Source organism: Watersipora subatra, chromosome 11 (assembly GCF_963576615.1).
Source record: "Watersipora subatra chromosome 11, tzWatSuba1.1, whole genome shotgun sequence".
NCBI lineage: Eukaryota > Metazoa > Bryozoa > Gymnolaemata > Cheilostomatida > Watersiporidae > Watersipora > Watersipora subatra.
Window position 1 is genome coordinate 28,624,691 of NC_088718.1, and position 103,950 is coordinate 28,728,640.

General features: G+C 35.9%; 3 protein-coding genes across 4 annotated transcripts; 2 read left to right on the forward strand and 1 right to left on the reverse strand.

Annotated features, from left to right (window-relative positions):
* Positions 1–23,671: 23,671 nt before the first annotated feature.
* Positions 23,672–44,516, forward strand: LOC137408717 (nucleolar protein 58-like). Its single transcript, XM_068095294.1, has 10 exons — positions 23,672–23,978; positions 29,718–29,916; positions 30,904–31,100; positions 32,134–32,250; positions 32,349–32,520; positions 36,795–36,946; positions 38,222–38,518; positions 40,345–40,431; positions 40,693–40,729; positions 43,787–44,516. The coding sequence occupies exons 1-10, from the start codon at positions 23,757–23,759 to the stop codon at positions 43,855–43,857; spliced, it is 1,551 nt and encodes a 516-aa protein (XP_067951395.1). The 5' UTR covers positions 23,672–23,756; the 3' UTR covers positions 43,858–44,516.
* A 1,766-nt stretch (positions 44,517–46,282) lies between these two features.
* On the reverse strand, positions 46,283–76,068 carry LOC137408259 (ventricular zone-expressed PH domain-containing protein 1-like). 2 transcript variants are annotated; one of them, XM_068094702.1, is made up of 15 exons: positions 75,927–76,068; positions 73,444–73,618; positions 72,996–73,103; positions 66,912–67,062; positions 66,348–66,522; positions 61,190–61,377; positions 58,706–58,915; positions 57,228–57,442; positions 54,487–54,664; positions 52,310–52,427; positions 51,157–51,305; positions 50,693–50,824; positions 48,816–48,968; positions 48,121–48,222; positions 46,283–47,230 (listed from the first exon to the last, which is right to left on the reverse strand). In XM_068094702.1, exons 2-15 carry the CDS (start codon positions 73,542–73,544, stop codon positions 47,012–47,014), a joined length of 2,199 nt encoding a protein of 732 aa, XP_067950803.1. In that variant the 5' UTR covers positions 73,545–73,618; positions 75,927–76,068; the 3' UTR covers positions 46,283–47,011. The 2 variants fall into 2 exon arrangements, with proteins under 2 accessions (XP_067950803.1, XP_067950802.1); XM_068094701.1 differs by having other exon boundaries at positions 73,444–73,652.
* A 375-nt stretch (positions 76,069–76,443) lies between these two features.
* LOC137408409 (uncharacterized) lies at positions 76,444–101,833 on the forward strand. The gene is made up of 9 exons (XM_068094929.1): positions 76,444–76,532; positions 78,891–79,018; positions 86,248–86,371; positions 91,160–91,309; positions 91,399–91,538; positions 93,047–93,200; positions 95,726–95,853; positions 99,052–99,217; positions 100,395–101,833. The coding sequence occupies exons 2-9, from the start codon at positions 78,896–78,898 to the stop codon at positions 100,565–100,567; spliced, it is 1,158 nt and encodes a 385-aa protein (XP_067951030.1). The 5' UTR covers positions 76,444–76,532; positions 78,891–78,895; the 3' UTR covers positions 100,568–101,833.
* Positions 101,834–103,950: the final 2,117 nt, after the last annotated feature.

Genomic DNA, 103,950 nt, shown 5'->3' on the forward strand with positions numbered 1-103,950 from the left:
CGCTGTCACTTGCCAACTAAAGCCAAATGCTATAGGTTATCTGTATTACAGTTAACACCTTTGGGTTTAATGCAAGCAATGCAACTGTTCACAAGTGTCAGAAATGTCATCGCTCCCTTAGAAAACTTTTGGGTTTACTAACAACTTAGATAAATTATTCGACGGTTTATTTGATGAGCTTTATAAAATAGCACTACAGTTATTATTATTATTATTATTATTATTATTATTACCGGTATTATCATTATCGCTATGGTAATTATCGAATATACACCCTGATAGAACATATGGAGAGACGAGCATAGACAAAATTGAAAATGTGCTAGCACAAAAACTGATATATGTAAATAAGTATTGTCTTCATTCATATTATCCTGCAACGAAAGTACAATATAACACAAAATACTGCACTATATAAAATACCTCATTCATGGAAAAATAAATATACTATACACAATACAACATTCTACATAAACAAAACTATACTGAAAAGTAAAGTGTTGTAATAGTAGTATAAAGTACAACACACTATATAAAATATAATATGCTACATAAAGTATAATACAAAGTATACTACGCATATAACACACTGTATAAAATATAACAAACTGCATAAAACAACTCAATATGTTCTATAAGCTATAATATACTGTATAAATATAATACAATTTAAAAATGATAGACGCTACAAATCATATCTAATAAAAACATAATATATTCTATAAAATATAATATTTAGGTAAAATATATTTTATATAATATATATGTACATTATACTGTATGTATAATATGTATATATTATAATACACGAAATACACGACATGAAGTGTGCACAGAGCACTTGCAATAGTGCTAAAATTATAATACTATAATAATTCTATAATGGTACTACAATAGCACTACTATAGTACTACAATAGTACTACAATAGTACTATAATAGTTCTACAATATTTCTACAATAGCACTACTATAGTACTACAATAGTACTGTAATAGTACTACAATAGTACTATTGTAGTACTACAATAGTACTACTATAGTACTACAATAGTACTACAATAGTACTACAATAGTAGTACAATAGTACTAAAATAGTACTATTGTAGTACTATTGTAGTACTATCGTAGTACTATAGTAGAACTACAATAGTACACTATAACATATGTAAATAAAGTAAATTACTATCTAAAAGTGCACAAGAAATGTCAATAATAAGTACATGTATATACAAATGTAGGGTAATAATAATACAGAATAAAATAGTAAAATATTATGAGATAAAAAATTATAAGATAGGTTACATGATTATGTTATAAGTATATGAAATAAATATAAAATACATGACAAAGCTGCTATCATCTAACAGCCAATACATAAAGATACACGACAGCAATGGCTTTATACTAATTGGTCAGTGGATGAATAAAACCGTATTTTGGCTGCTTAGTGATGTATGATTATATTTAATGCTGATTTACAAACCTCTATCGAGATTAACATTTCTTTTGCTCTTTTTGTTATTATTTTTACTGTTTCCGTATGTTATGGTGAAGAGTCAGAGTAAATGATTGTGCTTATAACACGTAAACTATGTTTAAAAATAAATGTACAGGACTTCCACTATAATTTAAAAATTCTAATAACTTAGTAATAAAAAATGAACAGCAATTATTGTTTATTTATTTAACAATAATTATTATGTTATAGAGACATCATTTATTTTCAAAGTTTGGCTTTTATTTTAAATACAATGATATCTGGTGATTATTTGGTTCTATTTCCTAACATTCTGCATAGTAAAAATGGATTAAAGTGCAAAATACCTGTTAAGGGATTGCATATAAAAAGGTCTATAATATCTGTTCTTTCAATAGAAGCTGATAGAATTGATATGTCCTTGATCTACTTTCTTTTTCATCGTAATAATTCCATGTTTTTGTCAGACATGTTTATAGCAACAAGATTCACACAGCAACCTAAATGTCTGTGTCAGCAGAAAATAACAAAAATAATACGTTTTGTACAATATTCCTAATATCTGCAAATATTGGCTAAATATGAATTAAATTTCACTTTTTGACACTAGGTATGTACCATTAAGGCTTTGACTGTAGCACTGCCTTTGCGCGCATGTCGACAGTACCCAATAGGATAGACTAGTTGTCAGGTGCTTTGTGTTTGTATCAGCAAAGCTGTCACGCCAGACCTGTCAACCTGGTGCTATGCAAATGAGGAAGAAATTAGCCTCTAAAGCCTCGCGTAGTGGAAAAGTTTTTAAATGGGGACCTGGGCAGGTTAACATTGTATTTCAGCTCTAAAATTATGCCTAAGTGAATTATATAAAAATAGTGAAAATATAAAAACAAATCACAGGCAACTTTTACGAAGTTAATGTTCTACATTTCAGTTCTGCAAAAAACATTGTATCATATCCATAGTGATGAACATAACGTAAACACAAAACTTTGTGTTTCTGAATTTTTCTGAACAAAAAAAATGTTCTGAATTGTTCGAGTGCTTAGTTCAAAGGCCATCAAATTACCAAACGATAATTCTATGCACCAAGCCGGAGCTGGGCAAAGTGCGGCTCTAGAGCCGCATGCGGCTCTTGGCAAATTTTGTTTCGGCTCTTTCAACTCTGTGAAAATTCAAATTTTTTTGACGTATATAAAAATATCCTTATAATATACTGTACAAAACTACATGCATTGTGACATATTAGGCTTATTTAAATGTGCAGGATTACTACATTATATATAGCCTACACATGCATCATTAGTCCTAGTTCACGGCATCATGCACGTGAGGCTTTTCCGATGTAATAACGTCTGTTGCTGACCTAATGAGGACAAAATTAGAATGCTCTAAAAATGTTCATCAGGAAGTCATTTCATCATGATTTCATAATGCTGGCTTATATAAGATGCTGTCTCTTAGTTGAACATGTCATCTGCAATTAAGCCAATTAGTGCAGTGAGAGTAGCAATGACATCTTTAACAAAATGAACCATTTGCAGAGTTACAATGGGAACTTCACAAAGTAAGCGAAATAGAAACAAATCTAAAAGATAATTCCAAGATGAGTGGACCCTGGAATATGCGCTCATCTTTAGGCATGGCAAACCACAATGTCTATTGTGCCAGGAAACGGTCTCCGCTAACAAGAAGACGAACATCAAACGACATCATGAGACGAAACACAGAGAGTTTGCTACTACATTTCTACTGGGATCTGTAGCTAAACATCAAAAGTTAGATAAACTTCAGAAATCACTAAAAATTTTCGAAAATATGTTAGCTTCTGTAAATAGGAATTGTCTGAACATGTAGAAGTAGTATTCATGTAAATAGGAATCGCCTGAACATGTTGAAGTAGTATTCATTTAATATTGTTTGTGTTTTATGTAATGCTTTGCTGTATAAGTAATGCTTGCTAATATTTGTACTGTTCATCAGTGTGCGTAATGCTTACAGCCACCTGCTTTGGTCAGCTTCAACTATAGTTGCCCATTGACAGTGCTCGCAGCGAGTAGATGCCACAGGGATGTTTATGTAAACATTGAGGTAGGCATTTGTGTGTTATAAAGGTATAAACACACTAGGCGATATTTAGAGCGATATCGCGCTGCGTGGCGCTAATCTGCGCTAGAATTCACCCAGCGTGCTCATCCAGAGCGATATCGTTAGACTTTTTCTGCACAACTTTATCGCTAGCGAGATTCATTCCGACTGGTTGGATTTTACCAGAATGCCATTTTATGGCGGGTAATTATTTCTTATCGATGTTCACCAACGTACAGCAGCGACAATTTGCTATTTTGTTAATATTGAAACATCTTCAGAACGAGCACTGAATTGTTCATAAATTTAATAATAGCACTCTCAGTCCTGTGCACCATAACAAACAAAAATTACAAAAAATCCATGTTGAAAACCAACTTTTGGAGTCAATCGTTGCGCAGGTTGACCATCTTGAGAACGGTAAATATTTAATACATTAGGCCTAAATATAAAAAAAACCACTACAAAATAAAATATGTATAAAAATGGTAAAAAATATTACAGTTAAAAATGCAATAATCGTTTTTTCTTATGTCTCCTTGTAGTGTAGGCAGTGTACAATCTGTGAAAGTGAGATAGGTTTAATAACAAATGCGTAAGTTGTTTACGTTGTCGCCTAGACGGCGCCATATTGATTGACCTAAATTTATTAACAACTCCGAAGAAACTAATGATACGGAATTTAATTGGCAGTTTGTGGGCGTGCCCATTATATCGCTTGCTAGAGAATCGCTCAAGTGTGTTTATGCACACGCTAGCGATATCTCCGCCCTCCTCATGACGCTCGCGATAAAATCGCCTAGTGTGTTTACACCTTAAAGGTGTAGTGCGATGAGTCAGTTGAATTAGCACAGTGCTGCTGTGCACATGTAATCACTTGCTGCGAATAAAGTGCTTTGACTAATTGAATTCTGTGTGTGATGAGAAAACCATCAACTAGCCACATCTTCTTTCACAGCTGCTGATAAACGCGCTACAGAAGCTTCTCTATGAGTCTCAAAGATTCTAGCAAAAGCAATGCTTCCTTATTCTCATGCTGAGATTGTAAAAGAATGCATGGTTGAGGCTATGGAACTACTTTTTTTCAGATAAGCGATATGTTATTGGTACAGTCAAGGCAATACCACTTTCTAAGAAAACTGCTAATAGTAGAATTAAAAGTCTTTATGATTATCTCAGTATGACTTTGATAAACCATATAAACCAGGCAGATTACTTTGCAATCGCTATTGATGAATCTACTGATATATTGGGTTTAGTTCAATTAGCAGTTTCTGTAAGGTATGTAGGCTACTGTGTGTACACTAACAACTGGTAATGTCATTTTACCATGCAAATGCAAGCTGAAATCATACAAGTGCATTGTAAAAGACAGTAAAGAGAGAACATAACTCCAAGTAGAAAAAGATACACCTATTTTGTGATATTTGTTTCCAAAATACTAACCCCCACATTTATACTACACGCTTCTTTATAAAGCATCAGCATGTTTCTTTATAAAGCATAGTATAATTCTTTTGTCCTATACCCTGTGTTACATATTCTTTGATGGTAAAGAAAGGAAGGAGGGGCTTCTTAATTTGGTTGAATTAGAAGGAGAAACGAATGGCCAGGCTATCTATGATGCCCTTGTTAAAGGACTTGATAATATGAAGATAACTCTCCACAAATGCATATCTGTAACAACAGATGGCGCTCCAACCATGGTTGGAAGAGAGCCATGTGTCATAGCTAGATTAAAGAAGGACATGCCATCAATGCTAGCATTCTAATCCACCAAACTGTCCAAGCATCATCAACCAAACTGCTTTATGCGGAAAACTAAATGATCACTTTCAACAACTAATGTGTAAGACTGTGGAGATGATCAATTTCCTCAGAAGTCGATCAGCTCTCAGACTCAGAAACTTAAGAAAGTTTCTCAAAGAAAGCTATCCCACTAGTGAAGATTTGCTAACATAAAATAACATTAGATGGCTAAGTAAAGGAAATGTTCTGTCAAGGTTGTGGAGTATTCGTCAGGAGCTAACTTCATTTTTAAATACATCCACAAGCCTGATTGCAAGACAGTTTCAAGAGATAATGAGCTCTTCTAAAGATATGAGTGACCTCGCCTTCCTTGTTGACATCTGTGGCCATTTGAATGATCTGAACCACAAGCTTTAAGAGAAGAACAAGACTATCATTGATACACTACCAGCTGTTTAAGCCTTCTCCCATAAGTTGGAATTGTTTCTAGTGGATGTGTAAGGTGATATGCTTCACTTTCCTACTCTAAAAGCATTTTTAGATGAGGATGAACAAATGGCTTCTTGTACAGCTGATTACACTCACTTTATAGAAAAGCTTCAACAAAAGTTTAACAAACGATTTAGTCAGTTTCACTCTTTGAAACATATCATACAACTCATAAAAGCACCTCAGAAGGCAAAGCTCAATGGAGAGTGGGTTAATCAGTTGCCATTGAAGAGTGTTAATGCCTCATCTCTGCAACTGGAGTTGTGTAACCTCAAAGGTACAGATATAAATGAAATTGAGGAGGGCTTCTACTTGAAAGCTTCAACAAAGGCTGAATATCTACAGCTTGCTCAACTAGGAAGATGGTGGTACACTGTGTTTGCTGCTGCATATATATGTGAATCAGCATTTTCATACATGAATAATATCAAGAGCAAGTTGAGATCGACTTTGACTCGAGATCACTTGTGTCAGCTCCTAAGAATAGCATGCTGCAGTAGAAAGCCAGATTACCAAGAGATAATGAGCAGCCATAAACAATTCTATAAATCTCACTAAACTTTAAGTTATACATAGCTCTTTAGGCTCACTTCAGCATTATTCAATGCTATTGCAAAAGTATTCTAATAAATAAATTTAATTACAATACAACTACCAAGCTTGTATTATCAGTATGAAATGTTATACTGTAATACACATGTTATGCAGCTCCCAAAAATCTTGCAACTTTGAAATTTGGCTCTTTGAGAAAAGACTTTGCTCAGCCCTGAACTAAACCATAAGAAAGTGTCTTTGGCGATACAGCGAGTTTTCCGTTATCCTAAGATACTGAGAGATTAACGCGCATCGTGTAAATGCTATAGCGACTGATAAATAAATGGCTCAGTATTTTATCCTAGAGCACAAAACATAAATCCGGGAGTTTACCGAAAGACTTAATTTTTACGGAAGGGTAATCTCAATTCTGGGAGGGTTCCGCAAAATCCGGGAGAGTTGACAGCTCTTTGTTACGCACGGCTCACTTATCTGTAAGGCCAATCTGAGGCCAATACTAGGCAAATGTCATAGATACAGTAACATCAGGAGACCGACGTTCATGATAGCTGCAATAAAATTATATGATGAAAACTATTATCTCATTGAACTTTAACCTTTGATCTTAAAGTCTTGCTTGATTGTTTTTCTAGAAATTCAAACTCTGAGTGATTCTGCAAAATATACAATATAATTACTAAATTAATGCACAGTGTTGGGTAATAAAAATGTTTTTAAATTGAAAATTTATTTTTAAAGATGTGGTTGCGTCAAAGTCGAGTTGATTTTAAAATAACCTTCTTTTGTCTATCAGTTGATATGTTGTTTGTTGTGTTAAGCAATTTCATTATCAAGATATTTGAAGATTTAAATCAAAAGAAATTGATCGCGGTAAAAAAGCTCATGCCAAAAAAAACATGCCCAGGCTTGCCCAAAATGATGTAACACGTGATACAACCTGTCTCTATCTCTCGTATTCACACCGGATAATGCGATAAAAGTCTAGTCCTACGCGGCTCTATTGACATTTATTTTATTTTGTATTTGCTCCTGTTGGCTAAAATAAAATTTTAAATCCAGCTACAGATACATTATTATGAATGTTTCAAATGCTTTATTTAAACTCAATTATAAACAATAACCAAATGGATTGATTACGTCAGAGAAATAAACTGATTCCAATCTACGGCGGTTTCATGATGGCCGCGATTAACTGTTCGTTTTTTGAGCTTTTAAGAGCTTGTAATCACATTTCCACATATTTTGCACCAACAACACAGCAGAGTAAAATATGGTGAATATTATGATACAAAAATGTGAATTTTGTTGCAAGTCAACTTTTAAAGTAGAGTCATTGATAGACATTGACCTCTTTTGGTCCATAAGCATTACGTATTGATACAGTTTAGTCTGTTTTCTAATAGGACAATATAGTGCCAATATTTTCAAAGGAAGCGATTCACTATTGATTTGCACACCTGGTGGAAGTCATTCACTGGCTGCAATGCTGTTCTAGCAAAGTTTTTCACACCATATATACATTCAAAGGCTACATACTCGTATATAAACTATATGTAATCCCACGACCAAACACGAGCGAAGCGATTGTTTGGGAGCTTTACGATAAATGCATATGCGCACACAACTCACGAAAATTATTCATCAACACCGTAGCAAACCCTTGTACCGAAATCTCATCAACAAATTTAACCATTTTTCAATGGAGTCGTTTAAGTATAATAACGATACAAAACACATATAAACCTATTTAAATATGTTACCAAGTCTTTGAACAGTGTAGACAATATCCTAACACTTACCCATCTGATCGGATTATAAATAGACATTAATTTGGCCTAAATTCGCCATTAAAACTTGACCAGCCTTTTTTAATCAAAATTAAGACCGGCCAACAAAACGCCAATAAGGCCGTGCGACAGAGAGTAGAACCATTAAGTCGTGCGCATTTCACGAAAAAAACGTGCACATTTCACCAGTCTATGGCATTGTCCAATTGCCGAAGGTTTCTGTAATTAACGTAGAAGTACTGAAAAGTAATCATTTTTTTTTGCCGATTTCAAAGTAACTGACATTTTGGATACTTATAATGAGTACTTTGGTATTCCAACCGATGTCCAAAGCAGTGAAAGTAAAGGGAATGATGACATTTTTTAACGATTTTTATAAGATTATTACAATATTTAATTACAAGATAATTATTCGATTTTATAAGATTATTATAAGATTTACTTATAAGAATAATCATTTGAATTTACAAGATCAAAACATATAGTGACCGATGGTGTGCAATATGTTACTGTTATTATTTTTCTAAAGAATTTGTTGATGACGCTACGGCTGTGCCCAATATCGCAGTACTGCCAAGCCGTTTTTAATATCTGCAAAATTAAGTTATAGGCCTACACTTTCTTATAGATACACAGCTATTTCTATGACAACTACCTGAAATCTGTTTAGATTTTTAATTTCAGCATAATTCTGTGCATATACATGTAGATACAAAAATCTAAATAAATATCACAACTTCCTGATATTGGTTGCTAAGACATTTTGAAATGTAAACAAAATTGTGCATTGTTTTTCATTTCTCAAACTTTAACACCAGTTGTCTCAAAACTATGTTTTTCGAACTAATGGTAAACATGCATTCAGTTTATTGACTATAAAATCTGCTGTAAGTAAGCTGGAATCTACCCTACAGGATGAATTTATTCGCGGAGTTATATTTCGCGAAAATTGTCTTTTCATGCATATTTGCGGATGAATTTATTTGCGGCTGAAAACTGCCACTCTCTAGGAAAAGTTAACTCTATTGCGGCTAGCAATAGAATTATTCTTACGCATGCGCACAACGCGTGTTCCGGTTTATATTTAGCTTACAACCGTGAGGCGATCATGCTAAGCTACAGTAAACAATTTTTGCTACGTCCAAAGGTTTTCACGAATATTTATCGCTTTGGAGGCCTTTGATAAGCCAACAACTTGTGGTAAGTAATGAGTTTTTCACATTTACTAAATTAGTTGAATTTTACTTTGGTTCTTCGGTGAAACGCAATACTTATTTTTTCCATCCCTACCGCTTCATTATTTGCTTTAGTGTGAGAGAGAGATTTTTCATCATACACCGAAGAACAATGATTGCAAGGGTGGTAGATTTCATTTTTCGAAGATCACCTATCATTCAGGGAGGTCTGGAAATTGAGGTTGAAGTGACCGCAGCTACTTACCAGAAGAATATATCTGTTTTTAAAAAAGGAACAAAAACCCCTTTACGAGCACAAATCTTTGGCCAACCGGCAGAACTTTGCAATAGTAAGCCACGAGGACAGTTCTGATGATAACTTCCTTACCAGCCATGTTGTAGCGAGAGAATCGCCTTCAACATCTACCCAAGACAGTGACAGCGACAGAGCTGCTATTACCAAAATAACTAGTCAGAAAGCACCATTACACGCTAGTATTCACATATCAAGAGTACCAGTTTAATTTTATTGCTAGACAACCGCCATATGGACTAAACTGTTTATATTTACTCCATTCATCGTTTGTAAAATTTTATTTGTATTTGAAATATTTTAATTGTACACTCAAGTTTGTAATAAATTATAATATATCTATACATGAAATAAAATATATAATTTAATCATGTTTGCTGCAGCGATATCAAGGAGTTGTTGTCGATGAAGAGGTCTAGGTTGACTGGTTGCTTCTCTGCCAATATTCCTGCCTTGATGAATATTACTACTTGTCTCTAGTTTTCGTAATCGGAGTAGGTTGTTTCATTCTCAATCTGCAGTAAACACTAAAAAGAAAAAATATTAACGAGTGTTAAGGAAGTACAAAAAGAATAGCTGAAGTATTTAATGAAAGCGATCGGTTTTTAAACAAAAGAATTAACTAATGCAGTTGATTATGAAAAAATGTATCTGCACTGCAAATCAAATACATACCATAATGTCCAGATCAGAATCATGATCGTCCTTGACTTCGGTATTAGAGATTGATGGAGTTGATTCTAATGTAAAAAGACTAGGAGAGCTTTTTAGCGATGCTGAAGCCATGCCGACTAACTTGTGAAAACCTTGAATAATTTGGTAAAGTTTGACGCAATGGCAATCTCTCTCTCCCAATCTTCCACGAGAGCCATGGCCAGGCTACTAGCGGCTATTTTCGTGATGACGCCATTCTGCATATCTTGTGACAACCTCGAATAATTTTGTAAATAAATGTGATGCATTGGCAATGATGTTAGCTCAAAGCTCAGGCAATGATTTTAAAAATGTTTTGGAACTCAATTACGTTTAGTATTTATATTAAAAACTAGGCTAGCGACTAGTTTTCAATTTGATGCAGAAGTTATTCTCTCTTGTGATTAAAAATAGAACTAATTATTCACGGAATTTAATAATTCGCGGGATTGACTGTTCGCGAAATCGCGAATTTTTATGACCAACGAATATTTTCATCCTGTAGGGTATTTTTTTGCAAAATAACTGAGAACTTTCTCCTTCTGCTAGTGTAGATAACTCTAAATATCACACACCAGACTTAACCATGGTTTCTGCGATCATGACCCATTTCTTCACTTTGGTTACAGATCGCTGTCAAAACCATTCTGCATTCAACGCAACCAACTTTCAAACTGTGTATATTACACAGCAGCTTGCCATTTTACTTCTAATATTGCATTTCTCCTATTGCAGGGGAGAGATATAAACATATAATCTTTTCCTTTCATTATTGCTGTTTGTTGCACATAATAACACCCAGTACATTACAGCTACCATTGCAGCTACTATTGCAGTTCTCCTATTGCACTGCAGTGCCATTTCACTGCTAATATTGCATTTCTCAACCGGCAGTACCCTTTCTTTTTTCCAATATCACTTTGGTCGTGGGCTGTATGACAGGGGAATTTCTAGTATATACATAGTTTATATATAACACAAATAAACTATATGTAATATACACATAGTTTATATATATTATATATATGTATATATGTAATATATACATAGTTTGTATATAATACATATAAACAATATGTAATATATACATATATAGTTTATATATAATACATATAAACAATATGTAATATATCCATAGTTTATATATAACACATATAAATTATATGTAATATATACACAGTTTATATATAATACATATAAACTATATGTAATACATACATAGTTTATATATAGTACATATAAACTATATGTATTATTTATACATAGTTTATACATATTATATATGAACTATATGTAATATATTCATAGTTTATATACCATATAATACATATAAACTACCCATATGTATTCCACGACCAAACGAACGGAGCGAAGTTTGAGAGTTTTTATGATAAATGAATGTGCTGTGCAAACAACCTACAAAGATTATTCATCAACAACGTCGCAAACCCTTGTATCAAAATCTCATCAACAAATTTAACCATTTTTTGTAGAGTCGTTAAAGTATAATAACGATACAAAACACATACAAACCTATTTAAATATGTTACCAAGTCTTTGAAAATTGTCAACATATTCCTAAACCTTACCCATCTGACCGGATTATACACAAATAAACAGATTAATTTGGCCAAAAATCTTCATTAAAACTGGCCAAGCCTTACTCTTATCAAAATTAAGACTGGCAAACGGAACGCCTAGCGACAGAGAATAGAACCATTAAAAGTTGACTTGCAACAAAATTCACATTACAGTTATTTGGTATCAAAAGATTCACTATGTCTTACTCTTGTGTGTTGTAAGTGCCAAATATGTGGAAATGTGATTACGAACTCTTAAAAGCTCAAAAACAAAAAGCTGCTATAGATTAGAATCTCTTTATTTCGATGGCGTAACCACGAAATTTGGTTATCGTCTTGTCACGTATGTTCTCACGTGAATTGAAAGGCCAATACAAAGCTCAATGTAAAACTTATCGTAGTACTAGTTTATGACACACTTCGGGTTTTACCGAAGACCCCGTATCAAATAAAGATGCTCCCTACTTTACAGTTTTGTTTCGGCCTGGTCTAATTGACAAGTCGTAATCTGATCATGTGACCCAATACTTCGCAGATAATTTTTGCCGCACTTTTCGATTATCACAGATGACCAACAGGCTCGTCATGATTATCAGACAATGATATGTACTCCTTCAAGGTACGGTTGAAATGTTTAATGAATTTTTACGGTAAATTATAAGATATCACTGCTTAAAGTGACAGCATTACGATGACGATAAAACAGACGCGTAAGAACAATAGACATGGTTTTATTGAATGCGTGAAGTATATTTGTGAAAATATTTCGACGAATAAGATTGCATGAAAGTGTAAACAGAAACCATCTCTCACAACTACATCAAATTTGAGCCGTTTTGGAAAAGGAATCCGTTTTTTCGAGTTCGTTTTTTAGCTTTTAATAGCTTGTAATCACCTTTCCACATATTTTGCCCCTACAACACAACAGAGTAAGACATGGTGAATTTTTTCATATCAAATAACTGCAATGTGAATTTTGTTGCGAGTTAACCTTTAAGTCATGCGTATTTCATGAAAAAATAACGTGCAAATTTCACCAGTCTATAGCATTGTCGAATTGCCGAAGGTTTATGTAGTTAACGTAGAAGTACAGAAATCGTTTCTTTTGCTGATTTCAAAGTAACTGACATTTTGGAAACTTTTGAGTACTTTGGTATTTTAACTGATGTCCAAAGCAGTGAAAGTAAAGGAAATGATGATGATATTTTTTTCTAACGATTCTTATGAGATTATCACAACTTCTTGATATTTTTAGCTATGATGTTTGGCATTGTAAACAAATTGTGCATTGGTTTTCTATTATTACTATATTAATAATATTGGTTACTCTAATAATATCAGTGCATTTTAATTCTAGTATTGGCCAATATTGCATTTCTCCTATTGCAGGGGAGAGATATAAATATAATCTTTTCCTTTCATTATTGCTGTTTGTTGTATATAATAACACCCACACCTAGTACATTACAGCTACCATTGCAGTTATCCTATTGCGCTGCAGTGCCATTTGACTGCTAATATTGCATTTCTCAACTATCAGTACCCTTTCTTTTTTCTAATATCACTTTGGTCGTGGGCTGTATGATAGGGGAATTTCTAGTATATACATAGTTTATATATAATACATATAAACTATATATAATATACATCAATTGTTTCAAGTAACTTAAGCTAGTAACTTATGCGCATTAACGGGAATCTCCGGTTAGTACACGCCTCTAATATATAACCTATTCATCGTTTTTACATAAAAACACGTCATCTCCGGTTAGCGCGTAGTAATTTACACGCAATTAATATTTACTGCCAACGTGTACCGAGAAGGTCGCGTAAGCGTTTGTTTCTTGCGCCCACTGGAAAAACGCAATTCTCACCTACTAAATTTCCACATTGAAAAGGTAAGTGCTTTTTATTCAATGTTGTATTGTCTATGAATTGCCACACTTTCAATACATAACCCTTTCATTTGCGTCCATGTACAAATTTAGCTATCAGCCTACTGCCAGTCATTTTGCCGATATTGCTTCATGATATTTTTTTCAATTTGAAACTCTATCTAGAACGTTTGTTTTATCTGTGTAATCACAAAATTCTGAATCTGCTATAATGTCATCAACTCGGTTTGTTTTCTAACTCGGTGGCGTTTTCAAAACTTGCACAAAAAATGGTAGTTTTTAACCACTTCGGGTACAATTGCATAATCCAATTTTGCGTTCAGGTACAATTAAATCATGATGCTCTACAGATTGACATGAGTCAACAAAATGTCATTTTAACCATAGAAGCACTCACATTTTCACATAGAACACCTATACTTTTTGGAAAGCAGAGTAAATACTGTATCTGATCGTATTGTCTTTATTGCAAAAATTAAAAAATAATAAATGTTGAAAGTAGCATGAAAAAGCGGTTTTATTAAAGTTCGTGTTCTACGAACATATTTGACTAATAAGGGTAGCATATAAATGTATAAAAGTATATATGATAACAAGCAATTAAACATTACACTGTGTATAAAATGCAATCTACAGTCTCTTCCATACCTATTAACTTATCTTCGTCACCACTCCACTGGAAGTCTGCTATTTTTATCACTGAATTGAAGCCTATACGCATCCACTACTAGCTACTACGCGTTGTTACTAGCTGATCGTGATGTTGAACTTTGAAAGCAAATTACTCGAAATTCTTTCATTTGGTCATAGCTGTTTGACCAGTCCAATGTCTGCAAACATGCCTGAAGGTCATGCTTAGTTTTGTAGATATAGTGTAACTGTAAGCAGGCTCTAAATATAGATGAATGAGTAATGCAACTACGCAAAGCCTAAAAACCTGCTGATGAACTTGAAAGGAATATACTCGAAGCCGCTATAGCGGCGCATGTACCCGAAGTGGTTAAGTTGGAAATTCTCAAACGGAGATTTAAAATTAAATTTTAGGCTAATTTTATAGAGAAATCGTTGGACAACACTGCCACTACCATAAAAGTTTTAAAGAACGTTGGTTATGTTATCAACGAATAATAAAATTCAGTTGCTAGCAATTGCTGGGGAAGTCACAAAAATGTGTTTACGGCGGTCGACCATAGAAAGTGCATGAATGAGTCTACTTCAGTGAAAGGGTTGAAAACGTTGGATTTGCCACTGTTTGTGATAGTAAACATGTTCATTTCCTTCTGCAGCTGAGTTACTTTTACTTTTGTTTCAGCTACGAGTACTACAGAACTACAGCTACTACAGAACTTGCACGGGCACTCTAAGCATTGCGATAGGCGATGGTGAGAAGAAAGCGAGCAGCGTATATTACAAAAAAGCACACCATCTCATTCAATTTTAGAAATGCTTGAAGCAGTACAATGTCTCCCAAAAAGCCTACTGCCCAACGCAAGAACAGATTGATTCCCGTAGAGAAAGAGACGGAATTCGCAAAGCAGCAGCTAGACGAGCAAAAACTGCAAAGCAAACACAGCTACGCCCACAACGAAACGGAACTGCTACTGCAGCTGCTAGAAGTACAGAAACTGCAGAGCAAGCACAGCTACGCCTACAACAAAACAGAATAGCTACTGCATCTGCTAGAAGTGCAGAAACTGCAGATCAAACACAGCTATGCCTACAATGAAACAGAATAGCAGCTGCTAGAAGAGCAGAAACCGCTAAAAAAAAACACAGGTACATCGAGAGCAGGCCAGAATAGATGCTGCAGCCGCTAGAAGTGCAGAGACTACTAAACCGACCCAGCAGCAACTCAAACGGCTCAGAGGAGCCGCTACATTGACCAGATGGGCAGAAACCTCTGAGCAGATGCAGCTGCGACAAGAACATGATGCACTAGCTACAACAGCTGCTCAGCAAGCTGAATTTTCAAAGCAGATGAAATGGTGACAACAGCGAGATGCACTAACTACAGCAGCTGCTACCAGGCGCCGTGTATGGACAGAAAACTTTGCACTTAACTACAGTCCTGCAACACAGTATAGGGCCGAATGTTTCTATGGGACGAATGTCCAAAAATGCTCCAGATATAATGCCTTACGTTGGAAAGGCGAGAGGCCATATATTTAGTTTATATAGTAGATTTTATTGATAATAAATTTTATCAACACGCCCACATTACTGCTGCACAGTTTGTATATACCATGTCAAAACACAGGCTATAGACAAAGAACTGGTGAGTCATGATTAGTGTTTCAAGCATGTAGAAGTCTCAATTCAATAAATGCTGGCAATAGCTTAGCAGTGCAATAGCAAAATATTTTCTAGAATTTCTTAAAATATGTAAATTTAAAATATGTAAAACTTTTCAATACTGCCAGTTTGAAAAACTTCAGTTTGCCTAGCAATGTCAATTTCATTATCAGTTCTGAGTACAAAATTAGAACAATTCCGATTTGAGTGGTTCGAGACTGATGCATTGTAGACTAGCTGTAAAACACATTGCATATTTCCATTGGTCTCTCCAACATTATTGACATGTACGACTGCATATGTGTAAGCAATCAGATCAGCACAAAAATATCAGTAGATTGCATATTTGGAGTTGTTTTACAATATGAAAGACAACTCTCAATAAAACTATTGCTTTACGTAAATCTGGTCCCGAACACGGGTAATGCAGCTAGTAACATATATAATCAGTACACGAATCGCCAAGTTTTAAGCTCGGGGTAAGTTATTGTTGATTTAGTAGTCTGAACAAACTTTCTCTAACGAAAAAGATGAAGAAGCATCGTGTTGCATATACTTAGGTCCCAAAATATTGCAATATAAGTGTCTGCATGAGGAAAATTGGCCTTGACCCCAAATATAGTAATTGAACCTTACAAAAAATATTTCTTAACAGGGGCAGCGTAATGCGTGGCTGCATCCCTAGAATAATCAGCATATCTATAGCCGGAATGACAGACATACTTTGAGAAATATATATATAATATAGGTGTGTATATATTATCTGTATATACATATATATATATACATATATATATATATATATATATATATATATATATATATATATCGCCGTTTTCCAATCCATCAGTAGTATACTACAAACTATCAACTAATTAACATGAAAATAGAAGGAACTTTTTCTAACTGGAATGAAACCATAATGGAGGTCAGTGCCATAGCTGTCGGCGCATGTTGCTGTCAGTCATTCATGTTTCACATCTCAGGTACAAATACATGCATTTGAGGTACCTAGCAGGTGCATTTTGTAAGAGATATTATACTCCACTGATGGGTTGGCTAAAAGTAAGAGTTGGTCACAAAAGCTATGATTCAAAAATTCAATTCAATACAGCAGGAATAGAGCCAAGTTGAAGACCAAATATGCTGCAATCTTTTTTGCTTGTGCAGTTGGCAGGTCTAGAAATCGACTAAACCTTATAGGTTCGTGATTTTGTGGCCACACGTAAGTGAGTAGTGTTATCAGTGCGAGTAAGCGTATGAATACCAACACTGAAATGTTAATTTGCTTTTTAGATTTAGAGAACATAACTCAAGTTTGAAAAGTGAAATGAAGTTTGTGTGTATGCATGGGTTGCTTCTTTTAGAACAGCTTAAAACGTTATTCACAACTTTTCAGTTTTTTCCATAATACATGTTAAGATAATCACTTTTACTTTATTTTCCTTGTTTCAATTTACCTCTTTTGACTGCCTGAAGGTCTTGCACACAAACATGCAGATCACCACAGGATCGAATATCGTCGTCAGGCACAGTTTTTCAAATATTTTTTTTACGTATCTATGTATAAATTTTAAAGTTTGTGTGTTTGTTATTCTGTACTCTTTAGCTATTAAAATATTGAAATGAAGATTCCGTATCACAGAAAATTTGATCTCCAAACCTCCCATTGGCCAGGCAGACACCTCACCGATTGCGCTATGCAAGGTTCATGGATAATTGGGCAATATATGTCGCTATCTGGGTGAAAATATGCTACTGCTCTCTGCTACGGTGCAAGGTGACTTTATGCTTGCTCTCACAGCTATTATTAGTAAGAGCCATAGATCACTAGCTTACTCAAATTAGCCATTGGCATTGTGCCAGGCTAATGGCAAATGGCAGGCAACTACATTACCTGCCATTGTTTTATAAGCTGTTTATTAATACCCGTGCAACGCCAGACATTCGGTTAGTTTAGTATATTAGTAGAGCAGGAAAATAACCTTATCTTTCAGCCTTTTCCTTCAGACGGTGGGCTGCTCAAACAAAAAGGCTTCATACTCAGAAATTTATGCTGAATTCAATAATGATGTTTTTACACCTATGAGTTCACACATTTCTGAGCTAGAGAGCACTTTTGAAATGGGAGGGGGCAACTCCAAATATGCTTGGGAAACTACATATCAGACAAAGAAAACTATTTTATAATCTCAAAAACTAATAAATACTTTTATTTGAGATTAGGTGAGTCAACTCTCAGCATTTCTTAACCCATGCCAAGGATGCAGCAAGACTGCTTGTTTCACTGTCTTGATCAGTCCGTGAATGAAACCCTAGTCAGAGTGATTAAACTTCAATATGAGACGGCCAGACAGTATTCAAACAGATGGTTGATATTGGAGGAAGAGAGCATTAATGTGAAGTTGCTCAAAAAGTGCTAAGCATTGAGAACTTTGATGAGAGATCAGACTTGTTATGTCATCATGCCTGTTGTAAAAAGTATTGTAACAAACTCGTTATGGAAAGAGCTGAGAAAAGACATGAGAAGAGACACAAAGAATGTGATACAGCAGAAGAGGTGAGACTAAATATTTATTACTTTGCAAATTCATGATGATTACTCCATGATAATGGTACTTTGGTGGGAGAAAAAGAAAATATTTTCATTTTTGTCTGTACATTTTGTGAGCAGCAAAACTAACTCTTTGCAGTTTACATGGCGTGTTATAGCCTACAACTTGGACATAAATGTATAGACAAATTACATGTATGATCCTTCCTTGGTTTTTTTCATATGACTACACAAACTATGCTAGATATGGGACGCTGTACTATGCAGAGATGACTAATCTGAAAGTATAGCATAGCTAGGTGTATGAGGCTCTTATGAAGAAGTGGTATTTTACTTATCAATCACGACATCACTGTCCATTCAGCTCTATCGCTTGTGATCAATCTATTGAGCAAACAGTTAAAAGAGACTCAAAGTGTCACGGTGGAATGAATCCTATGGTTTAACAGGAAGTCATCGGCCTCTCAATGCTGGACTCTATCTCACCCGGAGTGAACAGCTGTACATACAGACATGAAGAAGATGCTAGTGCTTGGTGATTCGGATGCAGCAAGTTATAAGATACCTGAAAAGGCATGGAAGGCTGATGAGGAAATAAGGGAAGTCATGAAAGACTCATAACATCAAAAATGAATCCGTTTGCTTTTCAAACCACCAAACTAGTATATATTACCAGAGGTGCAAAAGTCTCCATTGAAGTGAAGCAGGATCTTGAAATGGCAAATGTGATAGGAGAGAAACAGCTTTCAGGATTTGTCCAGAAGAGGTTAAGCACCCAAAAGGTTGATTTCAGTGCATCTATCAAGTCAAACAAGCTCAAAACCTTCCCCACATTATCATCAGCTAAGAAGAAACCAAAAGAAAAAAGTCCTAGAGTGTTCGCACAGACTGCGAGAATTTGTTAGTGATCAGCCAACAGCGTAACTTGGATTTGAGGAAGGTGTTATCATTCTCTCTTGGCGACACCAGCTGGTCCCTGGCTAACTCTGATGGCTCTATATTGAAGACTGCTAAGTTGGCTCTGATGGCTGTTGTTGAGACAAATGTTGATGATCAACCATCAACCTATGTTAACCAAGATTAGCTACCAGTCTTTGACACTGTTGTGGTTGATGCTATGGCCGAAATTCAGACCCCGAAAGCTCCTCCAACTTTTGGCATGGTTGCAAGTCAGCTTTTGCAACGGATAATTAGTATTGCAAACGTGTATCACACATGTTGTGTGGATTTTGTTTGTGACACATACCCTGATATCAGCATTAAAGGCGGTGAGAGAAGTCATAGAAATGTGAAAGGAAGGCAGAAGGTTGCTGTGTTTAGTCCGAACTAATCAGGGCCAAAATAGTCTGAATTTTTAGCAGATGGCTCAAACAAGACTGCCCTAGTGAAATTTTGGAAAGATACATGGAACAAGTCAACTGTGAAGCAGAAACTAGATCTTGTAACAGCTTTTTCTCAAGAATTCCACATGATCAGCTATGAACTTGATGGATCCAAATAGATAGTTTGACATCAGACCACAAGGAGGCAGATATGCGCATGTTATCACATATCACAAAGATAATGAAAGACAAACCCAGCTCATAAGTTCTAGTCAAGTGCCAGAACACAGATTTTTTCCTAAGCTGTCTATCTCTAGGGGATGAGCTGCCATCACAGAAACCCATTTACTGCTGTGGTAAGGTGCAGTTGAGATATGTAAACATAGGCTGTCCGTCTACAGTCCTCACACCCGAACAATGCCGAGCACTGCTCGGGCTCGATGCTCTATGTGGATCCGACAGTGTAAGCGCATTCTATTCCAAAGGGAAGATAACCTTCTTCAAGCTGCTTAAGAACAATCCTGAATTCTGTAACACACTGAAATCATTGGAAACAGATTTTGAAGTTGATGGTGCAATATGAGAATCCATTGAGACATTCATATGCCGATTATATGGTGAAGAGACAAATTTCATCAATGAAACATGGTATAAGATCTTCTGCTCACCGTCTCGCACATTACAATCAAGCCTACCACCCACACTAGATAAGTTAAGTCTCCATATATCTAGGGCTGCCTATCAGGCCGCGATATGGAGAAGAGCCAAGCAAATCATCATCAATGCCCCATCCCCCCAGTAACATACATGTAGATGGTTTGTGGAAAGAAGGTGGAGAGCTTAAAGCTAGATGGATGACACAACAACCAGCACCTTCTTATGTGCTCATGGACATGTTTTATCGATGCAAAACTGGATGCCAGTCTCATCGCTGTCAGTGCAACAATACAGATCTCAAGTGTACGGACGTGTGCAGATGCAGCTGCTGTAGCAATAGAAATAAAGAGGCTGGAGATGAAAGTAGTGAGGCAGAAGACTCAGATGACTGTGAACTAGAAGGTTAGTATTTGAGTGGTATTGTAACCAGAGGTGTGCTTCATGTTGGATTAGAACACATATGTGTCATACAGTATAAAAGACTGACTAATTGCGCTTTCATTTGCATAATAAAGTACACGGTTCAACATAATAAGCATTAATGATGAATATACGTATACTAAAATAATATATATACATGGTCTGAGTCTTTAAAAATATTTTTCATTTTGTTATGCATATCTGTAATGATATAAGGGTTGCGGAATAACAAGGACAAACTGTAAAGCTGCCACAATATATAATACAATCCTAATATTATTCTAATATTTGAATAATAAATATTTTGGTGTTATCAGAATTGATTCCAACTTAGGTTATTGCCAATTATTTAGTATTCATATGTCATTTTCATTATCACATTGTTGGTAGAAGCACATAAAACATTACAGACATTTATTTAATTACAACTAGAAATTCCCTTGTCATACAGCCCACGACCAAAGGGATAATGGAAAAAAGAAAGGGTACTGCTGGTTGAGAAATGCAATATTAGCAGTCAAATGGCACTGCAGTGCAATAGGATAACTGCAATGGTAACTGTAATGTACTGGGTGTTATTATATACAACAAATAGCAATAATGGAAGGAAAAGATTATATGTTTATATATCTTCCCCTGCAATAGGAAAAATGCAATATTGGCCAAAATTAGAAGTAAAATGCACTGATATTATTAGAATAACCAATATTATTAATATAGTAATAATAGAAAACCAATGAACAATTTTGTTTACATTTCAAAACGTCATAGCTAACAATATCAAGAAGTTGTGATATTTATATAGATTTTTAGAAACTATTTAAAAAAGTGTTTGGTCATGACAAACAGCAATAATGAAAAGAAAAGATTATATGTTTATATCTCTCTCTCTGCAATAGGAAAAATGCAATATTAGAAGTAAAATGCACTAATATTATTAGAATAACCAATATTATTAATATAGTAATACAGTAATAATAGAAAACCAATGCACAATTTTGTTTACATTTCAAAACGTCATAGCTAACATGCCTAACAGTATCAAGAAGTTGTGATATTTATCTAGATTTTTAGAAAATCTAGTTAACAAAATTATTTAGAAAAAATAATAACAGTAACATATTGCCCATCATCGATGTTGTTAGTGTGACTATAACACTTGAATAGTCATCCAAACTTATAATTAAATATTGTAATAATCTCATAAGAATCGTTAGAAAAAATATCATCGTCATTTCCTTTACTTTCACTGCTTTGGACATCAGTTAGAATACCAAAGTACTCAAAAGTTTTTTAAATGTCAGTTACTTTGAAATCGGCAAAAAAAGAAACGATTTCAGTTCTTCTATGTTAATTACAGAAACCTTCGGCAATTTGCCAGTGCTATAGACTGGTGAAACGTGCACGCTATTCTTTCGTGAAATGCGCACGGCTTAATGGTTCTATTCTTTGTTGCTCGCGGTTCGTTTGCCGCTCTTAATTTTGATAAAAGCAAGGCTTGGCAAGTTTTAATAACAATTTTCGGCCAAATTAATCTATCTATTCGTGTATAATCTGATCAGATGGGTAAGGTTTAGGAATACGTCGACAATTTCCAAAGCATTGGTAACATATTTAAATAGGTTTTTATGCGTTTTGTATCATTATTACACTTAAACGACTCTACACAAAAATGGTTAAATTTGTTGATGAGTTTTCGGTACAAGGGTTTGCGACGTTGTTGATGAATAATTTTTGTGAGTTGTGTGCACATGCATTTATCATAAAACTCTCAAACATCGTCTGGTCGTGGGAAAATTATTGACAATATTGGAACTAGTTCTCAAAGGGGAGTACTTGTAACAGTGTATGGCAAATATTCATTCAAAGAAAAGTATGTGAATATAGTACAGCAAAATATTTTTTTCAGAAAGACCATGTACAGAGACTAAGATTCAACATTGTAACTTTAATGCAGTTTTAATAGATTCAGCAGTCTCATTTATATAAGACTCTTGTCGAAAATACTGTGGCATCAAATTAATTGTTTTTTATTATTTTGAAACAAAGAAAAAGGATCTCAGAGCTTTTAAATGTATGAAAGTTCATTAATTAACATTCAAATGATAATTTAAATAATCAATTAACAACCAACAAGTGTCACTGCATAATAACGTAGGACAAATTATGTACATAGTTCGAATATCATATGATACAATCTTTTAGCACACCTTGCATACGTGGTTTAAAACAGACAAATGAATGGATGAATAACGGCTCTTATTACAGTAAAGATTATTGTAAAACTTATTATGGAATTGCTTTCTCAAGCTAACAGCTACCTTCGTTGTGAGCTCCAATTTTGTTACAAAAGTTTTTTTATAACTCATGACATATTGTAGGATTACACAAATATTTAGAAAATTAAAGAAAAATATCTGAAACACTTAAATAGTAATTTGATGTCTCAATTAACCATACTAAGCTTTTGTGTCATATGTAGGAAGAGCACAAAGTGCGGCGTAAATCTAACTCTGTAGTTATCCACTCACGCAAATAGTTTTTGTGCGTGGTTAGACAACTCTTTGTAAGAAATTTATTTTCTGATTATTGCAGCGCGCATGCCAAGACGCGCCCGGAAACACGAGGTGCGACTAATCCATGCGGTGTGCTAGATCGTTGTCTTAGTTTTTTGTATAATTGTCAGTCGGTTTGGTGTGTCATTTGATGCGCGATGCTAGTTTTGTTTGAAACTCCGGCAGGGTATGCCATATTTAAATTACTAGATGAAAAAATTCTTAAAAAGCCAGATGAAATCTTTAAGAGCTTTCAAACTGTGGAGTCCGCCAACCGCATGGTCGCTCTTAAAAACTTTTGCAAATTTGAAGACACTACACAAGCCCTTGCGGCTGCAACAGCGTTGATTGAGGGAAAGATGAGCTCAGATTTAAAAAAGGTATAGTTCTTTTCAGGAATACGTTTCTTAATATTTTTAAACTTGATATCACAGTTAGAGAGCAAACATGTAATCTACTATTCCAGTTATTTTAGCTATTCTATTCTAGTTACACCAGGGTTATTTAGGTTCTCTGGCTGCAATAAGTTGAAGCGCTATCGTGGTCAGATTTTACAAAGCTGTGAATAACATGATAAGAAATATTACATAGCCTAGTGTATGCTGCTAAACTGCAGTTACTTTTTCTTGCTTTCTTAATTCTTTAGCATTACACTTGCTAATTTGAAGTAGGCTAATTTTTTATGTATACTTGTTCATCTTTTGCTTCTCTACTCGAATAGTAGCATTGGTATTAACAACGTTTTATGCATACAAAATTAAATTCGGTGCAGTACAGGTGTCGATCCTAACCTACAATATTCTTGAACATTTCAATTACGTCGTTAAGAACTATTTTAATTTTTATATGCTTAAACCCTAATCATTTGCAAGCTTGTCTTGGATAGCCTCTGCTAGTCACAGTCAGACTTATGATTCGATTAACTCTTATTTTGGAGGGCAATATACTTCACTCTTGGTTGTTAAATGTCTCAGATCTCAAAAGAAATGCAGTCCAAACAAAAATTGCGGATTTCTTTTGCAAAGAAAATTTCAAATAGCTCTCATTTGAGACTGCTTCAGATGCTGAACAAAACTTTGGAACTCTAGCATACCTAAATAACTGAAACGATCCGATAAAATCGACTTGATTGTCTATTGATGCTCTCCGACATTATCTTTAGGATTCAGCACTAATGCGCAGAGGGGTTCGTTATGGTTTGTGAAATACTGACCATGTTTTGTTTTTTGTATTTTGTGTAGTAAGACTATAAGCATTACATAATGCTACATTTCACATTCCGATTACGTAATAAAATCAAAACTTGTTAAAACCAATGTAAACCCACTTGAATAGTTGTAGACCAACAGCAACACATCTAGATGTCAACATTTTAGATTAAAATCAAATGTCAATGTGCGCCAGTGGCAGCACTGCCATGCAAGGTTAAGTAGTAAACAGCATGGTTTTATTTATATAAGGGCCTGTCCATTAAATATGGGTATAAAAAGTTATTTCGCGTACATATGAGTTGAGCTGTTATTTTTGTATGCTTATTATACACATATTCAACCATGCAAGTTTGAAATTTGCAACATTTGAATCATTGATTCTCCAAACTGCAAATTTTCTTCCAGCAAAGACGTAAAGTCAATGTTTTGTCAAAATTAATTGATTCTATAAGATTTTTTAACAAAGTCAAACTCATATTGCATTCATTAAATCTTTGTTAAGGTAATATTGTGAGAGGCTTGATAAATTCATAATGGAAAAGCATAAGTGTATTGAAAACGTCTCTGGTTAATTTGATCTATTCAAAGGGAATATATTTGTCACGCCATGCATGAAAAATATATAAAAGTTGATGCCAGGTAAATAAATTTAACTTCAAATGTAAACTTTTACATATTCTCTTATTAGATTATAACACTAATATATATATATATATATATATATATATATATAGTGAAACTCGGATAACTCAAACTTCAAGGGACCGAGCAAAAATGTTCGAATTATCAGAGTGTTCAAGTTATCAGAGCACTGTCACAAGTCCATGTATTTACTTATTTATTAGTAGATACATGTACATATACAAACTATAGTATAAATCAGAAGCACAAATGGTTTGTTTCAAATTAAATGCTTCTAATGTAAAGTTTAAAACGTTTTTATCAAAAAGTATAGAGATTTTTCTATCACTTGAGATTGGTTTGTTGTTTGAGGTGATGTTATTGCCAGGACATTTTTAGATTGACATTGGCAAAACTTGATCGTTGCTGAAATGCTCAAAAGAAAAGACATCTTTTTCTTTTGAGCGTTTTACCCACGATCAATTTTGCCGATTTTTCTTGAAGTTTATGCAAAGATTACCTTACTTTACCTGGGATTCGTTAAAAGCAACACTCCGAGGCAGTTAAATTAAAAGTTTTACGAGGTTTTACGGTACATTGTATATCACTCACGCTTTTTGAATGGATACTTGTTGAATGTACACACGTATTCTGTGTTTAGGTCAAATGATGAATAGTTTTTTTTAACTAAGACAACGTATACGTTTAATTACAACAATTTTTAAGACGTTTTAAACATTCAACATTCCGACATTGATTCAACACGGAATCAACGTCGGAAAACTATTCATCACGGGCTAGCCGGGTCACGCACTCAAGGATTTTCGCCACGCAAATACAAAAACAACATGCTGTTTTTGTTTTGTATGTGCGTGGCGAGAATCCTTGCGCGCGTGACCCGGCTAGCCCGTGCTATTCATCGTATAGCAGTATAAATCAAATTTCACCCAACCTTTAGAAAAGTCGTTGACAAAAATATTTTGCCGATGGAGGTAATAACGACGCTTATGAATTACGAAAAGTTGAGGTTTACCTCTATGGCTTGGAATAAAGTGATTTTCTAAAGCGATAGCAACCGTTTCGGTAGCCGTTGGGCAAAAAGTTCGAATTAACAGTGTTGAGTTCGAGTTATATAGAACCATTTATCATTGCTTGGGAACGGACCAAGCAAATCCATTCGAGTTAACCATGTGTTCGCTATATCCGAGGGCGAGTTATCCTTGTTTCACTGTATATATATATATACCAGAGAGCTTCTCTGTTGGCCTTATTAAGTTTCAATAAATGAATATTTAATCCTGACACGTCATACATTTGTATGATGTGACACTTTTAATTTAATAAGCAATATTGATTTGATCAATTATGAATCAGAATTATTGGATTATGCCTGTTTGTCATAATTGGTAATGAGATTATCTTGAAAACTACAATAATTAAATTGTGTGAAGAAATAAAAGGTAAGAAAATTCTGTCTCCATAAATACAAAGGAACTAACACTATCGTAGACAGGTTTTATAGTAAATTGTGCCTTACCTACATCATCAGTTTCATTTATGAGCATCATTGGTTAGACTACTATTGACACAGTTAAAAGACACATCACAAAATTGCTGTTTACTTACAAGGTGTAAATGAAGATATTTACACCTGGCGGTGTATAAACAATGGTTTTGTAAGGTGCCTTTTCATCTAATGTGCGATACACAGATACTGTAATATCCAACCATCTTGATCATGGGAAATTCTCCACATTCAAATTCATGAGTATTATATTTGAAAAAAATCAGAGTTGTGTCCAGAAGTAGAGCCATTAAGTCTTTTGTATGGGAGCGTCTGGCAGTTGAAAAATTGCCACCTCTTTTTAAACATAAGCTGGTTTGAAAGAGGGTTTACATTAAAGTTGGAGGGTAACTTCTTTGCCATTGGTCACTGAAAAGGATTCGTATATGGCTGGTAGGGAACTTAGAGAGAGATGGTAAGACGACAGGTCGTTGGTAAAGCTATTGCAAGAGATGCAGATACATTCAACGCTCAATATTCATGCAATCTTTATTGTCATAGTCTTAGAAAAGTTATCAAAGTGAAGCTTTGACCTTCTAAACCAAAGGTTGGAGGGACCAAGGAAATTCAACAAATTCATTATGTGAGAAGGGATCGGGAGTTGTGTCAATGGTTTTGAGTAACTAACAATTTGTAAAATAAGAAAAGAAGTTACAGCTGTGATTCAAATGGATTCAAACTTCAAGTGTCGCAATCATGTTGTAGTGAAATACCAGACAAAGCCTTGAAATCCCCTCCACTGTATGGCCATTGTAAGGGCTTGTGATATAGAAGATAGGGAGTCTTGAGTAGTTTCTAAAGAAATAAGGATTTAAAATTTGTTATACAAGAAAATGACCAGTCATAGGTAGAGCAAAACCCCGGAATAATCAGACGAATACTGTATGTGTTTGAGTTGGATAAAACTGCTATATCTAGATGGGAGTGATTGAGTCGTTCAGAGCTTCTGCAGTTATTTGGATCGGTAGATATTTTGGGTAACTATTTCGCTGAATAGCTTCTGCGTATTTCTGTTTAGTCTTCACTAGTGTCATGTACATATGCATAATACTAAATTTTATAAACTTATATTATGTTATATTATTCCATATAAATATGCATTAATGCTAAATTACAATTTTAGTCAGCAACGTTTTGTTTTTGTAAATTTCAACTCAAATGGCTAATAACCATACAAAAATCGCAGCATCACGTCATACATAATTCGCTGTTCATGCGCTATTTTGCTGGTCACATGCGTTAATCTTTTAATAATCCCTATACTTTTTTCATAAAAAGCATTTTTGACACCTTTCACATCTCATGTTTAGAAGTCTAATGGGTAGTACTAGTCAATCAAGAATGTTGACACATGGAAAATAGGTCAACACAGACCAGTCATTTTGTGATGTTACGTCATACATGTCCTAAATAGGCCCTCACAACCTCAAGATCCGGTCAAATTAAGCAAATGTGACATCTCATTCAGAGTTTCATGCTCATTTCAATACTCGTTTAGATGGGACAGCTCACAAGTTGTATATTTTTAAATGGAGAAACAAAATTTAGTCAAAACCTAACTGCCATATCATAAATTGTGGACTGGCCCATAAGTAATGTTTCCTTTTGGGTAGTCTAGTCAATGAAAGTGCCAACTGTTTCATAGCAACATGCGCATAATAGATTATCCATTCAACTTAGACAAAATTTAGTGCTGGGTATTTGAGGCTTTTGTTAACCTTTAAGGTAACTTAGTTTAGTTGTGAAGACAAATCAAACTTTCAATATTATTTTCGGTACATTTTAATAGTAAATCTGCTGTGCATTGCCTAAAACTTTGCATTTCACTATCTATTATTATGAACAATATTGCATCGTTATTGCATAAGTTCAAATTCAGAAGTTTTTTTACTGTTTTAATTTTGTTTTTATCAAACTATGTTAAATATTTCAAAAACCACTAGTGTAAATTATATTCTTCCGATTATGGTGGAGTTCTAAAAACCATTTCTCAATTTTTTGTTACAAAGGCGATTCCTATATGAATAATTTCGTGTTTGAATGCATCCTTATATAAAAAATAGACCAAGGAAAGCGAATATAGATTTGGTTTTGCCGACTTGAAATGCGAAGAAGCTATCATCATAAAAACTTAGTGGAGTTCAAATCTCAAATATCGTTTAAGGTCTTCATCCAACATTCTATACTAAGTTACTAACTCTCCTCAATTCTATACTACGTTACTAACTCTTCTCCATTCTATACTAAGTTACTAACTCTTCTCCATTCTATACTAAGTTACTAACTCTCCTCCATTCTATACTAAGTTACTAACTCTCCTCCATTCTATACTACGTTACTAACTCTTCTCCATTCTATACTAAGTTACTAGCTCTCCTCCATTCTATACTACGTTACTAACTCTTCTCCATTCTATACTAAGTTACTAACTCTCCTCCATTCTATACTAAGTTACTAACTCTCCTCCATTCTATACTACGCTACTAACTCTTCTCCATTCTATACTAAGTTACTAACTCTCCTCCATTCTATACTAAGTTACTAACTCTCCTCCATTCTATACTAAGTTAATAACTCTCCTCCATTCTATACTAAGTTACTAACTCTCCTCCATTCTATACTGAGTTACTAACTCTCCTCAACGTAAGCTCTAAGATGATGCTTCAACTCCTGTTCTTTCAGATTGATGTTTAACATTTCCATTTTCCACTTTTTCTACACAGCTGCTCAAAAAGGTAACAAAAGACACACAGGAACAGATTCTTGTTGCTGATGCTAAGTTGGGCAGCACCATTAAGGAAAAGTTTGAGGTCTCATGTCTGGCTGACTCATCAGTTCAAGAACTCATGCGCGGCATCAGGAGCCAAATGAGTAGTTTAATTAGTGGCATTCCTGACAAAGAGATGTCAGCTTTTGCATTGGGTAAGCTGACAGGACTTAGCACATTTCTCTTACAACTTGACTTTATATTCCTATAAATTTAACAACTGTGGCTCATTTCTGATAGTCACCGCTTATATCGATTAGGCTCAGAAATAATATCATATTGCTGGTTACAATCTTCCTACGATCATATCTGGAGAAGAGCAGGAACTTCTGATATATTCAGCTAGCGCAATGGGTGTAATTTGATGTGGTTACTAAAATTATTTGTTTTACGTATAATCTATATATTAGTATGGCAGTGTGTGTGTCTGTGTGTGACGCTTTTCAGCCACAATTACAGATTGAGATAAAAGATATTTGGGAGCGGGATCCCAACTCTCGATATTGAATTTGGTAAACCAACCACCTTGTGGTGTTTTAGAAAAATAACTGTGTATATAATTTATCTCTGCACTTTATCAGATCACATGATACTTTCTGAAGGCGCCCCGTACTTTCATGGTCCTAGCGTGTGTTAGTTCGATCTGTACTTTTCTTTTGTAATTAAATGGGAATAAATTGGAAGCATCTCGGTATTGTTTAATGTTTGTGTTCTTTCCAAGTGTATGTTACGCTTCAGGAAATTATGGTATTACAGATACTAACGTGCCTAATATGAAAGGAATTGTAGACATGAAAAAAATAAACATGGCCGAAAGGCAAGCATGAATAAGAGTAAAATGCGGGAAAAGGTTACCATAGATGAAACATTGAAAACCAAATGGTTTCTCTTGGCATTTTAATGGTCAACTGAAGACTAACATGAGAAGTCTATTGCCTGTGTTGAAGGTGTTAACTAAACAAAGAGTACACAACTGCTAAAATTTTGCGAGTCCTGCTAGTATTTTACTACTAGCGTTGTTACAAAAAGTCCTAGCGCTACTTTTTATTCATAAAAATAGTTTCACACCCTTACTCAGATGTAGTATGAACTGAACCTTGTCCGCCTTAGGAATTCTCATTAGCCCAGCATCACTGTTTTAGGTCTGGCACACAGTCTTTCACGATACAAACTCAAGTTTTCTCCTGACAAGGTTGACACAATGATAGTGCAGGCTGTCTCCTTACTCGACGATATGGACAAAGATCTCAACAATTATAACATGCGATGCAGAGAGTGGTACGGGTGGCACTTTCCAGAGCTCGGTAAAATTGTCACTGACCACGTAGCTTATGCTAAGGTATAGTTGTCACCTTAGGTTCTCTCAGGGAGTAGAATGTAGCCTATCTATATAGTATACAGTCGTTCAGACTTGCTTAGCTTGTTGAGACAGTCGTTTGTTGAATCAAATGGTTCCAATATAATATATTGTAATGCATTAAATCAGTTCCTCTGCCAAAAACTTTTACAACACAAGACAGCTTGTAGCTAATTACACAAAGTGATAACAATGAATCCATTATATAAGAGAGATAAAACAACTTGGAGAAGTGGTCAATAAATAGAGATTTTTATTGTTAATTTACTTTAAATGCAAATCGACGGGTTAGACATGAAGGTTGTGGTAGAGAAATGCAGAGTAAGTTTAGTCTCTGCTTATCCTTTGTTGTTATTTATATATAAATTCAGATTAATTTCACTTTGTGCATCTTAGCTTTTATTTACAAAACTGCCATGTTTAAAACTTCGAATGTTTTCAGAAATTCTACTCATTGTATGCTCAAGTAGTTACACCAATTTTATGTTGTTAAGTTTGTAGGCTGAGGTGATAAAAAGTAGCTATTCCACTGTACATTACTCTTTCCCAAGAGTTCATATAGCAAAAAATCAAACCATTGCTTTGCGACAAAACTTTTATGAAAATGGTTTTGTCAATTTTAATTTGTATCCTGAAAAGTTCAGTGCAAAGTGATGTTTTTACCACAACTTGCGTAGCTTCATTCTTGGAGTAAAGAGGTAGTCAATCACACCCGTGAGTATTATCTCATCACTTAAACGGCTTGCTTGTGGACAACTTGGTGACCTTGTCTAAAAACTACTGCAGGGTCGTACTAAATAGTATAAAGACCATGACCAGGAACATGGACATTCTTTCTAGATAAAGCTTTCACAATTCCCTAGAAACCACAATACCTTCTAAACTTGCATCAAACAACTGTCCTTGATGGACGTTCCTTTCCAGGCACTGCTTGACCTAAGCATGGCTTAAGTTCTTGTTAGTCATGGACCATGTTGTTTTAGTTGTGCTCTCATGTCGGGTGAACTATTTTTAGGTTGTGCGAGCAATTGGACATCGGACAGATGCCGTAAATGTGGATCTGAAAGATATACTGCCAGAGGAACTGGAAGCAGAGGTCAAGGAAGCTGCTGAAATATCCATGGGTTCTGAGGTGAACTTAATTTGTTTTTCGGGGAGAGCCAACCTAATGTAGTTTTGACTGTAGTTTGGGTTTACATCGCTATCTTCTTTTAATCACCCTTATCTCAGGTTTCTGATGAAGACATCATGAATGTGACACACTTGTGCGATCAAATCCTGGACATGCAGGATTCAAGGGCCAAACTCTATGATTATCTCAAAAACAGGATGTACGCCGTAGCGCCAAATCTTACAGTTCTTGTTGGGGAGATTATTGGAGCCCGACTCATTTCACATGCAGGTAATATGGCCATTTTTGCTCATGGTCGTTGGTCTGCAGCTAAATGGATGTCAAGGCTAATTTTGTGAGTCTTCTAGAATGGACTTATTAGGCGCTGTTTTATGGCAACTGTACGTTTGATAAACTTACAGTTGCCATTTGATGGTGGAGATTACAAAATCATGACATGATGTGAATGCATGACATGATTAGTATTGGATACAATATTCAAGGTGTGTATATACTAGTTTATTATATGCAGGTAGTCCTCATCTATGGGGTTATATTTTGGAGATCCCATCGGTAAATGATTCTGCCATTAAATGAACCCTCCTTTTGAGCCCCTGATACGTATATATGTACTAGCTGTGCTACCTGGCGTTGCCCGGGGAATAAAAATGTCTTTGGACAGAAAATTGATTTGTATTTAACATATAACAATATTTCCCATTCTAGCTTTCAAACTACATACCACGAGAGAAGTGCTTTGTGTAGTTTAAATAAATTAAGAGAAAAATAAAAACAACTGTAAAGGTTTTAACACTTTGTCAAACAACTGTAACTTTCAAGCTGTTAGCCAGGCACATTGCCAATGGAAAACTCCAGTAAGCTGTTTAATAAGCTAGGCTTCTAATGGCGGTAAGCCATGACTTTGCGTCTGCATTGTTGTCCAGCTACAGCTATTCTAATAATAGCTATAGCTGGAATGACAGACAGATATACGACATACAGACATACTTTTCTTGAAATATATGTAGATATAGACTAGTTACACTGTACTTTTTTACCATTTCTCTTTCTCTGCTGGGGGTCCTACCACACAAAGTTGTCGTCAGAATAGTCACTTTTAAAATCACTGTTGTCACTTTTAAAATCACGGTCGTCACCTTTTTCAAGCTGGTAACCAAAACCACCTCTTTCTTCACATTCGTTATTTTAAGACAAATATCCATTCTGGCGGCACTGGGTTGTGTTGAAAACCTGAAACTTGCTCAGCTTGAACTTTCGCTAATCAAAAGCATGGCTCAACCAGCGATCTTCACAAACTTATTAGTGATGTTTGGGAGCGTTGCTGATTACTCCGCGAAAAGTGATAGGTGTTTTAGTTTTTTAGGGCTACACTTCTTGTACTGAAAATAGTCCAAGATTGTCTTTAATAATCACTGTCAGTCACAGCCTTGGAAACGGATTTGCTGTCAGTTTGTCGTGGCATTTCATTGCTGTTTACTTAAATCACCTGTCAGTCTATAAATGCTGGGCCAGATGCTTCAAACCGAAACTAGTGAAGTTTTGTTTGATCGTGTTGATTTACGGTCAAATAATAAGTTAGTAAAGGTATGGCCACACGTAACGAATTTTTTGTTGGTTCTGACCGGAATCACGAAATGAACAAAAAACACAAAATTATTCGGCCAAAATTCACAGAATTATCTGAGCTGTGCATGCCCACAGAATTCGCCAACGAAACGCTTTTAATTGGCTAAACAAGTTATTAACGAGCGCGATTCTAGCAGCTTTTGCAATTAGTTCAGTTCATATAACGCGCGCATAATGACACACAATAAAAATACCAGTGCAATTCAACATAATACACACGATGCAGCTGCTTAGATTTAGACCAGGGGTATCCAAACTTTTTGCAAAGGGGCCAGATTTAGCGTGTTAAAAATTTAGGGAGCCTACCTTGGCGAACATTTTTTACATATAACAGCAATTAATTTAATTACATTTTTACCGAGCCAATATGCGTTTCATATTTGCTTTTTATTTTAATTTCAGCTGGCTTAAGCATGTGTTTGGTTCGTTTGAAACATGCATATCAAAATTGCATCGACATTATAATTGAAATTTAATAATCACTTCACTTTTTTAACACTAACTTTTTCTAACAGTTGAACAGAAGTAATTGTTCTCTTGGGTAGAAATTAAATTTGAAACATGAAACTATCTCATTATGGCAGTTTAATATTTATAGAATTTTTAAACACAATTACAGAAAAATGAACAAGTAATGGGCATATCAACAAGTAATAGGCATATCGACAAGTAAGTGGCATATCGACAAGTAATAGGCATAGCGACAAGTAATAGGCATATCGACAAGTAATAGGCATATCGACAAGTGATAGGCATATCGACAAGTAATAGGCATATCGACAAGTAATAGGCATATCGACAAGTAATAGGCATATCGACAAGTAATAGGCATATCGACAAGTAATAGGCATATCAACAAGTATTAGGCATATCAACAAGTGCAGGGCTCATTTAAAATAAGACAGTAATTATAAATGTTGATTGGATTTTTAAATGTTTAACACGGAGGTAACAGCACTTCTGCCCAATTTATTAACCCTTTGAACCCTGGTCGTTTTTGTCAGTGATGTCAGTAACTCTAAGCGATCTGTCCAACGATCATAAGTTTTTAAACTTATTAAATATAACTAAACATGCTCATAATACAATGATATTTGGTAAAACATTACTAAAAAGGTCAAGCAACCCACAGCAAATGTCATCAAACAGAAAAAAAACAGTGCGTCACCATTATTCGTGCCAAAACTATAAAAGTTCGTACGATTTTAAATAACTCATAAAACCATTTACAGTAGCAGCATTTTCATTGAGCACATGTTCATCATCATTTCATGATTCAAAATATAGTGGAAAATTATAGTTAGTATCATAAAATTCTTTATTTGCATCACAATCATTTAGGACCTACCAACAATTTTTACGCGATACCGCTCTAATAAAATTTGTTATTAAATCGAAGGAAGTGAAGATATTTGAAAATTGTTACAAATGGATTAGACATATCTGGTCAAACATCCTGTGCAAGGATTAATCTGATTGGTTTACGCTGTTACTTAGAAACTGCTTTTGTAAACTAAGCCATGTGAATGCCAGAATTCCAGCCGTTAGGGATTTTGACACACCCTCCGCAATGCTGGAAAATCGGCCGTAAGGGTTCAAAGGGTTAATTCTACAGGCGGGCCAGACGTTATTGATTTTATGACAAACTGCGGGCCGGATGAAAATTGACCCCGGGCCGCATTTGTCCCGCGGGCCGGACTTTGGACATGTCTGGTTTAGACATTATGGCTACAAATCGTTTCTTTTTTAATAATAACAGTTTCCCTTTTAGCAGCAAAAGTTTTGTGGTAGAAAGAGTTGCCATATTTAGGGCAATCAAGTCAGTTGCATCGTATTTACCATGGTGAGTTGCCGTAATAATTTTCTTGCGTGCCGCGTTATGCGCTTCGGACTATATAATTTTAAAAGTTGCTAGAGTCGTGCTCGCTAATCAACAATAGCGCAACCTAAGCAGTTGCATCACGTTTATTATGTTGAATTGCCTTCGTACTTTTATTGTGTGTCGTAATACATGTCTTGGACTATACTAATTACTAAAGCTGCTAGAAAAGTGCTCGCTAATAATTTTGTTTAGCCAGTTAATTAAAAGTGTTTCGTCGACGAATTCCTTAGGCATGCACAGCTCAGATAATTCTGTGAATTTCGACCGAATAATTCTGTGTTTTTCATTCACTTCGTGATTTCGGTCAGAACTCAGAACCACCGAAAAATTTGTTACGGGTAGCCGTGCCTTTGGTAATCCTACTTACACAATCATCATCACTTCGTCAATGTCACCTATAGTGAAAAATGGTTGTCTTGTCTCTCACTTTTCAATTATCCCTGTCGTCTGGTCGTCAAAATCGTCATACAACATGGGAGGACCCCCTCTACTCTCAATCAACTTTTAAAAATAAGCGTCAACTTTTAAGAAGTATATTAAATTATAACGTATTCTTTTTCGTTCAGCTTTTGCGTGTGCATGAGCATGTAGAGATATGTTAGGCTAGGCTACATGTGTAGTTACATTTAGCTATTCCCTATGTGCGCTTTTTGACATTTCTGTTTTCATTTAGCATGTTTAGTTACCATATGTCTTTTTTATAGGATCAACAACCTTTTATAGCTTCAACAACCTCAGATATTATCCTAACACAAGATATGGTACATGCTTGAAGCTAATGTTACCGCTAGCGTATGTGTTTAATATCTACAAATTCAATTTAAAAAATTAATTTTGCATTTATTCTCATTTAGCCTCTTCAAAAATCGTTGCGATATTTATGATTTTCACCATGCCTTCATAAGTCCGAAGTCGTCATAAGTGAGCCAGCCAGTCGTTAATTGAGGACTATTTGTATCTATATATATTATTATTACTTTTAACCAGTGTATACTCCCGTTGTTGTGTTAATTGGATATTTGATTTGCTTTTTCAGGATCTCTCATGAACCTGGCCAAGCATCCTTCATCTACCATTCAGATCCTTGGCGCAGAGAAGGCTCTGTTTAGAGCCTTAAAGACTAAACATGATACACCAAAATACGGGCTCATCTATCATGCCACCCTTGTCGGGCAGACTAACCAGAAGGTACTTGTGATAGTTCATTAGAACAAGTTGCCTTTAAGAGGCCTTAAGTACTTTGAGTTTAGTCTCGACTACTACGACTGTATTACAACTCCGACTGTATGTTCAGCTGTTTCAGTAAAGATGCTTTATATATTCAGTCATTGATCCAAATCTGATTGGTATTTGAAAGGTCACTTTTACTGAAAGGTAAAAATGTGATATTTTTTTCTTCTATTTTTATTGGTACATGACACTGTAATATTGACCTGTCGGTGAACTTCATGTCTCATTTCAGGTGTTGCTCAATGCTTAGTAATGATTGTCAAGTAGATACTGCAGCTTGAATTGTGAAATCCTGTAAATGTGCAGCTTTTGTGCCAATTTTCTTTTTCCATTTTATTGTCTTTAACAACATTTGTTACCAGAAGTTTCTAATTGCCCTGTCATTTGCTCTATCATGCTACGACTAGGTTTTGGAACATTTTAGATAAATATGTGAAGGCTGATGTTCTTCCATGACCTGTACTTTTTCAACATGGCTGGCTGATCGTTAAAATTTTCTTAATTATATTGATCCGATTTTTATCGACTCGAACTGGTGTAGTGTAAATTCTTTACCAATATTTTAGCGTACGGACCTTCTGTTGATCAACTAGCTGTTATGGAAAGTTGCTCCAACAAAAAGGCCATGGTGTCTTACGTATTTGAGTCACCCATGTACTTTTAACAGCATCGTATCTTGACTAAGTGCATTAGAAATGTTTCTGAATGAACTGACAAACATCTAAAGTTCTCAGTTTTGTTTGGAATTCATTAAATTTATGGTGTAAATTTTCAGTGCAGCTCCATGGCAAATTGTGCATCTATAGAACTAGAGCTCCAATGCACTAAAACTCAATGTACTTGCCCCTCTTATAAGTTTACTTCATCAGTGGTTGCTGGCCATGAAAATTGTGCGATGTTCTGTGACTTGTTGTTTGGTAAATTGTGGGTTAAAAAGTATCTATCGTGTTTATTTGTATTAATAATTTATTATATTGTTTACCAATACATACCAAATAATACAATGGTGTTTTTATCATTAAGGTATGCGGTTGCTGACATCAGTTAGTTGACACGGTAGTAAATGAGTGTCTTGTTTCACTTGCTCGCACTTGTCCCTGGACTCTCTTCTCTTGACACTTCCTCAACACATTCCTTGATGACTTCGTCCTTGACTCGTTGAATTTCTCATTCTTTGACACGAAAAAGTGTGGTGCGCTTCAATGATAAAGATATGTTTTGCTGTTCTTATAGTTGAAAGGAAAGATTAGTCGTATGCTTGCTGCTAAAGCAGCTCTTGCCATCAGAGTGGATGCCTTGGGAGAGGCGACAGACGCGGAGATGGGTGCAGAGCACAGGGCTAATCTGGAGGCGAGACTAAAGATGTTGGAGACAGGCCAGTACCACAAGCTGGCTGGCCGAGGCAAGAAGAAGGCTGACATGGACAAGTACACGAATAAAGCAGAGATAAAAGTTTATAATTCAGCTGCAGACTCGACTCTTCCCGTCAAGTCTGAAGAGGATACGGAGCTGAAGGCGAAGAAGAAAAAGGTAATTGCTTGGTTACTTAGGCGACTCAGCTCATGCATAGTTGACGCTTTAATTTGTTACTTTGATTATACCATGGCTCGTTAATATACTTACATATATTACAATATTACTCATACATTACAATTTTATTTTTAGAGGTGTAACATAAACTTTGCACTTGACTTAAATCAATTTAGCTTACTAAACCATTTAATACCATTTTATTTAAACATTTAACAATTTAACTTACTAAACACATACTTAATGCGAAGTTTTAACATGTATTTTACTAAACTTCAACTTTGTCCTTGGCTTAAATTTTATCACCAATCTGTTTCTGGTTTCGTTTTGCCAATATTGTATAACGAATAGCGCTGAACTGAGAGAGAGGCAGAGAGAAAGAGGGAAGGGTGGGGAGGGAGAAAGAAAGCTTCGTATCTCTTTCAGGCATTGTGGGAGGAATTTCAGTGAATAGAATATTGGTATCTTCATTATATTGACGTAATCAGCACGCTGACTGCCAAATTTGAACTTGGAGATCAATTTTTGTTGATATTGTATGGCAAAAAAATGTCATATGGCGGGGACCAAAAACCTTAGGTTTTACATCATAAGGTGAAAAAAAATTGTAATACAGGGACATCGTAACCCTAGGATGCATTGTATAACTGTAGAAACATGTTTAGAGAATCCATTCTGCATTCGTTCTCTTTGCTAAAAGCTGTATTATGCTCAAGTTGAAGGTACATTTGTACTTTAGAGATCAATGGCATTTTTGGATAGGAGAGGTTGCTCTGAAAGGATGCAAATGCAATTAGTGTAAATTTTAAAACATGTGTTATCCTTTTTTATAGTTGGCAAGAATGCAGCTTTGATGAGCGTGTGCAACAAAAGCTTGAACAGTAGTATGTTCGCTTTCGTTTGATAAAATACATCGTTATTAACCCTTTCGCAGGCAAGTTTTTTTGGGCTATTTGAGACCCCGTGTGCAGATTAACTTTTCACAAATTGCTTTTAAAAAAATCATTGATACACTTTTATTTATGATATTGTATGCGTGTATAATTATGTTTTTATTATACAGGTAAATACAATTAAACATTCTAAAGTCGAATTCTTATATAAGTGTTTCTCTAACTATAGTAATTTCGGAAGCATTTGCCCTTGCCGAGGCCTACACCGCAGTCTTGACGTGTGCTTATTATTGTTCCTTTATAGCCTTTGCCTATAGCCTTTTGAAGACGCCATGACAGTTAAAGAAAGTCGTTGCACTCTGGGAAAATATTCAGAAAGCAGAAACAAAAGGAGAAACAAGCTACAAACAAAATTCCCAATTTTATTTAAATACGTATTTATTTCAAATTTTTCATTTGTTCAGTATTGCAAAAAGATCTCTTTTTTTCTCAAAACAGCTAATTTTTTGGTTGCTAACAAAGACCAATGTATTGTAGTTTACTGTTAGTGAAAAATAAATATTAAAAGGTAATAAGCTAACCAGAAATCAATTTTTAAAAAACGTTCGCGTGGCAATATAATAGTCGCTATGCCTGCAGAAGGGTTAACTTAACACGTAGTTTCTTTATCCGATGTTATAGACATAATTGCAAGTGTCACTTGAGATCTGTGAATAGTAAATAGCTTATCGCTTTATAGAATACTGAGCTATTCACTTCATTGGATAAATATTTCACCAAAAGATGAACATGTGCCAAAGTTGAAATATCACTGTTATCATTAGCTTAATTACTCCTGCGTTTAGCAAAAATCTTGATTGTCAACTATAGGATTGACTGTTGGAAGGTTAAACTATCGTAAGTTTAATCGATGATGTATGGGTGTTTTACTAGGCAAAAAAAATAAAAGCTGAGCCACCTGTAGAGGAGGTAAAATCGGAACCAGAAGTGACTCCAACACAATCTGTGAAGAAGAAAAAGGTGAGTCCTAGACTTCGTTAGGATAACATCAATAATTGGATTTCTAAGAAAGCATCTGTCCGAATTCTCACAACTCTATTTGAAGGGTAGCGACTGGGTGATATTAAATTTTGATATTTAAATGGTAATAATAAATTCATTATTTTTTTCTCATGACATTCATAAAACCATCTTGCTCTGTGTATGCATTGAATAACTAACTGAACGCATTTGTCACTTCTGTATATTCTGTCACTTGAGGAGTTCTCTGTATATTTATAGAGAAAACTAGAGGCTGCTGAGGCAGACCAACCACAAGGTATGTCCAGTTCTCTCAAGTCGCTAATCTCTAGCTACAGGCTTTGATTCTGGATAGTGGGATTTCATTTAAGGCTGGTTCACACTATATCGTCGTATCTCGGCGTTGATGACACAATACTTCAGTGATCATCAATGATAACATTCTTCTCACTATCACATACCCATCCGCATCAGCAAATACTTTGTGATGTAGTGGTCTCATTTTAAAAAAAAATTTCTTCAAAGAAACCTTTTTGTTTTCACGTGCTGGAATCAGATGTTAGTCCTGCAGCAAATATTCTAAACGGAAATGAATAAATCACGCTATCTCGCAAGTTACTATCGCCGAAACGATTCACATTGTAAAGGCGGTTGTCGATGCTCGGCGAAATATCGGGAAAATTTAACAGAACTTGAAAATTTGCAAACCTTCCCGACATGTCTGCATTGCTTTGTCGATGCCATCGGTTTACGGTTTACATATCGTCGATGAACGCCGAAAGGAAAACGCTGACATACGGGGGGTATAGTGTGAACCAGTTTTATATAGCAGTATGTCGGTGTCAATCATACAAGATATCGGTGATATGTCTGTAATAACACTATAACAAACCCATCTGCGTTTACATCATCAAATAGTCCACAGCATATTGTTCCGATTACACAATTCGGTTGTGAAATGATGAAATACTAGTCCCGCAGCAACTATCACAAAGAGAAATATGGATTAAATAATCCGTGACAGCCAATCACCATGGCAAAAGTGATGCATGTTTCTTAGACTGTTGTGGATACTCGGCGTAATATCGGGAAAGCTCGCCAGTTACAATGTTTCCCTGACACATCTGCGTTATCTGGGCGATGTCATCAGCTTACAGTGCACTTAGTCGACGAATGATTGCCGAGAGGATAACTCCAACGTATGGCAATATATCGTGAGCCAGTCTTCAGAGATGATACTACAGTGGTGTGCATAAACTTGGAATCACCAGTTAAATCTTCAAATATGTATGTTTATATGCTGTTGTCTAAGAAATTCTTTGGAGTTAAGTGCCTCAACCCCATCAATATATATATATCATTTGAAAGGGAAAATTCTGAAGAACAAGATGATGCCAAATATTCGAAAATATTCTCAGATTTTTATCGCTGGGGTGGATCTACCGAAAGGCAGACTTATTGCAGGCTATGAATGTTGTTAGTGAAAATTGATAAAATAGGATACAAACAAACTCTTTTATACAAATTGGTGGCCCTGAAAAGGGCCGTTGGGTTATTGTTGGTCTTCAGAAGGACTGGTAAGGTGTCTTGAGCTGAGCATTAGTATTTTATTGGCCAGCCCTTGTTCTTGATCACCATCTGACACCGTCGAGGCATGCTGTTTACCAACTTTCTGAGCTCTTCAGGAGTGATGATGTGATGCCAAGCATGAATAATCTTCTCTATGAGCTCCCGTTTTGTCTTTGGTTTATCTTTGCTGACTATCACACCAATACGCTGCCAAAGATTTTCAATGGGATTCAGGTCAGGGCTTTGTGCTGGCCAGTCTATTACCCTCACATTACTTCTGGTCATCCACTCCTTGACTCTCTTGGCACGGTGGCAGGGTGCATTGTCATCCTGGTAGTACCAGGGTTGGTCGTTGCTGGTGAACAGGCTCCGAGCACTTGGAAGCATGACATCTTCCATAGTCTTGATGTATTTGTCTCCATTCATCATGCCTTCACAAATGGAGAGTCTTCCCACACCAAAAGCTGTCATGCAACCCCATACCATGACTCCAGTAGGGTGCTTGATGGTTGGTAGCGTACAAGCCGGGCTGTACTCCTCTCCAAGTCGTCTCCTCACATAACAATTTCCAGAGTGGTTTTGGATGGTAAATGTTGACTCATCACTGAACAAGACCCTTTGCCATTGGGCTGTTGTCCAGAACCGTTTATCTTTAGCCCACTCTAGACGACGCTTTTGTTGTTTCTCAGAAACTAAGGGCTTGCGCCTTGCCTTGCAGCCTTTCAAACCATTTGCAAGCAGTCTTCTTCGCACTGTACTGGGGTGAATCTCAATATCTCTGTTGTCCTTGATCTCCTTACAAAGTTGAGTACTGTTCAGATGTCTGTCAGCGAGGGATCTTCGTACCAGGTACCGATCTTCACGGATAGTCGTCTTCTTGGGTCGTCCAGCAGAGTAGGTGGGTTTAAGACTGCCATTGGAGGTCCAAGTCTTGATTGCTGCGTAGACTGCCTTCTGAGAACAACCAACTTCCGCAGCTATCTGTCTTTGAGTCTTTTGCTGTTTGTGAAGGTGCAGAATGATGGCTCTTCTCTCTGTAGATAACACTTTAGGCATGGTAAAGTTCAAAGTCAAACTGAGTTCAAAGTTAAACTGAGAATGAATAAGACTTCAAGTGTCCTGCTTTAAATATGCAACAGTCAACAAATTGCATAACTGAAATGCCATCATGATGGGATTTAGGATATTTCACTTTCTTTGAAATTTGACAAGCAGTAAACTTTCTCAGCTGGGAAGGTTTGTGCTAACCTGTTATAACCAGATTACGTACAAGACCAGATAAAATTGCTAATCTGTTTAATAGGATTAATATAAATCACTCAGAAATGATTGTGTTAAATCAATCAATGCATTGTTTGAAAGCACATCTTCTGCTGATCAGATCAATATATAATATCTGGCATGGCATCATAATTGGCGGGAAAATAGAAAGCAAATGGAAGATCCATTCGATATAGAGTGAACAAAACAATGTGATTCTAAGTTTATGCACACCACTGTATGTTATTATTTATTATTGTTTTTGAGCCCTTATGTAATATCCTCTAAAATACTGCTCAATACCGTAAAAGTTCCTTGACATTCTTCTATTCCTAGCCCTCTTTGTAATTGTGTTGGTTTTCTTAAGACTTCTTTTTAAATGCCAAACGGCGTTTTTATATTGCCTACAGTTGCATAAGGTAGGGTAGGTGCGAGTGTAGCCTTAGGTCATCAGCCAGGTTTGATATGCTATTTGATTCATCAATTTTTTACGATAACCTGACTGACCATTACCTGTCTTTTCCAGCCAAAGTCAGCAATGGTCCTTCTCCTGAGAAAAAGAAGAAAAAGAAGAAAGTCAAACAGGAAGCAGACTAGAGATCATTTTGTACATTTTCTACCCGAGCTAAATTTTTATCTGAAATTCTCTGGCTGTAAAAGTTGTTGATTTTAGTCTGGTCATATACACTTGGAGTTATATTCCCATTATACATGGATAATACTACTACTCATTACTTTAGTACATCTCTATGATTTGTCAAGTTTCATGTCCTTCACCTAATCATTTGAACTGACACTCATTACAGTGTCAATTATATTTAGGTTACGGTTTCTGATTGGTTAACTTCAAACATGGTAATTCCTTATTTTGGAGAGGATATTTTCCTGAGGTGTTCTTATATCGATAACGCGGTTTTATCATAGCATGCCAATCAGTGCAATGAATTTTAAGACCCCAACTGAGTTCAAATGTATCCGATGGTCGAAGACAGCGGGTTTTATTTTCAATGATGCAATATTGGTCTAATATGATAGAAAACCGATCATCATGACATGGGTCATTCTAATATTTGTATCAGGATGTCATTGTTGTTCCACTGGTTGGTACTATTAACTAATGACTTTGTTCACTTCTCATACTAATGTACTCAGTAACATGGTATTATGACACATCGAAGGCGACAAACCTATGGCATGGCTACGAAACATTAATGTGATGACTCTTGCTCGTACCAATTAACAGAATCTTACATGTACCATGGCCTTGTGTAGACTCTAACATGTGTTCAGTACCATTTTGCCAAGTTAGCTTTGTAATCAACACGACATAACGTTTTGTGGCTAGCTTGCCTTTCGGTCTTCTGATATCATGGTCTAGAGCTGCCATGCCGCTGAAGCATGACAGCTTTTTTGAAGGCATGTGCCGGTACTGACAAGGCTAGTAAGTTAATGCATTCTCAGGTTGTGCCAGTGGGACTTAGAAAATGAGATTATGAAGAATGACAATAGTTTAGACTTGAATAAAATTAACTGAAGGTATATAATATTTCCTGTGTAAGCTTAGATGGGTCACAAATTCTAGTGAATCAATCAACAGCAATTACTATGTGTTCTCTTCACTGCTATTTGTCCCAATGGCAATTGAGCAATTCGATGACTAATTTCAGAAGATGGAGTAGCAGTATCTACTGTAGATTCTGAACAGTATTCCTAATTAGTTGGAATTTTTTTATTGCTAGTCTTTGACAATGATGTAATAATTATTTTGATGTATTGAACTAATTGGCTGGGAATATGTGTCTATGCTTGCCAAAGTTTTTCCCTTGCTGCGTACTTTGGTGGCTTTGCTACTAAGCTTCTAAAATTTTGCATCTTTTCAAACTGCATTAACACATAAAAATCTATATGTATGTTAGCTATTTCGCAAAAGCTTACTCTACTGTGATGCCTTACACAGCAAATGTGGCATATGGCGAGTAGTAACAATTTCTGTGCCTTAACAGGCGTGAGAAGCGAAACAGGCGCATGATTCGCTATTAGTTCTCCAGTTTGCTCAACAATCTGATTTGTTTGAAGGTGAGTAGACACGGAGTAAAACAATATTTGAGCTTTTTATGGATTGCACTTCATTTTGAACCATCTCTGTACCAGTTTTCGTTTCACCTATTGTCAAATCTCCATGAGCAAAGGTAATCTGTACATGTTTTTAAAAGAATAATTCATATTTGTTTCATATAAATGTTATTTCATCTACTCCATCCTACAGGGTACAGACTTGATAGAACGACGCTGTAAATTAATGGCGAAATTGAAATGCAAAAAAGTGAATTTTCTATGTTAGAAGCTGAAATAATAATAAACAGCTATTGTCACTTACCTCCATGATAAAGAAGGCAAATGCAGGAAGGTTCATGGTGGTACAAAGGATTAGCACTGAGTAGTTGACTTGATGAATAAACTGCGATGTTTGCTTTTTTTAAGGACTTATTTTAAAGAAAGCATTGCTTGTACCTTATTTTGCTACCACTACCACTCGTGCTAAATTTCTAAGTTTCTTTATTTTTAATATGTGAACGGATGATGTGATGCAGTTTAATATGCCAACACAGAACTGTAATATTTGAACAACTATCGTAATTTATGCTACTACAGCTTTTAGAAAACCTTCGGGCGTTGAATTTTGTATATCACTGCAGATGTTAAATCACACATTCGCTCAAATCTCACATCGCAAGTCCAGGATTGACTATGTTGGCTTGAAGGCCTTAATGTATTATGTGGTAGAAATAGTGCATGTCAAAAGTGTTGTTCGAAGTACACCATAGTTGAATGCTGTGTAAACCGAAGGTTCATCCTTGCTCAGTACTAGCTTATGGTTGAATAGCGTGAAGGTCTGGGAGAGAAAGCTAGATACTGAATCCATGCATCATGGCTTATAAATTGACAAGATGAAGTGTGGATAGGTTAATCGGAGCAGAAAACTTCTTTATTTATTAGCAGCATACTACCAATAATAAGGTGCATGAAACTAGAAGTTTGAGTAAGGACATTGAGTTGTTTTATTTATTGTATAATAAAATATTTATTTATTCTGTCTAAAGTTAATAAGATATGCCAAAAAATATAAATATAATAAAACACTTTACCAACTGCAGCGGGTATAAATGATCACTGAAACAAATAAAAATAAGTTGCATTCTCTTACTAATATGTTGTGAAGACAACTTTAGGAAGAATTGTCTCATGACTATTTCTTAGTGCACAGAGCTAGTCCTTTGAATTTAAGTTTATGTAACAAAGTGATAACAAATATAAATTTAAGTAGAATACATAACCAGCTATCATAACAATACTTGAGACCGTTTTAATATGAAACGTGTGATACCAAACAATTTTTTGAGGACCTGTTTTGGTCATGAAGCAGAACTGAAACTCACAATTAAAAGCTCTGATTGGTGAGACAACAGAAGCATTTCACTGGTTTCTTTCAGAAATGAATTGACTCAATCGTTATTTAAAATGTAGCAAGTGAAATTGCATGACCGCAAGATATGGCGTAATATTTAAGATTTTTGTGAAGCAACTCTTGGCACTACTAGATCGAAGCTTCCTATTCGTTGCTGCGTGACGACTTCTTATTTACTTGTTTTACCTACCGAGTGTACATGTATATCATAAATAGCCGCTGTTGTAACTGGAAACAAATGAATTGCTAGTAGATTATCAACAAAAATAACTAGAGCGGGTTCTACTAGCTGACAGTGTGAAACCGTCCCGTCTTCTGCTGCTTGGAGAGTGCCAAATGGAGACACTGTACCCAGCGTTCAACATTCTTGTGATCGTTGGACTTGAACTTGTACGTTGCGCCGTCATCAGTGAATATTTCGAAAGCTCGAGGCACATCTCTTGGTTTTCTCCTGCATGCTCTCACAGATTCAATATGGCTGACATTTAATGTTTCGAGTTTGTTCTACAAGCAAAGGAAATTATACAACTTTCAAATGCTAACAATTATCTAGAACACCACAAGGGATGTCGAGAGACAACGAACAATTGTGAGCTTGTCCTTCCTATAACTGGAAGGTTGGGAAATAATCTAGTCGTTAGTTTTAAGCTAATCATAAATGTCCATCTATATATTTGTAGACATTATGTTACCGTATATCCTCGCATCCAAGCTGAGTTTGACGCTAAAAAATGCTACCAAACTTAGGGGTTGGTTTATACGTGCATAACTCTGATCACAATCATGTGTAATGACATTATGCTAACTTAATTTCAACAACTACAACTCGAACGATACTAAGCATGCGGCTGGTGGCCTGTTACTTCAGTTTATTTTATACCATACTCGGGGCTCGAAGAAAAGCTTCATGTGAATGTTCCTTTTTTGTCCAGCTTCTGTTCTCACGATGAGAGTGTGCACGCACACAAAGTGTGCACGCACGTACACGCAGCGCTTGATCGCTAATAGTGCGCTATGACAGCAATAACTGTCTGTGATTGGTCGGTCATACATGTGATCATACAACTTCCATGCAGTTTGTTTGCATTAATAGTACCTCTAGTACAGTTGTAAACGATTTTACACCATTGAACAAATAACGGTTTTCCTTAATTCTCTTCTGCACCTTTTTGTTGTAATAGGTGCGTATGGTGCGTTTTCATTTGTACAGTTGGTTACTACGTTAATTTTTATAAACTCAAGGCTCTTTTTCTAGGGTCGGCTTATCTACAATGGTATACGGTATATCTAAATGGTGTTGGGTCAGAGATATGTAGTCCTAGATTCTCGTCAAACCTTTACATTTAATGCGCTCATAGAGAAACCAAGTCGGAAAAAAGATTAATATTTCTCACCCTTGTTTTCTGATAAGTGATATGATCTCCAGACAGAGTGAAATATCTCTTTTTCCAACGCTTAAATAACTTCCATTTTCCTTTTTTCTCCTTTAACTGCCCCTGAAATAATTAGGATGAATATTGGGCCAAATCTACCAGAAATCTTTTCCCATCTACTAGCTATGACACTTACACCCAGGTCTTGCTACTGGTGACATTGTACATGGCTGTTGAACCACTTCTCTCATTGCTGCAAAGCATCGGCGAGTTTCTCACAGACTAAACGTATTTTGGAAGTGTAAAAGACAAAAGGTAGATTTATGTTTGCCTTCCATAGGCTGTGTTCTGTGCAATATGTGTGGCCGACTACAAAGCTGCCAAACACTTTTAGTCAATATGAGCACAAATAGCGAGCACATCACTCCAAACAAAAACTAAAACAATGTTTATAAAAATATGCGGACAGCCAGTCACTGCCAAATTTGCTTTAATAAATGACGATACATTCTCATTTACTTAGCCTGCTGACTCTATCAGGGAGATCATCGTAACCACAAATATCTTAACAAGCTTTCACCAATTGACAAAAAGCAATCATTCATTCCTATGATGTTTGGCAACTTCTGAGAATTGAAGAACCAAAGCCAAGAACAGATGCACAGACTATTTTTGCTTTGATAATTTAATCTAAGTTCGTATCAAAGTCAGCTTACCGTGATACCAGGTGTACCATCTGGCTTGATGAAACCAGAGAGTTTCTCCGGGTTGTTGCACATGAAGCAAGACCAGTGCTTGCTCACTGGTTCTAAGGTGATGACATCGAAGAATCGGGCTTCCCATAGCTCCTGCCGGAGTGTCTGCTGTTCCTGTTGGAGAGACATAATTCTTTAAGTCATACCGTTATTGGCAAAAAATCAACCATACGACTACATGGTCTCACCTCAGTAAACAAACCTGGCTATAGACAGATCTCTATGTAGTTCCCAGATACCATCATAAATTTAGGGTTAGTTTTTGTCTTGTTGCTCACTCAGTACATTTTTAACAACTTCATGCAGTAATCACTACTTTATGATTTGATTTATGATAAACCAACTATGGCTGCGCCATCCTTATTCATCCCATTGTCCAAAATGATGTTAAAATGCAGACTATTATGCATTTTAAGGGCTGAGTGCAGTCATAACCCAACCTATGAGAAATTTGAGATATGAGGAAAACTCTAATCAATTTTTTGCCTTGAGATACAGGACAAATTTGGAATGTACAGACAGTTCTTGACAGATCCGCTAAGTGGTTGAAGATGTGAGAGGCCAGTTATGAGAACAGTATTTTAAGTGTTTGTAAAGTAACCTGAGTTCATTTAAGTTAAATTTAAAGTGTAGCGTGTCGAATGTGTTGCGGTCAAGTCTCTCACACACTACCATTAGCCGCTACAGTCCGTCTCGAAGGCAAGAACTCCATACAGTACTGTACATAAATAGTGTATGTACAGTACTGTATGGAAATTTATATGTAAATTATAATTTACAATATAATTTACATTTTATTGTAAATTATAACCACTAAGTAGGTATATTTTAGTAGGTGATGAAGTAGAACCATTAAAACATGTTTCTCTGCTGTAATATCCTGTAGTGGGCGATTTTTTCAGAGGATAGAAACTGATTAATTTGTATTCAGTTATTTTATACCGAAAAAATTGATCTGAGATACAAGAGAATTGGCATACGAGCTCAGGCCAGGAACGCATTAGGCATGTATGTTGAGATATGACTGTATACTGTTTTCATATTTACAGTGCAGTAAAAAAAGAGATTTCGCATGTGCTTTTTTGTTTTAATCTTCACAATAGTTTAATGAAAACAAAATTAAAATGCCACAAATATTATACTTCGCTGACTACTGAGCTACTGCTATGGGGATATACGATGCTCCAATGGATGGAGAACGGCATTGGCATATACAAAGAATTATTAATCAGTTTATCACAATGTTATATATACATGCACTATCGCAAAATTCCTTAACTTTGTTTTTAAATGAGATATAGAAAGATAACTTACACTTGAATGTATTGTCTGATGTGCAACTTTTATACATAAAATATTATAAGATGCAAGCATGATGTGATGTAAGGTTAAACAGGTTATCATTGAGAGGTATACATCTAACTACGATCTTGTTAACAAATAAATATTCCAAGGTCAAAGGTCGAATGTAAAATTTCATCAAAAATATTCAACTGCGGGCCAAAATAGTTTCCAATAAATGTCATTGACAGCTGACATAATGTTACATTTCTCAAAACACCCCAGCTGCCTAAGTTAAAGTCAAGAAGCGAATGGCGAAAATTAAAAATAAAATGTAAAAGCTATGAAATATGAAAACAGCAAACAAATGTATAACCTCGATCAGTATAAACTCAAGCTAGTGTGAGTCAGAGTGAGTTACATCTACCTCTTAATCTAATCTTCGCCAAGCCTATGATTATGTCCACCTGTTTCTGAGGTAAGTAGCAATATTTAATCTACTATATCTTAATCCATATGTAGAGATTTTACTGAATACTATATTGACCAATACAGACCTTCTGAGAAGGAAACGAGGCAGTTATCAGCCTGACAAATGAGTCACTTCTGTCTGCCTGAATACACTCCCAGCAACTTCCCAACGCTGACACTGATGAATCCTTCAGCCTGAGAGCTGTCGCTGACTTTGACTACAACGAGGAAACCTTCTTCACTAACTGGACGGACACGAATTTTTATGGCTGCGGTCTATGAAGAGAATGTGATCTTTGTTTGAAAAATGATAAAAATATGATACGAGTCGATACGTTCATCGCTAGTTAAGAACGATAACAAAAAGGCTAAACTCTCATACTTGTAAACCAACTAAAACATTCAAGAACTGCCATCAGGTAAAAAGAATCAGTAAGGACAACTGTTAACAAAGATTTTTCAAATGATTCCCTGAGACCAATGGTTGGTTATTCAGACAAAACAATTGAAAATGTAATAGCTACAATTAGCTATAGTCTCCGACTCTTACTTGCAGGTTGAGAAACATCAAGTGCAACCATAGTCTGGGAATCTTAGACTTGACTGTAAAGAAAGCCTGACCGGGATAAAGGCAACTTTTTCCTCGTTTTGTACAGCTGAAGTAGAGCCTAACATGACGAGATTTTTTCTTCTTCTCTTCTACAAGCAGGAAGTTAAAAAGGCAGAATCATTTTAAGAATTCCATCCAAAACATAGCCGACAGCACATGCATTGCAGCACATGTTTTTCTCTTCTGTTAGGGTAAACTCCTCTCCACATGCAAACCTTTAAAGTTCGGATATGCATGCATTACAGAGGTAATTTTCCCAGATTTGCTGCAGAAACCTTCAGTCACTAGTTCTAAAAAAGTTTTCGCTAACAATAATTTGCCCCTAACATTGAAACCAACATGGCATGCTTTACTCCATGTATTACAAGCAAATAGTAAAATCCTGTCTCAGCCTGTCAGAGCTCATTAAACAGAAGCACAGAACTGTCACTAGACAATGAATAAAAGTCTAACAAAGCCATCAAAGATGTTATGTGATCCAAGATTCTCTACGATTTATACAAACAGCTCACAGAATGTGACCAGTAGATTTTCTAATTGCTCATGAGCATAAGTTTTCTACATCCAACTTGATCATCTTTTTCATAGAGCATATGTTTTTATGCATGTCCTACTTAATGACCTCAGAGAATCGAGAATTGTTAACTCATGTGTCTGGCTAAACATTAACATCGAGAGAAGACAACTACAAGGTGTAGTGTTATCTACAGTAAGATGTGAAGTACATGCTAGTGGACAAGACTAAAAACAATACGCTGTCAAGCCCTAAAAATCCCTCTACAGAACATTTCTAGGGATCATAACGATGCAAATGTAGCCCAAATGACCCACAAGTCATCTTTTAAATAAAATTAGCAATAGCCAAGAACAATACTATTTACATTCCATCATCCAGAGGCAACAGCCAAATGTCGGTTCTTGTTGTATTCTTGTGTAGACTCTCTCTCATGAGACTGTTTTCGTTCTCGCACCTTTTGTACTCGGTAATAAACTTGACCAGTCGTATTTATCGCTTCGCTATTTTATCAGCTTTAATCTAACGTATTCTGCCATAATATGTAACAGTTCTTATCGACTGTGCAGAGTCACTCACCTTCAACTGTGCACTTTGCTGGAAGAGGTAGGATGGTAGAGAGTTTGTCAATATATACTTTTATCACAGAGATATGTTTTGCACAAAACTTGTGGACCGGGTCAGGAAGAGGTTTCTCCTACCAGAAGAAATCCAAAATATAGCATAAATCTTTTTGAGACATTTATAGTTTTACACCCAACTGCATTCAATTTAAAAAACAATAATACATACCTACATATACTTTTCATTAGGAATAAACCTGTGTTCGAGAAGTTGTCTTCTTACTCCATGTAATTTAAAGGTTGACTTGCAACAAAATTCACATTACAGTTACTCAGTATCAAAAGATTCACCATGTCTTACTCTGCTGTGTTGAAGGTGCAAAATATGCAGAAATGTGATTACAAGCTCTTAAAAGCTCAAAAACGAACCGTTATCACCGCCATCACAAAACAGCTGTAGATTAGAATCCCTTTTTAAAACGGCTCAAATGGGACGTAGCTGAACAGGATGGCTTCTGTTTACACACATGCAACCTGTTTCGTCAAAATATTTTCACAAGTATACTTCACGCATTCAATAAAACCATGTCTATTGTCCTTACGCGTTTATTTCATCATCGTTGTAATGCTGTCACTTTGAGCACTGATATTTCAAAACCTACCGTAAAAATTCGTTTAATTTTTTAACTTTGGCTTGAAGGATTGTATATCATCCTCTGACAAGCATGACAAGCCTGTTGGTCAACTGTGATAGTCGAAAAATGCTGCAGAAATTATTCGTGCTGTTTGGCAGGAAGTATGGGTCACATGATCAGTTTACTACTAGACGATTAGACCAAGCTGAAATGAAACTGTAAACTAGCGAGAATCTATATTTGGTAAGAGCTCTTCGGTAAAACTCGAAGGATTTGTCATACACTAGTGCTACGAGAAGTTATATATTGCGCCTTTTATTAGCCTTTCAATGCACGTGAAAACATCACATGTCAAAACAATCGTTTGACTACGTCAGAGAAATAAATTAATTCTAATTTACGGCAGTTTCGTGATGGCGGCGATTAACTGATCTTTTTTGAGCTTTTTTGAGCTTTTAAGAGCTTGTAATTACATTTTCACATATTTGCACCTACAACACAGCAGAGTGAAACATGGTGAATCTTTTGATACCAAATAACTGTAATGTGAAATTTGTTGCAAGTCAACCTTTAAAAGAATTTACAAGACTATTCCCATGCACTGCTTTGCTAGGCAACATGTTTTTATTACCAATGCTTTATTCATACTATAGATGTGCAACTTATTATTATCATCAGCTATGTTTGAATACTGCTATATTCACTTCAAACATGTATTTGAAATAAAACAAGATGACTTCGATGAACTTTTGTTAATGAACGATGGATGGTCTCAAAATTGTAGCGGTTCGCAACAATGAACTGAATTGCTACATATCAGACAATAACTAAAAAGATAAAATGAATGGAATTTTGATCCAAGCAAGACTATCTACAATAGGCTATACAATGCAAACAGCAAAATACATGACTTTAGTTCATTGAATTATAATTGGTATCAACAATAGTCACAAAATAGATGTGTGCAAACTCGGTGAGAAGAAAACTCCTGTCACAGTTACCATGACTTTAAAATCAATGCTAAGGCTAGGAATAAGCTACATGAGGCCTTTGTCGACTGCACATATTTTAATGCTCCAAAAACTAACTTAGAATTTCCTGAACTCTGTCGATGACTCATTCAGGTGTAGCGTTCCAAACATTAGACTTGGAGATGCCCGTCAATCAAACACAAACTGTAATAATTTCTAATAAGAAGAATAGAGGGTAGCGATGTAACCTATAAGGAATTTAGGTCACAATGTATGTCTAGATGCAAGATATGGATTGTGAAAATGTTTGTCTGGTTATTTGAAGTTATCGGTTCAAATTATTGAGTCACTCGTCTGTCATGTCTCCCTTATCTCTACTTCATAATGAGTAAGAATGATGCAATGTTCTGTGGCTGTCGGCTCGACAATCAAGCCAACCAGATGTAAAACCATTTCTAAAATCCTCAACACGTAATAAGTTAGGCTGATATTTAGTCAACCTTCAGGAATCACTAATTGCGTACCTGCTGAAAGATGCTGACCCTAGTCATCAAACAGGTTTTGATTGGCTGAAGTGGAGCACTTACCTCGAGGGGCAGATCAGAGGAAGCACTGGTGATGCTAGGCGGCTGAGGGGTGCGAATTCTCACAATTCCGTCATGACCTGCTGCCGTCTTGTCACTGCTGCCGCTCCTTTTACCGAATATCCTCGAGAGTGAACCTCTACTGCCACTAGATGGGTGATGCGATACTGACTCAGGTGTTCTGCAATATTTAAATTTAATTGAATGACAACTAATTAGTATCTATATTTACCTTCGGAATAGATTGTGAAAATTACAAATTTGAAATATGAAGGAAGCTGCAATATTGCAAGGTAAAAGGCAGTTTCAAATAAAAGTATTAAAACCATGGCTTACTATTGTAGCAATGAATAAACACAATGTATGCAGGACTATAATAGTACTTTAGATTGCAGTATGTTACAGTTTATGTTACAGTAGACACTACTTTTATGTAAGCCTTTTACGTAATTTCCACTGAACATAAATAATTTATGTAAATTTTTTACATCGTATTACATAAGAAATTTCATATAACGCAAAGTACGAAGCCGATACAATTTCTCAAATTTGATTTGAAGAACAAGAATCTCATATTTAGCCTTATAATTATCATTTTCTCTTTTGCCATACTTAGGAGAAAATGATATATGCGAGTATCTGGGTATCCGTTATGCAGTGCACCCCCTGGGTCACAATTACTCTGTTATACGCTTTGTTCTTGCCATGTGACATCAAAAAAAATTTATCTCGAAATTCAAATTTGGTGGTCGGTGTGCTGAATACGTCGGAATAACGAAGATGCCGATATGCTATTCGCCAAAATCTCTTCCACAACACCTTAAAGAGATATGATGCTAAGTCTTTCTCAGTTCAGCGTTATTCGTTATAAGTTATAGTGAAAACGAAAACCGGAAACAGATAAGTGATAAAATTTTAGACAATGACACAAAATTAAAGTTTATTTTAGTAAAATACACGCTAAAACTTAGCTTTAAATGTGTGTTTAGTGAGCTAAATTCATTTAAACCATAGCTGCCACGAACAGCTTTCATTGTTTGTTCAACAGGTAAATCAGACACGCTGATTTCGATTTTTTACTCAATTGATCCACTAACTTTCAGTCATTTTTTGTTTTGAAGGCTTTTTTACAGTGATTCAATATCGGTGTCGCAATCGACACAACAAGCCCCGCCCATAAATATGTGACGTAACCTAGCTTTTTAGGGACGGAACTTGGAGATGTGTAGTCCGATCTAGAATGACTAAATGATCTAAAGGACTCCATTGAAATGGGTGTCTTGAAACCCAATATGCTACGTTACGCCACAAAATTGACGATATGCGCTATATAGCCAACGCCTTCAAAATGACATGGTTTTTGAGAAATATGCAAATTAATCTCAAAACTGTTTGCACTTTTTCATTGAAGCAATAAATATGAAAAATAGTGTAACCATAGTGATCAGCATAGTTGATTTGCTATTTGAAAACTTCTACTTAGAGGATTGTAGCAGTTGTGGTTTAAGTTAAATTCAACGTTATGTTATACACCTGTCTTGAAGGTAAGAACTCCCTATGGTACGTACTGTACATCATACATTGTAATGTTACATTTCGTGGTAGATCACAACTATTATATACACTAAAGTTAATGTACATGTAGGTAACTATAATTACTAAAGTTAACATACTATTTTGTTATAAATTTTTAATATGTACAGTACAGACTATATAAAATTTTGATGTTTTCACCAGGGGTGCCTGCTATAGATAATTACAATCGGTTTCCACACTTCTATATAACATTTTCGCCTTACGATGCCGACATTCTTACGATGCCAACACTGGAACGAATTAATATCGTATGGCGAAAACTCACGGTATATATAGTTTTTCTTCTTCATATTAGACGTAACCAATATTTTCTCTTATTTTATTTGAAGCATAGATCTTTCTGTGGAAAAAAAGTAAAAAAAATTGACTTACTTAGACAATGAAGGTGTGCATTCCTCTAAACTTAACGTAAAATTATGGTAATCATGGTGTGTAAGTGTTAAGAAAAAAGAGAAAACTTGCCTATACAAACTAACAATACCACACAATACTATACGGTCAGCAAGTTAAGAGGTAAAGGTTGGTTTTTTAATTTTGAATCCCAAAAGGTGTGAGTTTGGAACAATCTTGGAACAGACTAGATGATTTACATGTATTTTCCTGTTCATATAACATAAAACACCTATAATATAAACATTTTTGGAACGTAATATTTACGTTGAAGGAGCGCCTACTGTACTAAAGACTTCTCTAGATCTCTCTCAAACAGTAAATACATATACCCATCAAACAAATCTGTTAAAAGCTCGACAGGATATAAAAGAGTTGGCTGCAGTATTGGTAACTTTAGCCAATAGTTTTGTGCATTAATAAAGTCGATTGAGCAGTTTATAAATGCTCAGGCTATGTTTGCAGTGTCTGTGGGTGAATGCTATGATGATATTTTCACAGCTCTCTCACCTTTCTTCTATTAATACTCATGAGAGCATCTTATAAGGGGAACTCAGGCTTACTATGAAAGGAATTGTCATATCATGTCTTGGCAGAAGAAATGAATGCAAGTGAACAGACAATGTGCACACAGTACGTTTTTAATGTTCGAATAACATCAGTTCATGTTCAGGCATCCCAGTTAAGCATGCCTTCTCCACAGTGTATTGACAATGCACATGGGACCCAGCTTACTGGCAGATAACCCAAGTTCTTACTTTGTGTTGAGCAGTTCAAGGAGGCGGCTAACGAGACGCTTCACCTCAACCTCCTTACTCTCTCCGAACATGGCTACTGTGTCCATGTGAGTCTTGAGTAATTCAGGAAACTTCTGTCCAATGTGTAAGAGTTGCTGTAGGAGAATGGGGAGGTAACTCGTATCCGCTGAGCCAAGCTGGTTCCCAAGGTAGTCGATACACTCTTCTGCCTGTGCCTGCAAGTCAGGATGATTATGATGTACATGTATATACAGTCAGACCTGTACTTACAATCATATCAGCATACAAATCTCTACTTACAATCAGCTTAACATGCAAGCCTCTACTTATGATCACCTCAACAAACAAACCTTTACCTACAATCGCCTCCGCATGCAAAACTCTACTTACGATCACTTCAACATGCAACCCTCTATGTACAATTGACTCAACATACAAACCTCTACCTACCATCCTATTAACATACAAACGTCTGTTTACAATCACCTTAACATACAAACCTGTAATTACATTCACCTCAACATACAAAGCTCTACTAACCATCACCTCAACTTACAAACCTTGCCTTGCAATTGCCTCAACATACAAATATTTTACTTACAATAGTCCTAACATACAAAACTCTACTCACGATCACCTCAACATGCAACATTCTATGTCCAAGTGACTCAACATACAAACCTCTACTTACAAACGCCTCAACATACAAACATCTACTTACAAACACCTCAACATATGAACTTTTTAACATACAATTCAAACCAAATGATTCCAACTACGATAGTCCAAGTTTTCAAGGTAACAAAGTTTCTTAACAAAAAATAAAATTAAAAGTAGCATATAAAAAGAAAATAAAAAAGAATACATGAGGTAAGTCAGACTGAGTTATACTTTATCTAATCTAAGTTAGAGAAAGTTATATGGTTTGAACCTACAAATTATCAAACCTTTGCTTCCAAGAGCATGTCTTTGTGGTAAAATAACAATAAAGGAAAATTTATTAGTTTTTACTTTATTAATTCAGTTTGTTTTAAAGATGATTTAGTTTTATATAATTTAATTGTTTTAACAATGTGTAGTTTTATATAATTTACTTGTTTTTACTTGACGTAGCTTATTCCGTTAAGTAAAACCAAATTAAACGAATTACAACGTAATCTTATAGGAATACGTGATCATAACAAACAAATCTGCAAACAAATTGACTTTCTACATCGATTTTGAAGTTTGAATGTATGACGGTCGGCTGACTTACAGGACATCTCGATTAACCCACAGCGGCAGCATTCTAGGTTTGAGCACTAGAAGCAGCTTGTTACAAAGACGAAAAGCCTACCTCTACATAACAACCCTGGACTCTACTCAATAACATGCCAGCTAATAGTGCGCCACAGGTAATAAACTCACTGATACACATATGTGGTATATACATGAGCTAATATTTTTAGTACAAAAAAGTTAATATCATAAAACAGTGCCTCATCTAGTCGTCCAATCTTGCCCATTATCCTCGCGACACGAAGAGCGGTTGTTGGGTTTCCTTTAGCCACCTCCATCAATTGCTCTTTGAAGTCGAGGCAGGCCTGAGGTGTCTCCCTGGCTATCTGATCATACATGGCGAGAACAACTCCTACAGATTGCTTGTTAGAGAGATGATCAGCGAGGGCAGGCAGATGTGGCACAAATATCTGTCAAGGAGAGATAACTCCTCATGAATAAGAAATGTTTAAACATAATTTATATATTTGAATAAATAATGAGGAAATATATACTGAGTGTTGATGGGGTATTCAAGAGAGGAAGCTGGGTTTAAGGAGAATTCAAATTTTTTTCCCAACTTTACCGCTCTATTTTTTTTAACCCTTCTTCCATAGTGCCGTTTTATTAGAGATGATGTTCAAATAAAGGGTGATGTCGTGTTTTTTACGCACCTCGTAGGAATATTGAGAAGACAAATTTAAACTTCTTACGGGATGAATCGGAGGCGGTCTATATTTTGCACTCTCCTTCCAGCGGTACGACATTAACCCTATTGTACAGAAGAAATTCGCTAACTTATCTCACACTTGTCACACATGGAGAAGCTAATAATGTCTCGACCAGTTGATATCTTTTGCTTACAATTAACCAATAATGATCTTATAGCCTGTGTTACAATTTGTTGGAACTTTCAAGTTTTTTATTTCATTTGAAATTTGAAGGCATATTTTCATCTTATAATTATATTTAACAAGGTGGCATAAAAGCTGATTGAACTTATTGATGTTTGTTAGTTTGCAGCCAAAACAGGCTTTTTAAGTGCAATAGAAGACGAGTTACGAGTGTCGACCCATTGTAAGCCGAGTTTAGATTACCGTAGTGATCCTATCAAATAGTATGCAATCAATCTGCAGTTTTATAAGTTATATAATAATAATAATCTATCAAATGCTACAAATATATATTTAAGAACAAGTGACATAAACAACCATATTTATAACAAATTCAGAAACAAAAATTAACATTTGCAAAACAAAAATATCAGCACTGTTTGCTCGACCAATTGCGTTCAGGCTGTTGTTTCTGTTTGAAACCCTTTCATATTCTTCTGGCTGTTTAATACCTTCCAGTGTCTTCTGACCTTGACCTTTCTTCTGCACAGCTGAGCTAGTCAATAGTAGTGCCAAGACAATTTTTTAACAAGGTAAAAAATTTTACGCGATGCACTTTAGCACACGTACGAGTATCCACTTCTCGAGCAAATAAAGAGAAACTGTGTGTAATCAAAATAGCCTCAAAACACGCAGTGGCGAAAATTCAATCATAAATGCGCAAAACCCTTTTCACATACATTGAAGTATTAAGACCGTGTTAAAAAAAGAACTACTATTATTCTGATACAGTTACTAAAAATTATTATTTTTAGGGAGTTGCAATCAAAGTTTCAACGAAAAAACTGTAAAGACAGAGCTGAAAAACAGACTTCGATCAGAACAGAAACGACAACGAATTATTTGTTATTCGTGTAATCAAATAACTATTAGTAGTTTTGTGAACACTTTTACTGATCACTAGCTATTATGGGTTAGTAAAGATCAAGAATCTCAAATAGTGGTGGTTAAATAGAAGTGGCATTCAATCAAAAAGTGTCGCTCTATTTTTCAACCCTTCTGTTATAGTGATGCGCAAATAGAGGTGGCGTTCAAATAAAGGTGGCATTCAAATACAGGTTTTACAGTAATCTGTACACACAAGACGTAGTTTTTATATTTTAGGCAAATCTTGAAGCATATTTTAGAGTCACCAATTTTTGCTTGAGATATTTAAATTCCACATTTCTTTAAGACTTGCTTCCTTCTGTCACACATGAACTGTAGCTGAAGTTATCTCCACCATTAGATATGCAAGCTGAACCTACTGAAGCTACTATAAATCATATGTTGCTCCTTTCTGTTTCAGAATACACTAGCATTCCCTGAGATGCTAACTAACCCCACTAAATCTGATATTGATGCTTTGCTAGATTCCTGCAAGCAGATTCATACCAGCCACATCTATATATATATTTTTCAAAGCATCTCTGTATGTATATGTGGCATTCCGGCTATAGCTATTAAAATCTTGGAATAAAGAATCCGTACCTAAGAGAATTTGATCTCGGACCCTACCCAATAGGCCACAGAGATCGAGCTGTTCATTTGTAGATATAAGTCGCTATATGAGAGCACATACCAAATAGCTCTGCATGTATACTACACAGGGTTATTGTGTAAGAAAGTGTTTGTCATTAGTTAGCTTACTAAAATTTTCCATTGGCAATGTCCCGGGCTAATAGCAAGTAGCAGGAAACTCTCATTAATTCCCATTGTTTATAAGCTGATTTTTAATACCCGGGCGACGCCGGGTAGCACAGCTAGTATTTGAACATAAATGAGAAAAAATGGTGTAGAGATGGACGACTCCTAATATAGCTCGCTGCTTACCTTTGGCTTTTTAGCGCACATTTTGGTCAAGAGTTCAAACAGTGCTTCTCTTTCAGCCTGAGTGAGGTTGTGCTCTAGGCAGTCCTGTCTTTCATCCAGCAGGTGAACAAGGCCATCAACATTCTCATGAAGATACTCCGGCCCGGCTTCATAGAGTGATGGGAGTAGCTTGATGACCCCTTTGTTGCCTGTATAAATTGAGATTTGTTTTCTCATGGTTGTGGCAAAATTGGCTTAGAACAACAGCGATCAGCAGCATCAAATCCAGTAGCAGTGTATATAGGGTATAATCTGGACAAACGGAACTGTTATCTACTTTCCAAACAATCTTTGCTATAATAAGAGTTGTGTTCGTCGCTCTGAGACAACGCTAAAAGCATGAAGAAAGAGCAATGCTTTGCCCAGGAATCGAACCAAGGGCATCAGATTCAAAAGCAAGCACACTACCACTGCACCACTCAGTCACCTTACATCCTCACAAAAAATCATGATCATAATTATTACTCATGACGATCTCTGAAAGTGCTTGGAAAGACAAGCGTACTAGGTAGTATATGTCCATAATCAAACCTCTACAGAGCATAGGAATTTTCGAAAACACAATGTAACATTTTATATGTTATTTGATTACACACCAAAATTAACGTTTAAAATATGATGCACAAAGTTCTCAAAACAGTTCAATAAGTTAATCGAGAAGCTGACAGCAAAATTTGTCGACAAAATGCCAGAAAAAAATTACAATCTACAAGTAAAACCTAAGTTAGCATAACTTCTTCTAGCCTAAGGCATCTCTGCTACTTCCCTACCTTGGAATCACCAAGACTACATATTCATTGGCTGATCTCCGAGTCAGAGCATTGATGAGAGCTTCTGGTTATAGATTACTGTTTCAATGATATATTGTTTTTATATCTCTTATACAAAATGTATTGTTCTGTCGCTTTTAATTGCCTGAAGCAATTACTCAAAAGTTATCATAGGTTTCCCCGACAGTCAAACAAATCAAATGAATTATAGAGTATTCTTATGGTAAAGTTCCGGCAACATACAATGATTTAACTTACAATGTAGGTGTTATAATGAAACAACTTAGGATGTAGATGTCCAAGTGCTGTCTTGTGACATTTATGTCATGCGAAAGATATGCCTCTTACACTGATTGATAATTAATGGACAACTACACAGGTTGATCTTTTAAATTGAAGATAAAAACATCGAGTTAGCTGGATACAGACTATGACAACTTCTGATTACGTGTTTTGAGAAAATTACAAAACAAACTAGACAAGATAAAAACATAGTTTCCCAAATTTGCAACCTATACTAACAACCTTGGCATGACATGGGCAAGGTCACCACAGTAAAAGCTTTTGCATTAATAAGAAAACTTAGTTTGCGAAGTGTCAAATATAAAATGACTAGCGGAATGCTTGGCGTTGCACGGGTATTAAAATCAGCTTATAAACAGTGAGAGGTTATGTAGTTGCCTGCCACTTGCCATTAGCCTGGCACATTGCCAATGGCTATTTTGAATAAGCTTACTAATAAGAGCCGTGAGCGCACGCATAAAATATATCGCCCAATGAATCCATCAATCTCAGGTAGCTTAATTGGTAAGGTATTTGCCGGACGAACGGGAGGTTCTGAGATCAAATCTTCTGCAATACGATCTTCATTCCAATACTTTGATAACTATAGCTGGACAAACTAAACTGGACACACACACAAGCTTTGAGATATATAGATGAGAAAAAAAACGCACACCAAATTTTGAGCAAAAAACCTGTATATTCCCACATATAAGCTGGTCCTAAAAAACTGATCTGAAATCAGGGATTTATAAGAAATCCCATATACGCCAACAAGGTATTCTTGCTATAACTCCCAACATGCCATACATATCTATCAGAAAAAAAGGTTGAGGAAATGGAGTGGCTTGTGCAGGCTTAGTACGAGACATTTCTGATGGGTGAGTAGTGGCATAGTGTCTCCGCTTAATCAACAGGAAACAATCTTCTGTTTGCGTTGAGCCAATGGAAAACAAATTAGCTTCTCATGTTGACCTTAGTTTCGCTGTGCAAAAGCACATTTTTATAGTTATTTCTTCTTCGCAATGATCAGATGCATTACAGCTACGAAGGTCTCACAAATTGTAGATCAATAGACTTCTGATGACTATATATTGGGTAATAATAGTAGCGACAGTGGGTATTTATTTTTAACAGTAATAATAATGCTGTAAACTATAGTAATATTGATAACTGGTCGGACTCAAAACATGCTTAATTTGTTAATCACGGGATAGTACGAAGAGGACTAAAGTGCCAAACTCATTCTATAACATTTTTGTGGACTTTTTATGGCATCAGATGATGTACAATTTTATGCTAATTAATTTGATCAAATGTTATGAAAACGCCGACGTCAATTATTTGGTTTAGTGAATAGTTGTCTCCATAACAGCTTATTTGGTAGTGAAAAAGGAAATTATAATGGTGGCCATTACTGCTATATTACTTTCAGTGCGCCTTCGGGTTATGATCTCTCTGTAATACGATTTTTTCACCTTTGCGAAGTTGAACACGATGGTTTTTTGACGTCGCCATACAAATCCTATTTCGCCATGCAAATTTAACAAAAGAATTTGCCCGAAACTCAAATTTGGGAGTCGATGTGCTTATCACATCGAAATAACAAAAATACCAATACGCTGTTCGCCTGAAAGAGATACTATGACCGATTTCTCTCAGTTCAGCATTCCTCGTGTGAAGAGTGGTAATATTTTCCCTTTATACCAGTAGCAAAGCTGGAGTTGCGATCATAAGGTCAGGGACCATACAACTTCCCTTAGCCTACTAACAAAAATCCACTTCATTACGTATCCAATTTATTTTCCAGTGTGCAGTAACATGATTAGCATTGATACATTCTTTGCCTCCTCTCCGCTTTACCCACTACATGTACCAGCTCATGTCACATCCCTCCAAAGGTACAGTAATAAAATTTCATTTTTCCTTTTGATGACCATTAAATAGTCAAGTATGCGAGTGGCCGCTTTTGAGAACAGCATAGCTCGGGATTTTTGATCGAATTAGGTTTAAAAAGGTTTAATGAGGCCGGCTAAAATTTATTGTGAAAACGAAGCCAGAAACCGATAGGTGATAAAATTCTAGCGTTGAAAAAGTTGAAATTCAATAAAATAGTTAAGAATACACACTAAAATTGATTTTCAAGTATGTGTTTAGTTAGCCAAATTTATTTAAGTTTAATTCAATGTTTGTTATTTGTCTGTCTCGAAGGTCAGAACTCCCTACGGTATGTACTGCATGTAGTAAATTGAAGTGTTACAATTTATTGCAGATCATAACCACTAAATACACTAAAGTTACGGTAGGTAACTATAGTTACTCAGACTAACATACTACTTTGTTACTAATTACTAATAATTAAGTATATGAAATTTTGATGATTTTTACCAGGAGATGTTTGCATTATATAATTACTATGGTTTCTATAACCCTACATTTGACATTTTCGCCAACACGATGCCAACATTGGAACGAATTAAAATCATATGACGAGGGTCCACTGTATTAATAAAGTCGAGTTAATAAAGGTTCGAGTTGTAGTTGCTAATATTAAATTAGCATAAAGTTATTTTGTTTGCTTTCAATCAGCGTTACGTGTGTATAAGCAGGAGCCGAAAGTTTTGTAAAAAAATCTTTGCATTCTATAATCAGCATATATGTGGAGATACTGTATATGGTAATAGACTGGCCTGTATTCCCTGGTTGCAAGTTGGGGCGGCAAATGTCAGGAGACTAGTTATGAACATCTGGGGGTTTGGAGAGGGGCGGTGTAAGCCCCCCAAACAGGTTTATCTCATGTAGGGCCTTAACTGGACCTCTTATGTAAAGTTTTAAAAATTTTTATCGGAAAGTATAAATCTTTTTCTATTATTTGAGATTTATTTGTTTTAGGTGATGTGACTGCCAGGACGTTTTCAGAGTAAATTAGGCAAAACTTGGCCGCAGTTAAAACGCTTGGAAAAAGACATCTTTTCCTTTTGAGCGTTTTAACAAAGATCAATTTTGCCGATTTTATTTCAAGTTCATCCAAAGGTTTCCACGCTTTCGATGGGCCATTGCAAAGCAGATGTTTGGTAAAACATGACCTTTTGCAAACCTTTATAAAAGTTCTTAACAAAAATATTTTGCCGATGATGATAATAATGATGCCTAAGAACTACTAAAAGTTGATGTTTGTCTCTATTGCTTGGAATAAAGGGATATTCTACAGCAATAAAAACCGTCTCCGTAGCCGTTGGGCAAATAACTGTTCGAGTAAACGATGTTGAGGCCGAGTTATCTAAAGCAATTTATCATTGCGTGGGAGTGGACCCAACAAATCCGTTTGGGTTAAAACCATGTGTTCGAGATAAAATTTTACATTTTATCCGAGGGGGAGTTATTCGTGTTTGACTGTACTTAACCGCCGAAAATTTCTGAAAAGTTGGGGCGGCTCAGCCGGCCAGCCGCCTCAGGGAATACGGGCCTGGTAATAGAGACACGATGTGCCTCATACTGTTACCGCTGGATACACAAGTTAAACACAATCAGCTCTGTCAGCAAGGAATATAGCGATGCCTTTAATCAGACTAAAGCCTGGCTCACACTATACTGCTGTATGTCAGCGTTTTTCTTCCGGCGTTCATCGTCGATTATTTGAACCGCGAACTGATGACATCGACAAAGCAATGCGAACACGCCGAGAAAGTTTGCAACTGTCAAACATTCCTGATATTTCCCGGAGCATTGACGACCGCCTTCACAATGTGAACCATTCCGGTGATGGTAATTCGTGGTCGCAGATAGTGTGATATATTCATATTCGTTTATAATAGTCGCTGCGGGACTAGTATTTGATCCCAGCACAAAAAAAAAAACTAGGAGATTTCTTCGTGAAAATTTAAAAATAGAAATGGGAACACTACATCACGAAGTGTTTTCTGATGCAAACGGGATAGGTTTGCGATAGCGTGAACATCGTTACCATCGATGATCACCGAAGTATTGTCGCATCAACGCAGAGATATGGTGATATAGATGAACCAGCCTTAACTAAGCCCCTACAGTACCATGGCGATGTACATTACCTGCTGCTATGCTGCGTATGATGCAGTCCACATGAGGCGTAACCAAGTGGGCGTGGTTTATGACAGCCAATGAGAGGTAACTTGTGATATTAAAGGTTAGTTCTGGGTTCTTCTTATCGAGGAAGAGAACAGCGACAGGTGCTGCCATCTCCATGACGATCTGCTTGGAGTAATTCTGCAGGAAACACGTTCTCGTTTAGCCTTAGGACTTACTAATTGGCTGACATACAATATGACACACCTAACCAATACGTTTAGCTTAAGGATTCGCTTATATATCATGAGACATGATGCCCTTAGCTAATATATTCCGTCTACAGGGCTTACTGATGCGAGATGATATAACATACTTCTAACCAATGCATGTGTTACTAACATGCTAATGTGAGGTGGCGTGATACTCACAACTACTCCATTTAATCACATGCTATCATTGCATAGACATCTGGAATCACTCAATAAAGGCAGATTCACACAGCTTAAAGGTTAACCGACAGCATTTTAAAGTTCTTGTTATAACAATTGTAAAACCAACAAACAAGAAAAGTTGTTAACAATGTGTACCTGAAAGATGCAGCTGAAGATATCCGAGACCAGCTTGGCATGGGGAGAGTCCGAGTCAGCGCGATGAGGGTAATTCTGAAGGTCAAACCCGAGGCAGGTACGCAGTACGGATACTAAGGCCTGAATATGCTCATCTATCGTGTCCGTCTCTCTGAGAACATATACACAACTGTCTATGTACTTACTGTATTATATGATAGTACAACCAGCCAGCCATACTTGTGAGCTTGCAAACATATTCAATGCACAGACCTTGTTAACCACTGGACAAAAAGGAAAACCTGACTTGCCACACTATTTTGAGCGCAGATTGCGCACAAATAGGGTTTCACTACATTTACCAAGTTTTATGAGCTGTCATATGCAACCATACCTCTACTTACAATTGCCTCAATATACAAACTTCTAGCTACAACTGCCTCAACATACAAATATCTACTTATGACTACCTTATGACAGAAAACTCGATTTAAAATTGCCTCAACATACAAACACCTACTGATAATTGCCTTGACTTACAAACCTCTACATACAATGGACTTAACATAAAAACCTCTACTCACAATTGCCTCACGATACACACCTCTACTTAAATTGACTTAACATACAAACATATAATTGCAATTGCCTCAACATCAAAACACCTGCTTACAAATGCCTCAACATACAAATCTCAACTTACAATTGCCTCAACATACAAATCTCAACTTACAATTGCCTCAACATACAAATCTCAACTTACAATTGCCTCAACATACATGTAGCATAGGCTGCCATAATTCTGAGCTTCACAACACCTTGAATGATGGCAGATTGCACTTGTTTTTTAGATATTACAAAATTTTCATCCATTTGTACTATTATATAACACTACTAGCCTGACAGTCCAGTGTGTCATAAGAAATCATCATGGGTAATAACTATATGTACAATTATTCGAGAATATAGCAATATGGTTAAAGGTTGACTTGCAACAAAATTCACATTACAATTATTTGGTATCAGAAGATTCACCAAGTCTTACTCTGCTGTGTTGTAGGTGCAAAATATGTGGAAATGTGATTGCAAGCTCTTGAAAGCTCAAAACGAACAGTTAATCGCCGCCATCACGAAACTGCTGTAGATTGGAATCAGTTTATTTCTCTGACATGGTCAATCCATTTGGTTATTGTTTTGACAAGTGATGTTCTCATGTGAATTGAAAAGCCAATAAAAGGCTCAATATAATACCTCTTATAGTACTAGTTTATGACAAACACTTCAGGTTCTACAGAAAAGCCTGTATCAAATATAGATGTTCGCTACTTTACAGTTTTGTTTCGGCCTGGTCTAATCGTCTAGTCGTAATCTGATCATGTGACCCATACTTCCAGCCAAACAGCGCGAATAATTTCTGCAGCATTTTTCGACTATCACAGGTGACCAACAGACTCATCATGTTTATCAGAGAATGATATGCACTCCTTCGAGCTAAGGTTAACAAATTAAACGAATTTTCACGGAAGGTTTTGAGATATCAGTGCTCCCAGTGACAGCATTACAATGATGATGAAATAGACAAGTAAGAACCATAGACATGGTTTTATTGAATGCGCGAGGTATACTTGTGAAAAGATTTCGATGAATGAGGTCGTATGAAAGTGTAAACAGAAGCCATCTTATTCATCTACATCCCATTTAAGCCGTTTTGGAAAGAGATTCTAATCTACGGCAGTTTTGTGATGAGGGCAATTAACTGTTCGTTTTTGAGCTTTTAAGAACTTGTAATCACATTTCCACATATTTTGTACCTACAACACAGCAGAGTAAAACATGGTGAATCTTTTTATACCAAATAACTGTAATGTGAATTTTGTTGCAAGTCAACCTTTAAGTGGTGCAAGTAGTAGAATGCCTGGCTGCAAAGCCAAATGCCTGAGTTCAAATCCTGTGCAATGCAAACCTTTTTCCTAACATCCAACTATGGCTTCAGATGGATATGGCTCTTATTATAGTAAAGATTTGTATTCAATCATCTCAAACCTTTAATAATTAATGGTATTGCAAATGCAAAAATAAGAAATCACTTTAAGCACAACAATTATATAAGTACTGTTTCAGCTTATTCAGGTTCTTCAATATCTTGGCTTTCAAGCCTTCAATTCAAGCTTTGCAAATTCAAATTTCAAGCTTTCAATTCTTGGCTTGAGCCATTGTTTGACATGGTGAGACAGACATTGGTTGGTGTTTATAGGGTTTCCCCAGAGCTCTACAACAGAAATGTTCAATAGCACAGGCTCGAAAATTATGATGTCATTTGCAGGAAATACTTTTGACACCTTGTTTTTCATAGTTCTATTATTCTTTGTGTATTGAATATAGGCTCATTCGAAAGCCAAGACTCTGATGTACTGAAATATATGATGAAAGTATTAATATAATTGATGTGCTTTAATGGCAATATCTGCTAAAACAAACTCAACTGCAAAATCCACATGTCAGAGTGGGCCAATGTGAGCATATCTTCAGTCATTTCAGTGTTGAACTAATGCTCCAGCATGTACATATATGTATCTCATGAGTCAAATGATGTCTGTTTAGCTTACTGCAAGCGGAAGCTGTGTTCTACTTTTAAGAGCATTGTTGTACAAACAATGACCCTGTGATCTTGGCTGGACATGTCGGAGTCCAGTGGCAAGAACACTTCGATGACTGGAGAAATACCTAGTCGCTGGAGAGCAATTTATGGTTGAATATCATTCCTGTCACTACCAGTGGCCTTTTTTTGGGAATTGAAGCTAAACACATTGTTTGCAGGTCAGGCTTCTAGACCAGTAGACCATGTGGTCTAGTGGCATGTATCTCATGGCACGAAGCCAAGACTTATGACCACGTAACAACTGACTCCAAGATGTATTTTACTAAATTGTTCATGTCCTTGGCCATAATATACAATGAAGGATGGAGAGATGAGGGAAAGGTGTGCATATAGAAGCAGCGCACCAGAGGAATGCCATGTTTACGTACTGAGTTATGCAGTAGCCAGCAGAGATACAATCAATTGACATTTATACATCTCTGTTAAATGGCATTAGCATTCCATAGAGTTGGGTGAATAGAGCCAAGCATGAAATATTTCAGGATTGCGCCTCTTCCTAATCATTTGCCTTTCTCAGTCATTCGCCTCTCCCTAGTCATTCGCTTAAGAAATTGCGTGAGAAGCCACAGGTCGGTCAACATATAGACTAGGCGTCTCAAAAGCCTCAATCTGGTGTTTTTCACCTGGCTAGCAGTGATGTAGTGCTAACCTTTTTTTAATCATAACTGTAAAGTTGAGATAAGTGGATGAAGGCAACCAAGAGTCGCAACGCAAATCTTGATCGAAACAGGTTGAAACAGCTGGGACCTGGGGGGCTTCACCGGCCGCCAAAGCGGTCCGGCGAAGCCCAGGACCGCTTTGGCGGCTGGGGCGAAGTCCCGGTCGCCAAAGCCTACAGGGCTTTAAAATCATGTATATGATATGAGAAATGAGCACATCCGTAGTAATAAATAAGTTGAGAAAATAATAAAAATTTGGGAATATAGTGTTGCCAAAAGCCCTGAGAAAGACACATTGAGAGAAGAACTATTGAATTTATGGTTCAATGTATCTATTGTAAAACACGATGAAACACCAAAAGTTGGTTCTTTGAAAGAATAATTTAAGGACTTACTAGGATCTTAGTCTTTGTTGTAGACAAGCAATTAGGATCACAGTCTTGTCATGTTACATGAACATTACATCACTGTATTGTACTCTATGCTGCTTTTATATTGAATGGCCATTTAATGTCGACTATAATGACATAAGTGTACTTGAATCAATGAAATAGAGCTATAATTTACATTTAGAATTGGCAAAATTTAAAATTTGTTAACCGTAACTATAGTTATACTTGAAAAACACACAAATTTTCTAACCATAACTTAGTTAGGGAGAGTTAGGGTAGCACTACATCACTGCTGGCTAGACCTCCAGGCTACAGCATTTGAAGAGGTCTAGAGAATAAGTTGTATTCAATGGACTAAAGTAGGATGATAATTGTCATTTAGAGGTTCTTATTAAAACTACTATGTTATTATTTCTGCAAACAATATTATTTATGAATGCTGCTAAAACAAGCCGGTCTCTAGAATGTTCCATAAAGAAGATACCTAGATTTGCTATTAGATCTGAGTTTTCTTTATATGCTATATTTCTCAATGTCAAGGCAAATTTTTGGAGAGTATTGCACCTCAACATCAGCAACCGAAGCCTAACGTTGCCTGTTATGTAATACATACATGTACTCATACCCTAGCCGCGCCGTGGGCCGTGAGAAACCATCATGTGTAATAACTATGTGCACAATTATGCTTAGATGTGTTAAGGTGGCTGAGTGGCACAGATGGTACCGTGCTTGGCTGACAATACAAGTATCTGGGTTCCATCCCTGTGCGTGCAATCTTTTTCCTAACCCTTTAATGGGGGCTTCAGACAGACAGACTCTAAAAAAAGCTCATGCTCTATTAAAAAGATTTGTTACTTTGTCCTTATTATGCAACATTATACTTATACCAGCCTTCAGTAACACAGCAGAGGATTGGTGGATTCTTTATGTTTGGAATCAGTAGTTTACACTCAGATGCTTTATCCAAATATAAATAAATATAGCTTCAATGCCTGAAGATGAAGGTCATAAAACAGGTATCCAATTATCACTATTTTGAGCTGAAGTTTATGTTTCCTAAACAAAAACTTGAATATCACAGCTTCCAAGCTAAACTAAATTTCTGCTATTTGAATTGGAAAATTTTTAAAACTTGCATGATTAAAACTTTGAATTTTGTATGTTGGAAATACAGTGGGTTCAAAGCAAATACTTTTAAAACTTGGAACCTCACATGCAGAAAACTTCTTGGAGCATTATAGAGTCAAATATTTGCGATGTATGTCATATCTAAAGTCGTGTATTGCGATAGGTTTGAATGGACTAAGAATATCTACAGGCTTCCATCACCCTTTGCAACGATTAACAAAGTGTATTTAGGAATCCTGGTGAAGGATTCTAATGCATAACTAGCAAAGGTTACTGTGCAATGTACACAGCTGGTCACAGAGAGCATAGACAGCAGCCTTGAAACTGACAGTAGCTGAAAAGCTAATCGCAAACTATTCTTCAAATTATATATACATATAGGCCTATATATAAATTATGTATCTGTATATATGTATATATATATTTCGTTTCAAAGCAGAAATTAAGTTAAGAATAAAACTCAAAACTCTGCGAGTAGAGTATATTTAAATTAGACAACTTTTGACTAAAATCTTTTCATGGCAGCTACAGTGTTGTTTGTAGCTTGTCAGGCTGTGATTGATGGTCTTGTCAAAACCATCAGTCACAGCCTGACAAGCGTCAAGCAACACTGTAGCTGCCGCATGAAAAATTTAGTCAAAAATTGTCTAATTATATATATGTAATGTTTATATATATTTTAGTGATATAAACATATATATACCTAATTTTCTTTTAATTTTTGGTAAACTGACGTATTTGTTCGAAATCGTCTTGTATTAAAATTTGACTGCTAAAGTCATTGTAAGCAGAACTCTGCACATATTATGAAACGACCTGATTTTCAGACTGTAATTTAAATGAACAAATATACAGAAAAGAAACTTTAAAAATTCAACTAATTATTTCTGATATAATTTCCTCCATGAAAACAAATTAAACTCGAACAATAAGTTGAAAATATGAGAAATGAATCATATTGTTACCAAGCCATTTTATACAAAGCAAGGAATCACGACACATTGAGTTTCCCTACATGTTACGGCATTCCGATTCATTTGTTGTCGCAGAGTGGATATATGTTGGGTGATGTCAAAAACCTTTCAACATGTTTATAAATGAGAGGTGATATTAACTAGCTCAACTCACGACAGTAGTCAAAAAAAGAATAGGATTTCTACAGACACCTGCTAACACTTGTCTGACCAATCTAGCCTATGACATGCCCATCTATCCAAATGAAAGGTGGTGTGACCTTTTTACCTGCATCAGAGAAATGTTAACTTACCTGATGGCACTAGTTATGCGTGTCACACATATCTCTACTACTGACTGAACACCATCCACATTCACATAGTCTTCCTGAGTAATAATCCCATTTATGAGTTTGAGTGCGCTACAAAATAAAATGAAAGATTTGACTCGTTAATTTTCCGTTATATATTTGCTAACTGAATAATAAAAAATATATGCTTCCAATTTACAAAAGGTGTAAAATGTTAAGTCTCCAGTGTAAACAATAGATAGATGAATGTTAGAGGGCATAAGTCCACACCAGTGAGTGTCATCTTTGAGTTGGATTGTCATCTAGTATGATTATCTTCAAGATATTCACACCAGATGACATCCAACTTAACTGAATGAAATAAGCCTGACAACAGTTAACAACTGTATAAGGCATATAATACCATTATGTCCGCAGAGGTGCTATTTAGTAGCAAAACAACACAAGTTACCTGGAACAGTCTTTCTCTATCTTTTCATCAGATATTGAAAACAAATCTCCAGCCTTGGCCAGGTCCTTGCTTCTTAATATTTGTTCCAAAACATCATGCATTCTTGCAGCTGATTCGCTGCCTGCCGCTGTTGATAAGAGTCAGCGATGACCCATCTTCAGCTTCAACTTTTCTCCTTGTTTCAATTATTTGGTGGAATTATTTGATTTCTGAAAATAATTAACTACATAAGGGTGGCGTGAATTGCTGAACTTTTTAGTCGCCTCTATATTTGCACTTATTGCTGAACTTTTTAGTTGCCTCTATATCTGCACTTGTTCCATCAAAATGAATTTACAGAAAACTCTAGTAGATTCTATCAGAAAGGGTCGGAATTTATCTATCATTTGCGATTGTTATTGAGGTTATGTGACTGCCAAGACGTTTCAAGATTAAAATTGACAAAACTTGATCGGGGCTAAAACGTTCAGATTCAAGAAAGTCTGTTATGTCTATAATCGCGTAGAGACCGACAGAATAAAAATGAGTAATGCTGCAACTTGAATGCAATAGCCGATAACGATCAATAGATCAATAACGAATAACGAAAGAGACAGGCAACCGATCAATTAGTGACATCATTTTGACACTTCTTTTCCTTCCATGCCTTTTAATCATGATCAAGTTTTATCGATTTTAATCTTGAAACATCCCGGCAGTCAGATCACCGCAAACATAAAAAACAATCGCAAATGATAGAAAAATACCGATATTTTCTGATAAAATCTTGTTTAAGTTCATCTTTAATATGGCGTACTTAAAATTGGATACTAAAACTGATTACAACATTGCTTTGGACTTTTGTTTTGGTGAAACTGACAACTGTTTACAGGTCAGATAGATGACACTGACAACTGTTTACAGGTCAGACAGATGACACTGACAACTGTCAAAAGGTCAGATAGATGACACTGACAACTGCCAACATGTCAGGTAAATGACACTGACAACCGTTCTAAGGTCAAGTAGATCACACTGACAACTGTTTGCACGTCAGATACATGACAACTGGTTGCATGCAGTGCATGAAGTTGAAGCTCATTCCTTCAAGCACACAACTTGAAAAAATTAATACATGAACCGCATGCACATATTTCAACTCTTTCGCTATGGAAGCCTTTACAATGGCTTGCCTCAATACCTATAAAAATTTTGATCACAGAGTGCAGTGTTAACAGATCCACCCAAAACTTTGCCATAAAAAATTTAGGAAGTTAGGTTATCATTATGCCAAACAATAAACCAGTTGCATACATTTTCCTTTACTCACGAAACACAGCATAAAATCATGGTTTCAATTTTGTTCTGGTATAGGATGAGTGAAAGAAATATTGTGCACAGCAACCTAAACGTATTTCTGCTAGTGAAATTCTTCAACATTGAACCAAAGATATTTTGGCTACTACATTTTTAAAGTAGATAATGGGTGTTTGCGTTTTGGTCAAACTGCAAAAAACTTTTTTTTCCGGCCGGTTTCACTAAACTACAAAAATATTCAACATTCTTTTGGTTTTTAAATGCATCGATTTTTGTGCAGAATTTTTTGTTAATTCTAAAAAGCTGTAAATTGAAGATATATGACAAAAACTCTGCTTTTACAGCAAAAATACCAAGTGTATGCCAGCAAAAGATGCTAGACATGACTCAATTCCACCCGAAAAAGCAATGAAGTTGTTGAAGTAGTAAAAGCAATAGTTGATATTTGATATACAAACTAAGAAATACAAATAAATAGACTGAGCTAATGTGTGTAGCTAAATTATTGATTGTGGGTTATTGTTATCTTGATATATTGTCATAGGTAAATTATTGTAAGAATTGATTGAGAACTGATTTTGTTCATGTCGGAGAAATGAATTGAGTCATCGAAGTTAAGATAGCTGAAAAATTGAGAATTGATTTATGATGTTTTTGGCAGTGAATTGAATCGACTCTTACGCCAAATATGAAGCAAAAGAATTGGAAATTGAATCGTTCGTTTTGATGAGAATTCAAATGACTTGAGCCATTTGTAAAGCCTTATAAACATTTCTGCAATTTTACTATGCACACTGCTATGCTATACCTCATATCATCCATTCCCATCCAGCTATCAATTAACTTCTACACGCAATATTTTCATTCTATTTTTAAAAATGCATTTAACCACTGATATACACAAATACTCATATATATCATTTATATCACCTTTGGCCTTAGTCAATCGGACTGATGATACATAAATACTCACATATATAGTTTTTACCACTTTATTACCCTCATTTTATGCAAACAACTATACTATGATTCACTTTACTCAGAGCTCAGTTAATACACGGTGATACAGGTTAATATACCCTATATGCCTTGAACTGGCGCTTAGGATCAATTGGAAAGTAAGTAACCAATTTACGAGGAACAGACAAATTTCCTACCCCAACACTTTCTGTACTTTGTTTACATACCATTTCACTCTATATTCAGCTTAAATCAATAGAATTTACAGTTTGAAATCAAATGCGCTTTACTTCTATATCATATACTTATAAGCAAAGTCGTGAATGAGCAATCGAGAAGTTAGCAATCAAATTACGGCTTCTGCACCATCGTTTTCGCCAAAACATCGTAACGCAAAAAGGCGTGGTTAACACCGGAAGCGTTGATGTTGTCAGTTCGTTTCCTTCAAAACAATAAAGTTATTGCACGAAGATTAAATCGTACCCGCCGCACAAGATCCTCTAGTCTATAGCAAAAAATTCGACGTTAATTCTATGCGTCTTCATATATAGGTATTCAATTCACTAGAAACTCAGTACAATCGTACGTATAGACTAAATCACAAAAAGAGTGTTTTTTTTGTGCTTCTTAAGTTTTAAAACTAAATCAACTATTAAAAACAAACAAAAATTTTTGTTTCTGTTTTTCTGCGTAAAATTGTTTGCAGCAATTTAGATATATTTTTATTTTATTTAAGGCTATATCCGTTTAGCATTATTACTGTTGAGCTTCAACAATATGTAAAGCTGGGTATCATCCAAGCTCTCGTTATCGTTAGGAAAGATAGTATTAAGGTTTGAGAAGTATAGAAATATGATACCAATTCTTTCAAAGATATCAATATATCTAAATTGTTTAAAGTTGACAATGAAGTGGACGGATATATTTTCACTAGGCTACTCATTTTTAACAGTATTTTAATACATGATTTGTATCATACTTACTCGATACTTACTCGATAGTAATAGTACACTTGTAATTAGCCTCAGGGGCCTTGAGAAAGTGCCTCAGAAGTAAGAATTTGGTTAATACTATGGTTTACCTGGATTCCAGCATTAGGCTGAGTTATGTTTCAGTCTGAGATTTAAGTCTTAAGTCTCTAATGGTTTTGGGTAAGAAACTGTTATGAAAGAGGCGAGTCACGGCATATATTGATGTTGGTTCACCCCGGGCAGCAGCACGTGTGATTATGGCAGTATCCTTTCTGTCAGTAGTAATCTCATCATAAGCAGAAGCTAGCACATTATGCCTACTTTCATGTGATAGAATCTTCATCAGTAAAGCTGCTCTCTGATTTATTCTTCTGGATTCAAGCGATTGTAAACCTAGCTTTTCATGGGTGTTGCTGACACTATCTCTACTTTAAGATTGGCTATGAATCGTGTTGCTTGGTTTTGAACCATTTCCAAGTAGCGGATGTTACAATTACAGGCCTCCAAAATTGTTATAGTTTTGGAAATTTAGAAACAATAAAGGGTGGTGAGAGCGAGATGGGATATGGTCGCCGACCAAAATTTGTTGTATTGTGTACAATTGCTTCGTTGATTGAACTACTACAATTGAAAATAATTGTTCTAGTTATCAAATAGAATCGTAAAAACAATAAACAGCATTTACTCTTCTTTGAAATTTTCAGTAGTAGCATTAGATAATTGTTTATCACTTGCTTTTAAACAAAGCTAACCAGTTATAACCAACAAGCAAACTAGTTTTGCATATGGTAATTTGAGAGTGTATGATGTTCAAATATTTGTTGTTTATTTCTTCTGGAGCACTGTCTTTAAAGAATAGAGAAAGCATAATATTATTATGCTTTATTAGTTATCTTGAGGTGTTGACTGATGTTCTAAAAAAAGAATCAAGGAGATTGACCTACTAGAAGCTGAGATATAGCCAGCCAAACACAGGTCTACCTAATAAAGAATCAGAGGAAAACCCTTCGAAAATCCCGAAAACTGTGACGTATAAAATCGACTTAATGTTCATGTGCCGGAGTTGTGCACCCTTACCACCGTTACGTATAATGATTGTTTTGGCTACGAGATGTGAAACGCTTCTCGCGATAGTAAATAATTTACAGACTAGCTCTGGTTTCTCAGGAAAATCAAGCAAACATTATGTGGTAAAGGCATTTGCCCACAACCCCTCGCCGTGATTTTTCAAAACAGAAGAGCAGATTTTGACTATTGTGCTTCAAATTTTAACTCGATCTCCACGGATATGCTCCGAAGATCCTCTGTTCAACGAACGGCGCGTGTATAGTCTATATGCAACATCCGCGATAGCAGTTCGTTTAGAATAAGAAATGAGAATGTGAATTTTTGTTCATTCATCATTTTTCTATTGTGTATCTACTGCAGCATTTAGTTGATTTTCATGATTATCGTCACTATTAACAGACTGTAAGTTCACTACAGCCATAATCTTAAAAAGAATAACTTGACCGTGCTGCTCTTGCTGTAAGAAAAGAAAACGATAACTTTTGATTTGATTTTTCTATTGATCTATTATCTTATCTATGATTATTTTTTATGATTAATATAATAATCATAATGCATATTATACAAAATAATAATATAACTGCATATAGAATAAATGATGTAACTGATATAATTTGTAGAAAGCGATAGCAGAATGTTGCGAAATAATAGATGCGTGTAATTATTTTATTCTAAAACTAATCTACACGTCAGAGGGACTGGTTCGGAATTCTCAGAGCAATGATTGTTAGGCCCAATTTGATTGTTCTATACTTCCAGGGATTAAACCAATTAAAACGCCGTGATTGTTATAGGAGAGCGCATTAGTTGGCTTAATTGACCAATGGCACACAAGTCGATTTCATACGTCACATATTGATGACTACCAAAACACTTATGTTTTTTGGTAGACCTGTGTTTGGCTGGCTATATCTCAGCTTCTGGTTGGTAAATCTCCTTGATTCTTTTTTTAGAACATCAGTCAACACCTCAAGATAAATAATAAAGCATAAAAATATTATGCTTTCTCTATTCTTTAAAGATGTTTTTTTTATGTTTTCTAGAGTGCCATATTTAAAGGTTTAACAAATACTATGCCGATTGGTTATTAATGACGACCGTGCATTTAGAATGCGCAATGTCGCTATTTTCACTCATCTTCTGTTTTCTTAGGAGTGATGTTAGACTGGCTGAAAAAATTAATCTGTGGGTTATCGCATGATGAGATATTGCCTGGTGGAATTGCTGAGAACAACATAAACAGATTCAAGGTCGCCACAGACGCTTTACTCTCATCTGAAGTAGGTGCAATGTTTTTTTCTTTATTAGGTTTGATCCCTCATAGATTCTGGTAGAAGGCAATGTCCACTAATATATTGCATGAATTTGTAGTAGTGGCAACTAACTCAATTGCATTAGCAGTGTTTGTAATTTTTTCTACAAGTTCGTCATTATTGCTTGCTTGCTATCAGTGAACAGGTTTTAAAATAAAATCCAAAATGCAGTGCAAGAAAGCACACCAATAACACAGCTTATACTAGAAATTGAGTCACTCTGAAATGGGGTAAAGCAGCTTAAAATAATAAGTGTTTGAAAAATAGAAGTTATTTATTCTTCAAAAAGTCTTCTAAAAATTAGGCCATTTACGTTACAAGTACATAATAAAAGTTGGCCTATCATCAACAAATAATTTTTCATGAGGCCCATAGAGTGCGTTGCATAACGGTCATTGCAAGAACTATTCTAGTGAAGGGGGAGGTTGGCACACACCAGGTGCGACCAAAACTGTCACTGGTTGCACCAATTATCATGGATCATTTGAAAAAGGAAAAGGTATCAGAATAGACGGGTATTGGGAGGTGGGGATAAACCCCTATCTCAGTCAGCAGTTCAGCATTGGCTGAGCGATTGATGACTCAAGTTTTGCTGGTATTCACTGCACGATTGAGTTAGTGATATTGTATCAGCTATAATTATGGCGTAACAACGACAAGGGATATGTTTAAAGTAGTCAAAAGATGCCGCCTGTCATTTGGTAAAACCTTAAGTAAAACCATAAGCAAAACAAGAGCTATTGATCACTTACAAGACAAAAGGCTAATCTGAAGCATTCTACTCTGCTACAACAAGGGTGACTCCGAACTACCAACTCATTGACAATTCGGTAAAATGACATTTTCTTTTTTTATTTTGTGCTCCATGCATGAAGACACTTTTAAGTAGTTGTTTTCACGTGGTGCTTGGGTAGAACGGGTATACTGAAGAACAACCACAACCTGTTGTTGTTAGTGTTGTTCGGTATACCAGTTTGTGAACCCTTTGTTTTCTTTATTTGTGCTAGTACTTTGTCTCTTATTACTCTTTCAGAGCGGCGCCTAAGACTTGGGTGCTTTAAAGCACATAAATTACATAATTTTTTCATTGTATATTTCAATACATCAGACTCTTGGCTTTCGAATGAGCTATTGTTTGCCATGGTGAGACAGACATTGGTTGGTGTTTATAGGATTTCCCCAGAGCTCTACCGCGAAAAAGTTTACTGGCAGTCTCAAATTGTGACGTCACAATTCTCATATTCGTTGTTGTGTGCTCTTACCGCTTATTTATCAACTACGAAAGTGACGATAATGACGCTAGAGGCAGGCGAAGGTAGGACAACTCCAGAGAAGGAATGAAGATGACAAAGAAATCAGTGTCATTAGTTCTTCATGTACATATTATTTCTATAATAAGTACCTCAGACTCCAAGAACCATACTATATTTTCCCGATGATATTATGCACTAGCTCTTTACTTTTAATGCGATGTTAAGGGTGCCGACTGAGACTAATTAATTTCAAGCATTGCGTGATCTCGCGAAAGTGCGATTGACATTTAGTCCTAGGGCCACGCAACCGCAGGTCATAATTTAATCGATGTGATTTCATTACCTTTATCAACGACGGTACATTTAATTAACCCAGAACATTTGTTTGTATTGGTCGGGCGTTAGCTTGATCGCGGGCATTGTTGACAGTGTTCGAAATGGGGGGTACGCAGGGGTACGGCGTGCCCCTACGAAGAATTAGTGGGGATACTCTCTAGGACGCGTACCCCCTCTTATAAGGTTGCTCATATCTTATTAAATGCGGTAAAACCGGAAGGAATTGAAATATTCACACGTTTTTTTCCTTTCTTTCCGAACGTATATTAGCTCGATTCATTAGTTCATTACACCGAAAACAGTGCACGTTTTTGGGACGAGAGAATCCCGCTACTAATCTTTAATTTCTTCAGACAATTTTTTGCTATTATAGCGGATCAACTAGATTGTTTTGTTAAAAACCTGAGAACCGATCAGTTTTCTATCAACCAACACAATCGACGGGACCCTGTGTCGGCTGCCCTGTGGAACCCTCGAATAGCTTAAGATTAATCATTGCTTGGATTCTTCTCTTGTGTTTTGGATGGTAGTTTTGAATATATTCTTGCTTATTATACTAGTTTCTTCATTTCTTTCAATTCATGATGAATCAGCATGGGCCAATAGATAAATTCTTTAAAGGTGAGTAAGAATTAGTGACTGTCATGAATTTAGAGTCTGTATTTAAAAAAATAGTGATTGACTGAGCTTATCATATAATAATATTCATGGTGGCTTGGAGATGGGACTGTTTTGTGTCTGGGGTCTGTGTGGACTGTCCATAGCATTTTTTGACTCGCTCACATCATAACCTGGAGTCTCCATAGTCATAGAGCACACAGGTTGTGCAACTAAGCCCACTTTTAATTTCTTACTGAACACAACACAAGGTTTTAAGTTATGTAAAACAGCATAATTTAGGGGCATTCAGGCTAAAAGAATTTCGCTGGGGAGTACCCCCGGACCCCCTCTACTGAGAGGGTGCAGCGCCCTTTTCAGACTCACCCTGTAAGCGGCGAGCAGGGCCGTTGGCCCTGGCACTACCCTCCTGGCATGACAGAGAATACCCCCAAGAATCTCTCTCCACTTCAGACACTGATTGTTGATTATCTAGAGTCTTAGTTTGTTATTAGCGCTCTCCGGGTTTAATAGCACTGATTGTCACAGAAAAACGCAGCCTCAATGGCAGTGAAAGGGATCGACGACCTAAGGCTAAATGAGAATTATGACGCTACATTTTGAGTACCTGAACCAAGTGTTTTTTTGCAGGACGTACTTTTGACACTCCGTTTTTCATAGTTCTATTATTCTATGTGTATTGAATATAGGCTCATTCGAAAGCCAAGACTCGGATGTATTGAAATATATAATAAAAAAATTATGTAATCTATGTGCTTTAAAAGTGAACTTAGACAAATTTTGAGTAGATTTTATCAGAACGTATTGGTATCTTTCTGTCATTTTTTAATGTTTGAGGAGATCTGACTGTCAGGATGTTTCAAGATTAAAATTGATGAAACTTGGTTGCTGTTGAGATGCTCAGAAGAGAAGTGTGTAAAATAATGTCACTAGTTGCCATTGTTGCTATAGTTGATATCAGCTGTAGTTGCTATAGTTGATATCAGCTGTAGTTGCTATAGTTGATATCAGCTGTTGTTGCTATAGTTGATATCAGCTGTAGTTGCTATAGTTGATATCAGCTGTTGTTGCTATAGTTGATATCAGCTGTTGTTGCTATAGTTGATATCAGCTGTAGTTGCTATAGTTGATATCAGCTGTAGTTGCTATAGTTGATATCAGCTGTAGTTGCTATAGTTGATATCAGCTGTAGTTGCTATAGTTGATATCAGCTGGAGTTGCTATAGTTGATATCAGCTGTTGTTGCTATAGTTGATATTAGCTGTAGTTGCTATAGTTGATATCAGCTGTAGTTGCTATAGTTGATATCAGCTGTAGTTGCTATTGTTGATATCAGCTGTAGTTGCTATAGTTGATATCAGCTGTAGTTGCTATAGTTGATATTAGCTGTAGTTGCTATAGTTGATATCAGCTGGAGTTGCTATAGTTGATATCAGTTGTAGTTGCTATAGTTGATATTAGCTGTAGTTGCTATAGTTGATATCAGCTGGAGTTGCTATAGTTGACATCAGCTGTTGTTGCTATAGTTGATATTAGCTGTAGTTGCTATAGTTGATATCAGCTGTAGTTGCTATAGTTGATATCAGCTGTAGTTGCTATAGTTGATATCAGCTGTTGTTGCTATAGTTGATATCAGCTGTAGTTGCTATAGTTGATATCAGCTGTTGTTGCTATAGTTGATATCAGCTGTTGTTGCTATAGTTGATATCAGCTGTAGTTGCTATAGTTGATATCAGCTGTAGTTGCTATAGTTGGTATCAGCTGTAGTAGCTATAGTTGATATCAGCTGTAGTTGCTATAGTTGGTATCAGCTGTAGTTGCTATAGTTGGTATCAGCTGTAGTTGCTATAGTTGATATCAGCTGTAGTTGCTATAGTTAATATCAGCTGTAGTTGCTATAGTTGATATCAGCTGTAGTTGCTATAGTTGATATCAGCTGTAGTTGCTATAGTTGATATCAGCTGTAGTAGCTATAGTTGGTATCAGCTGTAGTGCTATAGTTGATATCAGCTGTAGTTGCTATAGTTGGTATCAGCTGTAGTTGCTATAGCTGATATCAGCTGTAGTTGCTATAGTTAATATCAGCTGTAGTTGCTATAGTTGATATCAGCTATTACATTCAAGTTGAAGTGTTGCATGTCTCTATTCTATCAGTCTCTTTGCAACTATAGACGTTATAATCACACTTTCGCTTGATCTGAGCGTTTTTAACCGCTATTGAGTAGTGTTCATTTTATATGTCTTTATACCGGATTTAAAATAATGCATTTTGGAAAAATCATTTTTATTAGTAATCCGGCACACGGCAGAAATCAGAAATTTGTGCATGGATTAACTTGTTTCTCTGAACTATAGCCTGTTCACAACATAAAATGTTTTGATTGTTGCTAGTACAAATAAATGATGAGAATGCATTGTTACCCTATCGTCACCCGCAGCTGCTATGACTGATATATCGACAATGCTATTTTAACAATAGGCCATTCCTATTCTTACAAGATCTGAAAGTAGGCCAACAACCATTAAAAATAAACTTACATAAAATCTTAGAAAATTTTATCAGAAAGTATCAATGTTTTTCTATCATTTGCGATTGTTTTTAATGTTTCAGGAGATCTGACTGCCGCAATGTTTAAAGATGAAAATTGGCAAAACTTAATCGTGATTCAAATATTAAAAAAAGTACAGGCAAAATGACGTCACTAGTTGCTACTCTTGCTATAAATGAGATCTGTTGTTACTTTCAAGTTTCAGTGCTGCGTGTCTCTAGTCTGTCAGTCTCTTTACAACTATAGACATCACAAGTTCGCTTGTTCTGAGTGTTTTAACCGCAATGAACTTTTATCAATTTTAATCTTGAAATATCCTTGCAGACAGATCACCTCAAACATCAAAAACAATTGCAAATGTTAAAAAAGTATCGATACTTTCTGATAACATCTTCTAAAACTTTGTACATGTTCCATTTCAAGTCCTTGTATAGGCTATTCAATCGTTATAAAAAATTTTGTTATAACAAGATTTGACTTTATTCTTTGTTGTTCTGCTGTTGTTACTAGCATCGTGTCATCTAACATGCAAACGGAGTTCATACTTCCTCACTGGGGTGAGTGGTAGGTCATTTGTCAAAGCCATCAGTTTCGCACACGCTAGTACACATAATTGGTTTATTATTGAGCAATAACTCCAAGCCACACTGCAAACTATGAGTTACTGTTATCTTCTAATAGTAGATGAACCATATCAATGCTTCCGTTGGCTTTTGCTTTTGACAGGTAGCCCATATGAGCAAGTATCCATTTAGTATTTAGGTAACTCAAATATGCTTGAGCTTGCATTGCTTTCAGGTCCATCACGGCCTTCTGTTTTACTATCAGGTGAAATAACAAACTTTAGCTGCTAAATCTGACATTGCAGCATCCTAACACCTTTTGTATACAACTTTTATTCACCAGTATTGAATGCAATTAGTGGAAAACTGAAGCTTGACTGCATCATGATAAATGACCAAATGCTGGTAGAATGATTTGTCAATTTATTTGGTGTCTGTTGTATTGCAATAATAATTGCAATAATAATTGCAATAATAATAACATGTATTTATTTTTATGCACAATCTAGATATTGATGAGGAAGGGTTAGAGAATGGCTTGTTAATGCTTGGTTCATATTTGATAACTACACGCTTTCACCGGTTTACATTAGTTAACAAGTTGCAAAAGTTTAACAGAGCCAAACATTTGCATATATTTCATCTCTTATTCACCTATGTTCACATACACTTTCCTCCAGTTTTCTGTTAGTCTGTCTAATGCAAGCTAGGCTAACACGTAGCCAAAAGGTTACAGTGGTGGAGTTACCACCTGCCTTCGTCATACTCACTTGGCTTTTAAAAGAAAAACCTTTTTGTTTGTGTAATGGCATCAACCAGCTGTGTAAGGTGGATCAATTATAATTTCAGTGCGATGAAGTCAAAGAGATTATGTTATAATAGAACATTCCAAATCCATCAAAGACACCACATTTGTGGTCAGGTATTTGTAGGAATGTAGCCTTAAATTCATAAAAGGTTTCACTACATCAATGGATTCCCTTCAAAATTAAATGGAAGACGGTTAACTGTTACTGTCATATCCATGCATTCTCATTAATATCTTACACAGACAAACTGGGTGTCACGCTTTGCCAAGTGTGATAAGAAAAAAGTCGCAATAAGTTTATGCCACCAGCACTGACAACATGATTAACTACAAAGTCTTTGTATGATTTCAACCCATAATTTTGGCACAAAGTTTTACTAAGGCTATCATTTGCAGCTCTTGTCTAGCGTTAGCCATTCGGATGTTGACTGCCTATAACTTTCAGCGTAACTCTCTCTGGGGTACATACCACGTCTCTTAGCGGCCTGAGAGCATATATCTTATATGTGTAGTGTGAGATATTGTTTTGAGCTTTTGATGGTTTCTCACTTACACGCTACTTTATGAAATAATAATTCGGAAAGTATTGAAAAAAACTGCTCTAAAATTAGATTTTGATTAGGTGAAACATTCACCAATTCAAAGTAGGATTTTAAAAATTTAGTGCGTAGCTTTCTTTGTAAACAAACTTGAGATGTTTCTGTTCAGTTGACAATATACTTCTAATTTAATGGCAGGATTCTTTTTTAAATATCTGCTGACATTTCTGGTACAATGGAAATAAGGAACTGTTAATAAACTTTATTTTATATTCTATGTTCTTCTGTAAACCAGAAATCAGACCTTTTTAATTGAAATCTTCGGGCTTTTAATTTCTTGATTAAAAGTACGGTTGGAAGTACTCCACTGCCCATTTTGTTGGCATACTATGAATGTTGAATTGTCATTTTAACATTCTTATCTCATGTGTCCATAAAATTGTCGAATGGGTTTGCCTTATTATGTTGGCATCTCTCTAACGATGTAACTTGTCGCCCGAATAATAAAATGTAATGCTGCATGTTTGCAGTCACTCGGAAGTCAAGGTGAAAAATCTGGAATACTGGAGGTAAACGATGATGAGCTTGTTCATTACCAGAAAAATTCAGAGCCGATCAGGTGGTCCTACAGGTGTCTGAGGCGCTATGGACTAGGTAGGTACATCTACATATCTATTCAATTTTTAAATTCCAGTTTGTCATTATCTGTGTGTTAGTCCGTGTTAACAGTATGCATTATTAACGGCATTGTCGGTGTATCATAAAATTTCTTATTACCGTTTTGCTCAAATACCGTTGAAAAGTCTTAGGGAAGACAACCATCGTTTATGGATATGCGCAGGCACCAATGACTGCTGATCTCTCTCTCCATTCAGCATTAGATACTGTTTAATGCATTTGACAGAGAATTATGTGAAGGCACTCTGAAAGCACCTGTCTATGAGGTCACCACAAATGTCTATAAGCAATAGGAAGTTGTTGCCCTGTTCATAGAATACCGTAACTGATTGACTATTAGAATTTTGTTATGGACAAGTGATGTTAAATGAACTGTGATAAGACATAATGTGATCAGTTGTCTGCTCTTTTGCTAGCGATTTTATAAAAAAAAAGAAGACAACTCTTAATATCATAATAGGCGTTGTTGTCTAGTTTCCGCGTCGTTCTATGGAATCTATGCAATCGTTTGATATATTCGCAATGCCTTCTCTAAACAGAAAATTAAACGCTCCACATCTGAAATGCTGAGATTGGTTTACATTTGTAAGATCAGTGCTTCACAATTATGGAAGTATGTCATGCATTGCCTGCTCCTTTATTTATCTACTAGCTGCATTACCCGCCTACAGTAACAGATTCACGGGCAGCATAAGGTTTATTGAGAGTTGGCTTTCGTACTGTAAAACAACTCCAAATATGCAGTTACATCTCCCTCTCTCCATCTCTCCCTCTTTCCCCTCTCTCCGTCTCTCCCCTCTCTCTCTCTCCCCCTCTCTCTTCCCCCTCTCTCTCCCCTCTCTCTCTTTCCCCCCCCCTCTCCTCCTCGCTCTCTCCCTCTCTCTCCCCTTCTCTCCCTCTCTCTCCCCCCTCTCCCTCTCTCTCCCTTTCTCCCCCCCTCTCTCTCCCTTTCTCTCTCTCTCTCTCTCCCTTAGTTCAACGCAACACTTGCGGATAGACAACATTTTTGGTTTTTCTGTCGGGCGTATGAAGAAACAGTTTTCGGCGTGTGCCTACTTTTGAGCAGGCGACGTATAGCTGGTCATGGCTGATGCAGGGTGACAGTAAGTCGATAGCAGCTGCTCTCTTTCTTTTCACAATAGCGTATCGCAACCCTCGGAGTACTCGTGAAAGTTCTGTAATAGTAAGTTACAGTAGGCCTACTCGTAGCTGGAAAAAAATTAGTAACTCGGCTGCTGAAGGAAATGAACATGACCCACTATCACGAACAGCGGCAAATCCAACGTTATTAAGTAGTGGAGATGTGGCAATTCATATACAATACAACATCGTATAAGAAACACTTACCTTTTTGATGTGGAAATTTAGTAGGTGAGAAATGCGTTTTTCCAGTGGCTCCAAGAAACAAACGTTTACGTGACCTTCTCGGTACACGTTGGCAGTAAATATTAATTGCATGTAAATAACTACTCGTTAATTTATTTTATTTAATAAATAGTACATTTGTATAGCTGTATAGACACCTTTGTATAGGCCGCAGAACTCAGGAAGGCGCTTTTTAACACGGCAGAAAATTTGCTGTTTAAAAAGCGTGCTAACCGGGGATTTCGGTTAATGCGCCCGAGCGGTGAAAGAAAAACAACAGAATCGCCACACCTTTATATAAGCCGCTTGGCTCAAATCGTCAGAGAAAAGTAGCGGCTAATAGTCCATATTACGAAATTACGATATTTAGTATTCATATTAGTTCGGTTGGCTTCGTTCGACCGAATGGAAAAAGAAAGACCGCTCTATAATTTATTTACTGTTACTACACATATTAATTCAGTTCGCTTCGTACGACCGAAATTCTTACGACGATAAAAGGAAAGACCGCTCTATAAGGCAGACTCAATCAAACAGACAGACAACGATTGCCGTTTATATAGTAGATAGAGAACAGCGTTTTTCTAGTGGTTGCAAGAAACAAATGTTCACATGACCTTCCCGGTACACGTTGGCAGTAAATATTAATTAGATGTAATTTACTACTCATTAATTTATTTAAAGAGTAGTAAATTTTATTTATTCACTACTAATATTTACTACTAATTTAATTTTACTACTTACTCATATTAATTAAGTTTGCTTTGTACGATCGAATCGAAAAAAAAGACCGCCATATAATTTATTTATACTGCTCATATTTGGGAGTTATCGGTGACTCAATATATCGAGAAGACAACTCATACTATTAGCACATCAGTATTTATCGTCCATCCCTACGATGAATAGCAGGTTACGTATTATAATAAAGGCATGTACAAACCGGAGATTCCCGTTAATGCGCCCTAGCGGTGAAAAAAACCACAGAATAGACACGCCCTTATATAAAAGTAGCGGCTAATAGTCGGAAAAGTACGGTACTCTATAAAGCGGACAGACAGATAGACAACGATTGCCGTTTATATAGTAGATATATAGATCTGAGTGTTTGTCTTTTTATCACACCATGTGTCAAGTTCTAGCAATATCAAACCCTGTGTCCAGTTATGCCAATTAAACTCTAGCAATGAAAAATCTGCATGGCACTAGTTTTGATATCAGGACCTCCAGATCTAGAGGTGGCGAACTTAACCATTAATCTACACAGAATACATTGGATTCATTGGGCAAATAGTCATAGCATTGGTTAAGATACTCGCGCTACTCACAAGGCTAATAACTAGCACTGTTGACCTTGATGTGCAACGATTATTAAGCTGGCCCAAAATGCGGGTATTGTTTTAGTAATGATTTAGCTTTCCAGGTTAGTTACTCAAATTCTTTGGGTAATTATTCTATTATCCGTGCATTCGGCTAGTATGTATATACATCATACTCAATGTTTGTCAGTCTGTCTATTCATGTGTCCAATTAGAGCGATTAAAATCTGGCGATGAGAAATCTGCGTCCTTGCAGAGGGTTTTGATCTCGAGCCTCCACGTCTGAAGGCTAGCGATCTAAACCACCACACTGATCGTTCAACTGACCATAGCAATGAATGATTGTGATGACATCTATTACATCGGTTGAAATACTCACGCTTTAGCTTAGAGGTTATTAACTAGCACATTTCATCATTCTACGTAACGATTATTAAGCTGGCTCCAAACCCAGCTATTGTTTTAGTAAAGATTTAGACCGACTAGCTTACGAGGTGAGTTCCTCAAATTCCTTGGGTAATTATTTTATTATCCGTACATTCGGTCAGTTGAGTTATATTGGCCAATGACTAAAATAATTAGATTTTGTATTGCAAACTGTTGATACAGGTGGTATTGAACTGCTTGCATCAACTATTTGTAAGGCTTTGTACTACGAAATCAGTTTCCCAAATTATCTGTGGTAAAACTACTCTGTAAGTTAAGCAGTTATAGTATCTTGGAATCTCTAGGCTCAAGCACACTGCGATATGTAGCACGATATCGCGCTGGATTTGCACCGATTTGCCCTGGAAATCGCCCAGCGAGTTGATGCTGAGCGATAGCACTAGACTTTCTCTATAAGAACTTTATCGCGCGTGAGGTGCATTTTGATTAGTTGGTTTTTCCCATAATGTTTTTCGTGTTATTGTTCACCATCGTACGGAACAAGATTTTGCTACGATTGAAACATCATCAAAATGAACATTGAATAGTTAATAGAGTTATTCAGAGCACACCCATTCCTGTACGTCCTGTACAACACAGCACACAAAGATTACAAAGAAACCCAGTTGAAAACCAAAAAAATTTGAGAGTCAATCGTTGCGCAGGTTGACCATTTTGAAAATTATAAATAATTATGATTTATTATATTAAAAATTAAAAACTGCTATAAATTAAATTATATATATAAAAATCGTAAAATACTACTGTTGAAAATACAAAAATAATTTGTCTTGTAGTATAAACTTCGTGAAAGTGAGATATGCCTAAAACAACAGCAAAAGTTGTTTGCGTCGTTGTCTAGATGGCGCCATTTTGACCTAAATTTATAAACAACTCCGAAGAAACTGATGATACGGAATTTTATTGGCAGTTTATGAGCGTGCTCGCATTATCGTTTGCTGGTGAATCGCTCAAGTGTGTTTAAGCGTGGAGATATCATTGGTGTGGTACACAACAACGATGTCTCCACTCTCCGCATACCGCACGCGATAAAATCACCTAGTGTGTTTGCACCTTTAGCGTTGTATCCATGAAAAATGTGGCCTTATCAGAGGATGATATGCACTCCTTCGAGCTAAGGTTAAATAATTTAACTAATTTTTAGGCTAGGTTTTGAGATATCCGTGCTCAAAGTGACAGCATTACAATGATGATGAAGCAGACGCGTAAGGACAATAGACATGGTTTTATTGAACGCTTGAAGTATATTTGTAAAAACATTTCGACGAATGAGGTTGCATGAACATGTGAACCCAAGCACATCGTGTTCAACTACATTCCATTTGGGCCGCATTGGAGAGGGATTCTCACCTACAGCGTTTTCGTGATGGCTGCGATTAACTGTTCGTTTTTGAGTTTTTAAGAGCTTGTAATCACATTTCCACATATTTTGCACCTACAGCACAGCAGAGTAAGACATGGTGAACCTTTTGATACCAAATAACTGTAATGTGAATTTTGTTGCAAGTCAACCTTTAAAGAAAAGAAACCATTGAATGCCTTAGGCAATAAAGCGAGTCATTGCTGCCTATTAGTACACAATTGGACATTAAATTTTGCCAAATCTCAGAATTGTTTTTTCTTTGTTGCTTAGGTAACAACACCTTCCTGTTTGAGAGTGGGCGGCGATGCAGCACGGGTCCCGGTCTGTTTGCTTTCAAGTGTACTCAGGCTGATATTCTCCACAACATATTCACAGAGAAGCTGAAGCGGTTTGCTTCGAATCGCAATGCATCTATGGGAAGTAAGTAGATTGCCCGTGATTCTCATCCAGTTTATTCCTCTTCATCTCAGGCTGAGACTAAATTATTAAATAATTGTTTTTGCATTTAGCTAACAGTCTTCATCGGCGACCAGAGTTTGTCGCTGTACAAACTCCAAACAGATACTCAGATGATGTGATGATATCAGCGTCGATGACTACCAGTACAGTAGTTGAGGAACCCTACTTGACACCATTTCCAATGAGCCAGGTATTAGCTGATGAAGTCTCAGTTTGTGTAGGCTTTTCAGAGAGAATGTATTTTCTAAGCAAATGACAGCGATAAGAGAAAACAAAGAGAGCGATGCATATATGCTAAAACAAAATTTGCACGAACAGGCAACTCTAAAATACTAACCAAAAATGTAAAACTGTATTCATACAATTTGAAGTTGTCATAGATTGGCAAATATATTGGAACAGTCCATACATCGGTTAACTAGTCAAAATCTTTAGTCAAATGCTTTAAGAATGCAGAACTTTGGTCATGTCCTTGTATAGACATCAGTACCTTAACTGTATACTAGGTAACGCCGATTAGCATCTTTGTTCCTTGTTAATTTACATATGTAAATCGCGAGTATTAAACCATAACTGTCACGTACAACTTTTATCGTATTTACTAGGTAAATCAAACACGCTGATTCCGATTTTGTACTCAAAATAAAGATTTGTCCAATAACTTTCAGAGTAATGAAGGCTTTTTTACAGCGTTTTAATATCGGTCTCGAAAACAACACGATCGGCACAACAAGCTCCGCCCATAAATACGTGTCGTAACCTAGCTTTTTAGGATCAGAAGTTACGTAGGGATGTTTAGACCGATTTAGAATAATAGAGATAGGTGTTTTAAAATCCATTAATATCTAAATTCAGCCTTAAAAATAATCTGTCTTTTCTGGAAAATAGATAAGCTATTTAACATTGCATATTTTAAAAAGCGCGATAATAACGCTAGCTTGTGATAAAATCGCGCTTTTTGAGCTCATTTCTCTCGGCGTTCAGCCTATTTAAACATCATGTAACAAGCTATGAGCAATTTTAAATAGTTTATATACCTTTCATAAAAGACGGAGATCTTTTTACAGGCTGGATTTAGATAATAATGGGTTTTAAGACACCCATCTCTATTATTCTAAATCGGACTAAACATTTCTAACTTCCGTTCCTGAAAAAGCTAGGTTTCGTCACATATTTATGGGCGGAGCTTGTAATGCCGATTGTGTTGTTTTCGAAACGGATATTGAAACGCTTTAAAAGAGCCTAAATGACTTTGAAGGTTAGTGGACCAATCATTATTTTGAGTACAAAATCGGAATCAGCGTGGCTGATTTACTCAAAAAGTACGATAAAAGTTGTACTTGACAGTTATGGTTTAATTCTCAGATGAAACTTTCTACTGTTTGAATTAACCAATCAGAGATTTGATTATATTTAAATTAACCAGTCAAAAATTTTGCTGTGCATTTGTCAATGAAACTTCTGTGCGCAAACTACACATTTGGCAAAATTTGTGGTTTGAAAACATGCTTTGGAAAACATGCTGTTTACAATTGAAATGATGATTAAATGTGGTATCAGTTTCACCTTTTTCAATCTTTTCCTTTGACCGTGTTTCCACTTCAGTCTAATCTACAATAGCCGATCTTTTCATTTACCTCTGGCAAACTGACAGAGAGTTAGATGTCACTATTTTTACTTTCTTCTTTTACTGTCTAGACTTATGCCAATGGTGATGCAATAACCGGCCATAAGAATGGACAGACTTATATAAACTGCATGGCAGCTGGACAGGGAAATCCTGATTCAGATTACATAAACACAACATCAGCTGATACCGGTACAGAATCAAGACAAAATGCTGCCCCAAAAGGTATATGCAATTTATGCTCTAGTTTCCTTTAGTACTTCCACTGTTGCAGCAGGAACTGTGAATACCATAAAACCTTTATTTGACTGCCTACCTGAGAGGATTGAAAAATAGAGCGCCATTCTTTAATCGAAAGCCTTCTCCATTTGCCCGCCACTTTACAATCCTTGATCTTTACAAACCCATTTCAATTGATCAGTAAAAATAGTGTCAACAAAATCATTAACAAGGAATCGTTTACAACTTTACATCAATAGCAATTAATTCTCTCGTCCAACTCCAAATCTCTTTTTTTTCGTTAAAATTTTGAACTCAACTCCATAGAAGTAATTAATATCTGTCTCAGGCTAATATCAGTGACTTGTTTAGCGCGGTCTTGATGCTTCGAAGTACGTGTATTTAACAATGGTTTACATTCACGATTGTACCAAGGTTACATTTAGCGAGCAAAAATTTTACGCGTTGCATTTGTGCTAAATGCAACGCGTAAAAGTTTTGCTCTGCCAAAAAATTGTTTGGTCGCTAATATCGACTAGTTCAGCAGTGCCGAAGAAGAGTTGAGGTCAGAAGACATTGTGAAAGGTATTGGACAACCGGAAAATGATTGTTCCATCGAAAGCAACAATCAGCTATCCGAGCAAACGATGCAAATAGTTTTGTTTTTAAAACGTTAACTTTTGTCTCTGCAAGTAATATAAGTGTATATAAGTAATATAAGTATGATTCATTCATGTCACTTGTTAATGAATATATATTTGTAGCATTTGATAGATGATTGTTGTATAACTTATAAATTTACTGACTTATAGCCTATTATTTGTTAGCATCATTGTGGTAATCTGATCTTACAATTGATCGGCGCTCCTAACTCCTCTTCTATTGCACATATAAAGCTAGTTTTGGCTGCAAACTGTAGCAAACATACATTGTATTAATGAGTGTAATGAGCTTTTATGCAATATTGGTAAATATAGATATTAAATATGTGAATATAAAATAGAGATACGGCTTCAAACTTAGACGGAAATACAAATTGAAAGCTTCAACAAATTGCAAAGGAAACAGGCTATAATACCATCGCAGGTTAATAGCAAGCAATAGATATCAACTGGTTGAAATATTTTTCGGTTTCTCAATGCATATTTATTAAGAAATTTTTGACAAGATAGAGGTAAGTTAACAGATTTATCAAATCTGAAAGGTTTAATATCGTTCTACCGGAAGAAGAGAGCTAAATAGAGGCGACATTCGCTTCACCCGTAAAAGAACTAAATTTGTCTTCCGAAAATTCTGACGAGCCATTTGAAAAGTACAACGCCAGCCTCTATTTGAACGCCACCTCCAATTGACTGCCACTATAGAGGAAGGGTTGAAAAATAGAATGCTATGGCATTCAATTAAAGGTTTTTCAGTAATCTAATTGGTTATATTGTATTATAATTGAGTAATATCTTGCCGATGAGGTGTGGTGGTAAACTTTGGTTTGCTTTGCTGGTTTTTGGTCTAGTCTGATCCAAAAGATGGGCTGAAGGAGTATACTACTTTTTATTGTGAGGAAATTTTTTTCTTTACCGCCTCATTCTATTTCTTTGTTTTGGCATCCTTGGCCAGTTTTTGTGTAAAGGTCTCATCAACAAGCCTAAGAATATCACGTAAACTGTGAGATTAACTCTTTTGCTATGAAGGCCTTTATAACGGCTCTAAACCAAATTGATACCAATTCGATCAGTATCTATCTATACCAAACCATTGATCATGGATCAAGGAGTTAACAGATATACCCAAAAAATTTGCTACAATAAGTTTAGGATATTGCTGATTATTTTTGGTTATTTTTATGGCTAGGATATCGATATAGGCATATATCATTTTGGCAAAAAAACTAGTCAGTTTTTTGTTTACCCAGAATTCACAGATAATATCGTGGTTTCCAATTGTTTTTACTTCCAGTTTAAGATTAAAATAAACATTAGAAACAGCAACTATTTCTGCTAGTGAAGTTCTTCAACATTTGGCCTCGAAAATTTCTGATAATTATATTTCTATATTAAAGAGTGAGGTCTGCATTTTCGTCAGACTGCAAAATCGATAGCGTTTTTCTTTTTTACCGGTTTCGCTAACGTAAACAAATATTGAACATGGCTTTTGTTTGACAAGTGCATTGATTCTTTTGCAGAACTTTCTTGTGGTTCCTAAAACTTTAGTTAAAAGCTCCATGACAGAAACTCTTTTACAAAGAAATATTAAGTATACAAGCAAAAAGTTGTGTAGTGAAAGAGTAAAAGTAAAATTAAGAGCAGACACAAGCAACCTCATAAATATGAATAAGAAACTAAGAAATGGCAGCTCTAGATTTTAATAAATTTCAAATTGAATATCCATGTATTCAAAATTGATTCTTGGGTTTCTGCCTTCTTGTAGAGAAGGTAGAACTTCAGAGAAAAGGTTATTCATTTCATTATTTTACGCTAATGATGGTTTTGGATTAGGGATGGTTTTGGTTTCATTTTTATCTCCTAATCTTACAGTGAAAAGTTCAGCTAATGGCAAGCCTGGTGCTGCTACCAGAGAGCTTAACTACGCTGATCTCGACTTGCCCCAAAGTAATGCTATCGACTTCCCTCAGACAGCTCGAAAATCCAAGGCAGGTCTCCAGGTATGTTTTCCCTCCCCAACCTGTGCTAATTTTGTGAAGGTACCCTATATATATACACTAGTTGTTAGTGCTATGTGATATTACACCACATGCCAAAACGATATATTGGCCTGTGAGCTATCGATATTGTTCAGTATCGAAACCTTGGAGTTATGCTCTCTCGATATAGATTATTGTGCTGCTTCACAAAAAGCATAAATACAAGGTCGATAATCGTGGCCAAATACAAAAATTAGGAGTTGTCTTTTCTCTCTAACTTTACACTCGTTCTTTCTAGCCGGTTCGTTTCTAGAGGATTCTCAGAGATAAAGGAAATTCGCGGGCTCGTAAATAAGTTTTCAGGAACTAGTGCTGTGCCGATATTGAGTCACGAAAGCCGGCGATAATCGATGTTGGTTTTGCCAATTAAACACAGAAATTTATCGTCTTGACATGATATCGAAAACGTTGATATACCCGATTACAGAATCGACTTAAACGCCCCAAAACGATATCGTCCCACATAAAATCGACACCTATCGTGCAATATCGTTTTATCGTGCAGCAGTACTAGTTGTGCTACCCGGCGTTGCCCGGGTAATAAAAAGTCTTTGGTCAGAAAATTGATTTGTATTTAACATTTACCATTCTAACTTTTAAACTTCATATCACGGGAAAAGTGTTTTTTGTGCAGTTCAAATGAATTAAGGAGAAAAAGAAAACAATTGTAAAGGTTTTCAAACAACTGTAACTTTTAAATTTCATATTATGAAAGCAGTGCTTTGTTGAAATAAATTAGGAGGAAAAATAAAAATGTAAAGGTGTTCAAATGTAAATGTGAAATCATTAGCAAGTAATGGCTAGATATAGTCTGTTTTGCTACGATTACAATGAAAAGTTATTTGGTATACGATTATATGATTTTGGTTCGTTTCAGTGTTTCCATCATAAGGTAAAAATATCGTATAGAGGTATAGAGTGGTAAAGAAACCCATAGTAATTATCCAATGCAATCACTTCCTGGTAAAATTCGTCGTCATAAAAAATATTAACAAAACAATATGTTAACTTTAGTAACTATAATTACCTACTATAACTTTAGTGCATTTTGTGGTTATGATCTGCAAGAAAATTTAACATTACAATGTGCCATGTGCCGAGTTCTCACCTTCAAGACAGACGTGTAACATAAATGCTGAATCTAAATTATATAAATTTAGCTTACTAAAAGACATACTTGAAAGAAGTTTTAGTATGCATTTTGGTAAACTTTTAACCACAATTTTAACGCTTGTTTGCGAACTCGTTTTTATTATAATTGATGATGGCGAACTGAGATACAATCGCCAATATTCAATTTCGAGAAAATTTATTGTTGATATCGTTTTGTGGAAAACTAATTAGCCCTAGTACGGCAAGGTCAAAAAAGCATCGTGTTTTATAGAGTTCAATTAATACGTCATTTAGCGCGTGCAATCGTGACAAGGGTGAATATAGTATATAGTAAGAGCTATGAATCGCAATAGCCTTCGTAGACTCTTGGTTCGATAATTGGGTTACAAACATGCAGTTACAATCTTCGGGGGTTCAAATCCAGCGCGATGAAAGATTTTAATTACAAAATTTTAATAGCTGTAGCTGGACATGCTGAAGGGCAGACAAACATTGAGAGTTATATATTACACATTTATATGTATATATATATATATTAGATTTATATACACACATATATATATACATATATATATGCAAATATATTTCCACCCATCATGCTGCTCATATCAGCAATGTTTAGTGTTTAGGAGATCAGTTGATTGCAAAAGCATGACTCTAATCTGAACAAACTTGATAACTGATATTTTTCATTCTTCGAAACCGAAAAATACAATCATGTCATAAGTCTTTGTCTAGAGGGCACCTTTCTTACTTATATTGATTTACTAGCTGTTGCCCGGGTATTAAAAATCAGCTTATAAATATTGAGAAGTAATGAGTTGCCTGCCGCTTGCTGTTAGCCTGGCAGATTGCCAATGAAAAATTTTAGTAAGCCAACTAATGGCAATCACTTACTTTCTCAATCACCCTGCTTAGCACGCAAAGCTGGTGGGTATTTGATCTCATATAACGATTTATATCGGCTAACTTGCTACTCAATCTCTTTGGCCTAATGTATACGGTGAGCGGTAGGGTCTGAGATCAAATCTGCCTTACCAGCAAATGGCCAGCAAATAACAATGGCCAGCAACCTGTATACCTGGCATACCCGTGTTGCTGCTAAATTGCCCAAGTGTGTTGGGGCACACGCCAGTGATATTTTCGCACTACTCATGATACACCCGTTCTAAAATCGTTTAGTGTGTGTGCGCCTTGAGGACTCTTGTTTCAAAGAAAAATTATATCTCTCTATTTAGTGAGCAGTTTTAATTATCCCTCAATTTTAAAACGATTGGTAAAGTCACTTACTGGAGAATTAGTCCTCCAAATACTGAGACTAATTTTCTGACCTCAACGACCATTTTTAGGGCCTCCATATTGCAATGAGTTGTTGAAACATCTAGAAAGAAAAAACATTCGGGAGTTACAATCATAGGTTGTTTTTTTTATTAAAATTGAACAATTTGTAACACTTGTAGATATACTCCTTTTGAATGAGAACTCCCTTATCAGATTGTTAACAGTATAAGTCATCAGAACATATATATATATATATATATATATATATATATATATATATATATATATATAGCCTATATATAGCCTATATATAGCCTATATATAGCATATATATATATATAGCCTATATATAGCATATATATGTGGTTTTGGGATATATCCGTAAAAAAACTGGGAAGTTATTCAAATTCAAAGCCGAAAAAAGCATACATTACCGATCATGTGTATAAACTACTTTGTCTCACACTGTATTCAGTTACCGTCATAACATACCTGAATTAAACTTATCTGTTTTACGGTTAACATCTGTCCAGCTGAAATCGTGATGCGTCCTATGCAGATATGCCTTTATTAGCCTTCAAATATTGTAGTTCTCGGCCTGACAGAAGTGCATGTATATATTTGTTTTATGACTAGCATTGACAGTAAATATGGCTGACTTGATATTCTGCATTGGACTCCAGTGTTGGTCTGTAGTCGACATGAGTGGCTAATCATCTTGCATTCAGTCTTTAGTCTACTGTTCCCTAATGCGTGTTTCCACAGGCTGACAAACCAACTCTTCAATACATAAACCTACAGCACAGTTCTGATGAGGACGATGACGCTTTCCTTCCAGAAACCATCAACCCTCTCTCTGTTGATCTGGCTGGAGGCAGAGCTGACTCTGTTTCTGTTGGATACATGAATGTGCAGAATGGCAACAATGGCCGTATGTCTATTACTTGTGGCAGTAGGCTCGCTTTTGGCAGCTTCTAGTATCTATGTGAACATAGATCCTCTATAGATCTATGTAAAGATTTCTGTTTCTTTTGGAGTTGGCAATTTATCAGTTGTCACATGTCAACAAAACTCACATATAGATTAGAGAGCACAATTTAGTATTTCTGTTTTGCTCATATCAGCAATCTATTTCATTGCTGCATGCTAGGTGTAGGTCATAGGAAGTATTAGTGTAGGTCATAGGAGGTATTAGTGTAGGTCATAAGAAGTATTAGTGTAGGTCATAGGAAGTATTAGTGTAGGTCATAGGAAGTATTAGTGTAGGTCGTAGGAAGTGTAGGTCGTAGGAAATGTAGGTCGTAGGAAGTGTAGGTTGTAGGAAGTGTAGGTCGTAGGAAGTGTATGTCGTAGGAAGTGTAGGTCGTAGGAAGTGTCATTCTCATCAGTGTTCATTTTAAAAAACAATGAGCTCCAATCTTTCAACCATTTCATTGAGTTTCAATACATTTTTATTGTAATTGCTGTTATTTTTTATTTTTGTCGATAAAATTAGGTGCGCACTTGTATCAATATACTTGATAGATGATCCCCTCCTGATCGCATCATGCAGAGAATTTGGAATAAGAATTTGAAAGTGTGAGCATTGGAAAGCTTAAAATAGTTTACATCGTACGAAAAATGTGCATAACACAGAGTTATTGAGCTGTTCACGACACAATTGACACCAAGAATTTTATTTTTATGTTTAGACTAGTGGTTGAGAGTGATCAGTAAAATAAAATTCATGGAGTTGTCTGCTCTTTCGTAGCATTGACATCTGTGGTACAAGTGTTAGTAATATTTACAATTTGTCACAGAACTTGTACATAGTTTTACTAAAAGGTATTTAGTAACAATGTCATGAATTTCCCTAACATTTAAAGTGCAAGTTGAGGGTTATGGGTGCTGACTAGCATTGTTGAGGACTTATGGGTGCTTTGCACCCATAAGTCCTCAATAAGTCCTCAACATAGTTTGCACTTATGCAAACTACATATGCGTTTTAGCTAAACTCACATGGAGATTAGAGAGCACAATTTACAATTGTTGTTTTTCATATAAGCACTCTATTTCATTGCTGCAGCCTCTAACGGGAGAACGTATTGTGGTAACCTTGTGTATTTCAGGCAAAGGCGCATCCCCTCTAACCTCGTCAGTGCCCAACAATACACAGTACACAACCATAGACTTCCATAAGACAGCAGCCATCGCTAGTACAGCCAATTCGGCACATCAGTCAGAATCGTCTGAGGGCTTGAGGAAGACGCGCCATGACAGTTCAGCCGACAACCTTAGCTAGTCACTCGTACTATGAGAATGAGGTCTGCTGTCAGGCAGGCAGCATTGCAAACAGTGCTTCGCCAGTGTTTTTATTCCCTTATGGATGTTTCTCAATTCAGTATTTGCCGTGGAATTACAATACGTGTAATATTTATCTTTTCTAGTCATTATCAAATTTATAAATACTCCATTTTTTGTATAACTGCTGGGTCTTTAGCTCTATCGTAATATTGGCTAAGGTAAGCGCAGTAAACCTTATTTCACATTTGAGTAATGGGACTATTTAGAGCTATTTTCGTGGGTGTTGTGTTGTTCATTGCATGCACGCTTTTGGTTATTATGTCCTCATGTTTTTGTGCCATTGTTTTGTTCAAGCGTTATGAAGGCATCTGATTGTTGCTTCAAGTGATATCAGCTCGTCTGATTGGTGGCCTGTTGTTGCCTTTGGAGTTTTGTATTGAAATGTACTTCCTGCTACGTCCTCACAGCAAATAACAAAAGATTTTTTGAATAATTGTTTTTGTGTCATTACAAAGTTATTTTTTATTGTTTCGGAAGTATCATCTGGATCTTACTGGCTATCTGCCACAAATCAGCGGATTTTAATAGCGTGCTCATCGCTTCACCTCCATATTTTGCATGCACCATTCATCTCCAATGTAAAACAAATGTGCATATCTGGCCTTTGTAATGACTCATACGATCTGCTTCAATGTAGCACTCGATGCGTATCTCGTATTTTATGCACTTGTTTTAAAGCTGGCCTTGATAAGCTACTAAACTGCATAGAACTACCGGCTTTTGCGAGTTTTCTTATGCGCAGAAGGTGCAATAAGTTATTTCCTGTCTCATGCTATTGAAAACTTTATTTTAGTGCATTGCCTATTCGTATTAACCACACCATCACTGTACGCACTTCCCAAGTTGATTTTATAATCGTAAGACTTAAAGATTTGGCTGTGTAGGATGCTGCTTACCGCATAGTTTGAGTTTTACCTATCCTTCATAATATTTTGAGACAATCTTCGTCAGCCGCAGTCGGTGATACGCTAGAGACATGTGCCGTCATAGAAAAAACTGTGTATGAGCTACTTTGTGTCTTCATGTGAAAGCTTTATATCTTTGTGTACTGGACAATCCATGCTTGATATTTGAAGAATTTATATCTGCTTCCTTCTACGGTGTTGATGGTTTCCTTACACGCATAGTTATGCTTAGGGTTTGGTTTTAGAATCGTTGTATCTTTTATGTACATAAAGCATTATAATATATGATTGTTTCACATAAAAAAGTGTTTGTCTCGCATTAAAATCCTGATATTTGTATTACATCGAGCTAACATGGACCAGTAGATAAAGTTAACAAGTTGCTGTCACTTATATTTGGGTTTAGCTAAACGTTTCAGATATCATACCTCATTTCAGTTATAAATACTATTAACATTTGTTTACCAAGTTTACTCAACATGTTAAGTTATAAACAAAGTATTTTTGTTACCAGTTTTAAGACCTAAAAGCTAAATCGATGAGACTTGAGTGGAAGTGAGATAAAACTCACTGATTTGGGGCATGTCTACATCTCCAATGAATGTTAGTAGCAGATTTGTGTAGCGAAATAGCATGAGGTTGCACTATTTGTTTCATGCACTAGATGAGGTACCTATTTTGGTCACCAGGCTAAATAGACATGCTGTGACAATTACATCAAGCAGGTTCAAAAGGTGTTGCAAGGTGAAGTACTTGAGAATGGGTGTTGGCTCACAATGACCGTTGCGTAATACTGAAACGAGTCCTTGTATATTTTTGGACCAAAAAACAAGCTTTTTTCAAATTTTAAAAAGTTGCTTTATTTACCACTCTGCGCAGTAGAATGTGCTATTTCAGAATCTATGCATTTTATTGACAGAAGCCAAGGCAAACTCTATAGAAAAACATTTGTATTGTGACCCTGTAATGAAATTTTTTATTATAAAAACCACAGGGATGCAGTGGTTATAACCTATTCATTTGCAAAATGTGCTGCAGTAAATCTGGTGGTAAAATGGCAAGTCTGTATACAACCTAAAAGTTGCCATGCGGTCTATTCAATGGTAATGCTTACTTTCATGGACTTAATCTATAAAGAGTGATAGCCTTGGTATAAGTTTGACTATGTTTGAGTATGTAAACTTTTGATTGGCTGAAGTTATCGTTACAGGCTTGCTATATCCATATCTAATAAAATTCAAAAATGCAGGTTTTCAAAGAATTTTAGGAACAGGGTGAGTTGGGAAAGCAAGCGAATGTGCTACTGTTCACATCAGGCAGTTGGCAACTTTCCTTGCTCTTCAAAAAGCATACTTGTCACATTTAAAACGTCGCAACGTATTTCATTCATATATTTAAGGAAGATGAGTCTAATCACGTATATACGGTCAAATAACAATATGTTTTTGTAGTGCGACTACTCAGTAGCACAACTAGTATAACGCTATTGCAGCCTCACAGTATGCAAATTTATGTTATTTGACAAGAAAAAGTACTAGATGAGAAACCAGAACATGAGAGTGAAACACAACTCTTGCTGCTGTTTTATAATCCCACGACCAAATGAGCAGGAGCGAAGTTTGAGAGCTTTTATGATAAATGCATGTGCACACAACTTACGAAAATTATTCATCAACAACGTCACAAACCCTTGTTTTGAAATCTCATCAACATTTAACCATCGTTTTGTAGAGTTGTTAATGTATAATAACGATACAAAACCCATATAAGCCTATTTAAATATGTTACCAAATCTTTGTAAACCGTTCACATTATCTTAAAACTTACCCATCTGATCGGATTATACACAAATAGACAGATTAATTTGACCGAAAATTGTTATTAAAACTTGCTAAGCCTTACTTTTTTCAAAATTAAGACCGGAAATTGAAACGCCAAGCGACAGAGAATAGAATGATTAAGTCGTGCTCATTTCACGAAAAAATAACGTGCATATTTCATCAGTCTATAGCATTGTCGAATTGCCAAAGGTTTCTGTAATTAACGTAAGATTACTGAAATCGTTTCATTTTTGCCGATTTCAAAGTAACTGACATTTTAGACACTTTTGAGTACTTTGGTATTCTAACTGATGTCCAACACAGTGTAAGTAAAGGAAATGTGGTATAATCTCAAAGATACTTTAATTGAGTTTATATAATTAATCATTAGTTGGAGGTTATAGGGGGGTTTCATAGCTAACAATATCAAGAAGTATCAAAAAGAATATCCAAACTTAGTAATAGTAATGCAGTAATAATAGAAAACCAATGCACAACTTTGTTTACATTTCAAAACGTCATAGCTAACCAGTGTTCGAAATTGGGGGGTACGCAGGGGTACAGCGTACCCCTAAGAAGAATTAGTGGGGGTACTC

Excerpts from the sequence above, each read along its gene's own strand:
- LOC137408717 (XM_068095294.1), top strand. The coding sequence starts at position 23,757 with ATGCTAGTTTTGTTTGAAACTCCGGCAGGGTATGCCATATTTAAATTA. Across the intron at positions 23,979-29,717 it reads TGAGCTCAGATTTAAAAAAG|CTGCTCAAAAAGGTAACAAA; the intron begins GTATAGTTCTTT and ends TTTTCTACACAG. Across the intron at positions 40,730-43,786 it reads TGAGGCAGACCAACCACAAG|CCAAAGTCAGCAATGGTCCT; the intron begins GTATGTCCAGTT and ends TGTCTTTTCCAG.
- LOC137408259 (XM_068094702.1), bottom strand. The coding sequence starts at position 73,544 with ATGCATGATGTTTTGGAACAAATATTAAGAAGCAAGGACCTGGCCAAG. Across the intron at positions 67,063-72,995 it reads CGCATAACTAGTGCCATCAG|AGAGACGGACACGATAGATG; the intron begins GTAAGTTAACAT and ends ATATGTTCTCAG. Across the intron at positions 61,378-66,347 it reads CATACGCAGCATAGCAGCAG|GCAACAAAGGGGTCATCAAG; the intron begins GTAATGTACATC and ends CAATTTATACAG.
- LOC137408409 (XM_068094929.1), top strand. The coding sequence starts at position 78,896 with ATGTTAGACTGGCTGAAAAAATTAATCTGTGGGTTATCGCATGATGAG. Across the intron at positions 95,854-99,051 it reads AATCCAAGGCAGGTCTCCAG|GCTGACAAACCAACTCTTCA; the intron begins GTATGTTTTCCC and ends GTGTTTCCACAG. Across the intron at positions 99,218-100,394 it reads GCAGAATGGCAACAATGGCC|GCAAAGGCGCATCCCCTCTA; the intron begins GTATGTCTATTA and ends TGTGTATTTCAG.